At 41.4% G+C, this 132,648-nt stretch overlaps 2 protein-coding genes and 1 pseudogene across 6 annotated transcripts; 1 reads left to right on the top strand and 2 right to left on the bottom strand.

Annotated features, from left to right (window-relative positions):
- Window positions 1-25,592: 25,592 nt before the first annotated feature.
- Window positions 25,593-71,214, bottom strand: HACL1 (2-hydroxyacyl-CoA lyase 1). 2 transcript variants are annotated; one of them, XM_067737411.1, is made up of 17 exons: window positions 71,082-71,214; window positions 70,824-70,928; window positions 68,574-68,614; window positions 67,186-67,266; window positions 66,018-66,090; window positions 64,639-64,716; window positions 63,586-63,680; window positions 61,864-61,976; window positions 58,010-58,145; window positions 54,023-54,128; window positions 51,798-51,881; window positions 50,753-50,854; window positions 41,192-41,346; window positions 40,617-40,775; window positions 39,684-39,791; window positions 38,577-38,763; window positions 25,593-25,959 (listed from the first exon to the last, which is right to left on the bottom strand). In XM_067737411.1, the coding sequence occupies exons 1-17, from the start codon at window positions 71,169-71,171 to the stop codon at window positions 25,672-25,674; spliced, it is 2,001 nt and encodes a 666-aa protein (XP_067593512.1). In that variant the 5' UTR covers window positions 71,172-71,214; the 3' UTR covers window positions 25,593-25,671. The 2 variants fall into 2 exon arrangements, with proteins under 2 accessions (XP_067593512.1, XP_067593513.1); XM_067737412.1 differs by lacking the exon at window positions 25,593-25,959 and adding an exon at window positions 30,010-30,165.
- A 1-nt stretch (window position 71,215) lies between these two features.
- On the top strand, window positions 71,216-128,067 carry BTD (biotinidase). 4 transcript variants are annotated; one of them, XM_067737413.1, is made up of 4 exons: window positions 71,216-71,353; window positions 113,385-113,649; window positions 118,127-118,276; window positions 126,611-128,067. In XM_067737413.1, exons 2-4 carry the CDS (start codon window positions 113,389-113,391, stop codon window positions 127,781-127,783), a joined length of 1,584 nt encoding a protein of 527 aa, XP_067593514.1. In that variant the 5' UTR covers window positions 71,216-71,353; window positions 113,385-113,388; the 3' UTR covers window positions 127,784-128,067. The 4 variants fall into 4 exon arrangements, with proteins under 4 accessions (XP_067593514.1, XP_067593515.1, XP_067593516.1 ...); XM_067737414.1 differs by having other exon boundaries at window positions 71,338-71,477; XM_067737415.1 differs by lacking the exon at window positions 71,216-71,353 and adding an exon at window positions 71,405-71,541.
- On the bottom strand, window positions 95,100-110,142 carry LOC137225586 (zinc finger FYVE domain-containing protein 1 pseudogene; annotated as a pseudogene).
- Window positions 128,068-132,648: the final 4,581 nt, after the last annotated feature.

The following is a 132,648-nucleotide window of genomic DNA, read 5'->3' as shown; positions in this document are numbered from 1 at the left end:
TTGATCTCTCTAAGCCTCAGGTTTCTCATATAATGGAGGCGTTCCCCTTTAAAGCCTTGTTGGAAAGGTTAAATTAGGTAACGCGGGATGACTCATACATGAATTTAAAATTGTGTATAGAGACAGCCAAAATAAAACCCGTGGAGCCATGGTAAATGGGCGGCAGATATGGCCACCAACAATCTCTCCCAACCCTGTATGTACACTCCACTCTTCCCAACAAGAGGCGGGGTCTGTTTCCCCTCCCGTCCAGTCTAGGTTGGCCTTGTGACTAGCTTTGACCAACAGAATGTGGCTGAAGTGACACTGTGCCATTTCCAGGCCTAGGCCTTAACAGATCTGGCAGCTTTTGCTTTTGCCTTTTCTTGGAAACCAGCTGCCACATTAAAAAGTCTGGACTATTGAATAGGCCACAGGGAGGGGGAAGCAGCAGGCCCCTGGCTGTCTGGTCATCTCAGAAAAGGCACTAGAGAGTGAGGTCAGTTTGGATCATCTGGCCTCATTCAGGTCCCCAGATGATGGCAGTCACAGAAGTGACCAGGGGAGACCAGCTGAAGAACTACACAGATGAACGCAGCCCAAATTACAGATTCATGAGCAAATGAGATGGCTGTTGTTTTTGCCTTCAGTGTCCAGAAGCCACTAGGTCTTAAGGTGATTTGTTATGCAGCAACAGCTAACTGATACAGGATTTATAAGAAAAGCATGAAGAATATACTTGAGTTACAGTCAAAATTAACAGGGCAGTTTAAAGAGGGGGTACGCCATGTCACTGTTCCCAAAATTTTTAACAGAAGGATCGTGATTGTTGGCCAAATCCAACCAGGGAATTCTCAGGCTTGTTCTCATTAACTCTGGAAACCTCTGGCCCCAGCAGTGGGCTTTGGGTGGCTTGGAGAAGATGCAGGCTACGTAGGGGGAAGCTAACTTTTGAGTAACTTGGTGCCGGAATCTGAACTTTTACCGTCCAGCTCTGATTCCTCCTGTGAGAAGCAAAGGGATTTCTCTTTCTCTCAGCGCACAGATTTCACCACTGACCGTGCAGTTGGCACAGATTATGTCACTATGTCCTGCCCGTGACACCTGCTGGTATTGTTTTTGAACTGCTTCTAAACCACCGTATGTTGCTATTTAACCTGTGTTAACGTCTCTAAAGATGAGAGACTGGGTCTTCCCTGGTGGTCCAGCAGCTAAGACTCCGCGCTCCCAATGCAGGGGGCCCGGGTTTGATCCCTGGTCAGGGAACTACATCCCACGTGCTGCAGCTAAGAGTTCATGTGCCACAACTAAAGATCCTGCACGCGACAACGAAGATCCTGCATGCCGAAACTAAGGCCCGGTGCAGCCAAATAAATAAATAAATATTTTTAAAAAATATATGGGGGACTGCTCCAGAGCTCTGTGCACCCCTGCAGGCCCCAGGACAGTCCTCGTCACCTAATAGATCCTCAACAATGTCAGTTAATGTGATCCAATCACACCATTGTAAGATGAAAAGAAAGTAGGAAAAGTGACATAAACTTATGCTCCAGCCATACTAAGCTGTGGGCCAGGGCCTTGTCCAGGGAGGGCTGGGGCGAGCGTGGAGACTGTGGACAGTGGCCTGCATACAGGAGGCTGAATGTACACTCAGGCCACCGGGGGGAAGTCACTACTGATGTAACGTTACGACGGGAACCTGTACCCTCTGGGGAGGCCCCAGCACAGAGGTATTTATAAGCCCCCAATATTTATTAAATCATGTTTTGTAAATTTCCGTGTCCCATGGACCATGTGTTTTATGAGCCTATTTCACATCAGGTTACCTTAACTGACTGAGGCAGAAATTATTATCTCTCTTCAAACCCTTCTGGAAGGGCTCTGAATCTTTCAGAATCTAATAACACAAGCTATTAGATTTTTCCAGAAAGAAATTATCTGAGATTTGTGAAAGGCTTACACCAATAAAGCCAATCAAAGTTAGAGCCTTCCACCCCAAGCCTTGTAGGTGGGGGGGATACTAAGAAACAATCTGAGGTCCCCATCACTTAACACTTAACATGCACATGCCATTTCACCCAGAGATTCCACAGAAATACTCATTCAACTGCCCAGTGGTTTAGATGCAAGGATATTCACCACAGCCTCAGATTTGAAACAGGCTTTCACTCCATTCAGTGAAACATTATACAGTCTTTACAAAGAATAAGGTAGTCTCTGCAACAAATGATGCTGGAAAATTGGTCTTCCATATGTAAAACAAACAAGAATGAACCATAACCCTTACATTGCCCCCTACATAAAAATTAGCTCAAAGTAGATCATAGACCTAAATGTAAAAGCTAAAATCATTAAACTTTTAGAAGAAAACAGGAGAAAATCTTAGTGGCCTTGGATTAGGCAAATATTTCTCTTTTTAAAAAAATTCTATATATTTAAGGTGTAACAACATGATTTTTTTGATGTACATATACATTGTGAAATGATTACTACAGTCAAGCTAATTAACATATTCATTACCTCACATGGTTATTTATTTTCTAGTGAGAACACTTAAGAAGTACTCTCTTAGAAAATTTCAAGTGTACACTACAGTATTATTAACTATAGTCACCATGCTGTGCATTATAACTCTAGAACTTTTTCATCCTACATAACTAAAACTTTGTTCCCTTTGACCAATATCTTCCCATTCCCCCCTTCACCCCTAGTGATCATCCCTGCTTCTGTGAAAAAAGATTTCTTAAATAGGACACAAAAAGCACAAACAATAAAAGAAAAAAATTTTTCATTGACTCATCAAAATTTTTAAACTTCTGCTCTTCAAAAGACAATGTTAAATTGAAAAGACAAGCCAAAAACTAGAAAAGAACACTTGCAAAACACATATATGATAAGGGACTTGTATTCAAAATACATAAAGAACTTTTACAACTCAGTAATAATGAAATGACCCAATTAAAATAAATGGGCAAAAGGTGTGAATGGATACTTTACCAAAGAAGATAAATGCATGGCAAACAAGCACATGAAAATATGCTCAACATCATTAGTCATTAGGAAAATGTAAATGAAAACCATAGTGAAATACCAGTACATACTACTAGAAGGGCTAAAATTAAAAAGACTGACAATTCCAAGAGTCGGTGAGGATGTGGAGCAACTGGAGCGCTCCTAGTTGCTCGTGGGAATGCAAAATGGCACAACCATTTTGGAAAACAGTTTGGCAGTTTCTTATAAAGTTAAATATATACTTACTACACTGCCCAACAATTCTACTCTTTGGTATTTGTTTAAAAGAAATGAAACATATTTCCACCCAAAGACTAGTATGTATGTGCATGTTCATAACCACTTTATTTGTAATAACCAAAAGCTAGAAACAACCCAAGTGGCCATTAACTGGTGACTAGATAAACAAACTGTGTACAAGGCAACCGTAATCAGTAACATGTGATGAACTGCTGAAACGAGGGACATGGCTGAATCTCAGACGCATCATGCAAAGTGGAAGGAGCCAACACAAAACGCTAATCCTGCTTAATTCCATGTACACAGCCTTCTGGGAAAGAGAAAACTCTAGGGATGGAGAACAGATCAGTGGCTGCCAGGAGTTAGGGTTGTGAGGAGAAAGTTGACTGCAAAGGGAACTTTTGGTGGTGACAGCAGTGTTCTCTATCTTGACTGGAGTGGTTGTCTCCTATGTCAAAACACAGCAAACTGTTCTCTTAAAAACAGTAAGTTTTACTTTATGTAAATTTTCCCTCAGATTGGGACTTCCCTGGTGGTCCAGTGGTTGAGACTCTGCACTTCCACTGCAGGGGGCATGGGTTCGATCCCTGGTTGGGGAGCTAAGATCCCACAAGCCACGTGTCACAGCCAAAAAAAAAAAAATTTTCCCTCTATAAACGTGACTTTAAAACATAAGAAAAAGATAGTTCCCATTTATGCACTGACATGGAAGCTTGTCCATGTTGAGTGAAACTGGAAAGTTGCAGTGAATCTGACCAAAAAAGCAAATCTATTTATCAATTATGTATATGTGCAAAGAGAAAGGCAAAGAGAACACCTAGAACAATGTACACTACACACTTGGGGATGGAAGCATGTGGGCTAAGGGGAAAAAGAGGGAAACTTTCCTTTTCAATCTTATACAAATAACACCTTCTTAGCCTTCTATACCTTTTAAACTTTATACAAATCATATTTGTATTAGTGGAAATTTTTACAGTGAGCATTACTTACTTTGCAATTTAAAAATAAAAGGATTTTTTTCCCGAAATAAAAGTCTTGGCTATCTTAGGAGTACAGAAGAAAGAAGAAAGGGAAAAGGTGTCTTTCCTGCATGTCCAAGGTCCAAGAAGTCCCTGCCGACGTGCTGAGCGGGGCAGACAGACCATTATTGTCTGGTCCTGGCAGAGAACAGAGCTGTGAGCCTGGTCTTTCTGGCCCAGCATGAAGGATGATTCACTTACACCAAGGCCCCGGCCACCCCCGCCAGCAGCTGCGCCAGCAGCAGGCAGACAAGACAGGGCAGCTGGGAAGCCCGGGAGAGCCCTTCCTCACAGCCCTGTCCCGCAGCAAAGGCTGAAGTCGGAGCCAGAACTGATGGAGTCTCGCAGCGCAATGGAAAGCTCGGCTGAGAAAGCTGCTAGTAAGTCTAAGGCGCCTAGCCGGACTCCCCCAGGCCGTGAGCCCGCTGGTCCTCTCCAGGGCAGGAGGTGTGGTGCCCTCACTTTCAGGGAAGAGATTTGCACTGGGCGGGCCTTGAGCCACTGAATCTGCAGTGCAGTCACAGCAGTGACAATAACCTTACAACACAGCCTTCCCCCAAGCTGAGCTGGAGGTGCACCAATTCTAACTCCGTTTTTAAAAAGCAGACGAGTTTAAATAAATTGAGGAATGCGGCCTATTGTATGTCCCTCTTGGCAATGTATACTATATACTAGCATACCAAAGACCCTGGGAAGTTCTGCAGAAAAGAAACCCATTTACTTTGCTTTTTCCCCTAAAAGGACCTTGACCCCAAATCTATTTTTATTTAATTCCTATTATTTAATCCCCCCTTTTACTTCTGTTTTATATAATAAACATGTCATTGGTGTGCTAAATAAATAATTGTGATGTAGGGTTTTACTTTTTTTTTAAGTGAATATATACATGTTTCTGTAATAAATTTATTTATTATTTATTTTTGGCTGCATTGGGTCTTCGTTGCTGCCCACGGGCTTTCTCTGGTTGCGGCCAGCGGGGGCTACTCTTTGTTGCGGTGCATGGGCTTCTCATTGCGGGGACTTCTCTTGTTGCAGAGCACGGGCTCTAGACATGTGGGCTTCAGTAGTTGTGGCACGTGGGCTCAGTAGTTGTGGCTCGCGGGCTCTAGAGCACAGGCTCAGTAGTTGTGGCCCATGGGCTTAGTTGCTCTGTGGCATATGGGATCCTCAGAACCAGGGCTCGAAGCCATGACCCCTGCATTGGCAGGCGGATTCTTAACCACTGCGCCACCAGGGAAGTCCCAGGGCTTTACTTTTTATAAAATCTTGTTTAACAGTTGTTTTTTTTTTTTTTTCATTTGACGGTCACGAGCAAGGCAGCAGGACTAAAGTTAATAATTCCTGTTTTACAGATGAGAAAATTGAGGCTTCTGTGAGGCTCCAGGGGCAGCAGCAGAGATTCAGGCCACTGTCCGGCAGGCGGAGCGATCACTGGCAAGACTGGACCTGAACCCCTCACGCTGACACCCGAGCCAGATGCCACGGTTGCTCCAAGGCCTCAGGCCAGACTTGCTCCCCAAGGGAATATCATCAGTCAACCTCGTCTCTACCAGACTCAGAAATGCTGTGGGTCCAAGAATCATTCAGCTATGAAGAGGGGAAACCACATTCTTGGTAGGGAAATGGGAAGGTCGCAGCTTTAAGACAGGAAGTCAGAGAAGGCTTGAGATGCCGGAGGAGACCCCCAAATCGTCTGTGACAACCAAGGATGGATGGAGCTTGAACTGAAGCCCACAGGCAGGGAAAACATCCTGAATCCTGAGCAAAGCCAGTTTCCTGATGTTACATGTTTCAAGAATCACAGAAATAAAAGAGCTCAAAAGAATTGTTAAGCCACCAAAGGCTTACATGTAACAAAATACATACCTACACAACAGACCTCAGCTCCACTCTCGCAGGTGGGGTGGTGGGTCTGCCTGAGGTTTCCCAGAGGGTGAGCCCTCAAAAACATAGCTGACATTCATTTCATCGTCTACTAGCCAGACCAAATGCATGTTCCTAGTTTACTGTCTGTACTGGCCATGATATCTTTATTCCGAGAACGTTATCACTCCCGACCCCGTCACCTCCCCGACCTCATACCCCTCCCCAGCACCAGTACCCTCCCACCTCGGATTCCAAGAGATTGGATGGGGTGGGGAGGAAGGCCGTGCCATAATTTGACCTGGTCCAAGGTAAAGGCAAAGCATCGGTCTCAAAGCTTGGATCTAGTCTCTGTGCAGCTGAAGGTGGAGATCGAGGGCATGGGGCTGTGCTGTTTGCTGAGGCCCTGGAACAGGACGGCTTGCTCCTAACACACTGCTAGGCCAGGGCTGCCCAGGACTCCACAGGGTGGGAAAGGAGCACGGCCTCAGCTCTGTAAAATTATGCACATGCCCACCCCTGTTGTGGGAAGGGACATCTTGGCCAATGCAAGCAATACCAGCAGCTGCTGAGGGATGTTTGAGAACCACAGACTTTAGGAAAAAATAACCTGAGAGACAGAGCAGTACACCCACAGGCATGGCAGCCCCTCGCCGCTTTGGGGTTTGCGTTCAGTGAGGCCCTGTGGTTCGTGCAACCAGGAGGTTCCCCATCCTGCAGGCTGTGTGGGAACAAACTGCGCAAACCGGGGCCTCAGCACGTGCCGTATTTAATCCCCTCCTTAAAGTCTTAAAGTGCTTTAAAAATGCTCAGCCACAGGGAAAGGGCTAACTGCAAGGCCAAAATATATACCTACACAATCTGGGTTAAGAGAGCAGTGATTTTTTTTTTTTTTTTAAGCACTAGAGAGATTAAAAAAAAAATGTTCCATGCGGTTACCATGGATTATGTGATAACCTGTTTCCTTATATACAGTAGTTACCAAATGTTTTGCAAACACACGTGTCCTTAGGACGTGGATGGACAAGGCTAAACTGGAGAAGATGGAAATGGAAAAAAAATGATTCAGGAAGGTAAGAGAGAGGTCAGAGGGTTTATTCACTCAACAAATAATTACTGAGTTCCTGCTGTGTCCCATGCAAAGATCTAAGAGTTAGGGATTTAACGTGAACTGAATATATAAAATTCCTTGCCCTCAGGAAATTGCAATCTAGTGAAAGTGTCAAGACAGACAAGAAGCGTAGTCCAGGCGTAGTCCAGGCATTCAGCGTGATGCAGAATGGAGAGAGAACTAATCAGGGAGGGCCTCCCTGAGGAGGTGACATCTTGGCAGAGACCCGAGGGGACGTGGTGTGTCTCAGGTGCGGAAAGGAGGCCCCTGTGGCTGGAGTAGAATAAGCAGGGATGGGTGAGGGAGAAAGGGTGGGAGAAGCCACAGGGGCCAGGTCATGTAGAGTCTGGGCTTTGTTTTAAGGTGGAAGCCAGTGGAGGGTTTTGAACAGAGGAGCAACAAGCTCTGACTCTTGTTTTAACGGGATCACCCTGGCATATAAATGGCAAGAAAGGAACTCAGAAATGGACGTGGGAGGATGCAGGAGGCCCCTTAGGAGGGTCCTGAAGGTGGAGATGAGGGAGACAGTGAATAACGACCAGATTGGGTGTATTTCTAGGGTGGAGTGTGGCCGATTGTGTTTTCCCAAGGCAGCCGCACCAATCTGCACATGTCCTACACCTCCTCGTTACAGTGTGATGCTGCCTCACCTCTGCTGAGCCCGGACCCCTAGCCTCTCCTCAGCCCTCTGGACGGCTTTATCTTTCTCACATCACACTGGCCCCAGTCAAAGGCCTCCCCACCCCCCAGGTCTTTATAAAGTTACTAGAACCGATGAAGGGCACATTTCTCACAGATGCTGGGCTGGTGTAGGACAAAGTAGAGACTGGGCAGGATAGAAAAGCCTTTCCTCGGAATCTGCAGAAGTGCTGAGGAGACTTGGAGTGACCAGGACTGTGGAACCGGGGTCAGAGGTGATCTGGGGAGGGCCCACCGCTGTCTAGATTACAGGAATTTGGCAGGAGGCGTGCCAGAGCCGATGAGGAAGGTAAGAGGTGAGATTTGACTGTAGTTCTCAGGGAGGGATTCATGGAAGACTCTGAGGCCTTTCTGATCTTAAGGGATAAAAACACTGATGCCAATCACCGGTCATCAAACACCTATTATACTTGCACGCCTGTTATTTCTTTCTCTTTTTTTTGCCGTACCTGGGTCTCCCACTGTTGTGGCCTCTCCTGTTGCGGAGCACAGGCTCCGGACGCGCAGGCCCAGCGGCCATGGCTCACGGGCCCAGCCGCTCTGTGGCATGTGGGATCTTCCCGGACCGGGGCACGAACCCACGTCCCCTGCATCGGTAGGCTGCCTCACAGCAACTCTGGGAGGTAGCTGTCACTCCCTGCATGTTACAGATGCAGAAACAGAGGCCAATGAAGGCAGCTTAGGTGACCTGCCCAGGGCCACAGAGCTAGAACACAAGTACCCCAAAGCCTGCATTCTATACACCACCAGCCCCAGTTCAGACACCACAGGGAATGGGGAGGCACCTGAGGGGACCGGCCCGGGCACAGGGTGGGTGTGACCATGGCCCTTCGGGGGGCAGTGGCAGGGCCTCATGGCCAGAGAGTCCTCACAGGAAAGAGAACAAGCTAAGATGCTGGATGCAGATCTTGGTGGCCTGGAACACAGGCGGTCGCTTCCCAGTGTGAACGGCTGGGCGATGCGGGAAGATTCTCCATGTGTGCAGGGCATTCCAGCTCCTGCTGCGAGCTGCCAGCAGGGAATGCTGGCCTCACGTTTCTCTCCTATTCCACCTATTCCAGAATCCCTGCTCTCCCCTCCACTGGGAAAGGCCCCCTCCCTGCATGTCCAAATCCTCCCAGATCTCCCAAGTTTAAATGTTCCCTCCTCCATGAAAACTCTGCCAGGAGGGATGCATTTGCTCCTGCGACCGTCCCCGCTTGTTCCCTCATTTTCATTCTTGCACTTAGAGGGCATTGTGCATGGTGGCAACAGCACTACGGTTTCAAGTCAAACGGTAGCTGGTTGGAATCCCCGCTTGGCCACTCACCAGCTGAGGAAACTTCTCAGAGCTCAGGAGAGATAACATCCCTTATGGGGCTCTGAGGAAGGGTCGGGGCTAAACCCTGAGATTCCCTGTACTAGGAACAGCCAACCTCAGGACTCACCTCTCCCCACTCAGGACCTGACTAGGGGGCTGCATGCAAGTCTCAGCACCCAAGTGGGAACTGGGGACACTTTATTAATTGTGGTAACAACCAAGATGGATTCTGGCAAAGGCTGAGCTGGGGAATGTGGGTCAGACCTGGAAGCCACAGAGGGTTCTTCTTCCTCCCCAGGGAATTGAGACAACCAGCCCTTCTTTGGGCTTCTGCTCCCCTCCCCTCCAGAGACAAGAATGAGGGGTGGGGGGGGGGGGACAAGGCCAGACCTGGTGAGCAGCCCCCAGGAATTCTCAGGAGGCCACAGAGCTGATCTTTAAGGCAGAGTGAGCCCACCCATGAGCAACACGGTCCTGTGAGGATCCTGGGTTCTGACCCATCAGACCGATAACTCCTTTTTTTTGGAGGGCATGGGCACATGGCCTTAGAAGGAGTGGTCCAGGGTATAAGTGTGGGGAGAGGGGTCTCCTCTTCCACACTATGGATTCAATACACCACTTCTATCCCTTTTTTTGTTTTGGCTGCGCCATGCAACATGCAGGATCTTAGTTCCCCAACCAGGGATTGAACACTTGCCCTCTGCATTGGGAGCGTGGACTCTTAACCACTGGGCCGTCAGGGAAGTCCCTCAATGTACCACTTCTAAAATGCCTTATACAATGCCTTGCCATGCGGTAGGAGACATTTAAACTATTCAAAAAGAAGAATACTTATGTTCGTGTGTATGTATATGTGCTAACATAAAGGGAGTTCTACTCTGTGCTTTCAACCTTGCAATATAGTTATTTTGATACATGTCTTATTTCTCTGAGTAGATTATTAATTCCTTGAACACAAGGCCCATGACTGGTTCTTCTCTTTATCCGCCCAAGTGTCAAATCTGACACACAGTAGACGTTCAATAAACATTAAATGAACTAATGAATGGATTTCCATGGTATATGCAAAATGGTAAACTACATTGCAAGATATCCAAAATCCCTAAGAGTAATTCAGCCTGGGTCAAGATTCCCCTTGCAAAGTCTCAGAACAGACTTGCCTCTTGCCAAGGGAAATGCAAGTTTGCAGCTGTAGAGGCTTTAGCTGTAAACGAAATGACATGTGTAAGGCACTTTCACACAGTCTGGCCTATAAATGTTAGGTTCCAGAGCCCCCTGTGTAAGGTGAGGGCTGGGTGAATGCATTCTCCCCCCACCTCCCCCAGGCTCTCTCCACCATGTGCCAGACACCTCCCACATCAGGCCTGCACCTAGCTGGGAACAAAACAACTAGCTCTGTCCAGCTCTGGCTTCCATGCCTCAATGCCATGTCAACAACTCCTGAAAAATAGTCTTCAGAGGAGAAGATGCTGACATATCCTCAATTACAGTCTGTGATTCTGCACATGCTGTCTGGAAAATGCATTAGTCCAGTATATTCATCTGCTAGGGCGGCCATAACCAAAAGACCACAGATTAGGTGGTTTAAACAACAAACGTATTTTCTCACAGTTCTGGAGGCTAGAAGTCCAAGATCAAGGTGTCTGCAGGTTTGGTTTCCTCTGAGGCCTCTCTCCTTGGCTTGTAGATGGCCACCTTCCAGCTGCATCCTCACATGGCCTTTCCTCTGTGCATGGACATCCCTGTTGTCTATGTGTCCAAATATCCTCTCCTTATAAGGATAGCAGTCAGATTGAATTAGGGCCCAGCCATAAGGCCCTATCTCCAAATACAGTCACAGTTTGAAGTATTGGGGGTTATAGCTTCAGGATACAAATTTGGGAGTGGATACAATTCAGAAGAACTGGATTCAAGTCCATTTCCTGGTTGTGTGATCATAGGCAAGTTGCTAAGCCTCTCTGAGCTTGTGCTTCCTCATTTGCAAACTGGGCTCCGGGGTTTTGCGAGAATGAAAGGAATTACCATGTGGCAAGTGCCTGGCACACAGCGGGTGCTTAAGGAATGCTGGTTTCCCTCTCAGCCTATAGGTGGGAATGTTTAGACTCTTGTATATACAAGACATGTTGCTTATGGACCTGGTGGGGTGGGAGGAGAGGACTGCTCATGGCTTCTTTTAGTCCTGTACTACCCCATGAAGAAAGAAGGCTGTTACAGAGCAGATGCATTAGGACGTTTTCCGACCACTGTGATGGTGCAGGGCACAGGAAACAGATCAGGTGTCAAGCATATAAGAGAGCATCAGTAACTCTCTTTAGGTGTGGGCACCTAACACCCCTTGGCATTTGAACTGGATGAGAGGTTGAAGTTTTGGTATAGATTGAGCTGGACTTTCTAAAGCCTGAAAATGAGAGTTGGTTTATACCTGAAACTGACGGCAAAAGCTATGATTCCTGTTTGAACTATTGCCTGGGATCTGTGAAAGGGGGATGTGATAGAGCTTGTTTAAGAACCTAAAGCTTTCTGGGACTTCCTTGGTGGTCCAGTGGTTAAGACTCTGCACTCCCAAAGCAGGGGGCCTGGGTTCAATCCCTGGTCAGGGAACTAGATCCCGCATGCCACAACTAAGATCGCATATGCCGCAGCTAAGACCTGGCACAGCCAAAAACATAAATAAATATTAAAAAAAAAAAAAAAGAACTTAAATCTTTCAATAAACTTGTTAGGGGCTTCCCTGGTGGTGCAGTGGCTAAGACTCCACACTCCCAATGCAGGGGGCCCAGGTTCGATCCCTGGGGTCAGGGAACTAGATCCCATATGCATGCCCCAACCAAGAGTTCGCATGCCACAACTAAGGAGTCTGCGTGCTACAACTAAGGAGCTGGTGAGCCGCAACTAAGGAGCCCATGAGCTTCAACTAAGGAGCCCACCTGCTGCAACCTAGACCTAGTACGACCAAATAAATAAATAAATAAATATTTAAAAAAATTTTAAAAACCTGGTTAGTAGTACTTGTTATTTCTTGTATCTTTGTTGTCTTATGTCCCTTAATACCCCTCAAAGTATCAAAGATTCAGATCTTTCAACTTTTCCCGCAACACAAGAGTCAATTTAAAGCATTCTCTTAATTGAGTTTTCCCCTTTGAATAAAACATTATATCTCACTTGATTTTACCAATTTTCCACAGAAAACCTCTTACAAAGCACTTTTTAAAAAGCGTGTTAAAATAAAGACCATATATGACAAGCCGACAGTTAACGTCATACTAAATGGTGAAAAGCTGAAAGTTTTCCCTCTACTATCAGGAAAAAGAAAAGAGTGCCCACTGTCATCACTTCTATTCTATATACCACTAGAAGTCCTAGCCAGAGCAATTAGGCAAGAAAAAGTAATAGAAGGCATTTAAATTGGAAAAGAAGAAATAAAATTGTCTCTGTTTGCAGATTACATGATATTACATAGAGAACACCTTAAAGACTACACAAGCTATTGAAACCAATAAACACGTTCAGTAAAGTTGCAGGATGTAAAATCAACATAGAAAAATCAGTTGTCTTTTTAGAATTAACAATGAAATATCTGAAAAAGAAATTAAGAAAACAATTACATTTTCAATTGCATAAAATAAAATAAAATACTTAGGAATAAATTTAACCAAGGAAATGAGAGATCTGTACACTGAAAACTATAAAACACTGATGAAAGAAATTGAAGAAGACACATATAAATGGAAATATATCCTGTGTTCATTGATTGGAAGAATTAATATTGTTAAAATTTCCATGCTACCCAAGGCCATCTAAAGATTCAGTGCAATCCCTATCAAGATTCCAATGGCAGTTTTAAGAGAAGTAGAAAAAACAATCCTAAAATTTATATGGAACCACAAAAGACCCTGATAACCAAAGTCATCTTGAACAGGAAGAACAAAGCTGGAGGTATTACATTACCTGATTTCAAAATATATTACAAAGCTATATTAATCAAAATAGTATGAGACTAGCATAAAAACAGACATGTAGACAAATAAAAGAGAACAGAGAGCCCAGAAATAAAATCCACACATTTATGGTCTATTTATTTCAAAAAAGTGCAACAACACACAATGGAGAAAGGACAGTCTCTTCCATAAATGGTGTTGGGAAAACTTGATAGCCACAAGCAGAAGAATAAAATTGGATCCTTATCTCACACCATATACAAAAATCAACTCAAATGGATTAAAGTCTAAAACATATGATCTGAAACTATTAAAATACTGGAAGAAAACATAGGGGAAAGGCTTCTTGACATTGGTGCGTGCAATCCTTTATTAGATAAGACCGCAAAAAGCACAGGCAATGAAAAAAAGATAGTCAAATGAAGTTGTATTAAACTAAAAAGCTTCTGTATAGCAAAGGAAACAAGAAACAGTGAAGGAACAACCTATGGGATGGGGAAAATATCTGCCAACCATACATCTGATAAGGGATTAATATCCAAAATATATAGGGAACTCAAACAACTCAAGCAAGAATACAAATAACCTGATTTTAAAAAGGGCAAGAACCTGAGTAGATATTTTTCCAAAGACACCCAAATGGTCAACAGGTATATGAAAAAGTGTTCAACATCACTAATCATCAGGGAAATGCAAATCAAACCACAATGAGATATCACACCACACCTGTCAGAATGGCTATTATCAAAATAATAAAAGATGAAGTGCTGACGAGAAAAAACCCCTGTGCTCTGTTGGTGAGAATGTAATGTACAGCCATTGTGGAAAACAAAAACATTCAGATCACAGCAACAGATGAACCTGGAGGACAGTACGCTAAATGAAATAAAAGAAGCCAGGCACAGAAAGACAAATACTACAGGACCTCACTTATATATGGAACCTAAAAAAGTCAAAATTCATAGAAGCAAGGAGTAGAATGGTGGTTTCCAGGGGGTGTGGGTGGGGTAAATGGGGAGATGTTGGTCAAAGGGAACAAAGCTGCAGCATTATGCAGGATGAATAAGTTCCGAAGACCTAATGTACAGCATGGTGACTAATATTATCAATACTATATTGTATACTTTTTGAAATTTGCTAGGGGAGTAGATCTTAAGTGTTCTCACACCACCGCCCCCGCCTGTTCAAGTCTATATTCAGATGGCCCTAACCTGTTAATCCTGATGCATCCTCACACGGGGCTGGAGATGTGTTCCTGCTCACCACTGCCCTTCCAGCTCTGAGTACAGGCATTTTTGGTGCCGTAGTGCCAGGCAACAGGGAGAGGTCCCCTGTCATGCTCACGCGTGTATCTATTCCCACCGCTCCTCCCTCTGCCCCTGCAGGGGTGGACTGTAGTCGAAAGAGGGGGAAACACACAGAGACCCCAGTGATTTAAGGTCCTCCTATTCTGAGGGCTCGAGTGCAAGTGTGGGTGATGGGAGGGGTAAAGGGCGGAAGCCAGGGCCATCTGAGTCACACTGTGGGGCAGGGCGGGGCGGTGCAGGGGGCCCAGTCTCTGCAGTCATCTGAAGGCCTGGCTGGGGCTGGAAGCTCTTCAGAGACCTCAGTTCCTGGCCACACAGACTTTTTCACAAGGCTTTGTGAGTGTCTTCGTGACACCTCAGCAGGCTTCCCCAAGAACGAGTGATACAAGAGTGAGAAAAAGGAAAAGGCCACAGCCTTTTGTGACCTAGTCCTGGAAGTGACACACTGTCACTGGAAGCAAGTCACTGAGTCCAGGCCACAGTCAAAGGAAGGAGAGTTAAGCTCCACCTCTTGAAGGCAGAGCACCAAAAAAACTGTGGCCATTCCCCCACTATCTGCTCTTCTTGAGTCGAGCCTGTGCTTTCCAACCTGCTCTTTCCTTCTCAGAAGGCTTCTGGGTTCCTTGTGCATCCTCACCAGCTCTCCGCCCTGAATCTGCAGGGGGCACACAGCTGGTCCTTCTCTTGAGCTTAGCACTCTTTCTCCAACTATGTGACATTGTCGCCCAGAACCAATTCACACCCGTCTTTCCCCTCCTGACACCCTGTGTTTTGGAAATGAGGCACACCTGAATAGCAGAAAAATGGGCCAAGTTTCCTCTCTTGGATGCCTGGAACTAAAAACTTATGAATCTGGGATAAACAGGTCTAACTTGAGCGTGCGTCAGATCACCCAGAGGACTTGTTAAAACACAGATTTCTGAGTTTCCAAGACTCAGAAGTCTTGGAAGTTGGGTGGGGATTTGTAGTTCTTATGTTTCCAGGTGCTGCTGCTGGTCCATGGACCACACTTTGAGAACCACTGGTCTAAAAGTTAGCAAAATAAGTGTATCTTCAGTGACTGAATTATTAGGGTACACTTACTCAAATGATCGTTTTCTGCAGGGAAATTTGGATAAACTTACAACTTCCTTGGAAAATTCTACTTTGTGACAGTCTTCTTCTGGTCTCTTATCTTCTCCCTACGTTCCTGCCCTCCCTTTAAACATCACATCCACCTTAAAAGCATACATAACCGTATTTTAAGATTTCCGTTTGTAACTATATTTCAGTTCATCAGCGTACAGATTCTCAGAATTGAGGCACTCTGGAAGAGGCCTGTGGTTTGCAAATTCAAAAACATATTTTGAACTGAGGTCAATTTAAAATATATATCATTACTTCTTTTTGGCCTTTCTTACATGCTCCAAATTTCTTTTACCATCCCCCCACCCCCCGCCTTATATATCAGTTTCAATTGTCTTTATAAAAGTGAACAGCTCTTGAATTAGGAACTTCACAAACTCAAGGCAACTGATAAGTGGTAGCATCCAATATTCAAATGATGTTCTAAAGTAATTTTCCTTTTTTTTTTTTTTTTTTTTTGCGGTACGCGGGCCTCTCACTGTTGTGGCCTCTCCCGTTGCTGGAGCACAGGCTCTGGACGTGCAGCCTCAGCGGCCATGGCTCACGGGCCCAGCCGCTCCGCGGCATGTGGGATCTTCCCGGACCGGGGCACGAACCCGTGTCCCCTGCATTGGCAGGCAGACTCTCAACCACTGCGCCACCAGGGAAGCCCAATTTGCCATTTTTATTCCTGCCCTATTTCAGTCAGTCTGGGAGATTCCTGGAAAGAACTTGTGCTAAAAGCATTTCCATTTCCATTAGTAGGTGGCTCCATAAGTAGCCAATTTGTTTTATTTTTCTGTGGATCGTTCTCAACCCTATTTGCCCAAGTTGAGTCACACTGTCAAAGAAAGCTTAAATGGTTTCTATTCAAAGAGCTCAAACTTGTTTGTCCTGGTGTGCAATTATAAACACATTTAGAGAAAAAGGAAAATAAAGCCATACCAATATATACGATTTTTCTGTCAGTGACCTCTCTTGTCTCCAGTCTATTTTTATTTAAAATGGAGTCCAGCTTTTAAAGAATAATGAATGTAAAGCATTTATTACATAATGACTTAGAGGCAGGATCACTATGTATTAAAAGACCTACTGGGAGGCAATTTTCCAAGTTAAGGCCCCAAAGCCAAGGTCTTTGAGGAGCACTTCCTCCCCCACGTCTGCAGGTCTCATGAACGCCCTGTCCTGTTCTGGTGAGTTCCTTTATACAGGAATTTGTGGAGCAGCCTCGGCTGCACACACTCAAACACGCGGCCACGCGGATTATCGCTGAGGAGCTGGATTTATCCTCAGGTGCCTGTCGCTCAGGGCCCTGAACCCTCAAACCTCAGCCCAAAGTCAGCCTGGCGGCCCCATTAGCGGGTCCAGGGCTCGAGCTGCGTCTCATATCTTTTCTCAGATGAGGAATCCAGAGGCTCAGGTTTTCCACATGCAGGGTTACGAAGTGAATGGTACTGTGTGATCTATTTCTTTCTCACTTTATCACAACTGTTCTCCATACTTTGCCATTATTGTTCTTTAGGAATCCTGAGGTTCTCCCCCGCTAAAAGCCCAGTATTTTGCAAGATAATCAAAATGGAAAAATCAAAACATTCTCATTTAAATTCACAGGCCCATTGGTTCTCTTTCAAATCTTTTTTCTTTTAAAATTGTCCCTTCAAGATAAAACCATACAATATGTGACCTTGGAAAAGTCCCTTGATTTCCCCGAGTCTGTTTCCTTATCCGTAATATGGGAATTACAGATAATCTGTAATATGGGAATAATAATAATCCCTCCTTTCAAAAGATTGCTGTGAAGATGAAATAAATTATATGTGTGAAAGTTCTTAAGAGTTATGTAAACTTGATTATCATTACCTCAAATTCAGATCAAAACAATACCGATAATCAATATTAATGCCGCCTGGGAATCCCCTGGCGGTCCAGTGGTTAGGACTCAGAGCTTCCACTGCAAGGGGCCCAGGTTCGATCCCTGGTTGGGGAACTAAGATCCCACAAGCTGCAGGTTGCAGCCAAAAAAAAAAAAAAAAAATTGAATTAAAAAGAAAAAAAATCCCTATTAATAGCTGCCTAAAACAGAACAGCCCTCACTGTTGCAGATTTCCTAGAAAAGTTATACTAAATACTTAGATTTTATCTATTTTCTCTTGTGCATTTTTTTCTTGTTTTCCCAAAGCCCCCCATTCCTTCAGTCAGTGGCATTCACTACCTCAGAGGATGGGTAAGTCTGCCAGGTCTGGGGAATCCCCAGCACAAGGGGCCTGAACCCCCAGAGTGTGGACCCCGACGAGAAGCCACATCCAGCATGGCACCTGGTGGTAGCATTACAAGGTCTGAGGGAGAAGCCCAGGCAGCTGGGCCTAAGAGAGGCCTGCAGAGACCCGGGCATCCCAGCACAGTGTGGGGAATGCGGCCAGAAACTCCCCATGGTCCCGGAGGGAAGCCGAAGGGACTGAGCAGAGGGCAAACTGGAAGAGCTCTGGCTGTCTGTAGAGAGTGGATGCTATCTGCAGATTAGCAGGGCCTGAGGCTGAAACACAAGGCAGATGAAGCCTAATGATGGAACGCCATGAGAAGAGAGGACAGTGGTGGCAGCTGGCCTCCGAAGATGGCCCCCAATGAACCACACCTGTGCCGTCCCCTCCCACGCTGAATCTGGGTTGGCCTCTTACTCCCTGTAACCGACAGAGTGCAGCAGAAGAAATGCTGTAACAGCTCCAGGCCTAAGTCTTAAGAAAGCCTGGCAGCTTTTACTCTAGTTTTTGTGGAAGTCAGCCACCGTGTGAGAAGCCCAGGTCCCCTGCTGGAGAGAGCAGCCCGTGGAGAGGCCCTAGAGGGGAAGACACCACTGGTGGAGAGAGGCCATGTGGAGGAGTGCCAAGGCACCAGGGTTGTCCTCCTGACAGCTTACGACTGTCAGGTACAAACTGGCCTGACAAAGCCAGGTGTATTGAGCCACTGCAAAGACAGACCACACCCCAGAGGAATCATGGGGCAACTCACCAACAAAAGTAAAGCAGAGTTAGCATAAGGTTTGGGGGAAGGGTGGGGTTTAGTGGAATACAAATGAAGCTGAGATTTTTGTTTGTTTTTAATTGAAAAACCAGTTTACTAAACTGAGGTCATCAAAGAAACTCAGTGTAAAGTGGCATTAAGAGCCAACAATTTTCCATGCCAAGGGCTTGTCTATCATTTTTAAAACTGAGATGCCGTATTCCACAGACGCAAAATTCACATACCATAAAATTCACCATTTTAGAGTATACAATTCGGCGATTATGGTACTGAATCAAAGTTTTGATAGGCTCAAAGCAAAGCAGGCTCCGTGTAAAGGATTCCACATCTGCTCAGGACTGCGAGATGGACGCCAGGGTCATGTTTCCTCAGACACTAAAGGGTTATGTTAGACGGAAAATGCCGTGTCCAGAAACTCTGCACCTGAGGAGGTGCATCTGAGGTTTGCCCAGAAACAAACCAAGGCTTTTTCTCTGTGTCCAAGTGACTTGGCTCCTCTGGGCAAAATCGGGGCGTGTCATTCTTACTGATGAAAGTTTCTGATAGTCTATGATTTTAGAAAACAAAGTTACTCAGGAATAACAAAGATGGTTGTTAGGCCTTTCCCCTTGCAGTGAGTCCCTGGATGGAATATATTCTGTCAATTCTGCATATCATTCAATCCATGTCTCATACTCCAGCCGAATGAAAGGCTGAGCAGATTTTTACATTCTTAGCCAGAGATAATTTTTACTTTCTCAGAAAGAGAAGGCAACCCAGACCTTCCAGCTCAGCAGGTCCTCTGGGACCCAGGTGCAGCTGCTGTCAGACTGCAGCTGCTCGAGATCTCAGGTGAGATGAGAAGAATGGGCTGAGCCCCATCAACCCACCAAACTGTGAGAGAGAACGTCTTGTATTTACCCACTACATTTGGGGATGGTCTGTGATACATAAATAGATTACTGAACAGCCATGCCTGAAGCAGACCTCTCCTCTGATGGGAGACCTAGATCACCCTCAGGAAAGAAGAAGCCCGGGGAGAGGCGTGAACCTCAATTAGAGGAAGCACTTAGTCAAAGGAGACTTGAGTGTTACCCTCTGGTGAAAGAAGTTAGAGCACAGTTACCTCTGACCCTCTGGTGATAGAAGTTAGAGCACAGTTACCTCTGGGGGATGTAGGGTTGGGTGGAAAGGGCAGGAGGGAGCCCTCTGGATTGCCGGGGGGAAGTGTTAAATATCTCAATCTGGGCAGGGCTTACATGGACGCACACCTACATAACAATTCACTGAGCTGTACACGTAAGACAGCGAGCCAGAACTGGAGCTCAGGAGCTAATTTCTATTAGAGTAACAAAGAAAAGTTAACTAGTTCTGTGAAATGTATACCTGCCACAAACAGACTGTACAAGTGAACACAAGGAATTATGACAGATGTATGAAGTAAATAAATATTTATGCAGGGAAAAGGTATTAATTATGAGTCTAAACACTGACTGAAAAAGATGCCAAAGAGGAACATGATTGAGAGCAGGGAATTTAAGAAGAATATAAAATTACAAAACTGCTGGAATATTCACTCACACAATTCCTATTTTATGAATTAAATTAGAAGTAGGCTGTACCCTCTTCAAGATCACTGTCACTGGAATTAGAGATGGAAGGAAGCTTTGAAATTGTCTTTTACTGGTTCTCAAACTGGTCTGCACACTGGCATCACCAGGGGAGCTTTAAAAGACACTGATGCCTGGGTCCCACCCTAGAGATTCTGATGTAATTGGGCTGGGGTGTGGCCTGAGAACCAGGATCTTTAAAAGCTCCCCAGGTAAAGTAAAAAACGATCCCTTTTAAAATCGCATCAAAAAATATATGAATAAATAAAGGAAGTGAAAGACTTATATGCTAGGAACTATAAAACATTGATAAAGGAAACTGAAGATTATTCAAAGAAATGGCAAGATATCCCATATGCTCTTGGATTGGAAAAATTAACATTGTTAAGATGGCCATACTACGCAAAGCAATCTACAGATTTAATGCAATCCCTATCAAATTACCCATAACATGTTTCACAGAACTAGAACAAATAATCTTAAAATTTATATGGAACCATAAAAGGCCCAGAATTGCCAAAGCAATCCTGAGGAAAAAGAACAAAGCTGGAGGCATAACCCTCCCAGACTTCAGACAATACTACAAAGCTACAGTAATCCAAACAGTGTGGTATTGGCACAAAAACAGAGATCAAAACATAGATCAAAAACATAGATCAATGGTACAGAATCAAGAGCCCAGAAATAGACCCACACACCTACAGTCAATTAATCTTTGACAAAGGAGGCAGGAATATACAATGGAAAAAAGACAGTCTCTTCAGCAAGTGGTGTTAAGAAAGCTGGACAGCCTCATGTAAATCAATGAAGTTAGAACACACCCTCACACCATACACAAAAAAATAAACTCAAAATGGCTTAAAGACTTAAATATAAGACATGACACCATAAAACTCCTAGAAGAGAACATAGGCAAAATGTTCTATGACAGAAGTTGTACAAATGTTTTCTTAGGTCAGTCTCCCAAGGCAATAGAAGTAAAAGCAAAAATAAACAAATGGAACCTAATCAAACTTTATAAGATTTCACACAGCAAAGGAAACCATAAACAAAATGAAAAGACAACCTACGGACTGGGAGAAAGTAGTTGCAAATGATGTGACTGACAAGGGCTGAATTTCCAAAATACACAAACAGCTCATACAGCTTAATTATCAGAAAACCAAACAACCCAATCAAAAAATAAGCAGAAGACCTAAATAGACATTTCTCCAATGTCTTTTTAGGCACACAGTCACTATAGGGACATGGGAACTTCTCTTATCACAGTGGGACAAAGCTAGCTCTGTGACTCCATGAGGGTTGGGGACCAGAGGCAGAGGGTTGGGGGTCAGATGGCCAACAGGCACATGAAAAGATGCTCAACATCGTTAATAACTATAGAAATACAAGTCAAAACAACAAGATATCACCTCACACTGGTCGGAATGGCTATCATTAAAAAGTCTACAAATAATACATGCTGGAGAGGGTGTGGAGAAAAGAGAACCCTCCTACACTGTTGGTGGGAATTGTAAATTGGTGCAGCCACTATGGAGAACAGTATGGAGGTTCCCCAAAAAACTAAAACTAGTGTTGCCATGCGATCCAGCAATCCTACTCCTGGGCATATATCTAGAGAAAACTCTAATTCCAAAAGATACATGCACCCCTATGTTCATAGCAGCACTATTTACAATAGCCAAGACATGGAAGCAACCTAAATGTCCATCGACAGATAAATAGATAAAGAAGACGTATACACACACACACACATACACAATGGAATACTATTCAGCTATAAAAAAGAATGAATAATGCCATCTGCAGTAACATGGATGGACCTAGAGATTATCATACTAAGTGAAGTAAGTCAGAAAGAGAAAGACAAATATCAGATGATATCACTTATATGTGGAATCTAAAATATGATACAAATGAATTTATTTACAAAACAGAAACAGACTCACAGACATAGAAAACAAACTTGTGGTTACCAAAAGGGAAGGTGGGGGAGGAATAAATTAGGAGTTTGGGATTAGCAGATACAAACTACTATATATAAAGTAGATGAACCAAGGTCCTACTGTATAGCACAGGGAACTATATTCAATATCCTGTAATAAACCATAATGGAAAAGAATATGAAAAAGAATATATATATGTACATAGCTGAATCACTTTGCTGTACACCAGAAAGTAACACAACATTGTAATTACTTCAATTTAAAAAAAACTTAAAAAAAATAAAATAGAAGCTCCCCCGGTGATGGCAGTGCACTCACCACTAGGGTTGAGAACTTAGGGGTCAATTTCAACCACTTTTCACAATTTCAACCACTTTTCACTTTGCACACGGAGGTCCAGTGCAGACAAATGGCTGTGAAATATGCATTATTTGGCCGTAGCCAATTTTCTCTGATGTGCCCTAACAGGAGAGAGCTGTGGCATGGATAATGCCAAAGAGTGAATAATCTAAAAATAATTTGTTTGGTTTGGGAAAGCAGCACGTGACTTCCCGGCCGCAGACTGGCCTGGCTAATTCAGTTTGGCTCAAATGAATGCGCCTTTTCCTGATTTTACACTGACAGCCCAGGCCTGTGCTGAGCTGTGGAAGGAAGGTGGCCAAATTAAAAGCTGGCTGTGGCCAGTTTCCCAATGGGAACAGACAAGCTGTCAAAGGTACACAGTCACTACAGGGAAATGGGGACTTCTCTTATCACAGTGGGACAAAGCTAGCTGTGACTCCATGAGGGTTGGGGGCCAGAGGCAGAAGAGGGTGTGAAGGGAGAGGGGTTAATGGTGATCAAAGCACTCTTTTGTACAAGGTTTCCTGCTAAGCATTTCTGTAAACAGACATGCTCCAGGCAACTCTGAGTTAGGTGTTCTATTTCCTCCCCCCATTACAGAGATGAGGAAACTGAGGCTCGGAGTGGTATAACCACCAAAGAAGAGCAGGGTGGAAATTCAGGCTTATCATCCTCTGCCCAAGAGTCCCGGCCCAAAGCTGAAAAATGAGCTGTTGATGGACCTGGGTCAGATCCTTAGATTTTAAGTCTTGGTGAATGCACTTTGGCCCCCTTATTTTTCAGCTCTAACAGTCTTACGGCAGCAGTAGAGAGACCTCCAGAAGTGCCCTGCGGCAGCAGAACTGACAGAGAGCCCCAGTGGAGGCTCCCTGAAACCTGTCTCTGGCACCTGTGCTGAACCTGCATCACCCAGGCACCATGTGGCTCCCCTCCCATGTCTGCGTGAACGGGGGGGGGCCCTTTCCCGGGAGACATGGATCTCGGATAGAAGCCTTGCCAAAGTTCCTTGGACTGCGTGGCAACCAGGGTGCTCCCACCCAACCTTCCCCCCGTCCTCCTTTCCTGGGGTCCCGTCTTCATCGCGTCTGATGGCCCTCCCAGCCTTCCCAGCCCCTCCCATTTCCTCTCACACAGATGTTTCCCTTAATAAAATTCTCACGTTTAATCCCATCTTCGCATCTGCTTCTCAAAGGACCTGGACTGAAGTAATGCCTCTCCCCACTGGTGCCCCAGCCATGCACACATCACCGTGGGTGGAAGAGGGAGCAAAGGAGGTCACCTTCTGCTGATTCACCTGGGGACCCTGGCCTGAGATTCTGAAGGTGCAGGTGACAGAGGCAATATGTTTGCCTTCGTCACTGGTCTCAGTGCCAATGAAGGAAGGAAGTCGAAGTGGCAAGTAATTGACTAGCACTCCCATTTGCCCTAATTCAACTGCCAAGAAGTCACTTTTTGTTGCAGGTGACCACAAGCACAAACAACAATTTGGATTTTTTCCCCATCTTGTTATGTCCCTTGGGGAAGATATTCAAGCCCTGCACCCTCAGTAACTCCTTGTGGGGAGATTTTCTTGCCATCTTTTCTCCCCGTGAAGGAAGAGAGCACGTAAACGATATCCTGATTCTAAAACACCTAGAAGGAAGTGGTCCACGGTCATCAGTATCATTTAGCATTGTTCTGGAAGTACTAGCCAATGCCACCAGATGAGAAAAAGGAAGAAGAGGTTAGAGAGAATTCATTAAGGTACGGAATTGGTATACAAAATATGCAAACAATAGCCAAATATAAATATAGTGGAAGATAAGAACTTATTTACAATAGTGACAAAACAGAATAATGTCTACGAACAAGTTTAACAAAAGTTGTGTAGTGCCAATAGGATGAGAATTTTAAAACTCCACCTTTAATAAATTCAAAGATACCTTATTCTTGAATGGAAATAAAAGTTTAAGATCCAATCATCCAAATATTCATATTTAATACAATATTTAATACATATCCATTTAACGTCACTCTGTATTAACCACATCTTATTTTCTGTAATGCTGATGCTTTGACACCTGGGCCTTGCTGACCCCAGGGACTGCCCCTCCCAGGTTAGCTAGTTCCCTGCTGGCAAACAACTCTTTTTATATGCAAATCAACCCTGAGCCCATGATCCCAACCTCCCTCTTTATAGTGCTCTGTATTGGGCTCTCACGTTCCAGGCCTCTTATCTCCCTGCCCTAATCACCACAGGGTCAGGTACCAGATGCCTGGGGCAGCCCCTGCACCCTGGAGTCCATGGATGTTGTTCAAACTAGCCAATCCTAAACCAGCTTAATCTGCCTCACCTGTTTCTTTCCAAGGAAAGCACAGTAAAGACTTCAGCTGTAAGTTGCCTCTTTCTCTGTGCCCGGAGACCACCCTCACCCTTTCCCCATGCAGCCCTGCACGGTGTGGGACCCTCTCCTCTCCAGAACTGTGAGTAAGAAACTATCTTTTCTTGGCAATCGTCTCCTGATCTGTTGGCCTTACTGAATGTGAAGTCCTTCTATTAATACACTAAATTTTAAAATGTACTCCAATGAAAATACTAGATTTTTTGTGCTACTAGAGTTAATACAGAAAAATAATCAAATGAAGATAAGCATGAAAGCTCTGAAGAAGAATGACGTAGGCAGAGTGGTGGGGAGAGGGCACAGCTGGACGGTGGGCGAAGGGCAGGGGGCGAGAATGGCACTGTGAGTTATGAAATGGAGTTAGGAGTATAGTGGATGTAAATATCAGTGCACAGCACTAAAGTGTGAAAGAAGTATTTATCTCCAGTAACTCAACTTTACTTTTGACCTCCATTTGGAGGAGGAACTTAGCCCAGTTCCATCAGGGCCTCGAGGCCCAGACCCCACCCCTACACGGCTCTAAGGACGGTGGGGCTTGTCTAACCCAGGCACCAGGGCTGGGCTTTGATCCTCCGTGGCTCACCTCTCCACGCTGCACCCTCAGAATTGTTTGCTGCGGCTTTTGTGATATAACCCCCCCGGGGCCGCCACCCCTGCAAGAAAATGTCCGTGATGTATATATCACGATTCTTCAAGGGGGAGCCCACAGAGGAGCTTGCCAAACAGCAGGAGGATGCAGGCCCTGGAAGATGAGGGGTGGGTGACATCTGGGTACACAGGCACTAGGTCAAGGCGGGAAGGGAGATGGGAATTCGATGCATCATGAATATCGTGCGTAGTGACGAAGGTACACGCAGGGTGCTGTAGGAGGGCTGGGAGAGAGGATAGCTTCACGGAAGAGGTGACAACATGGCTGATACCACATGGCAAACGGCGGGGAGCACACAGAGCTCAGGCTAGGGGGAAAGCAGGTCTGATTTCCTGAGCCCTCCCTGATCACTGGGGTGAGGAGGCAGTACCTGGGAACACGCTGGGACCAGGGAATGAGCCTCAGGACGATCCAGGTAGCCGTAGATGAAGCACTCCACAGAGCTGGCTCCAGTGACCCCTGGGAAGAAGATCATGGGTGACGCCATCTCTGGATATTTCCAGGCCTGAGTCAAAATTTAAAGTGTTCCCTTCAAACTTTGAAACTGGAGATCCAGGGGTTTCTAGCTGTGCCTTTTCTCTCTGCTCCCTAACTGCAGGGTTAACCACACAACCTGGATTCACCATGGGTTCACTAACCAGCTAGCCTCTCTCCTAGAAGAAAAGGCCTTGGAGGGGAGGGACGATCCAAGATGATCCAGTGAAAACCAGAGGCTTAGGCAGCCTTGCCTGTCAGATCTGAACCCAAGGTGTACTTTAATCTGCACCTTATCTTTGGGAGGATTTCACAGGATCTTCAATTTCCTTTATCCACATTACTCCATTATTCAGATGAGCAGCAGCAAATGCAACCAGAAAACACCAGATGATTCAAACTTCATCTGTATACATTTCACTCTCCACAGCAGTCAGCAGAGTCAGTTTTACCAGAGTTTCTCAATCATAATTCCCATCTGGAATTTAACTGGTTTCCAACTTTCTTAATACACTCATATGAAATTCCATCCTAGTCACTCTAAGTTTGCATGTATCAATACTTTAATAATCATGTGCCACTTCTTCATGGCAGTGCATTGCTTCCCCACTGCCTAGAAAAGTGTCTTAAAAACAGTAAAGGAAGTTGGTGCAGCCACTATGGGAAACAGTATGGCGGTTCCTCAAAAAACTAAAAATAGAACTACCATACAATCCAGCAATTCCACTTCTGGGTATTTATCCAAAGAAAATAAAAACATTAATTCAAAAAGATATATGCACCCCTATGTTCATTGCAGAATTATTTACAATAGCCAAGGTATGGAAACAACCTCAATGTCCATTCATAGATGACTAGATAAAGAAGATATGGTGTTAATATATACAATATACTACTACTCAGCCATACAAAGAATGAAATTTTGCCATTTGCAGCAACATGGATAGATCTGGAGGGTGGTATGCTAAGTAAGTCAAACAGAGAAAAACAAATACTGTATGATTTCACTTACATGTGGAATCTAAAAAACAAAACAAATGAACAAACAAAATAAAACAGACTCATAGATACAGAGAATAAACTGGTGGTTGCCAGAAGGAAGGAGGGTGGAAGGATAGATGAAATAGGGGACAAGGTTTAAGAGGTAAAAACTTCCAGCTATAAAATAAATAAGTCATGAGGATGTAATGTACACATAGGGAACATAATCACTAATATTGTAACAACTTTGTATGGTGACAGATGGTAACCGGTCTTATTGTGGTGACCATTTCATAATGTATAAAAATAGCAAATCACCATGTTGTACACCTGAAACTAACACAATATTGTATGTTTCTTATAATTCAGTTAAAAGTAGTAAAAGAATAAATACATTTTTGGAAGCAATATTATTTTCATTTTCCTTTGGTGTTCGAAATCCTATTATTTCTTTGTAACAGATCTGAGAACTTTTCCCTAAGGAAAACATACTCAAGTGACATAATAAGCTGAGCTACTTCAGAAGTGCATATGTGAAATAACCATAGAAAATATCCACTGAGCTATTTCCAAACATCATGAATTCTCATTCAGCTATTATCCAGTGAGCAGGTGGCTGTTTAAGGAAATAAAAACACACAGCCCCTGTCTTCCAGGAAATGACTCATTCTATTTGGGAAATAAGACCCATTTACTTGCAAAGTGAAACCACACTGCTAAACAGGACACAATTCCAGCCAACATTCTCCTCTTCTCTAAAGTTGCATCTTCCTAAAACACAATGGCATTTATGGAATGCCTTCTATATACCAGGCACTGGGCTTCTGGATAACTTTTTGAACCCCTAGACAACCCCATGAAGTATGAAAGGTTTGGGAAAGAATATCAGTAGAGGAACTAACCTGATAAGTCATTTCCAAGCCTGAATTCTCAGCGTTCCTAAATTAAGAAAACAACCATAATCTTTCAAAGTTCAGTTTTTATGAGGCACTTGAGTATTCAACATACTAGGATCCCGTAAGAATGTTCCTTATTAAACTAGGGGATACAAAACATTTACCAGTAAACTTTGACTATCAACCAACAGATTCATTTTAGAGGGGCTTATTCAATATCTTATCCTTCTAAGGAAAGATCCCATTTATAAAGCAGGCAGTCAGTGGGCAGTGCTCCTGGACTAATCTGATCTTTGTTCAGACTGACCTCTGCTGGTCAGTCTATTAACCTGCCAACTTTTTTTCTCTCTTGAGATAATATGACTAGAGAAGGAGCCTTTTCCCCAAATTACATCTAGTATCCAGATTTATATAGTTCAACTCACAAATGTTCACCAAGCCCTCAACCTTTCAGCAAAATCTTATGTAGCACTTGGCTGCCAGAGGCCAGTGTCCACAGGCAGAGTAGGACACTGATGAGATTACATAAGCCGCCCACTCTCTGCCCTCCTTGGATATTCCCTATGCTCTTCCGCAGCCCAGGCTCTCTAGTCTGTATCTCAGAATACATAAGAGGACCTGCCAGGAGGCCTGATCTCAAGGGCCTGTCAGGCAAAGCCACAGCTCCCTGCAAGTATCTCCTGGGTTCCCACCTCGAAGCTGGAGTCCACAACATTGTGGAGGTCACTCAGGCCCCTAACTAGCCAACGGATATAAGTCTGATATGTACGGTACAGTCAAACTAGCTGAACTTGGATATAAAGTCCTATACTCCAACTCATCTATAAAACTGCAGATAATAAACAAGAATGACCCTGAAAATAGGTGATACTTTTCCATTTCTAGTATTTTCTTAAAACAATGTCTGTTTCTGGTAATACAATTACATAATTATTTTTACTTTAAAATCTTATAAAAGTAGGAAAAACATGAGGGAAATAAAAATTACTTAAATCCCATCACCAAGTTATATTAAAATTTTGGTTTATTTTGTGCCCACCTTTTTTCTCTATGTATGTGTGTATGAGTAAAGATGTATATCCTGACCTGGACCCATCCATTTTTGTAGCTGTGATTATTTTTCCATTAATAAATATTCATTCTTTAACACAATTTTTATTTTATGATGTTGACAGATCATAATTTACATAACCAATGTCTTATTATTAAACATTGTGGTTGTTCCTAAATAAAAATTTGCTGAATGTCCTTATATATAAATATTTGACCAAATGTTTTATTATTTCTTTAAAATACATTCTTGAAATAGGCCCACTGGGTCAAAAGTTATGGGGTATGAACATTTTATGATTGCAAATACAAGCAACGCTAGAATTCCTCTATGGAATTTGTACCAATTTCATCTTCCGCCCCAGCACAGCACTCCTCTCCTCACTTCACCCTCACCAAACACTGAAAATTATAATTTAAAAAGTGCTTTGCTAAGTGGCTGGGGTAAAAAAAAAGGTTTTTCTATTTAACTTACCTACTCATTTGTATTCATACTCATACTTTTATTGATCATTTGTGTTTTTCTGTTAATTATGCATTCATGCCCTTTACCCATTTTTCTGCTAGTGCATTAATATTTTTCTTATTTATAAGAGTTCTTTACATATTAAGGCTGTTGATTCTGTTGGTCTCAATGTGGTACACATAAACTAAGGTTGATAATCCAAATATACCCTGAAATTATTAGTTTGGGTGTGGTGTGACTTCTCCTTTGGCTTAGTAAGTTCTTTCCTGAAAAACTAAACAGAACAAAAACCCAACTCATAAGATGTAGAACAAGCCCCATTAAATACTGGGTAGACTAAGGTTGGGTAGACTAAAGTATGAAGTGGTCAATGGATAAACTATGAAGGAGAGATAGTCTAGGTACTCCAACTTACTGAACATGCCTCTACATTGCATAGTTCTGAAGCTTTTTTCTTCGAAGATGTTATTAAAAGATATGTGACTTTAAGAATGGATTTCCTTAAAAGAATACTGATGTGTCATTCAATAAACCAGTTATGGTGCTATTTAATAAACCCCTCTTTCAACTGTAAATGGTTATTTCTGTCGTAGAATACTGGTATCTTTTTATGGTTTTAATCAATTCCTGCACTATAAAATGTCATTTAGAAATGTTTTTTATTTTTCTTTGCAGAACAATTTTAACATTATGGTAATTTTGCTGTGGAAAATAAAATTCCATCTTACAGGAAAGAGATGCCAAGTCACTCATTGGCATCTTTATTTACATATTAGAGCGGGTCAGCCAGTGAAAATCCTAGAAAAAGGAAAGACAACAAACATTCAGTCAAAAGAAATAACTGTGTCAAACTATATCCTGTTTTGCTTGCTCTAAAATCTAAAAGTCCCATTATAACCACACTAGCCACAGTGGTGGTAAAGTGAAGTTTGTCTTTGGTCTAGAGCTTTTCCCAAAAAGGAGCTAAAAATCCATTAATGAATCTTGCTGTCTTGTCCTACAAAACAACCTAACATCACTTTCTGGATCTTCCCCCATTAACAATAATCAGGGCACAAAAAAACTAGAGTCTGAAAGAACCAGAAGTACATGCAAAAGAAGAGAGGAATTTACAAAACAGAAATTAGAGTCACAGATGTAGAAAAAAAACTTATGGTTACCAAAGGGGAAAAGGGGGAGAGGGATAAACTGGGAGACTGGAATTGACATATATACACACCATTATATATAAAATAGATAACTAATAAGAACCTACTGTATAGCACAGGGAACGCTACTCAATACTCTGTAATGTCCTATATGGGAATAGAATCTTAAAAAAGAGTGGATATATGTAAATGTATAACTGATTCACTTTGCTGTACAGTAGAAACTAACACAACATTGTAAATCAACTATACTCCAAAAAAAATTAATAAAAAAAAAAAAAGAGAGAGAGGGAATGAAGGAGGCCCAAAGAGGACCACGAGCTCCCATGTCTAAGAAGAGCTTGAGGAGAAAAAGCAGTGCATGGAAGCCTTGCCCAGGACTAAAACCATCCTACCCACGTGGCCTGGACACAGGCAACTGCAGAGATTAGGTCTTCCCTGTATTTATAGCAGGAAGCAGCCAGCTACACCATGAATTGATGACAAATGGTAACCATTTATAGTTTGTTCTCTATATCTGTGAGTCTGTTTCTCTTCTGTTATATTCATTTGTTTTATTTTAGATTCCACATATAAGTGATAATATACAGTGTTTTTCTTTCTCTGTCTGACTTATTTCACTAAGCATAATATCCTTTAGGTCCATCCGTGTTGTTGCAGATCATGGAATTTCCTTCTTTTTATGACTGAGTAGTATTCCATTGTATATCTATACCACATCTTCTTTATCCATTCCTCTGTCGATGGACACTTACGTTGCTTCCATATCTTGGCTATCGTAAATAACGTTGCTATGAACACTAGGGTGCATGTATCTTTTCAGACTCACAGATACAGACAACAAATTAGTGGTCACCAGTGGGGAGAGGGACAAGATACGGGTATGATATTAAGAGACGCAAATTACTATGTATAAAATAAATAAGCTACAAGGATATATTGCACAGCACAGAGCATATAGCCAATATTTTATAATAACTTTATGAATAATTTTATAAAAGTATAATCTATAAAAATATTGAATCACTATGCTGTACACCTAAAACATGATATTGCAAAATCAACTATACTTCATTTTTAAAAAAATGACAAATGGTAATGGACACACAATCAATCAATGAAAAATAAACAGTTTAGAAACTATAATATATGGGGAATTCTACTGGAATGAAGATAAATAATGTTGAAGTGGTAGATGCAAAAAATACAAGGATAATCCTCATGGAATTATACAAGAGGAAATAAGAACTTGTATTCTCCAGCAATAGCCCCCAAATTCATAGAGAATTCAGAGAATAGACCATTAGAAGCAGATCATTTAGACAGGCATTAGCAGAGAAGGGACAATCAATTAGGGCCCTTCCGTGACTAACACAGGTCTCAAGTCTATTTTGTCTGTGTGTTCTGAATGTGCTTACCAAGCCCCTTGTGGCTTTAGTTTCCTTAGTGCTCTGATGCCCTGATGCCAGAAGGAGGGCATTCTGGTTGCAAAACTGACATCCCAGCTACTGAAAAGCATATACTCAGCTACAGATAAAATGACATGCGATTTTAAAACCTACCTATTGGGTGTCTAGCTTGCAGAAATCATTTCAACAAATAGTTTTTTTTTTTTTCAAGGCAATCAGTAAACCCACAAAGGTACTGAGTAGGTTCTGAAAGTTGTTAATCCTACCTGAAAACAGCCTGCCTGCTTGCTCCACATAAATCCCTGCTAATGCCACCTACGCCATCACCTTTCTGGCCTAGCCTTTCTGTGCTCACCATCCCCATCACCATGCTTCTTCTTAAGTAGCTCTTCTCCCTGCTATGAAAAGAGCCTGAGAGGCTATGCCAGAGCCTCTCTCTTTCTCTCTTTCTAAATTTTAATTGAAGTATAATAGACATACAACCTTATATTAGTTTCAGGTATACAACATAATGATTTGATATTTGTACACATCGAGAAATGATCATTACAATAAACCTAGTTAACATCCATCACCATATATAGTCACAGAAATTTTTCTTGTAATGAGAACTTTTAATATCTATTGTCTTAGTAACTTTCAAATATGCAACACAGTATTATTAACTAAAGTCACTATGCTGTGCATTACATCTCCAATGACTTTATAACTGGAAGCTTATACATTTTGACCCCCATCACCCATTTTGCCCACTCCCCACCCCCCAACTCTGGCAACCACCAATCTGTTTTCTGTATCTATGAGCTTGTTTTTTTTGTTTGTTCTAGGTTCCATAAGAGAGATTATATGATATTTGTCTTTCTCTGTCTGACTTAAGTCATACAGCATAACGCCCTCAAGGCCCATCCACGTTGTTGTAATGCTAAGATTTCATTATTTTTTATGGCTAAATAATAATCCATTGCGTATACATACACCACATTTTCTTTATCCAGTCATCCACTGTAGACTGTTTCATATCTTGGCTACTGTAAATAATGCTGCAATAAACAAGGAAGTGCATGTATCTTTTAGAGTTAGTGTTTTAATTTTCTTCCCATAAATACACAGAAGTGGAATTGCTGGATAACATGGTAGTTTTGCATTTAATTTTTTGAGGAAACTCCATATTGCTTTCCATAGTGGCTGCATGTATTTATATTGCCACCAAGAGGGCACAAGGATTCCCTTTTTCTCTACATCCTTGCCAACACTTATTTCTTGTCTTTTGATAACAGCCATTCTAACATGTATGAGGTGATACCTCATTGTAGTTTTGATTTGCATTTCCCTGATGATTAGTGATGCTGAGCATCTTTTCATGTACCTGTTGACTATCTGTATGTCTTCTTTGGAAAAATGTCAATTCATATTTTCTGCCCAGTTTTTAATTGGATTGTTCTTTGCTATTGAGCTAAATGAGTTCTTTATATTTTTTGGATATTAACCCCTTATCAGACAATATGATTTCAAATATTTTCTCCCATTCAATAGGTTGCCTTTTTGTTTTGTTGATGATTCCCTTTACTATGCAGAAGCTTTTTAGTTTGAGGTAGTCCCGCTTTATTTTTGCTTTTGTTGCCTTAGCTTTTATGTCAAATTCAAAAAATTATCTCCAAGATCAGCGTCAAGGAGCTTACTGTCAGTTTTCCTCTAGGAATTTTATTGTTTCAGGTCTTATATTCAAATCTTTCATCCATTTTAAGTTAATTATTGTGTATAGTGTAAGATCGTGGTCCAGTTTCATTCTTTTGCATGTGGCTACCTAGTTTTCTCAACACCATTTAATGAAGAGATTGTCCTTACCCCACTGTATATTCTTTTCTCTTTTGTCATAAATTAACTGATCATATATGCATGGCTTTATTTTTGGGGTCTCTATTCTGTTCTATTGATCTATATATCTGTTTTAATGCCAATACCATATTGTTTTGATTAATAAAATTTTGTATTATATATTTTGAAATCAAGTAATTTAATGCCTCCAGCTTTGTTCTTTCTAAGATTGCTCTATTTGAGGTCTTTTGTGGTTCCACACAAATTTCAGGATTGTTTGTTCTATTTCTGTGAAAAATGCCATTAAAATTCTGATAAGAGATTGCACTGAATCTGCATATTGTTTTGGGTAGTATGGACAGCTTAACAATATGAATTCTTCCAATCCGAGAGCATGGAATAGTTTCCATTTCTTTGTGCCTTCTTCAGTTTTTTTCATTAATGTCTTATAGTTTTCAGTGTACAGATCTTTCATCTCCTTGGTTAAATTTATTCCTAGGTATTTTATTCTTTTTTTTTTTTTTTGCGGTACGTGGGCCTCTCACTGTTGTGGCCTCTCCCGTTGCGGAGCACAGGCTCCGGACGCACAGGCTCAGCGGCCATCACTCACGGGCCCAGCCGCTCCGCGGCATGTGGGATCTTCCCGGACTGGGGCACGAATCCGTGTCCCCTGCATCGGCAGGGGACTCTCAACCACTGTGCCACCAGGGAAGCTCTATTCTTTGTGATGCAGTTGTAAATGAAGTCGTTTTCTTAATTTCTCTGATAGTTTGTTGTTACTGTATAGAAACACAACAGAACTCTGTGTGTTAATTTTGTATCCTACAACTTTACTGAATTTATTATAATAGTTTTTCAGTGGAGTTTTTAGGGTTTTCTATATATAATGTCACACCATCTGCAAATAGTAACACTTCTACTTCTTTGCTTCCAATTTGGATGCCTTTCATATCTTTTCTTGCCTAATTGCTCTGGATAGGACCTCCAATACCATGTTGAATAAAAGTGGTAAGACTGAGCATCCTTGTCTTGGTCCTGATCTTAGAGGAAGCTCTAGCTTTTCACTGTTAAATATGATCTTAGCTGTGGGCTTGTGACACATGACCTTGATTATGTTGAGGTATGTTCCCTCTATAACCACTTTGTTGAGATTTTTTTATCACAAATGTTGAATTTTGTCAAATGCTTTTTTCTGTATCTGTTGAGATGATCATATGATTTTTATCCTTCATTTTGTTAACGAAGTGTACCACTTTGATTGATTTGTAGTTATCGAACCATCTTTGCATACCTGGAATAAATCTCACTTGATCACAGTATATAATCCTTTTAATGTATTGTTGAATTTGGTTCGCTAATGTTTTATTAAGGATTTTTACATCTACATTCATCAGGGATACTGGCCTGTAATTTTCTTTTCTTGTGGTATCTTTGTCTGGTCTTGGTTATCAGGGTAAGGCTGGCCTTGTAAAAATGAGTTTGGAAGTGTCCCTTCCTCCTTTAATTTTTGGAAGAATTTGAGAGGAATTGATATTAATTCTGCTTTTAATGTTTGGTAGAATTCACCAATGAAGCCATCTGGTCCTGAACTTTTGTTTGAGAGGTTCTGATTACTGATTCAATCTCCTAACTTGTAATCGGTCTGTTCACATTTTCTATTTCTTCATGACTCAGTCTTGGTAGGTTATATGTTTCCGGGAATTTATCCATTTATTCTAGGCTGTCAAATTTATTGGTATATAATTGTTCATAGTAGTCTGTATGAAATTTTGTATTTCCATGGTATCAGTTGTAATAGCTCATCTTTCATTTCTGATTTTATTTATTTGAGTCCTCTCTCTTTTTTTCTTGGTGAGTCTAGCTAAAGCTTTGTCAATTTTATCTTTTTAAAGAATCAGCTCTTAGGTCCAGTGGTCTTTTCTATTGTCTTTTTAGGCTCTATGTCATTTATTTGTGCTCTGATCTTTGTTATTTCCTTCCTTCTACTAACTTTGGGCTTTGTTTTTTCCCTAGTTCCCTCAGGTGTAAAGTTAGGTTGTTTGATTTTTGTTGTTGTTTTTTGAGGTAGGCTTTTACTGCTATGAACCTCCTTCTTAGAATTGCTTCTGCTGTGTCCCATAAATTTTGATATGTTGTATTTCCATTTTCATTTGTCTCAAAGACATTTAAAATTTTTTCTTTTGATTTCTTCTTCGACCCCTCAGTTGTTCAGTGGCATGCTGTTTTATCTCCACATATTTGTGAATTTTCTAGTTTTCTTCTTGTAACACATTTCTAGTTTCACACCACTGTAGTTGGAAAAGATGCTTTTAATCTTCTTAAATATATAAAGATTTGTTTTGTGGCCTAACATATGATCTATCTTGCAGAACATTCCATGTGCACTTGAAGAATGTGTATTCTGCTGCTTTGGGATGGAATGTTCTGAGTATATCTGTTAAGGTCATCTGTTCTAATGTGTCATTTAAGGCAAATGTTTCCTAACTGATTTTCTGTCTGGATGAGCTATCCATTGATGTAAGTGGGTATTAAAGTCTCCTACTATTATTGTATTGCTATTTCTCCTTTTAGATCTGTTAATATTTGCATATATATGCACTCCTATGTTGTGTGCATAAATATTTACAAATGTTATGTCCTATTGTTGGACTGACCCCTTTATCATTATGCAATGCCCTTCTTTGTCCCTTATTACAGTCTTTGTTTTAAAGTCTATTTTATCTGATATAAGTATAGGTACCCCAGCTTTCTTTTGGTTTCTATTTGTATGAATTATCTTTTTCCATCTCTTCACTTTCAGTCTCTTTGTGTCCTTATATCTGAAGTGAGTCTCTTATAGGCAGTATATAGATATGCCTTATTTTTATGCATTCAGCCACTCTATTTATTTTGATTCAAGAATCTAATCCATTAATACTTAACGTTATTATTGATAGGTATGTACTTATTGCCATTTTGCTGTTTTCTGGCTGTTCTGTAGTTACCCTTTCACCAACGTCCTTGATATCTGTCTTATAGAAACAGAATTCCAGTAGAATTCTATATATTTCATAGTTTCCAAATTAATTTATATTTCATTGATTGTCCAGGTATCTGTTCTGCCCATTTGTCCACTGCCTTGTTCAAAAAAGAAAAAAAAAATCTAACAGCAGATACATGTATAAAGAACCAGGACAGAAAATACTTGAAAAAAAGTAAAACACTGAAAACAACAGCTGATATGTAAGGTGCAGGCATGGAGGCCAGGTATATAAGAGAAAGCAAAAGTAGCTGGATCAGAATCAGAGTACAAAGTATGAAAAGTAACTTAATCTGGGATGGGAGAGGAACGTACTACACACTTTGTCATTTATTTTACTGCTATAGTCTACACCGTAGTTTTGCTTTAGAGGCCAAAGTAACTAACTCTGAATATAATTGCATAAGTTACCCTATTATAGTCTCATATCCCATTGTGCTTCCTCCTCCACTCTCTGTCTTCCAGCCACTTTGGCTTTCTTTCAATTCCTTGGACTTGCCATGCTCCCTCCTGCCAAAGAGCCTTTGCACATCTTTTCCCTCACTTCTTTGCTGAATTTGTCCCTACTTATCCTTCAGCTCTCGGTTTAAGCATCACTTCTGAGAAGTCTTCCTTGTGACTCCAATATAAATTGAATTCCTTTGTGGGGTTTTTCGTTTGTTTGTTTAAATTTATTTTATTGAAGTATAGTTGATTTACAATGTTGTGTTAATTTCTGCTATACAGCAAAGTGATTCAATTATATATGTGTGTGTGTGTGTATACGCAAACACATTCTTTTTCATATTCTTTTCCATTATGGTTTATAATAGAATTTTGAATATAGTTTCCTGTGTTATACAGTAGGACCTTGTTGTTTACCCATTTTATATATAATAGTTTGCACCTGCTAATCTTAAACTTCCAATCCATCCCTTCCCAACTCCCTCTCCACCTTGGCAACCATAAGTCTGTTCTCTATATCTGTCTGTTTCTGTTTCGTAGATAAGTTCATTTGTCATATTTTAGATTCCACATACAAGTGATATCATATGGTATTTGTCTTTTACTTTCTTACTTCACTTAGTATACCATCTAGGTCCATCCATGTTGCTGCAAATGGCATTATTTCATCCTTTTTTATGGCTGAGTAGTATTCCATTGTATGTATGTATGTATGTGTGTGTGTGTGTGTATATATATATATATATATACACACACACACACTACATCTTCATCTGTCATTGGACATTTAGGTTGATTCCATGTCTTGGCTGCTGTAAATAGTGCTGCAGTGAACACTGAGGTGTGTGTATCTTTTCAAATTATGGTTTTCTCCAGATATATGCCCAGCAGCAGGATTGCTAGATCATGTGGCAAATCTGTCTTTAGTTTTTTGAGGAACCTCCATACTGTTTTCCACAGTACGGAAATTTACTTTCCCATCAACAGTGTAGGAGGGTTCCCTTTCTCCACACACCTCTTGGGTTCCTTTGTTTTATGTTCATTCAGAGCTGGGTTTCTTTTCTTCAGAGGAATTGCCTCACTCTATTGTGATACATTCAGTTGAGAGGTAACTGGACTGCACTCTCCTACTGGACAGTAAACTCCATGAAGTGAGGTCTGAGCCTGGTTTGCTCACTATGCTATTCTTAGCACCTGACACAGCACAACTAACACATACCTCAACAAATATTCATTGAACAAACAAATGAAAGTGACAAGCTCAGAAACAGTTTAGACAGAACTCAGTAAATGACAGGGTGTTCTATTTGGTAGATACTTTTGGGGGTGGGAGGGGAGATGCATTTCTGCTTTCTGCTTAGCAATCATCTTTACCTGGGCTTTCCGCATGGCTTGCGGCTCAATCATGATGTTGATAAGAGAGGGTTTAGTTGTGTCTGCCAGGCTCTGCCTCAGGGATTTCTGGAGTTCTTCTGGTGTTTGTACAAAATATCCTTTGCCTCCAAATGCAATCATGACATGCTCGTAATGTGAGTGTGGCAGAAGACACATTGGAGGGGCCCTGAAAAAGAAGGTCACAAGTCAATAGAAAAAATTCTCTAAAATAATTTGTGGAAAAATTTCATCTAAAATGAAAGGCATGCTTTTACGTAAACTGAGATGCCAGTATATTAAACTTTCCATACATTTTTTATTGTATGTATAGCAATGTGCAACAGAACTTTCTGTGATGATGGAAATTTTTATATCTGTGCTGCCCAGTATAGTAGTTACTAGTGACCTGTTGCAGTGAGCACTTGAAATGTGACTAGTTAAAAAGAGGAAGTGAATTTTTAACTTAAACAGCCACATGTGGCTAGTGGCTACTATACTGGGCAGTGAAGGCTACACCATCAACTATTATGAATCCCCCCTCCAAAAAAAAGAGGAGAAAAGGAATGGTTACTACAAAACAGCAAATAACAACAAAACAACAGTCAGCGAGGCATAGCAAACATACCCACAGCCTACTCCCCTGGGGCTGACTAACAGATTCACAACCTCCTCATCCCACAGCCAGCCACAATACTGTCTCAGTTTGGCTCTGTCATCAAATGACCAAGATTTAGCTAAGTGGTAAAAGGAAGGAAGACCTCTATATAATAAACAATATGTAAGCATCTATATTCCTACATGGTGTAGTAGGAATAGTAGGACTGGTAGCATTTGCAATAAGCCTTTTCATTAACAAGGCTTAGACATGAAACTCATTCACCTGAGCCTTCAGTGGCTCCCTGATCATAAACTATTCATTGAAGTGCCAGTCAAGGATGGTTGTGCAAAAAGGAACCATGCAGACAGGGTTCCTGTCCTTTAGAGCAGCTGACCATGAAAACAAGCAATACTGACACCACAGAAGCAGGTTTCCGGTATAGCAGACTTTTTAAAGAGAGATTAAAGTAGTTGAGAAAACATAAATATACACTGTTCTGGGTTACTTACACTGTAGTAGCATCTCCAAATTTTAACATTTCCTTCCAAGTATCTGTATCAAAACCTTGGTAAATTCCATTATTATTCACCACCAAAAGTATGATTGGCAAGTTGTACCTAAAATTGAGAGCAAAATATAAAGGAAATCATTTTTCATTCTGAAGCAATTTCTTTTCATTGGATTGAAATTTTAACTTGAAAATGGATAGTTTTCTATAAGCTTTTTTGTAATATTACGGTAAGACCAAAAATTAAGCATTTGTTATCCTAATAAACACTATCAAATTATTAACAGAAACATCATGGAGCAGTAGAAAGAATGCAAGGTTAGTGGTTGGCAGACCTGGTCCCACCACTATGCAGCTACGGACCTCAGGCAAATGACTGAGCTTTTCTGACCCTTGGTTTTCACAGATCTGGGAGTCAATAAGAATGACACCTTCCATACTTAATTCCCTCTGAAGCACTTGTTCCTCACAACTGTCCTATAAGGTAGGAATTAGTACGACTCCTATTCCTACCTTAGAGGAGACTTAAGTTTGGTTAAGAGACTTAACCCTAGTCACCTGGGTCTGATGTGGTCAAGCCAGTATTTAAATCCAGGCCAACTGACCCAGAGGCCATTCTTTTAACCACCAAGCTCTGCTATCTCCCTGCAGAAAACAAGCTTTTATCAGACCAGAACTTTTTTTTCAGTGACCTAAAAACTACTCCCCAGTTTTGCAGGTTTTGGGCATATGGTAGAGAGATCATGAACATGCTGTCCTGGATGAGACAGACCCCAGGGTATTTATACTAGTATTCTCGGGACACAGCACAGTGCCATGCATGGGGCACCTGGCACATGGTGAACGCTTGGTAACTATTTGTTAGGCAAGTGGGTCTTGGGTATAATTTTTCATATTTTGGAGAAAGAAATGCTGACTCAAGATGCTGTCTTACCTGCAGATGGTTTCCACTTCCATGCCAGAAAATCCAAATGCACTGTCTCCTTCCACACAGATGACCTGCTGCCCTGGGTTTCTATCTTTAGCCACTAGAGCAGATGCAATGGCAAAACCCAAACCGACTCCCATTGTTCCAAAAGTACCAGCATCAAGCCTGTTGGGGAACAGAGCTAAAATGAAACCCTCTGGGGCATATCACAGATGGTGGAGTTGGCAAAAAATCTAGTCATTTTTACATGGCTCATGGAAAAATAAAGAACAATAAAACATTCTCCTTAATATTAAGTTTTTAGACTGTGAGGAACTAATTTGTTAAGGATAAGCAAATGAACGGGAGAAATCACTCATGATTTCTTGGAAGACTGTGAATATATCCTCCGAACACTGAGTATACAAATTACCACATGATCTCAGGACATACCAAGCATAGAAACACTACAAAACGTCACCTACGAATACTTTTATGAAGTATGTCCTTACACTGGCTGCGTATAATTTTCAAATGTTTTCTCAATCTGCTTTTTGTAGTTTCTAATTTAACACATTCCAATTCATTATAATTGCCTTTACCTGTGACGAGGAAGGTAGTTTTGAAGCACAGTGCGCCCAATATCCATAGTATTTGCTCCTTCGCTCACCACAAAACAGTCTCTGGGCAGTTGTTCTTGAATGTGGTAGAATACTGTGTAATAATTCATAGGCAGGGATTTTTTGAAAGCTAATTCCTAAAGTATCAGAGGGAAATAGAATCAAATTAAATTAATATACAGTGAAAATAAACAGCATCAATAAGCTACTTTCAAACTTACTTGCAATAGCCAAAGGCTATGAAATTCCCAAATGGCCACTAGATGACGACTCTGAGAAGCTAATTGATCTGTCAACCGTCCTAGGGGACAGGCTAAGAAAAACGGGTCCCAGTCCCAATTTGGGACACAATCAAATAAGGCAGGAAATATCCCTCTTCCTGGAGATCCACGACACACACTAGCATATTAAAGACTAAGACGTCCTATAGTAAAGATAGCTGAAGACACTGGGTTAAGCAAAACTAAACAGTCTTATTTGAGCACTTTCAGGGAAACACTGCCTTAGAAAAAGTGAAAATTTTATTCTAGAATATTTTCATCTAAAATATGACTCTATATTTAAAATTAAAAGTGAAGTTGGGGTTTTAGAAAATCTAATCTTTCCCCACATGTACTGGAAAGGGGATATGCTTTACCCACTACTCTGGAGGGTCTCTAAATGGAGGGGAAACAGAAAGGTTATTGTCCTTGTCTAGCCAAATGCCTTTTAGAGCTTCAGCAGCAAAGCCCCACTGCCTCTTCACCTGTACTACTTTGGTCTGCTAGAGATTATACCCAAGATGGATGAGGGACCCTCCTATACTCATGCACCAGAGAAGAGAGGCAAGATCCTTCCATCTTAAACTAAGGTGATTCCTATGGAAAAGAAGGAATTAATCACTATACCATTCAGGAAAGAAAACTGAGACTGGCTCCTGATAGGAGAAAGTCATTGATTAAACTTCCAAAAAAGAAAGAATCATATAGAGACAACTCTACTTATTTGGCAAATGCAAATTTATTCCAAGACGACTGATATATTAGGGAACAATATGAATATAGCTGGAATTTTGTATTTGCTTATGCATGATTCCATCAGTTAGAAACACTACATGAACAGAGAAAACTACACCCAGCTGAACCAAGATGCAGAGGAATACACAAAACAGCCAAAAAAAAAAAAAAATCAGAACAGCTGGAGAGGAACTTCAAGATGGCAGAAGAGTAAGACGTGGAGATCACCTTCCTCCCCACAAATACATCAGAAATACATCTACATGTGGATCAACCCCTACAGAACACCTACTGAACGCTGGCAGAAGACCTCAGACCTCCCAAAAGGCAAGAAACTCCCCACATACCTGGGCAGGACAAAAGAAAAAAGAAAAAACAGACAAAAGAATGGGGATGGAACCTGAACCTTGGGGAGGGAGCTGTGAAGGAGGAAAGGTTTCCACATACTAGGAAGCCCCTTCGCGGGCGGAGACTGCGAGTGGCAGAGGGGGAAGCTTCGGAGCCACGGAGGAAAGCACAGCAACAGGGGTGCGGAGGGCAATTCCCGCACAGAGGATCGGTGCCGACCAGCACTCACCAGCCTGAGAGGCTTGTCTGCTCACCCGCTGGGATGGGCGGGGCTGGGAGCTGAAGCTTGGGCTTCGGTCGGATCACAGGGAGAGGACTGGGGTTGGCTGCATGAACACAGCCTGAAGGGGGCTAGTGCGCCACAGCTAGCTGGGAGGGAGTCCAGGAAAATGTCTGGAGCTGCCAAAGAGGCAAGAGACTTTTTCTTGCCTCTTTGTTTCCTGGTGCGTAAGGAGAGGGGATTAAGAGTGCTGCTTAAATTAAATTAAATTAAGAGCGCCAGAGACGGGCGCGAGCCGCGGCTAAAAGCGCGGACCCCAGAGCTGGGCATGAGACGCTAAGGCTGCCGCTGCCACCACCAAGAAAACTGTGCGAGCACAGGTCACTATCCACACCCTCCTTCCGGGGAGCCTGTGCAGCCAGCCACTGCAAGGGTCCCGGAATCCAGGGACAACTTCCCTGGGAGAATGCACGGCGCGCCTCAGGCTGGTGCAACGTCATGCCGGTCTCTGCTGCCGCAACTCGCCCCGCACTCCGTGCCCCTCCCTCCCCCCGGCCTGAGTGAGCCAGAGCCCCCGAATCAGCGGCTCCTTTAACCCCGTCCTGCCTGAGTGAAGAACAGATGCCCTCAGGCGACCTGCACGCAGAGGTGGGTCCAAATCCAAAGCTGAACCCCAGGAGCTGTGCGAACAAAGAAGAGAAAGGGAAATCTCTACAGGCAGCCTCAGGAGCCGCAGATCAAATCTCTACAAGCAACTTGATGTACCCTGCATCTGTGGAATACCTGAAGAGATAATGAATCATCCCAAATTGAGGAGGTGGACTTTGGGAGCAATGATATACATACTTTTTTCCCTTTTTCTCTTTTCGTGAGTGTGTATGTGTATGCTTCTGTGTGTGATTTTGTCTGTATACCTTTGCTTTTACCATTTGTCCTAGAGTTCTGTCTGTCTGTTTTCTTTTTTTTTTTTTTAGCATCGTTTTTAGCACTTGTTATCATTGGTGCATTTGTTTTTTGGTTTTGTTGCTCTCTTCTTTCTCTCTTTTTTTTTATTACTTAAAAAAATTTTTTTAATAATTATTTTTTATTTTAATAATTTTACTTTATTTTATTTTATCTTCTTCTTTCTTTTTTTTCCTCCCTTTTATTCTGAGCTGTGTGGATGACAGGCTCTTGGTGCTCCAGCCAGGCATCAAGGCTGTGCCTCTGAGGTAGGAGAGCCAAGTTCAGGACACTGGTCCACAAGAGACCTCCCAGCTGCATGTAATATCAAATGGCAAAAATCTCCCAGAGACGTCCATCTCAACAAGACCCAGTTCCACTTAATGACTAGCAAGCTACACTACTGGACACTCTATGCCAAACAACTGCAAGACAGGAACACGACCCCATCCATTAGCAGAGAGGCTGCTTAAAATCATAAGGCCACAGACACCCCAAAACACACCACCAGATGTGGACCTGCCCACCAGAAAGACAAGATCCAGCCTCATCCACCAGAACACAGGCACTAGTCCCCTCCACCAGGAAGCCTACACAACCCACTGAACCAACCTTAGCCACTGGGGACAGACACCAAAAACAACAGGAACTATGAACATACAGCCTGTGAAAAGGAGACCCCCAAACACAGTAAGTTAAGCAAAATGAGAAGACAGAGAAACTCACAGCTGATGAAGGAGCAAGATAAAAACCCACTCGACCTAACAAATGAAGAGGAAATAGGCAGTCTACCTGAAAAAGAATTCAGAGCAATGATAATCCAAAATCTTGGAAATAGAATGAAGAAGATACAAGAAACGTTTAACAAGGACCTAGAAGAAATAAAGAGCAAACAACAGTGATGAACACAATAAATGAAATTAAAAATTATCTAGAAGGGATCAATAGCAGAATAACTGAGGCAGAAGAACGGATAAGTGACCTGGAAGATAAAATAGTGGAAATAACTACTGCAGAGCAGAATAAAGAAAAAAGAATGAAAAGAATTGAGGACAGTCTCAGAGACCTCTGGGACAACATTAAACATACCAACATTCGAATTATAGGGGTTCCAGAAGAAGAAGAGAAAAAGAAAAGGACTGAGAAAATATTTGAAGAGATTATAATTGAAGACTTCCCTAATATGGGAAAGGAAATAGTTAATCAAGTCCAGGAAGCACAGAGAGTCCCATAAATCCAAGGAGAAACATGCCAAGACACATATTAATCAAACTATCAAAAACTAAATACAAAGAAAAAATATTAAAAGCAGCAAGGGAAAAACAACAAATAACACACAAGGGAATCCCCATAAGGTTAACAGCAGATCTTTCAGCAGAAACTCTGCAAGCCAGAAGGGAGTGGCAGGACATATTTAAAGTGATGAAGGAGAAAAACCTGCAACCAAGATTACCCAGCAAGGATCTCATTCAGATTTGATGGAAAAATTAAAACCTTTACAGACAAGCAAAAGCTAAGAGAATTCAGCACCACCAAACCAGCCTTACAACAAATGCTAAAGGAACTTCTCTCAGCAGGAAACACAAGAGAAGGAAATGACCTACAACAACAAACCCAAAACAATTAAGAAAATGGTAATAGGAACATACATATCGATAATTACCTTAAGTGTAAATGGATTAAATGATCCAACCAAAAGAAACAGACTGGCTGAATGGATACAAAAACAAGACCTGTATATACGCTGTCTACAAGAGACCCACTTCAGACGTAGGGACACATACAGACTGAAAGTGAGGGGATGGAAAAAGATATTCCATGAAAATGGAAATCAAAAGAAAGCTGGAGGAGCAATTCTCATATCAGACAAAATAGACTTTAAAATAAAGACTATTACAAGAGACAAAGAAGGACACTACATAATGATGAAGGGATCTATCCAAGAAGAAGATATAACAATTGTAAATATTTATGCAACCAACATAGGAGCACCTCAATACACAAGGCAAATGTTAACAGCCATAATAGGGGAAATCGACAGTAACACAATAATAGTAGCGGACATAAACACCCCACTTTCACTAATGGACAGATCATCCAAAATGAAAATAAATAAGGAAACACAAGCTTTAAATGATACATTAAACATGATGGACTTAATTGATATTTATAGGACATTCCATCCAAAAACAACAGAATACACTTTCTTCTCAAGTGCTCATGGAATATTCTCCAGGATAGATCATATCTTGGGTCACAAATCAAGCTTGGTAAATTTAAGAAAATTGAAATCGTATCAAGTATCTTTTTTGACCACAACGTTATCAATTCCAGGAAAAAATCTGTAAAAAATACAAACACATGGAGGGTAAACAATACACTACTAAATACCCAAGAGGTCATTGAAAAAATCAGAGAGAAAATTTAAAAAATACCTAGGGACAAATGACAATGAAAACACAACCACCCAAAACCTACGGGATGCAGCAAAAGCAGTTTTAAGAGGGAAGTTTATAGCAATACAATCTTACCTCAAGAAACAAGAAACATCTCAAATAAACAACCTAACCTTACACCTAAAGCAATTAGAGACAGAAGAACAAATAACCCCAAAGTTAGAAGAAGGAAAGAAATCATAAAGATCAGATCAGAAATCAAAGAAAAAAGAAATAAAGGAAATGACAGCAAAGATCAATAAAAATAAAAGCTGGTTCTTTGAGAAGATAAACAAAATTGATAAGCCATTAGCCAGACTCATGAAGAAAAAAAGGGAGAAGACTCAAATCGACAGAATTAGAAATGAAAAAGGAGAAGAAACAACGGACACTGCAGAAATACAAAGGATCATGAGAGATTACTACAAGCAACTCTATGCCAATAAAATGCACAAACTGCAAGAAATGGACAAATTCTTAGAAATGCACAACCTGTGGAGACTGAACCAGGAAGAAATAGAAAATATGAGCAGACCAGTCACAAGCACTGAAATTGAAACTGTGATTAAAAATCTTCCAACAAACAAAAGCCCAGGACCAGATGGCTTCACAGGCGAATTCTATCAAACATTTAGAGAAGAGCTAACACCTATTCTTCTCAAACTCTTCCAAATATAGCAGAGGGAGGAACACTCCCAAACTCATTCTACGAGGCCACCATCACCTTGATATCAAAACCAGACAAAGATTTCACAAACAAAGAAAACTACAGGCCAATATCACTGATGAACATAGATGCAAAATCCTCAACAAAATACTAGCAAACAGAATCCAACAGCACATTAAAAGGATCATACACCATGATCAAGTGGGGTTTATCCCAGGAATCTTCAATATATGCAAATCAATCAATGTGATACACCATATTAACAAATTGAAGGAGAAAAAACATATGATCATCTCAATAGATGCAGAAAAAGCTTGTGACAAAATTCAACGCCCATTTATGATAAAAACCCTTCAGAAAGCAGGCATAGAGGGAACTTTCCTCAACATAATAAAGGCCATATATGACAAACCCACAGCCAACATCATCCTCAATGGTGAAAAACTGAAAGCATTTCCACTAAGATCAGGAACAAGACAAGGTTGCCCACTCTCACCACTATTATTCAACATATTTTGGAAGTTTTAGCCACAGCAATCAGAGAAGAAAAAGAAACAAAAGGAATCCAAATTGGAAAAGAAGAAGTAAAGCTGTCACTGTTTGCAGATGAAATGATACTATACATAGAGAATCCTACAGATGCTACCAGAAAACTACTACAGCTAATCAATAAATTTGGTAAAGTAGCAGGATACAAAATTAATGCACAGAAATCTCTGGCATTCCTATACACTAATGATGAAAAATCTGAAAGTGAAATTAAGAAAACACTCCCATTTACCACTGCAACAAAAAGAATAAAATATCTAGGAATAAACCTACCTAAGGAGACAAAAGATCTGTATGCAGAAAATCATAAGACACTGATTAAATAAATTAAATATGATACAAAGAGATGGAGAGATATACCACATTCTTGGATTGGAAGAATCAACATTGTGAAAATGACTATATTACCCAAAGCAAACTACAGATTCAGTGCAATCCCTATCAAACTACCACTGGCATTTTTCACAGAACTAGAACAAAAAACTTCACAATTTGTATGGAAATACAAAAGACCCCGAATAGCCAAAGCAATCTTGAGAAAGAAAAATGGAGCTGGAGGAATCACGCTCCCTGACTTCAGACTATACTACAAAGCTACAGTAATCAAGACAGCATGTTACTGGCACAAAAACAGAAAGATAGATCAATGGAACAGAAATCCCAGAGATAAACCCATGCACATATGGTCACCTTATCTTTGATAAAGGAGGCAGGAATGTACAGTGGAGAAAAGACAGCCTCTTCAATAAGTGGTGCTGGGAAAATTGGACAGCTACATGTAAAAGAATGAAATTAGAACACTCCCTAACACCATACACAAAAATAAGCTCAAAATGGATTAAAGTCCGAAATGTAATGCCAGACACTATCAAACTCTTAGAGGAAAACATAGGCAGAACACTCTATGACATCAATCACAGCACGATCCTTTTTGACCCACCTCCTAAAGAAACGGAAATAAAAGCAAAAATAAACAAATGGGACCTAATGAAACTTAAAAGCTTTTGCACAGCAAAGGAAACCATAAACAAGAATGAAAAGACAACCTTCAGAATGGGAGAAAATATTTGCATATGAAGCAACTGACAAAGGATTAATCTCCAAAATTTACAAGCAGCTCATGCAGCTCAATATGAAAAAGACAAACAACCCAATCCAAAAATGGGCAGAAGACCTAAACAGACATTTCTCCAAAGAAGATACACAGATTGCCAACAAACACATGAAAGAATGCTCTACATCATGAATTATTAGAGAAATGCAAATCAAAACTACAGTGAGATATCATCTCACACCGGTCAGAATAGCCACCATCCAAAAATCTAGAAACAATAAATGCTGGAGAGGGTGTGGAGAAAAGGGAACCCTCTTGCACTGTTGGTGGGAATGTAAATTGGTGCAGCCACTATGGAGAACAGTATGGAGGTTCCTTAAAAAACTAAAAATAGAACTACCATACAACCCAGCAATCCACTACTGGGCATATACCCTGAGAAAACCATAATTCAAAAAGAGTCATGTACCACAATGTTCATTGCAGCTCTATTTACAATAGCCATGACATGGAAGTAACCTAAGCGTCCATCAACAGATGAAGGGATAAAGAAGATGTGGCACATATATACAATGGAATATTACTCAGCCATAAAAAGAAACGAAATTGAGTTATTTGTAGTGAGGTGGTTGGACCTAGAGTCTGTCATAGAGAGTGAAGTAAGTCAGAAAGAGAAAGACAAATACCGTATGCTAACACCTAGACATGGAATCTAAAAAAGAAAAAAAAAATGGTCATGAAGAACCTAGGGGCAAGACGGGAATAAAGACACAAACCTACTAAAGAATAGACTTGAGGATACAGGAGGGGGAAGGTTAAGCTGGGACAAAGTGAGAGAGTGGCATGGACATATATATACTACCAAACGTAAAATAGATTGCTAGTGGGAAGCAGCCGCATAGCACGGGGAGATCAGCTCGGTGCTTTGTGACCACCCAGAGGGGTGAGATAGGGAGGGTGGGAGGGAGGGAGACACAAGAGGGAAGAGATACAGAGATATATGTATATGTATAATTGATTCACTTTGTTATAAAGAAGAAACTAAGACACCACTGTAAAGCAATTATACTCCAATAAAGATGTTAAAAAAAAAATCAGGAACAACTTTCTCACAATCAAAGAGAAAACACTATCCATATACAAAGACTTTAAACAAAAATTGCCAAATCCTGCAGAAGTGGCTCATTTTAGTGCTAACAGTGGATGGTTTGGTAGTTTCATACATTACTATAAATTTCAAAGCCTTCAGCTATCAGGCAGAGCCATGAGTGCAGATAAGGAAGTTGCAAAAGAATTTCCAGCAGTGATACAAAAGTTAATTGAAAAAGAAAGCTACAAATGGTCTCACTAACATAAAATGAAATTAAATGAAATGAAATAAATGTGAGGGGATGGATGTGTTAATTAACTAGATGGGGAGAACTCTTTCACAGTGTGTTTATCAATGCACCACGATGTACCTTTAAATATCTTACAATTTTATACATCAATTACACCTCCACAGGGACTTCCCTGGTGGCTCAGTGCTTAAGAATCTGCCTGCCAATGCAGGTAACACGGCTCTGAGCCCTGGTCCGGGAAGATCCCACATGTCGCAGAGCAACTAAGACCGTGCATCACAACTACTGAGCCTGCGCTCTAGAGTCCGTGAGCCACAACTACTGAGCCCACGTGCCACAACTACTGAAGCCCAAGCACCTAGAGCCCTTGCTCCGCAACAAAGAGAAGCCACCACAATGAGAAGCCCGTGCACCACAACAAAGAGTAGCCCCCACTCACCGCAACTAGAGAAACCCCACGCACAGCAACAAAGACCCAACGTGGCCAAAAATAAATAAATAAATAAATTAAAAAAATTATACCTCAATAAAGTGGAAATTAAAAAAAAATGAAAAAGGTGGTATCCATTAGATCAAATTTTCAGTTTTGATGAAACATCTATTATAAATGCATGCCTTGGTGGACTTATATCTTACAGGACAAACATGCCCCAACATGCCCCAGGATTTAAAGTTCCAAAAGATCTCTTGTGATTTGGTGCCAAGGTCAAACTGAGGACAAGGAGCCACACCCATCCACATTGGCTCTTACGACTCTCTGTCCAATGTCAGATCCCCTCTTTCCACTGCTTCACGGTAACTCACGAGCTATAACCTTTCCAATGCCCACTTCCACAAGAAACTTCAGGTGCCATATTTATTGTAATACATATATGAATGTGTGTGTGTGTATCTTACACGTTATGATTTTAGGAATGCAAATGTCATGCTATGACAGAACTAACTGAACCATGGCCCTGAAGTATTCTTGAGTTTCAGTGGGTCCCATATTACCTTGGATAAAGCTTCATTGCTCTTCATTTTTTCTCTCAGAATTTTCCACCACTTGCTCTCAGGAGGATACTGCCATGGTGTTTTATCAAATTGTTCTAAAAGCTAAAAAGCAGAAACTTTTTCTTTCCTTTTTGAAAATAAATCATATTAGCATAAAAATCTCTTCTAAAAAAGACACACAGCTACAGTATCCTACCTTTCACATCACTCATACTCTGTTTTTCCTCTGGGCAGTAAACAACTGATAGAAGATAAATAGGTACCACGGAAAGCTTCTGCTTGGTTCAGTGACGACTTCTACCAGAAATTGGGATCCCACAAGACAAAGCAGAACTGTAACCCCCTCCATACTTCACAGGCAAGGGGGCTTGTAAGCCTTCCTCTGCCTCTGACAACAGAAGGAAAATCACCCTGCCAAAGAACCCCTGCAAGAAGACTCATAGCCCCAATACCTAGGGATTCCCATGATACAGACCAAATGCTCCAGAGTGTTTTAATATTGGGGATTACATCCTAATTTTGTATAATCATGACAATCATACCAATTTGTATCCAAAGTCATGTAACAAATGTGCCTATATTTTATCTGTCACAGTGAAATGTATAAATTATATACAAATAATAAGAATCTGGATAAGTCACTGATTACAGTTTGAAGAGTAAAAAATCTCTTTATTGCCTTAAGAAATACTAAGTTAGATTTTTTCCAGTACATAAAGCCATTTCTTGGCTGTAAGTTCAGTTCCTCTGGGAGCTGTATTATAATCTTTCAGATAGCTGAAATCAGTTTGCCGACTGAATGCCTTTAAATTTTCGATCACCTTTCAAAAATGCTTAACTTACCCACATACAAATTATCTATACATAAGGAATTGGATTTACCAAGTTCCATAGTTATATTTAAGAATAGCTTTACATCATAAATTTTATTTAAAATAGATATTAATAGACCTGTCACCAAGTGAATCAAGATTTAAACATTTTCAAGAACTGACTTCCCTAAAGACCAAGCCACATAAACTAAAACCCAGGCAAAAGCTCTCACCTGTTTAGTGACAGCATTTATGTCTCCTAGCAAGGTCACAGCAGGTCTTACATTATTCCCCAACTCTTCTGCACAGATATCAACCTAAAAAAGAGGCAAGGCTAAAGAACAAACTGTTTATTCTTAAAAATCTTTAAGAATTAAGACAGTAAATGGACTGTGCATGTTACACATAAGCATATGATTAAGATTTGATATTCAAGAAGTTCCTTGATAAAAGTATAAATCCGTGGAACTATATGAGTATCATAGCTAGTATAGAAACCTCACTATCCTCACTTCAAGAAGTAAAATTGCTGTGTCAGTTAGGCTTGAACATTTAAAATTTTATTAAACCTTGTGTAATTGTTCATTAAAAAAAAAGAAACCTCACTATCTTCCTTCATTTTAAAATCTACTCCGGGGACTTTCCTGGTGGCGCAGTGGTTAAGAATCCACCTGCCAATGCAGGGGGATGTGGGTTCGAGCCCTGGTCTGGGAAGATCCCACATGCCAAGGAGCAACTAAGCCCGTGGGGCACAACTACTGAGCCCATGTGCCACAACTACTGAGGCTGTGTGCCACACCTACTGAAGCCCGCGCGCCTAGAGCCCGTGCTCTGCAATGAGAAGCCACCGCAGTGAGAAGCCCGCACACCGCAAGGAAGAGTAGCCCCCGCTTGCCGCAGCTAGAGAAAGCCCGTGTGCAGCAACGAAGACCCAACACAGCCAAAAATAAATAAATAAAAATTAAAAAAAAAATCTACTCTGTAGAACTTTACTATTGTTCCACTATACTCACAGGAATGCATTTGACTTGATCAATTACAGTTTTGAATGTAATGAATAATAAGGTTCTACTTAATTACCCTGGAATTCTTATTCAGAGCAGGAGTTCTCAAATTTCAGCATATATCAGAACCTCCCGGTAGGCCTGTTAAGCCACAGACTGCAAGAATCCACCTCAGAGTTTCTGACCTCAAGAGGTCTGGGGTGGGGCCCAAAAATATACATTTCTAACAGGTTTCCCAGGAGGTGCTGATGCTGCTGGTCCAGGAACCACATTTTGAGACCCACTCCCAGGGAACGGCATGATTTCATCCTATTTACTCAGAAGCTCCATTTCTGGATGGCCATGGGCAAGTGAAAACAGCTTCTTGAGGAAAAGTAATTTAGGCACCCCAAAGGGGATGCACTTCATTCTGTAATCAAGAGGCAGCATCTTCCAGTACAATCCAGGTCTTGCTTGTTTGTGGTTTTAGTTTTCAATGGCCCCTATTAGAAGTTGACTTAGGAAGTAAAAGGTAAGCAGGGAGAAGACAGCAATTGCAGTGAGGCCATTAAAATACCTTTACACAATCTGTGTAGGGCAAACAGGTTTCTGGGAAGTACCTTTCACATCAGTAAGGAAACTGGTTTATAAAGAGGGGTCATAAAGATACAAGAGCTTATTCCAAACACATAGTTTTAGCACCATTGGTTAGATATTTCCATCCAAAGGGTGTTTGACGGTTTTGGAATCTAAAAGAATAACTTGATCCCTAACAATGCTGAATGTTTTGTTCTAATCTACCTCCTACTTGAACCTCTTTTGTCTACCTTTAAATATACTTGAACTATGAAGAAGAGCCAAATTATGCTTTTCAAACTATTGAAAACTTGATTTTGAAAGGTTTTCTGGTTAGCAGTAAAGTGGTACATTATGTTTCATAGGCCTGAAAAGGCAGCTTACTTTGGTACCTGTAATTATGCCAGACAATTTATAAAATTCTACTTTTGTAAAAAGAGAAACAGTTCTTTACAAAAGCCGAGAAGAAAGTGGAGCTGATAATGGCTGAGAGAACAATAAACTACACATAGCTCTGATTTTAAATCTCTCCTCTTAGGACTTCCCTGGTGGCACAGTGGTTAAGAATCCGCCTGCCAATACAGGGGACGTGGGTTTGAGCCCTGGTCCGGGAAGATCCCACATGCCAAGGAGCAACTAAGCCCATGTGCCACAACTAATGAGCCTGAGCTCTAGAGCCTGCGAGCCACAACTACTGAGGCTGTGTACAACAACTCCTGAAGCCTGTGCGCCTAGAACCTGTGCTCCACGACAAGAGAAGCCACTGCAATGAGAAGCCCGCGCACCGCAATGAAGAGTAGCCCCCGCTCACCGCAACTAGAGAAAGCCCAAGTGCAGCAATGAAGACCCAACGCAGCCAAAAATCAATCAATCAATCAATTAATCTCTCCTCTGAGTACCTGGATAAACTTCACATCTGGCTGATATCTTGGAGGCAGTCCAAAATGTAAAATCCAATTTAATCTGGCACCAAGTAACACAATTACATCAGCAAATTGCAAAGCCCTATTAAAAAGAAAAATCTGATATAACAAAAGGGATATCTACATTCTTATTTGAATTATTCTAAAGTATTTGGAAAAGTCTAAATAATTTGGATCTTGCACTGTTCTTGAGAATCAGCTTATACGGTAAATTTGATCTTTCAAACTGAAATAATTTATGAAGCCATTCTATTTAAATGGTAATCCAAAAGATGAAATAAGTAGAAAATACTACCATAAGACTTTATCTATACTCTATAGCATTTATTACTTTTTTATCATTAGAAAAATTAATATAAGTATACTGTAGATAATCTGGAAAAAGCAGAAAAGTATAAAGAAAAAGCCAAAATTTCCCAATAATACTATCAACTTATAAACTATTATTAATATCCTGGCATAATTTCATCTAGTCTTTTTTTCTATGCATGTGTATTTTTATATAGTTGAGCTTATACACTAAATGTCTCATGCGCTTTTGCTTATCATAAATGTTTTCCTTTATCATTAAGTTCTTCTTAAATACAAATTTTAAAGGCTACACATTTTGTTGAACACAAATTTATTTCACCTCTTCTCAAATGCTGGATATTTTTCTTTGTTATTAACAGTACTGGGTTGCACATCTTTATTTGAATCTTAATATATACTTCATATTGATTCCTTGAAGCAGGTATTTTTATGATGATTGATTCACTTTCCCCAACTGCTTTAAAAAAATATTACACCAAGTATATTTCTAACAGTTTTATATATCTTAGTATTTTTGTCAATATAACTTCAATTTTTTGATATTTACTTTGATATCTACTCTGATATTAATAACCCTTGCTTTCCTTTTGTTTACCTCATACATCTTTGCTTGCTTTTACACTGTATCATTTTGTTTCAGATGTGGCTCTAATGATGCATACAACTGTCATTATTATTGATCCAACTGAAATGTCATGCCTTTTTCCAGGATAATTTTTATTATAATAACTGCCGTGGGTTTTCTTTTTTCTACTTCTTGGCTATTTCCCATTTTTCTTATCTTTTGCCCAAAGAGGATCTGTTTTGGTTTTTTTTTTTTTTTTGCTTTTATCTTCTGCAGTGGTTTATGCTATTTTTCAGAGAAATTCAGTTATTATTTCAACTATATAGTCAAAAAAGCTATCCTCATATACTGTTTTGGTCCTGTGGGACCCAATTTAACTAACAGATAAAAACTGAAAATGGGGGCTTCCCTGGTGGCAGTGGTTGAGAGTCCGCCTGCCAATGCAGGGGACATGGGTTCGTGCCCTGGTCTGGGAAGATCCTACATGCTGCGGAGCGGCTGGGCCCGTGAGCCATGGCCACTGAGCCTGTGCATCTGGAGCCTGTGCTCCGCAACGGGAGAGGCCACAACAGTGAGAGGCCCGCGTACCACAAAAAAAAAACCAAAAAAACAAAAAAACCCTGAAAATGGAAGGACAGATTTGCTTATAGATATTCCAAAACCCTTGAAATTGTTGATACAATTATTTACAGCCCCTTACAACCTTTTTTATATTATTAATGTCATCAATATTATCTTCTTAAAATTCAATAGGAATGAAGATAAATTTCAGCTCAACCCAAGTTAAAGTATATTAAAAGAAAAAAACAGTGTAATAATTAATTTAGCTACTGTACAATATATACTAATATGAAAAAAGTAAACATATAATCTTATTAAAATAGCATTAAATGAGCAACATTAAAGATTGAACAGCAAACATGACATTTAAAAACCCCTCAAAATTAATTTAGTGTGTGCATGACAACATGAAAATTACCAAATGTAGAACAGTGGTAAACTGTGGAGAGGGAGGGAGGAAGTGGGATCAGGTAAGGTATGCAGGGACTAAAAACAAATCTGTAATTTTTTGTTTCTTAAAAAAAAAACCTTAAAGCAACAACATACTACTTAATATTATATTTGAGAAAGTTGAGTGGTGGTTACATAGTGCTCATTGAATTACTCTCTCGTTTGTATATTTATAATATTTCATAATAAAGAAATTAAAAGAAAAAAATACATGGTTTATCAGAAGGTGTGTTTTAAAAATTTAAAAAGAAGAGGGGCTTCCCTGGCAGTCCAGTGGATAAGACTCCAAGCTCCCACTGCCGGGGGTGTGGGTTTGATCCCTGCCTGGGGACTAAGATGCCGCATGTGGCAGGGCAAAAAAAAAAAAAAAAACAGTAAAAAGAATGAGGTAAAGTCAATTAGAAAAAAAAAAATCTAAGAAGAGACTTCCAGTGCCAGCCAAGGCTGGGTAATCCCACTCCAGCCGAGCTCTCCCACTGATACAGTGGAAACTCTGAACCAAGTATAAAAAGCAACTACCTGAGGCTTCTGAAAAGTAAACAACAGTAGGTGGACTGGGAAGAGATCAAAGAAGTGACCCATGTAGGCGGTGAGTTTTTAAGGTTTTCCCCTCTTTTATCTCTTCGCTTTGATTCAGAGCAGTCCTAGTTGCAGAACTAAAGGAAAGCAAAAACTTGGAGAGAAACCGTGTCTTTTTGGCCAGAAGATCACACGCCTGAGAGCATGGGGGGAAAGCTCCAAAATTTTCTTTTTCTCTATTTCTCTCTCACAGCTGTGCTCTGAGGGCAGCACAGCGGCATTGTGGTAAGTCCTAAGCAGCTAAAATCCCAAGAGAAACTTCATTTTTCAGGCAAGAGGAACTGGGAAAAGGGGCCCCTGTGGTCTGGCGAGTATGGGGGCATCCCCCTTATCTTTCATCTTTCTTTTTTTTCCTGCCACTTTGCGTCAAAGGCAGCACCTGTTGTGTGGTACGATAAGGTAGCAGCAAGGGCCAGGAAAAGGGACTCTGGGAAATGGGTGGGCTATGTCTTAAGAGAGAAAAGGAATCCCTAGTTCTGGATATGAACCAGCATGTTTGTATCCAGAACTGGGGCTGGGGCTCACCCCTGGGCTGGGCATGTGTGGACAGACCCAAAGGAGCATAGCAAAGGCTTTGGAAATCAACTGACCCTGGAACCATGCTCACAGTGAGTGAGTCAGAACCTGCACTCTGAATCTAACCAAGCTAACTGCTTGCTTAAAACAAACAAACAAAATCAGCATTCTACAGAGGATTTTGGTATGACCTAGAATCTCACAACACAGTATTCAAAATTCTAGGATACAATCCAAAACTACTCAAAACACAAAGAACCAGAAAAATTCTAATTTCAAAAGAGAATATAATGAATAGATGCCAATTGTACTGATGACCCAGATGTTAGAATCAGTAAACACATACTTTAAATCAGCTATTATAACTATGTTCCATAAGGTAAACAAAAATACTCTTGAAATAAATGGGAAGATAAACGTTCTCAGCAGAGAAATAGAACATATAAAGTAGACAAAAGGAGTAAAAAGAATTAAACAGTTATTCAAGGACCTATGGGAGAATATCAACATGCCTAATATTTGTGTTACTCCAGAAAGGAGAAAGAGATTGGTGTAGAAAAAAATATTTGAAGAAATAATGGCCAGAAACTTTCCAAATTTGGTGAAAGGTATCAATGTACAGATTCAAGAAGATTAGAGAACCCCAAACAGGATAAACTAAAAGTAAACCGTGTCCAGACACATCATAATCAAACTGCTGAGAAACAAAGATAAAAAAAAATTCTGGAAGGAGCCACAGAAAGACAACTACATCGGTGGACAGAGATTCTCATGACTACAGATTTCTCATCTGAAACCATGAGAGTCAGGAGATAGAGGACAACATCTTTAAAGTGTTGAAAAGTCTGAAAAGAAACAGATGTGCTTAAAATTACGTGATTCTTTCAGAACTTCTCCTAGATTCATTAAAGTCACAAAACAATTTAAATTAGCCTGGAATCTGCCAAGCCATTGTATTTAAAATCTCGAGCGCCACGTACCTGGATCTGGCAGCACCTACACAGTTTGGATGGTTGTCAGGGATAACACCCTTTCCCATGGGAGTGGGCAGAAATGGCAATTTACATTGCTCCACCAACTTCCTGATACTCTCCTCTGCACGGGCATAAGCAGCACCTACAAGAAATTGAAATGTATTGGACAAGTCAGTTAAGCTCCAGACACTGTGACCCTTAAAATAGTTCATGTGAAATTGCTTTTAGAACTTCTCAAACATTCTCCTGCTCAGGGCTTAAACTCAAAACAAATCGTGACTATGGTTTTTGTTTGTTTTTTGGCCATGCCACGCGGCATGTGGGATCTTAGTTCCCCGACCAGGGATCAAACCTGTGCCCCTGCAGTGGAAGCACAGAGTCTTAACCACTGGACCACCAGGGAAGTCCTGTGACTATGGTTTTTATCTTTGGTATTTTAAAACGTTTAAGAAGGCAATAGTTCTAATTTCCCCCCCAAGTGATATTATCAATTATTCTGAAAGATGTCTACCCCTAAACAAAAGTTGCACTTCACTTCTCTTGCTGCTCTTAATTGTCAGTTCTATGCTACCTTCCTACTGGATTATTACTCACAATTCCCTGGACACACATCTACTGGTAGGTGCAGGTAGGAGAGGAAGGACTCTGCCCTGACAGGGAAGAGCAACCTCACACTTTGCTCCCCACCACCAGCTAACCAGGACTGCACCGTCATCTAGTCTGTGTATGGAAATTCTAACAAGGGGGTCTACGTTTCTAAAGCTCTGTAGATCGCTTCATAGGCTCTATAATCCTGTGATCACAACTGGACTAACTCGAATGGGTCACATCATTTGTTTTTACAGTTGTGTGCCTGCAGAATAACCACATGCTTTATGCCCTCAATGGCACTGAAAACAACTTACTGTTTGAATATAGAAATGATTTCGAGGGAGACGCATGAGGGAAGAGATATGGGAACATATGTATATGTATAACTGATTCACTTTGTTATAAAGCAGAAACTAACACACCATTGTAAAGCAATTATACTCCAATAAATATGTTTTAAAAAAAAGAAATGATTTCATTTCTAATGTCATCAAGGCCATCGTTTTAGCTATTTAACTTTATCCTCTTTCTCAGGGTTAGTAGAATATTACTCCATATCCAGAAGTTATAATTCTCTACTGAGTCTCAGTAAATAGTATAGTATGTTCAGATTCAATTTAATGCTCCCCACTATAAAACTACCTTAGAATCTTTTGTCATCCATGTAGGATGAAAAATAATCGCTTTTTTTTAATCCAGAAAGTTTCCTTATATTCTCCTTCTTGCCTCAATATTTGTCCATTCAGTTCCCTCTTCCTGGAATGCGTGGGTTCTCTGTGTCCACTCAGTGACCGGTCACCCATTATTTCAAGGGGTGGCTACAGCATCATCTCTTCTGAACGGTCTTTCCACACCACCTACACAAGAACATTGTTGCTGCTTCCCCTGGGAATCCACCTCAGCTCTCTACACACACCCCACTTATTTGTGACCAGGTCTGTCTACTTATAAGTAGGAACCATTATTTCTCTATATATCCCACAAATGTTTTCTATAATCCCTGCCTTATCATAAGGACTCATTAAATGGTGGTTGAAGGAAGTACAAAAACTAGCATCCACTGAGCTCTTTCTATTATTTTGTTGTTTAATTTTAACAGTACTGTTGAGGTAGCTAATCTCTATTTTACAAGTGAGGTAACTGAGACTCAAAGCAGTTTTTGCCAAGGTCACAGAGCTAATATATCACATAGCTGTACAAAACTCAGCTCTGACTTCAATTTTTTTCTGTTGTCCACCATTTTTACTAAAACTGTTTTTAATTTCTATGTAGTTACCTCCTGTAGTTGATAAATGACTAGCATGGTCATAGATGATTCATAGCCCCTTTAGGTCTAGAACATATAATGGATACTATAATAAATTGCTGACATGTGTATAAACTGGTACAATACCTTGGGAGAAAGCAATTGGACAATATGTTCCAAAGGCCTTAAAATATGAATACATTTTAATTTAATTAATTTTCTTTCTGGGAATCTATCTTATATCCTAAATATGGAAAAAGCTTTAAGTACAAACGAGTCTGTTGCAGCTATTCTAAACACAAACAAAAACTGGCAAAGATTTAAATATTTGCCAGCAAAGTATTAGTATATACATGAATGGACATTAAAAATTATATTTGGGAAGAAAATTTAACACCATGAGAACATGTTATTCTAACATTAAATGAATTAACTATAATACGAAACTGTCTAATAGAGTGGCCATTTGACCCAGCAATCCCACTCCTAGGTACGTACTGAAGAGAACTGAAAACATACATCCACACAAACATTTGTACATGAATGTTCATAGCAACATTTTTCACAGTAGTTCAAAAGTGGAAACATCCCGAATGTCCATCAACTATGAATGGATTAAATTAAATGTGGCATGTCCATACAATGGAATAATAACAATAGTAACTATGAATTATATTTATTATATTATATATAATTATAGTAAATATATTATCATTATTATTCAGCAATAAAAAGAAATGATGTACTGATACATGCTACAACGTGGATGAACCTTGAAAACATTACGCTAAATCAAAAACGTCAGTCACAAAGGACCATACATTATATGATTCTATTTAAAAGAAGTGTCCAAATAGGCAAATCTATAGAGACAGAAAATAGATTCATGGTCGCCTGGGGCAGAGGGCTAAGGAGGTTTGGGGTGACAGCTAAGGGATGTGGGATTTGGGAGAGGGTAATAACGATATTCTAAAATTGATTGTGGTGATGGATGCACAACTTTGTAAATATACCAAAAGATATTAGATTGTATACTTAAAAAAAACTGTCTAGGGCTTCCCTGGTGGCACAGTGGTTGAGAGTCCATCTGCCGATGCAGGGGACACGGGTTCGTGTCCCGGTCCAGGAAGATCCCACATGCCGTGGAGCGGCTGGGCCCATGAGCCATGGCCGCTAAGGCTGCGCGTCCGGAGCCTGTGCTCCACAACGGGAGAGCCCACAACAGTGAGAGGCCCGTATACCACAAAAAATAAATAAATAAAAAACTGTCTATACAGTATGATCACAAGGTATAAAATATACATGCAAAAAGGAATACAAAAGTACTACATGTTAAAATGATCTTCTTTGGATGAAGGGATTTCTTCTTTCTAATCTACTGGATTTTCCAAATTTTTAATAATATTCATGTGTAATCTTCATAATGGAAAGAAACACATTTTATTCATAAGAAATGTAATAGGGACTTCCCTGGTGGTGCAGTGGTTAAGAATCCGCCTGCCAATGCAGGGGACACGGGTTCGATCCCTGGTCTGGGAAGATCCCACATGCCAAGGAGCAACTAAGCCCGTGTGCCACAACCACTTAAGCCTGTGTGCCTAGAGCCCACGAGCCACAACTACTGAGCCCACGTGCCAGAACTACTGAAGCCCATGCACCAAGAGCCCATGATCTGCAACTAGAGAAGCCACCACAATGAGAAGCCTGTACACCACAACGAAGAGTAGCCCCCGCTCGACACAACTAGAGAAAGCCCACATTCAGCAACGAAGACCCAACGCAGCCAAAAATAAATAAACTAAATAAATTTACAAAAAAAGAAAGAAATGTAATAGGTGATATTCCAGGCATTCTAGAATAATTCTGATTTCAAAACTAATAAATAATGCTAAATGAATAAAGAGAATTTTTATTCCAATTTCAAACATTAGAGCCAATGCTAATAAATAATGAAGACAATTTCTAAACAGAATCAGCATTCTTTTGAAAGCCTAGCAAGATTTAGAGTTCCATTCAATGCTACCTTTCCCGATGATAAGAAGGGGCTGTTTGGCATTCCTAATAACAGATGCTGCCATACATACAGCAGAGCTTTCTGCCATACTAACAGGAGGTGGCATGCAGCACTCCATGTACCTGGAAATAAAGAGCTCTGTTAATTAGGAGGCCAACTTTTTAACTTTTTTATTGTGAAAATATCAAATACAGAAAAAGGTAGAAAAAATAGTATAATAAACTCCATATGCCCACCCTGTAAATTCAACTACTAATATTTTACCACATTTGCCTCACACATACATGCATAAATATACATACACATTTCTTTCTAAACCATTTGACAGTAGATTACCACAGCAAGACTTAAAAATTAAAAGATAAGGACTTTCTCCCATATAACCATAATATCCTTATCATACCTGGTAAATTAATATTTATTCCCTAAGATCATTTAACAACCAAAGGAGCAATTCACTGACAGGAAATCTGAATTAATGGCTTCACACTGTGGTAGTAGTTGTTGTTGTAGTAATAATAAAAAAAATACTAAAAGTTAATATTTCATACCTACTATGTACCATTTATCCTTATTTAATTTTCAAAATAATGAGATTAGGTATTACCATTATCTCTGTTTCACTACTGTGGAAAAAAAAAACCTCAAAAAGTAGGTAACTTGCCTGGGGTCCCCAGATGGCATGTGGCAAAGACTGGATTGAAATCGGTTTTTCTGTCTCCAAAGTCCATGCTTTTAACTACCTCACTATATTTCCACTCACTGAGTAAGTCAATATTTTAGTATCACAATATGCATTAGTGAAAGAAATATTAAATATTAAAACTGTCATAGTTAAGTATTTCTAGACACCAACTCCTCAGTGTTTTAGTTCATTTATCCTAATTAATAAACATCATACTGTACAAAACTTGGGCATATAATACCAAAAAAGGACATCCAAATCTTTACAAAAATTTTAAAGAAGGCTTACAGAGTTAACTTACCTAAGGCACATCTCCCCCCAACCCCAATAATATTATTTTGATTGTCATGTTCAGGTATTATGAAGAATAGATGTCCTTTTTGTCTGACTCTCCCAAATGGAAACCTCTACTTGGTATCCTGAGTGAACAGAAATGCCCACTGTCTCTCTGTAGTCACTAGGTCCATGACAGCAGGAATGCGCTAAATGGTACTCAGGGTGATGCAGTAACCCAAGTACCCATCCTTACCAGGAGTGACTTAGATACCAGTTTGTTGTACTTATTGTTCACTCAGTGTTTATTTATGGAATAGGGGAACTTGGCAAATCACAGTAACATCTGGTGTTGAAATATTTTTAAATCACAGAGACAGACTGAAATTTTTTATGCTGAGTTCTTACTAGAACTATTTGAAAATTACTATTTTTCAATAGTCACTTCATCTCTTGGTTTATACCATGAAGACTCTAAGTAACCATACTACATGAGGATTAGTTTTTTATGGTTACTGAAAGAATAATTTCAAATGAGGAGTTTGTGAAGCTCCACGTATTTGATTTAGTAATTAAACCCCAAAATAATTCCTAAATAATGCCATTTTAATTAAGAGAATTAAGCCCTTTGGCCAGGATTCAGTTTAATTACTAAATCTTCAAAAGTTAAGACAAATTGAAGATTAACTTATAAACTGCTAGGTAAATTCTTTTTAAAAGGTAAGCATTATGGTAACACAATTAAGAAAGAACTCCAGTTAACTATTACTCACCTTATAGAGTTCACATTCACCTGGAGGTTCACAAAATCTGCAGGTATGTCAACATAGCAAGCACCTGGACGACCATAAATACTGCTTCTCACTGCCTAAGTTCATTACAAATGGAAGAAAATATTTTAAAAATCTCAATCCTTATTATCACATTCCACTCAAAGATAATTTAAAATTGTGAAATGAACACTATTTTGATTTTTCTCAACATCCTTAGTTGATGCAACATCCTTAGAAGTAACCAATTTTAATTACATTGAAATACCCTCTATTGATTCTATATATTTTAAAAGATATTTTTGTTTAAAAGGGGAGAGATAAGAAAAAAATACACACTTAGGGCTTTAAAATTCATTTTCTATTACACTTTAGTCCTAGAAATTATCTACTAGGTTCTGCCTTCCAAGTCTTTACTTTATAACATTACTTTCACCTGCTTCCTAATGCTAATGATTTAGCAAAGGTTTCAGAAACTGTGATGTTGTAACATGTATCAAATGGTTTCTGTAACACATGGTTTTTGAAACAGCTTAAATATAACTTCACATATAAAACTAACTTATAATACGTTGTTTAATCAACTAAGAGATGGTCTTACATTAATACTAATAGAAGTACTAATTTTCAAAAACTTAAAGTAAATTTAAGTAATAATACTTAAATAATTTAAGTAATAAGTACTAATTTTCAAAAATTTAAGTAATAATACTTAATAATATAAGTATTATTTTCAAAAATAATCTTGCAAAAGTATAAGAGAAAGGGTACCCAGGGTTTCATTATATCCTTCTTTTTATTTTTCCATAATTTAAAAAAATTTTAAAAACTAAAGTAGAGGGGAAATTTTTTCCAAAATAATTTATTTTATCGGTTTCTTTAATTAAGTTAATGACAGTGAATATTAAAATGTACATAGCTATTTATCAATATCATTGCTAATTGCCTGAATATATTCCAAATTGCTACTCATTCTATGGAGAATAAAAGTAACACAGGTAATAAGCAATTGAGAAAAACCAGCTGACTTGGAGAGCTTGTAATTAAATACTGTACCTTTTCGATAATAGAGGGAATAGCTTCTATGCTACTTGGCCGGGCAGAGAACTTGCTATATAATCTACAAGCTTCAACCTATATGCGAAAAGAAAATCACTTAAAATTCAGCTCATGTATCATATTACTCTTCTGAAAGATGACAAAATGTTAAGCCATTACTTTCTATTATGTTTAGAGGCAAGATGGAGAAAAATGCATTACCTAGATTGCTTCTTAAAAGCCTATTCAGGGGCTTCCCTGGTGGTGCAGTGGTTGAGAATCTGCCTGCTAATGCAGGGGACACGGGTTCGAATCCTAATCTGGGAGGATCCCACATGCCGCAGAGCAACTAGGCCTGTGAGCCACAACTACTGAGCCTGCGCGTCTGGAGCCTGTGCTCCGCAACAAGAGAGGCCGCGATAGTGAGAGGCCCACGCACCGCGATGAAAAGTGGCCCCCGCTCACCACAACTAGAGAAAGCCCTCGCACAGAAACGAAGACCCAACACAGCCAAAAATAAATAAATAAATTAATAAACTCCTACCCCCAACATCTTCTTAAAAAAAAAAAAAGCCTATTCAAAGTACAACCAAATCTCTGCCTTGGTGTGATTCAGGAAGAAAATCAAAACAAGACACAATTTTCATTTCTTAGATTGGCAAAAATAAAAAAGTTAGATAATACCCAGCATCTATCATAATACAAGAAAACAGGCACTCTCATAAACTCTGGTGAGAATATAAATAGGAAGGGAAGCTGACAATGTCTCCTAAAAATGTAAGTAAGTATATCCTTGGACCCAGAAATTCTAAAGCCAGGAATACACAACTTCATCTATTATATCTCATTACAATAATAATCTATTTTTACATTTCTGCCAGTTTTCCTGTTATATATTTTGTTGTTATGCTGTTTGACATAAATTCAGTAGTGTTAACTTTTCACTGTTTAATGTACTTTGAAGCATTGTATATTCAATAGAAACTGTTTCTCTTAATACTTTTTGATATAAAATCTACTTAACAGTTGGTAGTCTTAGTCCCACAGGTATGAGTAGGAGTTTTCCTCTCAACTTTTCTCTTCCTCAAAGTCTGATAGTCCCAAGCCATTTTTATTCCTGCATTTTCTTGACTCTTTGAAGAGATTATTTTCAGAGTTTAAATTTCTGTCAAAAAGGTGTATTTCTTGGAAGATTGCTCCTAAACAGAGCCTAAGCTTTCTTAATAACCACACTGAGAGTTTCTTGTAGTTGAGGAAAATTACCTTTAAAATATCTCAGGTACTTTTATTTTAATTGTTTATTTTGCAGACAGGAGTTTTAATTTCTTCTCCATAAATCTTAATGGAGTATACTTACGTTACTAAAATGATAGAGGGAAGATCTTAGAGTTGGGTACCTGAGGAAACTCCTGGAAGGCCCCCATTGTTTCCTGACTTCTTTCAGAGGAACCACCAATCACAATCAAGGGCCTGAAATATTAATTTTTTTTAAAAGAGAATTACAAATGAGATCAACATGTAAAGTACTCAGCAAGTACCCAATAAATAATAAACACTCAATGAATGTTAAAAAAGAGAGAAAGAGAGAGAATTACATTTTCCCTTAAAAACTGCCAATTTAGAAAGATTTAGGAAACAACTTGGTGTGAGAGAACACTTCCTCAATTTTGGAAAAATCTGTAATTTGCGGTAAATATTTTTCCTCCATGCCCCTCTCTCCCCTGCCTCTTTTGGATACTGATTCTAAACCTCTGGGTGTGATGATGTAAAATGAATTGTTATGCCCTTCCTATTATTCTTGAAATTAAGAGAAGAAAAAAACTTTTGTCACACTTTCCTAAATGAGTCTATTTGGAAATGGCAGAATGAAAAAATTCCTCAGCAATAAAATTCTTATGCTTTGGGGAGAAAAAAAAAAAGATACAGCAAAGTTAAAGTTACTCAAAAATTATCAGATACTAAAGTAGCTAAGAAAGAGAAAGTGTAGGAAGGACGAAAGAAAAGAAGTCAAACCCTAAAAAGTAGGAAACACATGGCAAGAAAGAAAACAATGTCCTTCCCACAGGAAATTTAAACATTTTATGAACTGATCAAAACATATCCCCCTTTAACATGATCTTATGAGTAAAGAACCAGAGATGGGATTAAGGGCAAGAGCAACTAATCTGCTTATAAAGCCAACTCAATAAATATAAGATTTCAATTGTCCTGCTAGTTATGCAAGACAAGGTGAAAAATTAAATACATTCTTGCATACTGAACTGGGATCTTTGATAAACAGTTCTTCACTTAAAGAGACTTATACACACATTCACACATATATATATATATACAGATAGATAGATATGGAATATACACATATTTATTCCAAAATATTAATAGTCTTTTTTTCTAGGTAAAAGAGCTGTTGATTTTTTTTTCTTATTTTCTTCCTAACTCTCTTAATTTTTCACTAAGCCATTTCCTTAAGCACCTGACCCCTGGTCTTCCCACCACAGATCAGTGGTTGCTCCACTAGGTAAAATCATGCATTGAGATTTTTAAGAAAATGTTTTAAGTAATTACCAACAGTTCATGTTTGCATTTGCCATACCACCCAAAGCATGGATGAGACCTGGGCCAGAAACAACAAGGCAAACTCCCGGCCTAAAAGCAAAACAGAATTAATTTTATTAAAAGCAGGTCAAATGCAACACTTGATTCATATCACTTTAGGGTGAAATGTCACCTTCTTGAACTTCAAAGGCAGGATATATAGATCTTTACTACAATTGTAAAACTATTATTAGAATATTTTTTTAATTAGAATAAAAAAGGTTATATCAGTCTTCCTGTAAGAAATAAGGTACCTACCATCCTCACACTGTTATTTCACTAACCTCTTTATACTTTGCTCCTATTATATTTGGGCTAAATCAAGTTGACTGCATACAGAAGCAAATTTTTGACTACTGAGTACATTTCTATATGGAAAAAAAGTGTTTTTAAAAATTTTCTTAACAAATATATAATGTAAATTGGTCTTTGCCAGGAAGTAATTCTGAAATGTAGTGCTCTGCTCCAATTTTTTAAATTGAACTTGAAAGCTTTACCCTAGATGACTTTCTAAGCTTAAAGCACCGAAAAAAAGGTATCTCCATATAATTCAACTTGCCATTTTCAATTTATACAGTAATTTCTTAAGAACCTCTATTTAAGACAGCCTTTAAATTGGTGCAGCCACTGTGAAAAACAATATGGAGGTTCCTCAAAAAACTAAAAATAGAACTACCATACAATCCAGCAATTCCACTCTGGGTATTTATCAGAAGAAAACAAAAACACTAATTCCGAAAGATATATGTACCCCTATGTTCATGCAGCACTATTTACAACAGCCAAGATATGGAAGCAACCTCAGTGCCCATCCATGGATGAATGGATAGAGAAGATGTGATTGATACACACACACACTGAAATATTACTCAGTCATAAAAATGAATGAAATCTTGCCATCTGTGTCGACATGGATGGACTCGGAGGATATTATGCTTAGTGAAATAAATTAGATAGAGAAAACCAAATACCATATGATTTCACTTATATGTGGACTCTTAAAAACAAAACAATGAACAGAAAATAAACTCAGAGACAGAGAAAAAACTGGTGGTTGCCAGATGGGAGGTGTGTGGAGGAATGGATAAAATAGGTGAAGGGGATTAAGAGGTACAGACTGCCAGCTATAAAATACGTAAGTCATCGGGATGAAATGTACAGCATAGGAACACAGTTAATAATATTTTAACAACTTTATATGGTGATAGATGGGAACTGGTCTTATGGTGGTGACCATTTCATAATGTATAAAAATACTGAATCACTATGCTGTACACCTAAAACTAATATAATACTGTATGTTAATTATAACTCAGTTTAAAAAAAGAAGTTGAGATAAAACATAGACTTGAGTTTACCTGCCGGTCAGATATCCAACCGCAGAGGCAGCATAACAAGCCTACAAAGAAAAAACACTGGGACTTAAGCATTTTGGGACTCTTATAGTATTAAATTGTATTAAGTAATAAGTATTATTAAGTATTATACATGTATAAAGTATGTATATAATAATTCATTCTCAAGTAAGGGGGAATTGGAACATTTTTCATTCTAACGAGTAATGTTCTACCTGTAAATTTTAAATAATGGTTTAAGCATCTAATTTTTAGTTTTTCAAGAAATTTGTCCATATCATCTAGTTATTCATAATATCATCTTATAATTGCTTAAACGTCTGCAGGATCAATAGGAATGTCCTCTTTTTTATTCCTAACATTGATAATTTGTATTTTTTCTCTTTTATTCTTCATCAGTCTTGCTAGGGATTTACCAAATTTATTAATCTTTTCAAAGAACCAATATTTGGATTTGTTGATTTTTCTCTATTGTTTCTTTGTTTTCTCTTCCATTGATTTCTGTTTTTAAAAAAATAAATTTATTTATTTTTGGCTGTGTTGGGTCTTCATTGCCATGCGTGGGCTTTCTCTAGTTGCGGTGAGCGGGGGCTACTCTTCCTTGCAGTGCGTGGGCTTCTCATTGTCGTGGCTTCTCTTGTTGCGGAGCACGGGCTGTAGGCACACAGGCTTCAGTAGTTGTGTCACGTGGGCTCAGTAGCTGTGGCTTGCGGGCTCTAGAGCTCAGGCTCAGTAGTTGTGGCACATGGGCTTACTTGCTCTGCGGCATGTGGGATCTTCCTGGGCCAGGGCTCAAACCCGTGTCCCTTGCATTGGCAGGCAGATTCTTAACCACTGTGCCACCAGGGAAGCCCAATTCCTGCTTTTGTACTTATTATTTTACTTGTTTGTACTTATTATTTTCAGTTTGGGTTTACCTTGGTTGTCTTTTTCTAGCTTCTTAATATGTACGCTTAGAGCATTGATTTTTTTTGATCTTCTTTACTAAGTATAGATTCATTTAAAACTATTTCCTCTAAGAACTGCTTTAGCTATAGCTTACATGTTTGAGATCTCATCTTCTCATCATCATTCAATTCAAAATGTTTTCCATTTTCCATTGTGATTTCTTCTTCACCCCACTGGTTATTTAGGGTCCATGGTGACATCCCCTTTTTCACCCCTGACACTGGTAATTTGTATTTTTTCTCTTTTATTCTTAATCAGTCTGCCGTGAAGGTTATTGATTTTATTAATCTTTTCAAATATTTATAAAGGATTCAAATGTACTGAATTTCCAAATGTTTGGGGATTTTCTATCTTTCTGTAATTGAATTCCAGTTTATTTCCATATGGTCAGGTCACATATACTGTTTGTTTCCAATCCTTGGAGATTTGTTGAAATTTCCTTCATGGCCTTCATATGGTTAGTTTTTATTTTTAAACTGCACTTCAGCTCACTATAGGAAGACAAGGAAGGTGCTAAATTAAATACAAGATAATCTGGAAAAATGCTAAATGCCCTTTAGGAAGAAATGAGACTGGGTTGGCAAAATGTCCTAACTTCCTTTCTTGTGCTTCCAAATAAGCCTCCGAGAAGGGTGGCAAGGTAATGAGGTGGAATGAGCACTGGACTGGGGCTTAGGACACCTCTGGAGTCCAATCACGGCTTTACCATTTGTGATACCTGTCACTTTGCAGAGCCACCTACTATACAACATGAGACTTGGCCTTCACCCATTCACCTTGCAGGTACTACCGGACCTCCTATCAAGTGCAGGCTCTACCTAAGCACTGGGGATACAGATGTGTCAAGAAAAAATAATATCCGTGACCCCCTGAAGCTCAGAGCCTACTAGGGAAGTCAGACCGGACAAATAATACACAGACACATAATAATAGTTAGTTACAGAGTGAAGGTCAGGGGACAGGATTCAGACCAGGTAAATGTCCCTTCCAATTCTGACACTCTAGACTGGGCAGAGTACAATACTGTATACTGTAAGAGCATGGACTCCAGACCCAGAATACCTAAGTTCAAATCCTGGCTCTGCCAATACCAGCTGCCTCCTTGAGCAAGTTTCTTAACCCCTCTGGGTCTCACTTTTCTCATTTGTAACTAGGATTAACAATGGTTCTTGCCTCCTAGGATTGTTGTGATTGATACGTGTAAAGTATTAGAGGCGAGATAAGCGGCGACTGTCCGCAGTGAAAATTTGCCATTATTATTACTCATCCCCAATCTTGCATTCGGCTCTCCAAGTCCATACTTACCGCCTGCTCGTTCCTCATCCCGATGTATCTGATGCCCACCTCCTGGGCAGCAAGGGCGATTTCGGTCACCGGGATGCCTACGATGCCAAACATGTAATTCACATCCTGGGGGCCAAGAACAGAGAAATGAGGCCGCTAAAAGGAAAACCTCCAGCAAAGCTCCCCCCTGCCCTCCCCCGCCGCTCTCCCGTTTCCAAGACAACGCCTCGGCCCCGTCGGCTGCCGTAGGAGCCTTTCAATCAGGAAGGTCCAGCACACCTGTGTTTTCAGGGCCTGGGCGACGACTTTAGCACCAGACACCAGCGTCTCGCGTCCGTCGCTGCTTTCTGCCAAGTTACTTTCCGACATCTTCCACCTGAAGTTCGAGGCCCTCTCGCAGTGGACAGCAGGCTGACGCGAAGTCACCCAGCCAAACCAACGCCGGAGACACCAACCGTGGGGCCGCTTCTCTGAGTGAGGAGGAGGGCGACCCACCGCTTTAAACGGCGGAGAGGAGGAGGCGGGGCTGAAACCAGCCCGCTCGGGGTGAGGTGAGATGTAAACACACTCTCTCTCCTGCCACAACCTGGCCCTTTCCCCGGGCCCTCCATTCGCGGCCGGCAGAGTGTCAGGAGGAGGCGGGACTAGCTGGAGGCGGAGGCCTGTGCCGAGCAGGTGAGAGGTCGAACCGCGGAGGCTTGTCGCCTTAGTCCACCACCCGGAGCCATTTCGAGACTGCGTAAGGCGGGTGGTACTTACGCAGAGTCCGGGCGGAAGGGGGCTAGGGGCTTGGGCAGAAGGGGACGTGGCGCGCGTTCCCGGCCCCGCCCCTGGCCTCGGGGCTCTGGGGGCTGCGGGCTGGTTTCGCAAAGGCTGCTGGGATGCGGATGGCTGGTTGGTGCCGGTTGTACGGCGAGGTGGTTTTTGGGTTGCGTGGTCATTCTTCCGCGTTCATTAAGTTCGAGGATTTGACTTACACGCTTTTTGATTTGTACGCTCATATCTTTGTGGCTTTGCAGTCCGTGAAGATTAATACCCGTCAGTTAAATCCGTAAGCGGATGTGTACTCTGCGTCGTGTCTTAGAGGAGGACACGGAATCTCCCAAGCGAGAGATAAAGTAACTTACCCAGAGCCATTGGACCAGACCGTGCTTCAGACTAACAGTCTTGGGCTCTATTCACTGTTAAGCCCTTTGGCCACAGGAGATAAGAGGAGCCCCTTGAGCCTAGTTACTTTTGACCGTTATTTTCTCTAACCCTTGCCAATAACCCTCCACTCTTGTCTTTACAAAGTCAGGAAATGGGGGGTGGGTTGTGATTCTTAAGAGTCAGTCCCTCACCACAACCAGCTCCTGCAGCTGAGAACCTTTTTTTTTAAAAAAAGTTTACTGATTAAAAAAAGAAAATCAGTAGTTGATTTACAATGTGTTAATTTCTTCTGTACAGCAAAGTGATTCACTTATACATATATATGAATTCGTTTTCTTTTCCATATTCTTTTCCATTGTGGTTTATCACAGGACGAGAACCTTTTAAAACACATTTTTGAGTGGAAAAATGGTCTTACAATGTGTGATTTATGAGGCTATGGCCTCAGGGTCATTAGACCATTTGCTCAGTAGCAAACAAAATCGCCGATGTAAGGAAGAGTGGAACTTTAAATTTTTGACGATCTGGAGTGTTTTAAAGCAAAAAGACCAGTAATATGTGGAAAGTAAAAAAACAAGAAGAGAGAGGAGTGGGTCATGGGTAGTAAAATGAATGAAAAGCATTAGAAGTGAAAGGATTTCTAAAGCCAGTGGGACCTTCCAAAAAGGTTTCCCCTCGAATTTCAAGCCCTAATGCCCACCCTGGCCCCCTTGGATATGGGGACCTAGCCTAAGGTAGTCCATCTAAGAGGGAGATTTCTTTGAAGTTTCAGAGTTCATCTAGAAAATAAATGCAGATCTTGCATTGTATTCCAGAATCTATCCATATTTTAATATAAAAGTGATCTTTTTATTGAGGTAAACATACATGTAAATGTACAGATCTTAAATGAGTTTTGACAATTGTATATACCTATGTAACCACCACCCAAAATACAAATGACATTTTAAAATATTTACCTGTCAAATAAAATTGACATTCCAGAAAGATGCACAGTGCTCTTTGTGTGGCTTTGAATAGTCCTTGGTACAGTGTCTCCTGTCCCTGTTTGAGAAGCATAGACCCTATACCTCTCTACCATGTGGGATTGTTTATATCAGTACCTGTATGACAGTTTCTATCCCCAAGCATCAGAATCACTAGGAAAGCTTTTTAAACAAACAGTTGCTTGGGCACTACCCCACATCTTCTGAATCAGCATCTTAAGACAAATTAGGCACCTGTATTTTTTTTAAAGCTGCTACCTAAATTTGATTTGCAGCCTGACTTGAGAACCACTAGCTCTGTACTCATGCTAGAGGCATGAGTTAATAATTAAATGTGTGATTGCCTGTTACCAAAAACTGTTGCTTAATTTTGATTTATGGGTTCAAGGCTGTTTTGACATCAGTAGCACAGACCATGTAGATGGCAGTTAGTTCATGTGGACTTGTGTTCAAAGAACTGTGTTCTTCTGTCCCAAAAGAATCACTGACAGAATCACTCAGTATAAAGTGAGAAAACTAAACTATGAATTGGAACAAATTCCCTGAATTCAGAATAACCAGTTGTGCAAAGGGACAAATTCTCAACTGGCTGGACTCTGCCCTTTAGCAGAGGGAGTCAGTGAGACTGTTGAAATTTGCTTCACCTTACAGCTTTGAGTCCAGGGCCCAACATTCCATGGTTCACTTGGGTCTGATGATTCAGCAAAAGTGCTGAGAGTCTCACCCCAAGATTTGCAGGCACTTGGAGCAATTGCTTTCAATCCAACGGCAACGACAGGATTCCAGGATTCTTTTGTAACTTACCCAAGGCCTTTTGTGCAGACATTGTAAGCGTTAACCACATTCTTTATTACTTTCATTGGTGGTAGGCATGGAATTTTATTTGTTTTGCCTTGTTTGTTTATTCGTGGAAAGAGGTCAAAGGAGGAGTAAGTCTAGGTTTCTTTTTAACAGAAAAGGCTAAAGTAATGATTACATGCTCTCCAGAGAGCATACTGGTTACTGTATTTGTGGGCTCTGGACCTGAGATTATGAGGGAGATATTTGGTGGCTTTCTTACATCTGGGCGAAGAGAACATCCAGGCAACCAGGTCATTTCCTTAGAGTTGCAAAATAATACCTGGAGAAAATATACTTGCTAAAGATTTAAAATAGGCAGCTTCTATAGTAACTTCTTAGGCCCCAGAATTATGCTTTAATGGGTAAACTAACTGCTATGAGGACATAAATGATTTATGTCAAATGGCTTAGAAGTCATAACATAGTATTTCTCCATATGCAAGTACTCCACACTCGGAGGTGGCCTGTGGCCCAGGGGTTGGTCAACCATCACATATGAAACATGGTATCAGTTTTTACATGTTTTCTGTTTTCATTTGTTTCTTCTGTTTTGCCATCAGCTTTCATTACAGCCCCTTCCTTTAGCTTTTTTTTTTTAATCTATTTATTTATTTTTTGGCTGTGTTGGGTCTTTGTTGCTGCCTGAGAGCTTTCTCTAGTTATGGCAAGTGGGGGCTACTTTTCATTGTGGTGCGCGGGCTTCTCATTGCGGTGGCTTCTCTTGTTGCGGAGCATGGGCTCTAGGCACACGGGCTTCAGTAGTTGTGGCATGCGGGCTCAGTAGTTGTGGCTCATGGGCTCTAGAGCACAGACTCAGTAGTTGTGGCGCACGGGCTTAGTTGCTCCGTGGCATGTGGGATCTTCCCAGACCAGGGCTCGAACCCATGTCCCCTCCATTGGCAGGTAGTTTCTTAACCATTGCACCACCAGGGAAGTCCTGATATTTTTTTAAATATATTTTTTATATATTTATATATACTTAAAGATGTCATTTATGACATCTTTCAGACACATGAATAAGAACAGAGATTAACACACACCCATGTGTCCAGCGCTAGCTTAAGAAACACTTAACAGATAGAACGAAACCCCTATGTTTCCTTCCCCCATCACATCTCCTGCCCTGTGCCATAGAGGTAACCACTATCTTGAATTCGGTGTTTGTAATTCCCACCTGTGCATTCTTTAGGTGATTGACATTTAGGTTGTTTTAAGCTTTTTAGTGTTATAAACAGTTTTCTTTGAATATTCTTGCATGTCTCCTTGTGCACTTGTGTGAGTTTTTATGTATATGTATCTAGCAGTGTTATCAGAGGGTAGGTTCTTATCTCATAGCAGAAAGAATTCAGAGATGAGACAGGGAGGTCAAGAAAGCAAAATGAGGATTTATTTAAGAGAAAGTATGCTCTCAAGGGGAGAGCAGGCAGTCTCAGGTGAGTAGCTGCACTGAGTTTCTTCAGCAAGCTGGTTTGTGGGGCATAGAAATGAAGGGGTGGAATATTCACTGGGGAGGGAAGGGGTGGGTTCATATTCCCTGATTTTCCTCCCAGCTCCACCTTCCCAAGGGGAGGAGGGATTTCTGTCCTTATTTAGCCTTGATCAGAAGTGTCATGACATTGGTGTATGATGAGTACTTCTTATCTGTGAGGCTAATTTTATTGTAATGAGGGCATAGTGAGTGAAATGTTACATTCAGACACTGGAGATTCCCACCTTTCCCCACCTTTCTTTGTCTCCAGGACACTTATCACCCCCCAAATGTGTAGTTTCCTGTCAGTCTGGAGGTTCCTGCTTTTCTTTGTCTGCCCAAGGACCCCCATTGTTTACAAGATGTGTGGTTTCCTGCCATTTGGCCCCTGCCCCTCCTTCTCTGCTCGTATCTAGCTAACTGCCTGCTTTAACAGGGGTGGGTCATCAATTTTACTAGATATTACCAAATTGGTCTCAAAAGTTATTGTACCAATTTATACCCCTAACTTCTGTACATAAGAACTCCCCTTTCTCTGCACCCTCAATTGTGGAATTTAAAATTTTTTGCCAATTTGATGGTTGCGAAATGGATTTTCATTTCCATTTCTCTGACTACTAATGAAGATATCTAGGTATAGATTATATAGTTATATATCTGGATTTCCCATTGGGATTTCTGCTGTGAATTACCTGTTTATATCTTTTGTCCTTTATTGGATTGTTTATCTTTTTCTTATTTATCTGTACATGTTCTTTATATATTCTGGATACTTATTCTTCGTCTTTTAACTTTGTTACTTTTGAGGTACAAAATTTTGTGTTTTTTCGGTGTGTGGTCACAACTGACAATTTTGTTTTTCGGCTGTGGCGTGAGGCTTGTGGGATCTTAGTTCCCCAACCAGGAATTGAACCCACGTCCCGTGCAGTGGAAGTGTGGAGTCCTAACCACTGGACCACCAGGGAATTCCCACAACTGACAATTCTTTTCCTTTATTTTATATTCTTTGTATCTTGCTTGAAAAAACTTTCCCTAAACTGAGGTTATATGGAGTTTTTTTTCTATATTTTCATTAAAAAGTTTAGTTTTTTTTAATATTTAAGCCTCTTGGTCTACCTGAAATTGATTTATATATATGATGAGAAGTAGCAATCCAGGGTTTTTTTCCATATAATATATGTATCAATTAGATTTTGATGTGTAATTAACCACTCTAAAACTCAGTGACCTAAAACAACCACCATTTATTTAATTTATAATCCTGTGAGGCTGGGCTCAGCTGGCCTTCTTCATGTGTCTGTGATCAGTTGCTAGTCAGCTAGGTCACTCTGCCACTGGAAGTTGACCCCCAGTCCCCAGCGGTGGCAGGCTTATCCCCACTGTGCCATATATCTTTCATCATTCAGCAGGCTTCCCTGGGCTTCTTTTATTGGCAGCAGGTTGCAAAAGGGGACAAATCCCATGGCAGAAGCCTTTGTGTGCCAATGTTTGCTAACATCGCATTAGCCAAAGTAAGTTATAGGTAGAGCTCAGTCTCTGAGTGGGATGGCATTAATGTTACATGATAAAGGAAAATGAACACAGAGAGAGGAATAATTGCTAGCCATTTTTGTAGTCAATTTACTAAACTACCTGTTGTCCAAGCACCTTTGATGGTATAGTTCATTCTTATCCCACTGATCCATGTTATCTATCAAGTTGCCATATATGTGTGGTCTGTCTCTGGACTCTCTGTTCTTTTCCTATCCCAATACCAGTCCTACACTATCTTAATTTCTATATTTTTAAAATAAGTCTTTTTTTTAGGACAAGTCCTACTTTGTTCTTTTGAAACCATCTTATCTATTGTAATTTGTTTCCTATCATTGCTGTAAAAAATTACCACAAAATTAATGGCTTAAAACAACATAAATTTATTATTTTAACAGTTCTGTAGTTCAGAAATCTGAAATGGGGTTCACTGGGATAACAGCAAGGTGTTGGCAGGAGCACGTTCCTTTCTGGAGGCTCTAGGAGAGAATCCATTCCTTTCTCCTTCTAGCTTCTAGCGGCCTCTCAAGTTCTTGACTCCATCTTCAAAGTGAGCAGTATCAGGCCAAGTCCTTCTAATGCTGCCATCCCTTCTTCTGCCTCCCTCTTTCACTCCCAAGGATGCTGGTGATTACATTAAGTTTACCGGGATAATCTCCCTATCTCAGAGTCAGCTAATTAGCAACCTTAATTCCCCTTTACCATGTAACCTAACATACTCACAGATTCTGGGGATTAGGATGTGAACATCTTTGCGGGGCCATTATTCTGCCTCTAGGTTTATTCATAGCCTTTTTCTCTTTCGTACATATTATAGAATCAGTTTCTCAAATTCCATGAAATACTCATTGGAATTACATTGTTCATAAATTAATTTGGATAGAACAATATCTTTATATTGAGTCTCTCTTGCCATGAGCATTATATATCTCTCCATTTATTTTACTCTTCCTTAATCTTTTAATTAAAATCTTTTCTTATGTTTATTTCTAAGTATCTTACTGTTTAGTTATTTGCATTTTCTAGTTTTAGGGGGGCCAATGTATTAGAATGCAATTAATTTTCTTATGCTGGTCTTAAATTTAACTACTGTATTTTCTTATTAATTTTAATTTGCTTATAGATGCTCTTGGGTTTCTTTGTAGATAATCATATCATTAATGAAAGTTTTGTTTCTTCTTTTCCTATTCTTATATCTTTTATACTTCTTTTTCTTTTTTTAACATTCCTAAATTTATTTTATTTTTATTTTTTAAAGGTTATACTCCATTTATAGTTATTATAAAATATTGGCTATATTCCCTATGTTATACAATATATCCTTGTAGCTTACTATATACATAATAGTTTGCACCTCTTAATGCCCCTTCCCTCTTCCCTTTCCCCACTGGTAACCACTAGTTTGTCCTCTACATCTCTGAGTTTTACTTCTTTTTTGTTATATTCACTAGTTTGTTGTATTTTTTAGATTCCATATATAAGTTATATCACACAGTATTTGTCTTTCTCTGACTTATTTCACTTGACATAATACTCTCCAAGTCCATCCATGTTGTTGCAAATGGCAAAACCGCATTCTTTTATATGGCTGAGTAGTATTCCATTATGTGTGTGTATGTATGTGTGTAGGCATATACACACAGACACCACATCTTCTCTACCTGTTCATCTGTTGGATGCTTAGGTTGCTTCCATATCTTAGCAACTGTAAATAGTGCTGCTGTGAACACTGGGGTGCTTGTATCTTTTTGAAATTAGCGTTTTGGGGTTTTTTAAGATATATACCCAGGAGTAGAATTGCTGGGTCATATGGTCGTTTTATTTTTATTTTTTTGAGGAACCTCCCTACTGTTTTCCACAGTGACTATACCAATTAACATTCCCGCCAACAGTGTACAAGGATTCCCTTTCTCCACATCCTCACCACATTTGTTATTTGTGTTCTTTTTGATGAGAGCCATTCTGACAGGTGTAAAGTGATATCTTATTGTGGTTTTGATTTGCATTTTCCTGATGATTAGTGATGTTGAGCATCCTTTCATGTGTTTGTTGGCCATCTGCATTTCTTCTTTGGATATACTTCTTTTTCTTATCTTATTGCACTGGCTAAGATCTCCAGTACAATATAGATAAGAAGCGCTGATAAGTCACATTTTAATTTCCTTTAATTTATTAATGTGGTGAATTAAGTTGATACACTTTCTCATATTAAATGATCCATCATTCTTGTGATAAACCCAACTTGGTCATGATGATTTTCTTCTTAGACATTGCTTAGTTAGTTTGCTTTTTTTTTTTTTTTGCTGTATGTGGGCCTCTCACTGTTGTGGCCTCTCTCGCTGCGGAGCACAGGCTCTGGACGTGCAGGCTCAGCGGCCATGGCTCATGGGCCCAGCCGCTCCACGGCGTGTGGGATCCTCCCGGACCGGGGCACGAACCCATGTCCCCTGCATCAGCAGGTGGACTCTCAACCACTGCGCCACCAGGGAAGCCCCCTATTTTCCTTTCTTAAACTATCCTTATCTAGCTTGGGTTTCAAGGTTATACTGTCTTTTAAAATTTTTCAGAATAGTTTGTATAAAATATGTATGTATAAATATGTTTGTATAATAAAGATACAGTATGTATCTTTCCCTTGAATGTTTGGGAGAATTCCACTGAAAAATATACCAGTATTGGTGCCTTTAGAGAGTCTTTGATAATTTAATTTTTCTTTTTTTTTTTTAAGATATATTTTTTTGATGTGGACCATTTTTTTTTAAGTCTTTATTGAGTTTGTTACAATAGTGCTTCTGTTTTGGTTTTTTGGCCCCAAGGCATGTGGGAACTTAGCTCCCCAACCAGGGATCGAACCCGCACCCCCTGCATTGGAAGGCAAAGTCCTAACCACTGGACCACCAGGGCAGTCCTGATAATTTAATTTTTCTTGGGTAATTGGTCAGCTTCATTTTTCTATCTTTTTTGGACTTAGTTTTGGTAGTTTTATTTTCCTAGAAAATTGTGTATTTCATCCACATATCCCTTTAACATAGATTTGTTCTAGGGCATCCAATAATCAGTTCTAAAATTTTTGTTGTAATCACAGTTATGTTCCCTTTTAATTTTTTCATGTTCATGTGTGTATTTGTTTACTTTTCTCCTTGATCAGTCTTGATGGAGTCTTGTTTATTTCATTAGTCTTTTCAAAGAATCGTTTTGTATGCAAGGCTTCTTGGCAAAATGGCCACTTCAGAGCTGAGCCAGGTTGGGACATCTTTTAATGTTAGATTACAAAAAAGGTATCAGAAACTATTAGGGTAATGTAGGATGAGTTTCAATAATGATAATAATTGCAATGGAAAGAAATCCATGAAATATGTTTAAATCCATGAGTTCATAATACTTTTAAAAAATTGGTCACCTTCAGAAAATAATAGAGATACCAGTTTCTTATCTTGAAAACTGATTTTTAAAAGAAGGAGAGGGACTTCCTTGGTGGCGCAGTGGTTGGGAATCCACCTGCCAATGCAGGGGACACAGGTTTGAACCCTGGTCTGGCAAGATCCCACATGCTGCGGAGCAACTAAGCCCGTGTGCCACAACTAGTGAGCCTGCGCTCTAGAGCCTAGGGGCCACAACTACTGAGCCCACGTGCCACAACTACTGAAGCCCACATGCCTAGAGCCTGTGCTCTGCAACAAGAGAAGCCACCACAATGAGAAGCCTGTGCACCACAAGAAAGAGTAGCCCCCACTCACCGCAACTAGAGAAAGCCCGCGCGCAGCAACGAAGACCCAAGACAGCCAAAAACAAATAAATAAAAAATAAAATTAAAATAAGTAAATAAATAAAAATAAAAAGAATGGGAGAGAAGCAATCCCACTCCTAGGCATATACCCGGAGAAAACCGTAATTCGAAAAGATACATGCACCCCAAAGTTCATTGCAGCACTATTTACAATAGCCAGGACATGGAAGTAACCTAAATATCCATCAACAGAGGAATGGATAAAGAAGATGTAGGACATATATGCAATGGAATGTTACTCAGCCATAAAAAAGAACAAAATAGTGCCATTTGCAGCCACATGGATCGACCTAGAGATTGTCATACTGAGTGAAGTAAGTCAGATACAGAAACACAAATATCATAAGATATTACTTATATATGGAATCTAAAAAAAGGGTACAGATGAACTTATTTACAAAACAGAAATAGAGTCACAGATGTAGAAAACAAACTTATGGTTACCAGGGGATAAGGGGGCAGGGATGAATTAGGAGGTTGGGATTGACATATACACACTACTATATATAAAATAGATAACTAATAAGAACCTACTGTATAGGACAGGTAACTCTACTCAGTACTCTGTGATGTCCTGTATGGGAAAAGAATCTAAAAAAAGAATGGATATATGTGTATGTATAACTGATTCACTTTGCTGTATACCTGAAACTAATACAACATTGTAAATCAACTATACTCCAATAAAAATTAAAAAAAAAAAAGAATGGGCGAGAGAATCTAGCATTTATCCTGCCTTTCCTTTATGAACTGTACCATTAGATAACCAAATAGTAGATAAAATAAAATACCTCTTTTTGAAAAGTATTCCAATTAATGAATAAAAATGAAATGATAGAATTAGAATACCAGCATTTTGCAATCCCCAACAAATAGAAAATAGTATTAAGGGTTAATGTTTTGTGCTAAGATCATAAAAAGAAAGTCAGACATAAGCCTCATGTTGAAAGAACATACTACCACCCATAGTCTTCCTAAAGGGATGGAACCTGAGTCCAGTACAATCTCTGGATTCAACTGTCGATTTGCAAGAAGTACCAAGGAAAGGGGAAAAGTTTGAATCTTACCATGTATGTGCAAGCAAAATGCATTCTATTGGAAAATCTACAGGTAAAATGACCAGGCTTCTCCAACAGGCTGATTTTAAGGAAATAAAAGGAATGGAAAAGGAACCTATAGATTAAAAGAGACTTAAAGGATATATCAATTCTTTTTAATTGGGAAGACTAAAGTATACTGCCTAAGGATATACATTAGGTGATAAAGTTTTATTTATTTTTTAAAGGAAGTGATAACTATAAAAATCAGGGTAATGGTTACTTGGCCAATTATGGGTAGAATTACCAGATTTAGAAAAACAAAATGAACAAAACAGGACACCCAGGACTCTCAGCTAAATTTGAATTTCAGGTAAATAATGAATAATTTTTCAGCGTATGTTCCAACATCCAAACTCAAACTTAACTGTGCCTCCTGTATTTTATCTGGCAAACTCTTGATTTTATTCAAGATGGTAATGCAGCTTACTCCCCAGCCTTCCTTATAGCTCGGAGTGGTCGTGAGTTCCCTTGTTGGCCAGAGGAATTTTTGTTTTTTGGGCCACGCTGCGTGGCTTGCAGGATCTTATTTCCCTGACCAGGGATGGAACCTGGGCCACCGCAGTGAAAGTGCCGAGTCCTTACCACTGGACTGCCAGGGAATTCCCTGGCCAGAGCAATTTAAATGAAGTCAGTGGGCAGGGCTTTGGGGAAAGCTGATTGAACAGATACCCTCCTACTCTTCCACGCAGCATGGCATTGGACTTGTAGCAGTCTTCTTGTGACCACGAGGTGACCCTGAAGATGGTAGCTGCTGCATGCTGAGGACAGAGAAGCACAGAGAGGAAGATCCGGGATTCTAGATAACATCGTGGAACTTTGTTATATTTTGTTACCAGAATTTCCTCACTTCATTAGAAAAACTTTTCTTCTTTTACTATGTTCTGGTACACTGAGTAGCATTGGGATTATCTGCTCCTTTATAATTAGGAAGAATTCCTCTGGAAACTGTCTGGGCCTGCTTTGAGGGTGGAGGATGGAAAGGGAATAGTTGTATGATAACTTTGTTATTTCTTCTGTGATTGTTGGCTTGATTCAGTTTTCTCTTTTAACTGGAGTAAAATTTTGTTTTTGTTTTTGTTTTTTTTGCGGTACGCAGGCCTCTCACTGTTGTGGCCTCTCCTGTTGCGGAGCACAGGCTCCAGACACGCAGGCTTAGTGGCCATGGCTCACGGGCTCAGCTGCTCTGCGGCATGTGGGATCTTCCCGGACCAGGGCACGAACCCGTGTCCCCTGCATCGGCAGGCAGACTCTCAACCACTGCGCCACCAGGGAATCCCACATCTGTGAATTTGAATCCTAAACCCACATAAGGAAACCTTTGTTATAACTTCTCAGGGGATACTTTTTCCCCCCTTCAAAACCCAAGATGAGATGTACCAGTTTCTATGTCAGATAGTTACTTTCGCTGGCAGGCAGGTGTTTATATGTTTGTCTGACATCATTATTGCATTATTGCACTGGGTATTGCATTATTGTTTGGATAATATCATTATTACCCAAAGTTTGTAATTTACATTAGGATTCACTTAGTGTTATATGTACATTTTGTGGGGTTTGACAGATGTATAATGAAATGTATCCCCCACTATAGTATCATACAGAATGGCTTCACTGCCCTAAAAATCCTCTGTGCTCCACCTGTTTAGCCCTCCCTTCTGAACTTTTTACTGTCTCCACAGTTTTGCCTTTTCCAGAATGTCATATAGTTGAAGTCACACATACATACCCTTTTCAGATTGGCTTCTTTCACTTAGTAAAATGCATCTAAGTTTCCTCCATGTCTTTTCATGGCTTAATACTTCCTTTCTTCTTAATGCTGAACAATATTCCATTGTTTGGATGGACCACGGTTTATCCATTCACTTACTCTCAGTTGCTTCCAAGTATTGGCACTTATGAATAAAGTGGCTGTAAACACTTACGTGCAGGTTTTTGCATGGACGTAAGTTTTCAACTCATTTGGGGAAATACAGGTGTATGGCTGCTGGATCACATGGTAAGAGAACTGTATGTTTAGGTTTTAAGGAACTACCAGTTTTTTTCCCAAAGTGGCTGTACCTTTGTATTCCCACGAGTTGTGAATGAGAGTTCATGTTGCTCCACATCCTTGCCAGCATTTGGTGTTGTCAGGGTTCTCAATTTCTCAGTTTTGGCCATTTATTAGGTGTTTAGTGGTATCTATCATCGTTTTAACTTGCAGTTTCCTAATGATACATGATGTGAAGCATCTTTTCTTATGCTTATTTGTCATCTATATATCTTCTTTGGTGAGGTGATTGTTCAGATCTTTTGCCTATTTTATTTATTTATTTATTTTTTTTTGTGGTATGCGGGCCTCTCACTGTTGCGGCCTCTCCCGTTGCGGAGCACAGGCTCCAGACGCGCAGACTCAGCGGCCATGGCTCACGGGCCCAGCCGCTCCGCGGCATGTGGGATCTTCCCGGACCGGGGCACGAACTCTTGTCCCCTGCATCGGCAGGCGGGCTCTCAACCACTGCGCCACCAGGGAAGCCCTCTTTTGCCTATTTTAAATTGATTTGTTTGTTTTCTTATTGTTGAATTTAAGAGATCTTTTTATATTTTGGGTAACCATCTTTTATCTTTTGCAGATATTTTCTCCTAGTCTGTGGCTTGTCTTATTCTCTTGATATTGTCTTACACAGAGCAGAAGTTGTTGTTGTTTCTTTTGTTTTGTTTTGTTTTTAATTTGAGATATAGTTGATTTACAATGTTGTGTTAATTTCTGGTATACAGCAAAGTGATTCAGTTATACATATGTATACCTTCTTTTTCAATATGGTTTATTACAGGATATTGAGTATAGTTTCCTGTGCTATACAGAAGGACTTTGTTGTTTATCTATTTCATATAGAGTAGTTTGTATCTGCTAATCCCAAACTCCTAATTTATCCCTCCCCTACCCCCTTTTCCCTTTGGTATTCATAAGTTTGTTTTCTATGTCTGAGTCTGTTTCATAAATAAGTTCTTTTGTGTCATATTTTAGATTCCACATACAAGCGATATCATATACTATTCGTCTTTCTCTGTCTGACTTACTTCACTTAGTATGATAATCTCTAGGTCCATCCATGTTGCTGCAAACGACATTATTTCATTCTTTTTTATGGCTGAGTAGTATTCCAGTGTGTGTGTGTGTGTGTGTGTGTGTGTGTGTGTGTGTGTGTATGTTTGTATGTATGTATATATATGACATCTTCTTTATCCATTCATCTGTTGTTGGACATTTAGGTTGCTTCCATGTTTGGCTGTTGTAAAAAGTGCTGCTATGTACATAGGAGTGCATGTATCTTTTTGAATTAGTGTTTTCTTTGGCTCTATACCCAAGAAGGGATTGCTGGATCATATGGCAACTCTGTTTTTAGTTTTTTGTGGAATCTCCATACTGTTCTCCATAGTGGCTGCACCTATTTACATTCCCACCCACAGTGTAGGAGGGTTCCCTTTTCTCCACACCCTCTCCGGCATTTATTTTTAGACTTTTTAATGATGGGCATTCTGGCCAGTGTGAGGTGATACCTCACTGTAGTTTTGATTTGCATTTCTCTAATAATTAGCAATGTTGAGCATCTTTTCACGTGCCTGTTGGCCATCTATATGTCTTCTTTGGAGAAATGTCTATTTAGATCTTCTGCCCACTTTTTGATTGAGTTATTTGGGTTTTATTGTTATTGAGTTGTATAAGCTGTTTGTATATTTTGGAAATTAATCCCCTGTCAGTCGCATCATTTGCAAATACTTTCTCCCCGTCCGTAGGTTGTCTTTTCATTTTGTTTATGGTTTCCTTTGCTGTACAAAAGCTTATGAGTTTGATTAGGTCCTGTTTATTTTTGCTTTTATTTCTATTGCCTTGGAAGACTGACCGAAAGAAACATTGGTGTGATCCACATCAGAGAATGTTTTGCGAGAGAACTCCTATGTTCTCTTCTAGGAGTTTTGTGGTGTCATGTCTTATATTTTAGTCTTAAACAATTTTGAGTTTATTTTTGTGTATGGTGTGAGGGTATGTTGTGACTTCATTGATTTACATGCGGCTGTCCAGCTTTCTTAACACCACTTGCTGAAGAGACTGACTTTTCTCCATTGTAAATTCTTGCCTCCTTTATCGCAGGTTAATTGACCATAGATGTGAAACTGCACACCTCAGATTGGGACTCGAACACAGCCAAAACCCAGATCGGGACTTGAACCCACTCTCTCTCTCTTTTTTTTTTTTACATCTTTATTGGAGTATAATTGCTTTACAATGGTGTGTTATTTTCTGCTTTATAACAAAGTGAATCAGTTATACATATACATATGTTCCCATATCTCTTCCCTCTTGCGTCTCCCTCCCTCCCACCCCTCTAGGTGGTCACAGGGCACCGAGCTGATCTCCCTGTGCTATGTGGCTGCTTCCCACTAGCTATCTATTTTACGTTTGGTAGTGTGTATATGTCCATGCCACTCTCTCGCTTTGTCACAGCTTACCCTTCCCCCTCCCCATATCCTCAAGTCCATTCTCTAGTAGGTCTGTGTATTTATTCCTGTCTTACCCCTAGGTTCTTCATGACATTTTTTTCCTTAGATTCCATATATATGTGTTAGCATACGGTATTTGTCTTTCTCTTTCTGACTTACTTCTCTCGTATAACAGACTCTAGGTCCATCCACCTCATTACAAATAGCTCAATTTCATTTCTTTTTATGGCTGAGTAATATTCCATTGTATATATGTGCCACATCTTCTTTATCCATTCATCTGATGGATGGACACTTAGGTTGGATGGATGGATTCATCTGATGGACACTTAGGTTGTTTCCATCTCCGGGCTATTGTAAATAGGGCTGCAATGAACATTTTGGTACATGACTCTTTTTGAATTATGGTTTTCTCAGGTGTATATATATATATATATATATATATATATATATATAATCCCAGTAGTGGGATTGCTGGGTCATATGGTAGTTCTATTTGTAGTTTTTTAAGGAACCTCCATACTGTTCTCCATAGTGGCTGTACCAATTCATATTCACACCAGCAGTGCAAGAGTGTTCCCTTTTCTCCACACCCTCTCCAGCATTTGTTGTTTGTAGGTTTTTTGATGATAGCCATTCTGACCAGTGTGAGATGATATCTCATTGTAGTTTTGATTTGCATTTCTCTAATGATTAATGATGTTGAGCATTCTTTCATGTGTTTGTTGGCAGTCTGTATATCTTCTTTGGAGAAATGTCTATTTAGGTCTTCTGCCCATTTTTGGATTGGGTTGTTTGTTTTTTTTGTTATTGAGCTGCATAAGCTGCTTATAAATTTGGGAGATTAATCCTTTGTCAGTTGCTTCATTTGCAAATATTTTCTCCCATTCTGAGGGTTGTCTTTTGGTCTTGTTTATGGTTTCCTTTGCTGTGCAAAAGCTTTGAAGTTTCATTAGGTCCCATTTGTTTATTTTTGTTTTTATTTCCATTTCTCTGGGAGGTGGGTCAAAAAGGATCTTGCTGTGATTGATGTCATAGAGTGTTCTGCCTATGTTTTCCTCTAAGAGTTTGATAGTTTCTGGCCTTACATTTAGGTCTTTAATCCATTTTGAGCTTATTTTTGTGTATGGTGTTAGGGAATGACCTAATGTCATACTTTTACATGTACCTGTCCAGTTTTCCCAGCACCACTTATTGAAGAGGCTGTCCTTTCTCCACTGTACATTCCTGCCTCCTTTATCAAAGATAAGGTGACCATATGTGTGTGGGTTTATCTCTGGGCTTTCTATCCTGTTCCATTGATCTATCTTTCTGTTTTTGTGCCAGTACCATACTGTCTTGATTACTGTAGCTTTGTAGTATAGTCTGAAGTCAGGGAGCCTGATTCCTCCAGCTCCGTTTTTCGTTCTCAAGATTGCTTTGGCTATTCGGGGTCTTTTGTGTTTCCATACAAATTGTGAAATTTTTTGTTCTAGTTCTGTGAAAAATGCCAGTGGTAGTTTGATAGGGATTGCATTGAATCTGTAGATTGCTTTGGGTAGTAGAGTCATTTTCACAATGTTGATTCTTCCAATCCAAGAACATGGTATATCTCTCCATCTATTTGTATCATCTTTAATTTCTTTCATCAGTGGCTTATAATTTTCTGCATACAGGTCTTTTGTCTGCTTAGGTAGGTTTATTCCTAGATATTTTATTCTTTTTGTTGCAATGGTAAATGGGAGTGTTTTCTTGATTTCACTTTATTATTTATTATTAGTGTATAGGAATGCCAGAGATTTCTGTGCATTAATTTTGTATCCTGCTACTTTACCAAATTTATTGATTAGCTCTAGTAGTTTTCTGGTAGCATCTTTAGGATTGAACCCACTCTCTTTTAATTGCGATCACACACCTGGTCCCAGGACTTAAGCTCAGTTTCTTTATGTCTCATCGCAGAAAGAATTCAGTGAGAGACTTTCAGTGAAAGTGATAGGTAAGAAAATGGATTTATTTAAAGAGATACACATTCCATAGACAGAATACGGTCCATCTCAAAAGGCGAGAATGGCCCTGGGAGAAACACACTACACAATATGTGGGCCATCTCAGAAGGCGAGAGGCCCCAAAATATGGGGTGGTTAGTTTTTATGGGATGGGTAATTTCATAGGCTAGCAAGTGGAAGGATTACTCCAACTATTTTGGAGAAGGAGTGGGGATTTCCAGGAATTGAGCAACTGCCCACTTTTTGACCTTATATGGTTAACCTTGGAACTGTCATGGCGCTGGTGGGTGTGTCATGTAGCTTATGCTAATGTATACAGTGAACATATAATTAGGCTCAAGGTCTCCTGGAAGTGGAATCTTCCTCCATCTTGGACCTAGTTGGTTCTAGCCGGTTTATTTTTTATCCAATAGCTATGTCATTCTTTTACAGGTTGTATCCTGCCCCCTGCCCTCCTGTTTCAGGTGTGTGAGTTTATTTCTGGGCACAGGACAGAAGTTTTTAATTTTAATGAAGTCCAGCTTATCAGTTATTTCTTTCATGGATCATGCCTTTGGCGTTGTATCTAAGAAGTCATCACCATACTCAAGGTTATCTAGGTTCTCTCCCATGTTATCTTCTAGGAGTTTTGTAGTTTTACACTTTACATTTAGATCTGTGATCCATTTTGAGTTAATTTTTGTGAAGGGTGTATGTGATGAAATTTATAATAACAAATATATGTTTAGTATTCATCCCCATTTCTATCACAGGGCTCCTAAAACCCTTGGAATTTCCGAAGTGATAAGGGCAATATGTGTCTTCTGATATTCATAACAAGCCCTTTTCAACCACACCTGAGTTTATGTTAATGTGTTAAATTTTGGAAAGCCCCTAAGTATGGGGTCTGATTGCCAGGGTAATCAACCATGTGATTGAAGGGTTGTAATTTAGCCCCTGACCTCCTGGGAGAGGGGAGGGGATGGAGTTTGAGTTCAGTCACCAATGGCCAGTGATTTAATCAAGCATACCCAAAAAGACGGGGTTCAGAGAGCTTCTGGGTTGGTGACCATTTGGAGATACAGGGAGAGGGCACCCCTTCCCATATACCTTGCTCCTATATGCCTCTTCATCTGGCTTTTTTATCTTTATCTTTTATCATGTCTTTTTAAATTAACTGTTAATGTAAATAAATGTTTCTGAGTTCTGTAAGTTGCTCTAGCAAATTACCAAACAGGAGGAGAGGGTTGTGGGAATCTCTATGTAGTCAGTCAGAAGCACAGATAACCTGGGTTTGCAATTATCATCTAAAGTGGGGAAGGAGTGAGCCCTTAGGCTGTGGGATCTGACACTACCTTTAAGTAGATAGTGTCAGAACTGAGTTAATTGTTTGGTGGTATTGGACAAAACACATAGGGGGTAAGATCTGTGTCTAGACTGATTTTCTTGCATGTAATGTCTACTTGTTCCAGCACTATTTGTTGAAAAGACTGTCTTTGCTTCAGTGTATTGCCTTTGCTCCTGTCAGAGATCAGTTGACTGTATTTATGTAGATCTGTTTCTGTGCTCTCTGTTTTATTTTTTTATTGATGTATTTGTTTATTCTTTTGCCAATACCACCCTGACTTGATTACTGTAGTTTTATAGTAAGTCTTGAAGTTGGATAGTGTCAGTTCTCAGACTTTGTTCTTCTCCTTCAATAGTGTATTGGCTATTCTGGGTCTTTCGTTTCTCCATATAAACTTTTGAATCAGTTTATCGATATCCACAAAATAACTTGCTGGGATTTTATTTGGGATTGGATTCAATCTGTAGATCAAGTAGGGAAGAATTGACATCTTGACGATATTGATTCTTCCTCTCCATGAACATGGAATCCTTTCATTTCATTCATCAGAGTTTGGTGATTTCTCTTATAGATCTCTTACATATTTCATTAGATTTATACCTAAGTATTTCATTTTTGGGGTGCTGATGTAAATGGTATTGTGTTTTTCATTTCAAATTCCACTTGTTAATTGCTGGTATATAGAAAAGCAATCGACTTTTTAAAAAAAAATATTTATTTATTTTATTTTTGGCTGCATCGGGTCTTAGTTGCAGCATGTGGGATCTTTTGTTGCGGTTCATGGGCTTCTCTCTAGTTGTGGCACATGGGCTGCAGAGCACGTGGGCTCTGTCGTTGTGGTACACGGGCTCCAGAGCACATGGGTTCTGTAGTTGCAGCACGTGGGCTCACTAGTTGTGGCGTGTGGACTCAGTGGTTGCGGCGTGTGGGCTTAGTTGCCCCGTGGCATGTGGGATCCCAGTTCCCCGACCAGGGATCGAACCCACATCCCCTGCCTTGGATCCCTGCATCCTCTTAACCACTGGACCACCAGGGAAGTCCCTAGGAAAGCAATAAACTTTTGTATATTAACATTTTATCCTGTAACCTTGCTATAATCACTTATTAGTTCCAGGAGGTTTATTTTTATCAGTTCTTTCAGATTTTCTACGTAGATAATCAGGTCATCTGCAAAGAAAGACAGGTTTATATCTTCTTTCTCAATCTGTATGTCTTTTATTTCCTTTAATTGTCTTATTGCATTAGCTAGAACTTCTAGTACAATGTTGAAAAAGAATGGCAAGAGGGAGCATCCTTGTTTTATACCTGATCTTAGTAGGAAAACTTAGTTTTTCTCACCATTAAGTATGATGCTAACTGTAGGTTTTTTGGTAGATGCTCTTGATCATGTTGAGGAAAGTCCCCCCTCTATTCCTAGTTTACTGAGAGTTTTTATCATGAAGTGTTTTGGATTTTATCAAATGCTTTTTCTTTATTTTAAATTTAATTTTATTTATTTTTTATACAGCAGATTCTTATTAGTTATCTATTTTATACATATTAGTGTATTCAAATGCTTTTTCTGCATCCAATTTTTCTTTTTTAGTCCATTGTTGTGATGGATTACACGAACTGATTTTCAAATGTTGAATCAGCCTAGCATGCCTGGAATAAATCTCATTTGGTCATGGTGTATAATCCTTTTTATAAATTATTGGATTGGATTTGCTAATATTTTGTTGAGGATTTTTGCAGTTTTATTTTCTTGTAATGTCTTTGTCTGGTTTTTGCATTAGGGTAATACCAGCCTCATAGAATGAGTTTGGAAGTACAGTTGATCCTTGAACAACACGGGTTTAAATTGCATGAGTCCACTTATACGTGGATTTTTTTTTCAATAAATACTACAGTACCACACAATCTGCAGTTGGTTGAATCCACAGATGTGGAACCTTGTGTACTGAGGGCCGGCTCTGGGACTGGAGCATCCGTGGATTTAGTATCTGCAGCAGATCCTGGAACCATGGATACCAAGGGATGACTGCATGCTCTCTGATTCTGTCTTCTAGAAGAGATTGTAAAGAATTAGTATAATTTCTTCCTTAAGTGTTTGGTAGAATTTACCAGTGAACCTATCTGGACCTGTTTTATATGTTTTGGAAGGCCTGCTGTTGGACAGGGCTGGGTCCCAGGGTGGCTGGCTGTGTGGCCCTGGGGGATATAGGGCTGGTGCCCATCTGCTGATGGGTAGCTAAGCCCCCAGCACTAATAGGCTAGAGGGAGGACTCCGGAATGGTGCTTGCTAGCACTAGTGTCCTCGTGGTAGAACAAGTACCTCAAAATGGCCGCCATCAGTATCTATGTGCCCTGGGGGACCCCATTTGCCTCTTGCCTCTCTAGGACTCTCTAAGATCAGCAAGTAGGTCTGACCCAGGGTCCTTTCAAATTACTGCCTCTGCCCTGGGTCTAGGAGCCTGTGAGATTTTGCTTGTGCCCTTTAAGAGCAGAGTCTGTATTTCCTTCAGCCCTCTGGCTCTCCCCTATGCAATCCCCACTGACTTTCAAAGCGAGACCTTCTGTGGACTCATCTTCTCTATGCAGGACCTCTGGGCTGGAGCCCAGTGTAGGACTCAGACCCTTCACTCCTTGGGGAGAACCTCCACAATTGTAATTACCCTCCAGTTTGTGGGTGTTGACTAAACTGCATCTTTGCCCCTCCTACCAGTCTCCTGTGGCTCCTTCTTTATATCTTTAGTTGTAGAAAATCTTTTCTGCTAGCCTTCAGGTTGTTCTCATATAGTTGTTTTGTAAATAGGTGTAATTTTGGTGTACCCAAAATGGGAGGAGGTGAGCTCAGAGCCTTCCTACTCTACCACCTTGGTCACACCAAAGCTTAGATTATTGATCTTAGATCTCTTTTCTTTCCTAATATATGTATTCAATACTGTTCCAAATATCCCTCTCTACACTCCTATCGCTGCATCTCACAAGTTTTCATAAGTTGTATTTTCATTTAGTTCAAAATATTTTAAAATTTCTCCTTTGACCCATGTGTTATCATAGAAGCAAGTTGTTCAATCTCCAAGTATTTGAGGATTTCCCAGTTATCTTTCTGTTATTGATTTCTAGTTTAATTCCATTGCGGTCTGAATGCAGACATTGCATGATTTCTGTTCTTTAGAATTTGTTAAGGTATGTTTTATGGCCCATAATGTTTTCTATCTTGATGAATACAGGATATTTCATGCAAGCTTGAGAAGAATGTGTATTCTGGTGTTATTGGATGAAGTAGTCTATAATTATATCCAATTAATTGGTGATACTATTTTTTTTGAATTTTTGAAATTTATTTAATTTATTTTTTTATACAGCAGGTTCTTATTAGTTATCCATTTTATACATATTAGTGTATACATGTCAATCCCAATCTCCCAATGCATCACACCACAACCACCCCCCCGGCCACTTTCCCCCCTTGTTGTCCATACGTTTGTTCTCTACATCTGTGTGTCTATTTCTGCCTTGCAAACCAGTTCATCTGTACCATTTTTCTAGGTTCCACATATATGCGTTAATATACGATATTTGTTTTTCTCTTTCTGACTTACTTCACTCTGTATGACAGTCTCTAGATCCATCCACGTCTCTACAAATGACTCGATTTCCTTCATTTTTGTGGCTGAGTAATATTCCATTGTATAAATGTATCACATCTTCTTTATCCATTCGTCTGTTCATGGGCATTTAGGTTGCTTCCATGACCTGGCTATTGTAAATAGTGCTGCAGTGAACATTGGAGTGCATGTGTCTTTTTGAATTATGGTTTTCTCAGGGTATATGCACAGTAGTGGGACTGCTGGGTCATATGGTAGTTCTATTTTTAGTTTTTTAAGGAACCTCCATACTGTTCTCCATAGTAGCAGTATTAATTTACATTCCCACCAACAGTGCAAGAGGGTTCCCTTTTCTCCACACCCTCTCCAGCATTTGTTGTTTGTGGATTTTCTGATGATACTCATTCTAACTGGTGTGAGGTGATACCTCATTGTCATTTTGATTTGCATTTCTCTAATAATTAGTGATGTTGAGCAGCTTTTCTTGTGCTTCTTGGTCATCTGTATGTCCTCTTTGGAGAAATGTCTATTTAGGTCTTCTGCCCATTTTTGGATTGGGTTGTTTGTTTTTATAAAAATTGAGCTGCACGAGCTGTTTATATATTTTGGAGATTAATCCTTTGTCCGCTGACTCATTTGCATATCCTTTCTCCCACTCTGAGGGTTGTCTTTTTGTCTTGTTTTTAGTTTCCTTTGCTTTGCAAAAGCTTTTAAGTTTCATAAGGTCCCATTTAATTTTGTTTTTATTTCCATTACTCTAGGAGGTGGATCAAAAAATATCTTGCTGTGATTTATGTCAAAGAGTGTTCTTCCTATGTTTTCCTCTAAGAGTTTTATAGTGTCTGGTCTTACATTTAGGTCTCTAATCCATTTTGAGTTTATTTTTGTGTATGGTGTTAGGGAGTGTTCTAATTTCATTCTTTTACATGTAGCTGTCCAGTTTTCCCAGCACCACTTATTGAAGAGACTGTCTTTTCTCCATTGTATATCCTTGCATTTTTGTCATAGATTAGTTGACTATATGTGTGTGGGTTTATCTCTGGGCTTTCTATCCTGTTCCATTGATCTATATTTCTGTTTTTGTGCCAGTACCATATTGTCTTGATTACTGTAGCTTTGTAGTATAGTCTGAAGTCAGGGAGTCTGATTCCTCCAGCTCCATTTTTTTCCCCTCAAGATTGCATTGGCTATTCAGGGTCTTTTGTGTCTCCATACAATTTTAAGATTTTTTGTTCCAGTTCTGTAAAAAATGCCATTGGTAATTTGATAGGGATTGCGTTGACTCTGTAGATTGCTTTGGGTACTATAGTCATTTTCACAATATTGATTCTTCCAATCCAAGAACATGGTATATCTCTCCATCTGTTCGTGTCATCTTTGATTTCTTTCATCAGTGTCTTATAATTTTCTGAGTGCGGGTCTTTTACCTTCTTAGGTAGATTTATTCCTAGGTATTTTGTTCTTTTTGTTGCGATGATGAATGGAATTGTTTCCTTAATTTCTCTTTCTGATCTTTTGTTGTTAGTGTGTAGGAATGCAAGAGATTTCTGTGCATTAATTTTGTATCCTGCAACTTTACCAAATTCATTGATTAGCTCTAGTAGTTTTCTGGTGGCGTCTTTAGGATTCTCTATGTATAGTATCATGTCATCTGCAAACAGTGACAGTTTTACTTCTTTTCCAATTTGTATTCCTTTTATTTCTTTTTCTTCTCTGAATGCCATGGCTAGGACTTCCAAAACTATGTTGAATAATAGTGGTGAGAGTGGACATCCTTGTCTTGTTCCTGATCTTAGAGGAAATGCTTTCAGTTTTTCACCACTGAGAATGATATTTGCTGTGGGTTTGTTGTATATGGCCTTTATTATGTTGAGGTAGGTTCCCTCTATGCCCACATTCTGGAGAGTTTTTTTTATCATAAATGGGTGTTGAATTTTGTCAGAAGCTTTTTCTGCATCTATTGAGACGATCATATGGGTTTTATTCTTCACTTTTGCGGGGGGCATTAAAGGTCACCAGGCGTTTTATTGCAGTTAAAGCAGACTCGGACAGGATGGTCCCAGCCTCAAGAGGGGACAGCCCAGTGGTCATGGGAACACTCATCACAGAAGCCCTGTCTGCAGGCCCAGCAGTGGTACTTGGAAAGCTTGACGCTGAACCCCTTCTGGCAGTTGTGGTAGTGCAGGATCTCATGGTCTGGTACCCAGTACACCGGCCTGGCTGCATCCTTCACCAAACCTAGTGGTATGTCATTGGCCGTCACCACAGCTCCCAAAGTGTTCTGCACGGACTTGCCCACCTTCCGAACAATCAGCGTCCCGCCCTCATCATCCACCTGTGCCTCAGTAACTTCTAACTGAGAATTCCTGGCTTCATAGCAGTTGTCACACACCCACACGGGCACAGGGCCCCAGCCCCGCTCCAGCACTGGCCGGGTCGTGGGTGAACAGCTGTCACAGAAGCCCTCCCCCCAGGCCCGGCAGTGATGCTTGGTGTCATTATCTTTAAAGGGTGTAGCACACTTGTTGCAGCTCAGGATCTGGGAGTTGGGCCTCCAGTAGGCAGGGGCGATCTGGTCTGTCAGCCAGGACGTCACAGCCTTGGTGGGCCCAAGGCTAAGCTCGGACACTGACTGAGCCATGAAGTTCATCCCATCCAAGAGGCGCTGGGCAGCATTGTTGTTGTCCTTCAGAAATCCATCAGTTCCAGGCCACACATGCACAATCTCTGTCTGCACCACTGTGTCCACAGGATATTGGTTCCCAAACCAGTACTGCCGGCTACGATAGACCACGCCGCAGTTGGGACATTCGATTACGTACCCAGACCAGCCATATTTTGCGAGACCCATCCAGGGGGAGTCGGTTGAAGCAGCCGTCTTGGGCACCACGCTGACTTCATTGCCTCTCTCGTAGCAGGCCTTGCAGGTAAAAACCCGGTTGTCATACTGGTGAGAGTATCTGCAGCGGCTTTTGGCTTCACGAGGTACTCCTTCTTTCCCGTGATTCATGCTGTTCTTACATCCAGCCCCACAGCTGAGGCACAGGACGGAGCAGGTGAAGTACTCATCTGGAAAAAGGGAGCTGTGTGCCATCTCGTCATCGGGGAGCTCACCGCTGAAGCGGTCGCTGAGGGCCTTCAGAGCTTTGAACATGATCCCCGGGTGCCGGGGAGAACGGGTGTTGTTATTCTCTAGTTGTTGCTCCAAAGCACGCCGAAGACCAGAAAAGTCCGTGGGAGGATTGTATGTCCTCGTTCCCTTGTAACGAATAGAACTGAAGGCTTCAGGGAAGCGGCCCAGCTTCCGGAACCGGTCCTGGATGAGCTTCTCGGGCACCTCGGAGGGGTGATTAGAGTCTAGCAGCTGAGTGTGCACAGTCTCGTGGAAAACGATAACAGCAGGGCCCAGGGTGGACAGGGGGACATCCAGGCCACAGCGGGCAGTGGTAGCCTTGAGCTCCTTGGTGAAGTGCTTCAGATAAGCTTCTGAGGCGTCCCCAAGGAACTTGAAGAGGTCTGCAGTCGGTCTGCATGAGTTCGATAGATGACGAGGTCTGAAATGGCCAGGACCTTAAGCAGCAGCCGTGTTCTCTGGCTTAGATTCTCTGTAGCCCACAAGAGCCCTTCTGTGTCTATCACTGCTACTTTGTGGACTGGATCATATGCCGCCCACACTCCAACAGTGCAGGACTCCTGGGCAGGGGAGGCTTTGAAGACTTCCCGGCCACAAAAGAAAGTGTGGTTGAGGGTATGAGCCTTCTCATCCCCAGTATTTCCAAAAATGGAAACCACTTTCAGATGCTGATAGGATTTGCATCCAATTTCCTAATAAAGTCCTCTTCATTCGTTACCTGAATTTCTTCATTCTCATCTACTAGGAGGAAACTCACAACCTTCTCAGTCATCTTCTTTGTCTTGGTGTCCTCATCCATCCCTTCTTCCTCCAGCAATGCCTGGACCTTAGCCACATGGTACACAGTAACAGGGTGCCTCCTTTTGTTACCCCCAGAATGAGTCCTCTCTGGCACTCCAGGCACAAGTTGATTTTACAGGTCTGGCACCTCACGTCTGCCGTCTGCTTCATACCTGGAGAACGCCCACTGGGGTCCTTGCAGGGGTCACAGTAAGGGACGTGGCCAGCTTTGAGTCTGATCCGCTCATGGTTTCTCAGGCGCTCCTGCCGCTGGAGCTTCTCCTAGCAGCGGAGACACTGCAGGCTGCAGCACTCATCACACTCGGAGACGGCTTCATCAGTCCCGCTGCAGGTGTAACTCTCCTGGCACAACAGCCCTTCTCTGCTGGGGAAGTCTGCGCACTCAATATTCAGACTGGGAAGGAAAGCATCTACAATATAACAGTACCTGGGCTTTCCCCAGAAGTGAAGACAAAGGCGTTGAGTCTGAAGACTGAGCACAGCCTCCACAGGGTTCTGAACACCCTTAAAAAAATGTTTTAAAAAAAACATTCGATGTCCTATCAGAATTCTTCACACATTTACAAACGTTCAGATGTTTAATTTTCTGCTGCCAAGCCTCCTGGATCAGCAGCAATGTTGACTTGGCTTGATAGTTTCATCCTCCATAAAGTGCAGGCAAATATATGGTTAAAATTAACTTGAGAGGGTCTGTTATGGCTATCTGAAAGAGATCTGATGGGTTCACTGAGGTGGGCACATGCATGGGGCCTCAGACACAAGGTTTTGGTAATGAAAGAGAGTGGTCAGGAACTTTTCAATATTATCCAGCTTAAGTCAGTATTTCAGAGGATACCTCGACGCCTCTCTCCAGCCGGGGATTCCTCACCCTTCCTTCTTTCCGGACAACACCACCACAACCCGAGGGGCAGCAGCAAGGTCGAAGAACAAAGAAGGGCACCCCAAATCCCCCCAACGCTGGCAGAGGCCAGAGCCGCATCCATTGTTTATACCACCCCCACCGCCCCCCCCCTTCCTTCCGGGGGCAGAGGGAGCTCCAGGGCTATCACTCATCCGGTGCAGGGCCATGCCCTTCCCTCCCCGACCGCAGTGTCCCGGGAACCCTACCAAGAAGCAGCTCTGCTGTGGCGAGGAAGCGTCAGGGGATCCCGGGGCCCCGGTGGAGGTGTGGGCTGTTCCTCAGGGCACCAGTGGATCCATCCTCATCTCCATTTCCATCCCCCTCCTCCGTCACTGCCTCCTGGGGTTCCTCCTCTCCTGTTGTCAGTTAGGATCAGCTGATGCGAGTGAACTTCTCCCTGCTCCCAATTTGTTAATATGGTGTATCACACTGATTGATTTGTGTATATTGATACGCAATATAAATATTTTGCATCCCTGGGATAAATCCCACTTGATTATGGTGTATGATCCTTTTAATGTGTTGTTGGATTCTGTTTGCTAGTATTTTGTTGAGGAATTTTGCATCTATATTCATCAGTGATATCGGTCTGTAATTTTCTTTTTTTGTAGTATCTTTGTCTGGTTTTGGTATCAGGGTGATGGTGGCCTCATAGAATGAGTTTGGGAGTGTTCCTTCCTCTGCAATTTTTTGGAAGAGGTTGAGAAGGATGGGTGTTAGCTCTTCTCTAAATGTTTGGTAGAATTCACCTGTGAAGCCATCTGGTCCTGGACTTTTGTTTGTTGGAAGATTTTTAATCACGGTTTCAATTTCATCACTTGTGATTTGTCTGTTCATATTTTCTGTTTCTTTCTGGTTCAGTCTTGGAAGCTTATACCTTTCTAAGACTTTGTCCATTTCTTCCAGGTTGTCCATTTTATTGGCATACAGTTGCTTGTAGTAGTCTCTTAGGATGCTTTGTATTTCTGTGGCGTCTGTTGTAACTTCTCCTTTTTCATTTCTAATTTTATTGATTTGAGTCCTCTCCCTCTTTTTCTTGATGAGTCTGGCTAATGGTTTATCAATTTTGTTGTTTATCTTCTCAAAGAACCAGCTTTTAGTTTTATTGATCTCTTTACTATTGTTTTCTTTGTTTCTATTTCATTTATTTCTGCTCTGATCTTTATGATTTCTCTTCTTCTACTAACTTTGGGTTTTGTTTGTTCTTCTTTCTCTAGTTCCTTTAGGTGTAAGGTTAGATTGTTTATTTGACATTTTTCTTGTTTCTTGAGGTAGGCTTGTATTGCTATAAACTTCCTTCTTAGAACTGCTTTTGCTGCATCCCATAGGTTTTGGATCATCGTGTTTTCATTGTCATTTGTCTCTAGGTATTTTTTTATTTCCTCTTTGATTTCTTCAGTGATCTCTTGGTTATTTAGTAACGTATTGTTTAACCTCCATGTGTCTGTGTTTTTTAGGTTTTTTTCCCTATAATTGATTTCTAATCTCATAGCATTGTGGTCAGAAAAGATGCTTGATATGATTTCAATTTTCTTAAATTTACTGAGGCTTAATTTGTGACCCAAGATGTGATCTATCCTGGAGAATGTTCCTTGCACACTTGAGAAGAAAGTGTAATCTGTTTTTGGATGGAGTGTCCTATAAATACCAATTAAATCTTTCTGGTCTATTGTGTCATTTAAAGCTTGTGTTTCCTTATTAATTTTCTGTTTGGATAATCTGTCCACTGGTGTAAGTGAAGTGTTAAAGTCCCCCACTATTATTGTGTTACTGTTGATTTCCTCTTTTATAGCTGTTAGCAGTTGCCTTAGATATTGAGGTGCTCCTATGTTGGATGCATATATATTTATAATTGTTATATCTTCTTCTTGGATTGATCCCTTGATCATTATGTAGTGTCCTTCCTTGTCTCTTTATTTAACATTCTTTATTTTAAAGTCCGTTTTATCTGATATGAGTATTGCTACTCCAGCTTTCTTTTGATTTCCATTTGCATGGAATATCTTTTTGCACCCCCTCACTTTCAGTCTGTATGTGTCCCTAGGTCTGAAGTGGGTCTCTTGTAGACAGCATACATATGGGTCTTGTTTTTGTATCCATTCAGCGAGCCTGTGTCTTTTGGTTGGCACATTTAATCCATTCACTTTTAATGTAATTATCGATATGTATGTTCCTATTACCATTTTCTTAATTGTTATGGGTTTGTTTTTGTAGGTCCTTTTCTTGTCTTGTGTTTCCCACTTAGAGAAGTTCCTTTAGCATTTGTTGTAGAGCTGGTTTTGGGGTGCTGAATTCTCTTAGCTTTTGTTTGTCTGTAAAGCTTTTGATTTCTCCGTTGAATCTGAATGAGATCCTTGCTGGGTAGAGTAATCTTGGTTGTAGGTTCCTCCCTTTCATCACTTTAAACATATCATGCCACTCCCTTCTGGCTTACAGAGTTTCTGCTGAGAAATCAGCTGTTAACCTTATGGGAGTTGCCTTTTATGTTATTTGTCGTTTTCCCCTTGTTGCTTTCAAAAATTTTTCTTTGTCTTTAATTTTTGTCAATTTGATTACTGTGTGTCTCGGCATGTTTCTCCTTGAGTTTATCCTGCCTAGGACTCTCTGTGCTTCCTGGACTTGGGTGGCTATTTCCTTTTCCATGTTATGGAAGTTTTTGACTATAATCTCTTTAAATATTTTTGGGTCTTTTCTCTCTCTCTTCTCCTTCTAGGACCCCTGTAATGTGAATGTTGTTGCATTTAATGTTGTCCCAGAGGTCTGTTAGGCTGTCTTCATTTCTTTTCATTCTTTTTTCTTTATTCTGTTCCATGGCAGTGAATTCCACCATTGTGTCTTCCAGGTCACTTATCCGTTCTTCTGCCTCAGTTATTCTGCTATTGATTCCTTCTAGTGTATTTTTGATTTCAGTTATTGTATTGTTCATCTCTGTTTGTTTGTTCTTTAATTCTTCTAGGTGTTTTTTCTTTAATTTTTCTAGGTCTTTGTTAAACATTTCTTGCATCTTCTCGATCTTTGCCTCCATTCTTTTTCCGAGATCCTGGATCATCTTCACTATCATTATTCTGAATTCTTTTTCTGGAAGGTTTCCTATCTCCATTTCATTTAGTTGTTTTTCTGGGGTTTTATCTTTTTCCTTCATCTGGTACTTAGCCCTCTGCCTTTTCATCTTGTCTATCTTTCTGTGAATGTAGTTTTTGTTCCACAGGCTCCAGGATTATAGTTCTTCTTGCTTCCGCTCTCTGCCCTTTGGTGGATGAGGCTATCTAAGAGGCTTGTGCAAGTTTCCTGATGGGAGGGACTGGTGGTGGGTAGAGCTGGCTGTTGCTCTGGTGGGCAGAGCTCAGTAAAACTTTAATCTGCTTATCTGCTGATGGGTGGGGCTGGGTTCCCTCCCTGTTGGTTGTTTGTCCTGAGGCGACCCAACACTGGAGCCTACCTGGCTCTTTGGTGGGGCTAATGGTGGACTCCGGGAGGGCTCACACCAAGGAGTACTTCCCAGAACTTCTGCTGCCAGTGTCCTTGTCCCCACATTGAGACACAGCCACCCCCCACCTCTGCAGGAGACCATCCAACACTAGCAGGTAGGTCTGGTTCAGTCTCCTGTGGGGTCACTGCTCCTTCCCGTGGATCCCAATGCACACACTACTTTGTGTATGCCCTGCAAGGGTGGAGTCTCTGGTTCCCCCAGTCCTGTCGAAGTCCTGCAATCAAATCCCACTAGCCTTCAAAGTCTGATTCTCTAGGAATTCCTCCTCCTGTTGCCAGACCCCCAGGTTGGGAAGCCTGACGTGGGGCTCAGAACCTTCACTCCAGCGGGTGGACTTCTGTGGTATAAGTGTTCTCCAGTTTGTGAGTCCACCACCCTGTGGTTATGGGGTTTGATTTCATTGTGATTGTGCCCCTCCTACCGTCTCACTGTGGCTCTCCTTTGTCTTTGGTTGTGGGGTATCTTTTTTGGTGAGTTCCAGTGTTTTCCTGTCAATGATTGTTCAGTAGTTAGTTGTGATTCCGGTGCTCTTGCAAGAGGGAGTGAGCGCACATCCTTCTACTCCATCATCTTGAACCAATCTTCACTATTTTTTTAAAATGGTAATTTATGATATATATATATATATTCTTAATTATATTATTTATTTTTGGCTGCATTGGGTCTTCATTGCTGCGTGCGGGCTTCCTCTAGTTGCGGCAAGCGAGGGCTGCTCTTCATTGCAGTGTGTGGGCTTCTGATAGCGGTGGCTTCTCTTGCTGTGGATCACAGGCTCTAGGTGCATGGGCTTCTGTTGTTGTGGCACACGGGGTCAGTAGTTACGGCTCATGGGCTGTAGAGTGCAGGCTCAGTAGTTGTGGCGCACGGGCTTAGTTGCTCTGTGGCATGTGGTATCTTCCCAGGCCAGGGCTCAAACCCACGTCCCCTCCATTGGCAGATGGACTCTTAACCACTGTGCCACCAGGGAAGTCCAAATCATAGTTATTTTTAATTGCTGGTCTGATCATTCCAACATGTCTGCCACATCTGACTCTGGTTCTGTTGCTTGATGTGTCTCTTCAAATTTTTTTTTTTCCTTCTAGTATGCCTAGTAATTCTTTTTTGAAAGCTGGATATGAGACATGAGGTACTGGGTAGAGGAGCTGTAGTAAATAGGCATTTAGTATTGCTGGCCAGGTGTGGAAAGTGAGAAGTTGTCTTTTGTCCTGTGGTCTGTCTTTTAGTGAACTTGACAAGTTCACACTGCCCAGTCTAGCCCACCTCTCTGGTGGGACAGGATGGCTAGAGGGGGCTGGAGTTGGGTGTCTCCCTCTCCCTAGGTCGTTTAGGTTCTATAAAACCGCAGTAGGTTCGCTGTGCTAAAACAGTTTCTTTTGAGGGCAGGCCTCCTGAGGAACAGTGCACTCTGGCTGCTTTTCCGCTCTCTCTAGCCGCAGAGATTTTCTCCAGCTGTACTGCGAGGACTGGATACAGCTCCTAGAGGAAGAACTCAGAACTGTGGGCACACCCTGCCAAAGCCGGGCTCCCCTGAAGTTCTTCACTCTTGGACCTGTCCACCCTGAGCCTCCAGCAACTGGTCAGTTACAGTTTAGCTTTTCCTGTACTGGTACTGGCTCCACTGAGGTTTCTGCTCACAGGTTTCTACTCAGTTAGGTTGTGATATTTTGTATTCACCTGTCTGTCTCTCTAAATTTTGGAGGCAGCAGTTTGCCCTGTGGTCTCAGTTCTCAGATGTATCTAAGAAGAGCTGTTGGTTTTCAGTTTGTTCACATTTTTACTTGTTAACATAGAATGGCTGCTTCCAAGCTCCTTATATGCCAGACTGGAAACCAGAAGTCTCAACTGTTTATTTTTTTCCTTATGTTTTTCATTTAGTAGAAAAACAGTGTGACATTAAGAAAACATTTTAAATCTCCATAAGATGACCTGTCATGTTTTCAGTTATCCGCATTCTTTTCCAGTCTTTGTTCACATGCATGCATGTTTTACTTCGCTATTACCACTGTAAACAGAGAAAAGTTTTCACTATGTTTGTTGAGCATAGCTATCTTTAAAATTTTTGCTTAATATCCCACCTGGTTTGTATATATTTTCATAGCTTTCTTCATATTGGATGTTAGATATTGTTTGTTTCCAGCTTTCATCTACTGGGACTTATTCTTCAGTTTTAGCTAGCATCCACTTATTAAACATTAAGTGCTTTACATCAGGTATTTTCACTTCCAGCTTGTAGATGAAGAAGTTGAAGCTTCGTTGTGTTAAATAACTTATCCAAGCTTATATAATGAGTAAGTATCAGAGGCAGGATTTACTTTTTTTTTTTTTGGCTGTGCCACGCAGCATGAGGAATCTTACTTCCCCAACCAGGGATCAAACCTGTACCCCCTGCAGTGGAAGTATGGAGTCCTAACCACTGGACCACCAGGGAATTCCCAGATCCAGGATTTCAAATCAGACATTTTAAAACTCAAAAGCCCGTATTCTTTACTTCCATAGTATGCTGTCATTTCAACTGACTTTTTTCTTATTTAAATGACTTCCTAAGATAAAGTCCCAGAAGAATACTGTTTGTGATTTATAATATGAATTATTAAACTTTTTTCCCAATAAGAAAGTACTGTTATAATCACTTTACTAGTTTATTTTTTTTCCAAATTTAATCTTTTAAAATAGTGCAAGTTAATGTTTATTTTGTATATAAGTTCAAAGTTTTTCAGTGTTTGTTTATGATTTGTTTTCTTCTTTAAATCTGTTCTTGTTTATTGCCTATTTATAAGTGTTGTCTTGATGTTTATATTTTGCATGTAAATTTTAATTTATCAATCTGTTTCTTCTATTATTTTAACTGCTTCAAATTTTAGAAAGTTGTTTCATCAAACCTTTGCTAGCCAATTATAATTTATTCTAGTTTTCCTAACATTCAACATGTACCTCCTGATTTTGAGTTTGTTTTTGTATATGGTGTAAGGTGTTTAATCTTATTTCCAAATTGTTGTTCAGTCATCCCAATATCACTTATTCAATCAAACTTTTCCTCTTGCTGTTCTGAGTGTGGTGGCATACAGAGAACTACCAGTAAGGCACACAAATAATTACCAGTCTGTCCAAAGCAGAAGAAAACAAAAATGCTCAGTGCCTCTAGGAAGAGAGGCGAAAGCAGAGGTACTGACCATTTCTCTGCCGTTTACCATGCCCTGCATGGAGTCGGCCACGTTTGTGAGTAGGGCTAAGGTCACTCTCATTCTTGATCATGTGCTGCCCTCTAACTGCACTGTGGGTCACCTACAGCTTGCCACCATGCTTGTGTCGAGAGCATCCTCCACAGGTACTCAGAGGGACAGCATCTGGACCCATTTGCCTGCCTTTTGCTGTTTCTCTCTTGGTGAGCTTGACTGTGCCTCTCCCCAGCAGATACTTCCTGGACCCTCCATAGGAGAAGGTGGCCTTTGGCATGTTTTCTCTAGTGCTGTATTTTACCTTAGATTTTTTTGTTGTTTCTTTCACTCTTCCTACTATCATTCATTCTCAGTGTTTCCAGACTATCCTGTTAGGGATTGTTCTTTTGACTTGGGGACCACGGTTTCCTGGCTCTAATACCCATTCCATTGTCCTCCACGCTCTGCATGCAGGGCATCCTCACCATCTTGCTGGTCCTGTGATCTGGGTGTTTTAGTCCCGAGCACTGGCAGACAAGAGCACGGAGGTGATGGGACGTGGTGTCATGATGTTTGGCCCACCATGCCCTTAGAGATGTTGTATCCACCATACATTTAATTCACAAAGAACCTTTGCATTGCCCTCACTTCTGAGCACATCTTCCCTGAAAAATTTGACCTGTGGTTCTAGGGCATCATATTTTCCATGTGCTAATTGTGTTTCTCCATGTCCAGTCTTCAGGTCCTCATTCCCTAGAAGGTGCTTCTTCTGATGACTCTAATTGAAGGTAGTCCAACAAAGAAATGGGGATGAAATTTCCCAAGGGCTTTTTTTTTTTTTTTTTTTTTTTTTTTTTGTGGTACGCGGGCCTCTCACTGTTGTGGCCTCTCCCGTTGCTCCTGTTGTGGCCTCTCCCGTTGCGGAGCACCAGCTCCAGACGCGCAGGCTCAGCGGCCATGGCTCACGGGCCCAGCCGCTCCGCGGCATGTGGGATCTTCCCGGACCGGGGCACGAACCCGTGTCCCCTGCATCGGCAGGCGGACTCTCAACCACTGCGCCACCAGGGAAGCCCTTCCCAAGGGCTTTGAAAGACAATTCTTTGCTGACACCCATGGAGTCTTATTTCAGAGACCCTGATGATAGTTCTAGGGGACTGAGAAGAGCAGGGTAGCTACAAATGCTCCCACCGTTCTTCTCTCCCAAGACTGACGGACAGCGAGGAAGCCTTCTCTGAGTGCTTTCCTTGCTCCCTTGGCCAAGGTCTACGAACCACAGTTTAAGACTTACTTCCTCAGCAATTCATTTTTGGCTCCCAAAGATTTCAGATAAGCTTTTTTTTTTTTTTGCGGTACGCGGGACTCTCACTGTTGTGGCCTCTCCCATTGCGGAGCACAGGCTCAGGACGCGCAGGCTCAGCGGCCATGGCTCACGGGCCCAGCTGCTCCGAGGCACGCGGGATCCTCCCCAACCGGGGCACGAACCCGCGTCCCCTGCATAGGCAGGCAGACTCCCAACCACTGCGCCACCAGGGAAGCACCAGATAAGCTTTTGAGAAGAAATCTGATACACTTTTGCAGAATATAATTGGAAGATTTTTCAGATTACCTATAAATGTATAATTATATTTATAAATAATTATGTTAAAATTTTTAAATGAAAATTTATTTAAATTTATAAATATATTATACACTATTTACTTATTCATTTAATTCCTACATATTTCTTTATTCATCTTATGTAATTACCTAATGGAATATCTATCTCTTACCCCTGTTCTAGTCTTTTAAAATCAGGAACCTTATTTAAACAAATGAAAACCAGTAACAACCTGGTTCTACAGTGATGTTCCTGTCAAGGCAAAGACAAGCACTGAATCCTTTAACCGACCTGGACCAGATTGTTTTGGGGACTTTTTTCCCCCCAGTTTGAGTATTTAAATACTTTGCTGATCATTTCCACTAATGTGGTGGGAGCACTTTGAAATCTGCCCACATTCTCTCAGCCCTTTTGTTGGAGAATCACCTGGGAAATAAAGGTGATGGTTCTGACTCATGTCTTTCTTTGACACGAGGGGAAGATAGTGTCAGAATGTACCTGCCTTTACCCTCCAGCCCAGTGGCTCTGCAGGTGACCCCAGGCCAGGAGTATCAGCACCACCATCACCTGGGAACTCATTAGAAAATGCATATTCTAGGGCCCTACCCCAGGTCTGCTGAGTGAAAACTTCTGGGCAAGGGGTCCAGGGAACTGCACGTTCAAGCCCTTCAGGTGCCTCAGCGTCAGCGTCCCCATTTGAGAACCACTGCTCTGGTCTGACCAACCAGTCTCTCCCTTGTGAGGGTACTTTGAATTTCTGTTGAATTCTGCTGCAGCTGCAATGAAGACACCACAGTGGTCTTTGAAGGTCTGACTGATAAATTACCCCCATCTTGAACATGTACTGGGAGGGTTGGACCAGGAGACAGGAGAGTTGCTTTCCATTCTGTTCTCACCACTAACTAGTCCTGGAGGATTCCCTCTTCATGAAAATGGAATTTTACCATCTGCTTTCATTGCTTTATGTGACAGGAAGATAAAATCAAGCAGTGGATGTTAAAGTGGTTTGAAAACATTAACATGTAACATAAAATGCAACGTGGCAGCCATGTAACACTTTGTCCCTTTGGATCCTTTACCTCAACTAGATTTCCCTGTGAAGAGTGCTGTGCATCTACGGATGGGTTGCATTGCTTTGCACACCCACTCACATCTATGGGGTATACTGCTGTAAGAAATCACAGCAAATTTAGAACCTGTGAATACAGAAGATGAAACAGGTCCTAGGAACATGGCAAACAAAAAAATAGCTTTCATGAGACCCAAATCTTGGAAAATCAAATGTTGTCTAGTTTTTTCACTGTAAAAGAGTTAGGTGGGGAAAAAAGAGATAGATGAGGTGTTAGGAACGGAAAGGAGGAAAAAACATCCATTTACTTCTTAAGAATGACCCACTCTTGCGGCACTTCAGCGCAAATCCCCACGTGGGTAAGTGGTACTCAGTTGGCCCACAGGGTGGCAGTAGCGGACCTGGAGGGGTCTCTTCTTTGAAGCAGAGTCTCCTGGGTGCTCTTTTCTGTCTGCACAACCAAGTGAAGAAAAGAGACTTCTTCCATTAAACACCTGTGCATTTCAGGGGGAAGTTTTGTCTTAAATAATGAAGGTAATTTCCCATTTGAGGAAAAGAAAGGTGACATATTTAGGTTCAAGTGCCACGATTGCTCATTCGGTGTTCTAAGAGAAATTACTCCCGTCACCAGAAAGGGGCCCCAGTCCAAGGCCTGGTCCACGGTTACACTTTTGTATGTCACTCGCTTCTTGGAGGTAACAGCTGGAATGTTTTATAATAGTGTTTATTTTTACTTGTTGACAGTTTGCTTTATTTATTTATTTATGGCTGTGTTGGGTCTTCGTTTTTGTGCGAGGGCTTTCTCTAGTTGTGGCAAGCGGGGGCCACTCTTCATCGCGGTGCGCGGGGCCTAGCACTATCGCGGCCTCTCTTGTTGCGGAGCACAGGCTCCGGATGTGCAGGCTCAGTAATTGTGGCTCACGGGCCCAGTTGCTCCATGGCATGTGGACTCTTCCCAGACCAGGGCTCGAACCCGTGTCCCCTGCATTGGCAGGCAGACTCTCAACCACTGGGCCACCAGGGAAGCCCCTGGAATGTTTGTAAAAGAAAAATGACAATTTAGCAGTTCAGCCAGGAGTTTCTGGTAATTTACTCACTGTTCCATGTACGTTCAGCCTTGAACCTCAGCATCACCCTCACTCAGTTGCCACCTGACACACACCCCTGAGGCATCAGAGTCTTGGTGGTGGATGGTTTGCACGAAGCTGTTCAAGCTACAACACTGGGGGGCTTTACATTGTTCCAGGGCCGGTCATGGACCAGGTCACTAGGCACAGAGGCAGGGAACAAGAGGCTTTCTGGGAAATAAAGGTCTCTTTGGGGTTTCTTTAAATTCAGATTATGTAAGTTAGATGGAGATGGGCATTTCTCCTGCTTATGTAAAAGGATTTAAACAAGGAAATCACAAAATTCATGAGAATGGGTTTAGAACTATTTGGAACTTAACAGTATTTTTCATGGCATCCTGTCAGATACACATAGAAGCGTATACTGTGCTCGCTCCTAACGACTTAGCTGGTCCCTCAGCTTTGTTCCACAGGATATGACATTTCCTCTGCCAACTTCCCAATCATGGGGCTGTCATTCTCCTTCACAAGAGTGACAAGATCTTTTATTAAAACGATCAGTATGTCTATATATAAAATTTTAAGTGTATATACCTGCCTCTGAAATTATCTTATTAAGAATACCTTCATAATAATCCTTTCATTTTATTGCAAAATACACTATTGTAATAGCATGGCTAGGAAGGAAACACAGCTTACTTTCAAGGTGACTCATTTAGCAAGATGGAAAACAAAAGTTCCTTGTGTGTAAAAATATCTAGTGATTGACATGTTACCAAATTTCCACAAAATAGATTTCCATGTAATTTAAGACTTTGATTTTTTTCCCTCATAGATCATAAGAACCCTCCTGACCAGGATTAGTGTCAGGGGAACATGTTTCTTTACGAACTGAGAAGCAGAGGCTTCTGTAGGGCGGTGAGAAGACCAGGATGCTTTTGCATGAAGATGTCACTCCAGCAGTGCTGTCCCCACCCCAGCAATCATTTCCTGGCTCAGCTCTCACTCTGGAGGCAGCGGGGAATTCTGAGCAGAGGAGCGTCTTGATTGACCCAGGGTTTAACCGGATCTCCACGGAGATGAGGCTGGAAGAGAGTGGGGCACTGTGGGAGCTGCCGGTTATCTCCCTCTGACTTCATTTTCTGCCGCCTTCCATGGTCCCTGGTCCTTGGTCCCTGGTCCCTGGTCCCTGGTCCCAGCCCACCGCTCTCCTTGCTGTTTCTTGAACCACCCGAAAGCTCCCACTCGGGCCTTTAGAGCGAGCAGCCTGCTGCCTGGAACCCTCTTCCCCCGGCACCCACGGGCCTCCTCTCGCACCTTCTTCGGACGCCGGCTTCTCCTGGAGCCCGTCCTGGTCTAAAACCTACCCCCACCCACGCCAGGCCCTCCCTGCCCCCTCCCCGTCTTTATGGCTCCTTCGTACTTATTGCCAAATGACACGTTAGGTGCAGTCAGTTGGCAATGACAATGGGGTTAACGTCCCAATAAACCCATCGTAAGTTGAAAATATCATGGGTCAAAAATTCATTTGATACACGCAGCCTCCCGGACATCCCAGCTCAGCCCCGCCCATGTCACACGTGCTCAGAACACTCACATTAGCCTGCACGTGGGCAGAACCCTCTAATGCAAGGCGTAGTTTATAATAAAGTGTTGACTGTTTCACGGAGTTTATGGAATACTGCACTGAAAGGGAAGAACAGAATGGAGTGCGGGTCGGGATGGTTGTCAGTGTATCAGTTGCTCACCCCCGTGACTGGGGGCTGCAGCTGCCCTGCCCAGGATCAGAGAGAGGGTCGTACTACATGCCGGACCCCCCGGGAAAGTCCACATTCTGAATTCTGAGCACGGTTTCCACTGAACGCATATGGCTTTCGCACCATCGTAAAGTCGAACCATCATGAGTAGGGGGACGATCTGTGTTGATTGTGGCAGTTTCCGCATACATGGGGAGGGTCCACTTGGAAGGGCTAGGCGCCTTCACTGCTGGGTCCCCGATGCCTGCACCTCCGCAGGTATCACGTGGATGTCGAAGTGAGCGCGCTCCCGGCCCTACCGTCTCCCGCCCCCGCCTCAGTGGAGCTCAGGAAGCAGGATGTGGGAGCACACTGTCACCTCGGTGGTGCCTTCACGCTGGGCTCTTCCTGGAGTTTAGACTCCCGTCAAATGCCTACGATGGAAGGAGGTTCGTAGCTAGCTTTTCAGACTGAGCACACATCTCCAGCCACCATTCTGTTTATGGTCCAGGCCCTGCCCTGCTCTGCAGGTGGATCTGTTGCTGGATCGCCAAGAACCTCATGACTCCCAGGGAGACCCCGGCCCCTCAGCCACTCGGTGAGCGCGCCGTCCTGAGCCATCACCGGGCCACCTGTACCCTTGCATCCTGTCGCCTGCCAGCACCCCCTGCTGCCATCCAGGCCTTTCAAAGCCCTTGCCACGAAGAGAGGGAAAACCAGAACACCACTCTTCAGCAAGGGTGCACTGTGGTGCCTATTTTTATTTTAATGACTCATTCTCTCCTACCTCATTAGGCTTGCTTCTTTCAAGGGGGAATACCTGGCTGAATCTGCATAACCCCTTATTATTGACCTACCTCTGTTCACGCAGAAATGATTGCCACTCACGGCTCTCCTACCAGGCTCTTTTTGTAAATAATCTAAATTTATTTTCTCAAAATAGAAAGAAAGGGGATATCTTGCTGGTTCCGCAATTTCCTTGTTTTGCTGGACTGCAAGGCCCTGAGATTTTATTTATTTATTTATTTATTTATGGCTGCCTTGGGTCTTCATTGCTGTGCGTGGGCTTCAGTAGTTATGGCACGCGGGCTCAGTAGCTGTGGCGCACGGGCTTAGTTGCTCCACGGCATGTGGGATCTTCCCAGACCAGGGCTCGAACTCGTGTCCCCTGCATTGGCAGGCGGACTCTCAACCACTGCGCCGCCAGGGAAGCCCAGTCCCTGAGATTTAAACGAATGTTCTTTGTCCCCACATCAGCGGCATGCAGCTCTTAGCTGAGGAAGGAGGACCCCGCAAACGCCGCTCTCAGCTCCAGGACCTCCTGACCTGCCCCCACCGGGTCCTGGTTCATGTGCTCCCCCCACCACCCAGCCTTGTTTCCCCCCTCTTAGTGAGGCCATGGCCTTATACTTTAGAAATATTGCGAATTTGACTTTGAAGATGAAAGTTTTCCCCTCAAACCACTCCCCATTTATCATCATTCTGAAACCAGAGCTGGAATGGGAAACCGATTTTGAGACTTTAAAAATTATTCCCTGCTGGGATGTAGAGACTGTCATACAGAGTGAAGGAAGTCAGAAAGAGAGAAACAAATACCGTATATTAACGCATATATGTGGAAGCTAGAAAAATGGTACAGATGAACCGGTTTGCAGGGCAGAAATAGAGACACAGATGTAGAGAACAAACGTATGGACACCAAGGGGGGAAAGCGGGGCTGGGGGGATGAATTGGGAGATTGGGATTGACATATACACATTAATAGGTATAAAATAGATACCTAATAAGAACCTGCTGTATAAAAAAAATAAAATACAATTCAAAAAAATTATTCATTGCTGGTCTTCAGAGGCAAAATTCAGATAAGAGAGCTTATCAGTTATACTTCCGTTTCTACTCAAAAGCTCATGGCCGCTCACTCAAAGGCCTCTTGATCTGATCTTCCAACACCGCTTACAGTGCCCCAGACTGACGGCAGCACGCCTGGCATTTGGATGGAACATTTCTTCCCTGAGGAGAGAAGTGACAGTTTGAGACAGGGCGGGGTTGGGATGGAGAGCGCTGCCCACCCTGAGAAGTACCTGAGTTTGCGGGGATTCTGACTGAGCACCCTGAGTCCGTGGTCTGCTGCTGAAAATACTTATGGTTGCTTTTGTTTCTGGAACTTTGAGAGAAAAAGAAATTTGTGGCGGCCTGGGGGGTCTGGTTTTGAAATGCAAACACGGGGGTTCTGAGTCAGACTTGGGCAGGGTGGCATTTTGTCTTTAAAGAGCAGCAGTGTGGTTCCTCGATTTGTCTCTGCTGTCTTGACATTTAGTTGGATTCCTGGGCAATTGGTTGGCCCGGGCGCATCTCCACGGAGCGTGGGGCCTGGCCTTGGCACTGCCTGGCAAGTCTGTGTGCTTGGGGAGGGACTGTGGCTGGGAGGCCAAGCCGATTTTCAAGGCAGAACTGTGTGTAAAAACACCCAGTGACACATAACTTTTAGAAATTAAAATGCCTATTCTTGGGAAAAAACGGCACACAGAAGTGTCATTGAAAGTTTACTTCTAATCTCTTACAGTAGGAGCTACAAAGCTGAGTTTACTTTCTGGAAAATTCTAGTTTCTTTTCTAGAAAGTTGCATTTTATTACTGCAAAGGGATTTTATTTCCAGTGAGTATGCTTTTTTTGAGCAGGAGTTTTGGAGTCCCAGAGACAGAGGTTGAGAAGGTGATGGTGTGCAATGGCAATTCTCAAGTTCAAGGAGGGGGAAAAAGTCATGCTTTGATGGGGAGACTTCTTTTTGACGGTCCATAAACTGGCATTTAAGTAGAAGTCAGCAGTTTCTCTGCACCAAGTTAAAGAATGTGGGGCTGGGTAAAGGGAGGCTTACGCTTCATATTCATCACTAACCAGAGAAAGGCAGGGAGAATTGTGATCCATCAGGTTTTTATGGCTAAGATAGCCGAGCTGTATTATCAGGACCACGACAGTCCCAGCTGGTATAGATGGCTGACCTGTAGTATGTTTGTGTGTACTGAGGGCAGGCGGTGGGGTGTGGAGTATGTCACAGAGTTTTCTAAAATAATTAGAATAGTTATTATTGCCTAAATCTGAAGTGTGCAACTAGAAGAGTCCTGCTGGGGAAGCAAATCGTGGCAAACATTGGGTCTGTTGTGGAAATGTTCTAAAACCAGACTGTTAACACAGTGAGCCATTTTAAACATAACTCACTACGTGTTTGGAGAGAAACACATACCCTCTTATTAGGAACGTGAAACTCTCTGAGCTGCAGCATCACAGCCGGTGAGTCTGATTGCCGGGATTAATCAATCACAGCTGCGCAAGCCCCAATCTTGGTGGGATTCTGGATTCAGCTGTTTTCTCCTTGCCCCATTGCGTTCTAGATTGATGGTCTGCATTATGTCTGGAGCCGGCCGTCAGCTCGCTCTTCTCCTCTGCGGCTGCTGCGTGGCTGCCCTGGGGGCCCAGGCCGAGGAGCGCTGCCCGGCTGAGCGTAACCAGGCTGCCCAGTACGTGGCTGCCGTGTACGAGCACCGGTCCATCCTGAGCCCGAACCCGCTGGCCCTCACCAGCCGCAAGCAGGCCTTGGAGCTCATGAACCAGAACCTCGACATCTATGAACAGCAAGTGACGATCGCAGCCCAAAAGGCAAGAAGCGCTCCCGGGTCAGCTTGTTTGCAGAGCAGGGCAGATTAGCCCTTGGTGTTGCGTTTCCCTCTGGGAAATCAGCCCGGCCGGTAAAGATGAGCTGAATGAGTCCGTTGGCTGGAGTCCTGCTATGAGAGGGTGGTCTGCATCAGCAGACCCTCCAGGGCTGGGAGGAGTGCAGAATTTGGGGCCTGCCCTAGACTTGCTGAGTCAGAATGTACATTTAGCAAGATTCCCCAGGTGATGCTTCCCCTCCGGCCTGGGAAGCCCAGGGCCAGGCACGTGGCAGCGCCAGAAGAATCGCTCGGGTGCTTGTAAACAAATGTGTGTGCCCGGCCCCCACGCCTGCAGAGTCAGCTGGGGAGCACGTCGGGGCACTGGGATTTTTTGAGGTTCCCCGGTGGATTCAGATGTGCATAAACATCTGAAAGCCAGCAGGCACGACGGCCTCTCATGCTCTCGGAGGCTTTCAAGGATAACTAAAGTAGTAAGCGGCCCCAGAGCTGTGTTTGCTGCCTCCCGATGACGTGGGGCTCCTTTCTGGTCCCCGCGCCAGACCCCGAAGCCTGAGAGCTCAGTCCAGACAGAACCCAGCCCAGCGGACAAAGGACGCCGGTGCCGCCTTTGTGAAGGCTTCCTGTGCGGCCCCTTTTCCGCTCCTGCCGGGAAGGGTGGGGCAGACGGGGAGGTGTGGGAGCCAGAAGTCTCTGTAGGAAAATGGCCTGCTGGGAGGGCAGTCTGGCCTTGAGCCCCGGCAGGGGTGGGGGGGACCTGCCCGGCTGCTTGAGGAAGCCCCGCTCCGCCCTGCCCGGGCAGCAGGCGGGCTCCCTGCGAGCAGAACGGCCGTGTCTGTGAGTTAAGCGGGCAGACCTGTGGTGCCTGCAGGTCCTGCCCAAACAGCCCCTGTCTCTGTTCAGGGTGGTCAGCACTGCCTGGACAACCACTGGCCGTCGCTACCTTTTAAAATGTAGCCTGTAGTACCTATATATGTAACACACAAATGCTGGAAGGGCGCTTAAAGGCCCGGTCCAGCTGTTCTGATGGGTGACACTGCTCTTTTTTTCCCAGCCCGACGTCCAGCTTCCCCTGGACGCCTCCAGTGGCCCAGGACTCACTGTCCACTTGAGGACAGTGGGAACTTCTGGAAAGGGCTTCCTTTCCATGAACAACAGTCAGCCTCCCTGTAACTGCCACCCATCGTCCTGTCCTCCTAGCCAAACAGAACAGACTGAATCCCATCCCACACACGCCATCTTTCCCAGATCTGAGGATGGCCCCAGCATCTCTCCCAGGCTGTCTCTCCAGTCCTATCCACAGTTCCCCGAGGGTTGCGGTTCCAGCCCTGTCCCCCAAGACTTTCCGGGTTACGTCTGTGCCCTGAGCTGCACGTGGTTTTGTCGAGGGCAGGGCGGAGGAAACCTGCCACCGTTCTCATTCTACATGTTGTCCCCAGAAGGAAAGCTTTTGGCAGCCACACCTTGCTGTGGGTTCATCAGGCGCTTGCTGTCAGCCAAAGCCCCTGAGCCCTTTTCACACACACACACACGCTGCCATGGCTGTCCTGTACTTGTAAGGTTAATTTATTTAACCCGAGAGCAAAGCCTCACATTTGTGCCATTAAATTTCATCCTGGTGGGCTATTTGGGGATCTTCACTGACAGACATCCTGCATATCAGTTACCTTCACGTCATTCACACTTCTGGGACATACCTCATTTGTGTCTGCACCGAAGCCGGTGTAAAAACATACCAGCCTGTGCCGGCAGGCCTCCTCCTGACACAGGTCCGTTCTCTGCACGGAGGTGTTGGCTTGCAGGCAGCTGAAATGTCACCCCCTTCTTCTCCATCCTGTCCACAAGACCACGCTAAGACACTTGGCAGATGCCGTACTGAAACCTAGAGACTGTGCCTGCTGGTTTCCCCTGCATTTTAATCACCTGCCCCCAAATGAAACATATGTTTTTCTTGAACCCATGCTGCCAGCAGGCATCATTCCTTCTCTCTTTGTGGTCCAGGAGCAGGTACAAAGCTGCTGATCCAGTCATTTTTTAGGGCTTACAGACATCTCGGCTCCCCTACGTGGTTATATGTGTTAAAGTAACCTCTAACACAGGTTGATGCCATGCATGTGTCAAAGTTTTATATCAAACTTGCTATAAGGGCAGAGGTTCCTGCAGGCCAATTAAATGAGTTCTCGCTTGAGTTCTTTCATTTACAGGGAAGAAAAGGAGTTGCGCTTAAAGATATTAGGCTGGGTGGTCAGCTGGGTTGGCACCCGGAATTCCCCAGGAGTTCTTGAGCTCACTGGTCTGTCAGAAAATTGCTCAAGTCCTTTATCAGGAATGCAAATTCCTTCCTAGAATGGATGAGTAATCACATCAGACCCAAAGTTCTGTCCCGGCTCAAGTCTGAGTCCTCATTCTGGGCAGATGTATATTCAGGAAACGCAATTTAATTTGAATATTAATCTAATATGTATCCATAGCTGTTAATGTCCATAGGAAACCATTCTGTGCTTTCAAAGTTGTGTTTTTAATAAAGGAAAACATGTGTCCAAGTATAATTTTCAGAAAGTTAGAAACATGACTCTTACACATAGAGAAGAATGGACATGTGTCAAAGCTCTTATTTAACTCATTAATTAACTCAGGAACCAGCAAGATGGTAAAGCTGGTTCAAAAGATAACTTGAGGAACAGACGTGAGTGTATCCATCAGTCAAATGAATGTTGAGATGAATCTGCTAATAGATACAAAACAGGCTAATGTCGTACAGGGCAATAAAACTGTCATGTTTAGGGTGTCTTATTAAATAGCAAAGTCAAACAGTGATATATTCACTAGATGGATAATCCTCGAGTGCGCTTGTCAGTACCCTGGTATATTGTAGAAAGATATACGTATACAAAGAATGTATACATAAATTCTTCGTCTTGCTTTATTTCCAAGTTTGTGATCATTTTTCTTTCTAATGTGCAATAAGATGACCAGCCTCGTATTCTGCTGGAGGGAGTGTACATTGCTGTAAGCTTTCTGGAAAGCTACTTGGCAACGTATATTAAGAATTTAAAATTTTTCATACACTTGACTCAGTATTTTCACTTATAAGCCTTTATTCTAAAGAAATAATCAGAGCTCCAATCAAAGATTTGTGTACAACGCTCATTCAGGAAGTGTTTTGAGCACCCTGTACACAGATGGTCACCACAGTTTTTTTCATTACAAAAAGTTGGGAACAATTCAAATGCCCAATAACAGAGGATAAACTGCGGTGTCCTCTTAAATATAATCCAGCATATAATACAAGCGATATTTCTGAAGGTATCTTTGTAGTCTTGATGCTCTGTAGCGAGAGAGTCAAGGTGGAAAACCGTATGTTTATTATTGTCTCAATTATACACGCACACACCTATACAGAGGGGGAAAAATGAAAAGAGGCAAGATGTTAACAATAAGTATCTTCATGATATAGGATTATGAATTCTTCCTTTATGTTGTGTTTTCCAAATTTTCTACACGTAAACTTTTGAAAAATTTTTTATAACCAGGAAAAAAATTATAAGGAGTTTGCAGTGCATTCCAGAAATAGTGACTCAAATTGCCTGTGACTTTAGATTATTCATGCCTGCTCCGCCATCCTCCTCCACCTTTCACTGTGGGGTGATGCTGCTCCAGGCTTAACATTTTCAGCCGAGCAAGTGCAGAGCGGCAGCCGAAGGGGCCCTGGCGCTGGGAGCTGAGGGCTGCCCTGTTTGGGTTTCCTCAGGTCGCTGCCACTGTCACAGGGAGCCTCGGGCTGTCACAGGCAAGGACCCCCAGCGTCTCCAGGTGTGGGAGAAGGCCTGTAGGGCGGCCAGGGCTCTGACGGGAGTCTCCTAACTCCCAGTGGGAGAAATGCAAGTTAGAGCAAGTCCTGGTCCCTATGCTAAAATCAATGCACTTGACTTTCACCCACCAGCCCACTGGGGCCCATTAGAATCATGTGGGGACCTGTTGCCGGGACCGCACCCACAGTTGATTGAAGCAGACTTTTTAGGGATGGGCCCAAGCATCACTGCTGAGCAAAGCTTTTGTTTTCAGAAGTCCCCTGTCTGATTTAGAAGCACAATGAAGGTTGAAAACCCCCCACCGGACTAGAGGTAGCACATCTGCTAAGCCTGATACTCAGGCCTGTTATAGTCGCCGCTCCATCTCCCATGGCACCACCACCAACTCCAAACCCATCCAAACTCACTTGTAACCTTCTTCCCTGGCCAGCCCTCGGTACAGTGCTGGTCCCTAGAAGACTTGGTCTTTCTTCCCTCAGAGTTAGGCCAAGTGAGACGGCTCCCCCAAGGCTCAGATCCCTGCCGAGCCCAGCTACCACGTCTGGACCTCTGTGGTTCCTGGTTCAGAGCAGCTGCAGGACGGCTGTCAGAGGAATGAAGGGGTGCTTCCCGTTATCTGTTAACGGACTATTTCTATGTTTTGACTTGCAGGGTGTACAGATTATAGTGTTTCCAGAAGATGGCATCCATGGATTCAACTTCACAAGAACATCCATTTACCCATTTTTGGACTTTCTGCCTCCTCCCTACTTGGTCAGGTGGAACCCATGCCTGGAGCCCCACCGATTCCATGACACGGAAGTATGTAAGGGGACCAGCCTTCCTCCTCAGGAGGTGGGAGGCTCACGGAGATGAACCAAGCCAAGGGCCAAGAGCCAGGACGTGTTGAATGAGAGTGACAGGAGCCCTTAGGGGCCTGAGAACCAAACCCAAGCTCCCTGTGCCAGTCATTCACTTAAAAATGTCTGCTATTATGAGGCATTTACTCATCTGCGGATCGTTCTCTATTTGTTGATCACACAAGAAATGCATGAATATACGCTTCTACAACAAATCAAAGTTAATAAAATGAAAGCCCACCTTCCACACCCCATCCCTCAGCCACCTCCCTTTCTAGACAAACTGCCGTCAGCGCATCCACCTATATTCTTTTCTATGCATCTCATAGATACTGACATCTTTATTTTTTAATTTTATTATTTTTACTGAAGTACAGTTGATTTACAATGTTGTGTTAATTTCTGCTGTACAGCAAAGTGATTGTTATACTTACATATATTCACTATTTTTTATATTCTTTTCCATTATGGTTTATCACAGGATATTGAATATGGTTCCCTGTGCTGTACTGTAGGACCTTGTTTATCTATTTTATATATAGTAGTTGGCAGCTGCTAATCCCAAACTCTCAATTCATCCCTCCCCAGCCCCACTTGGCAACCAGAAGTCTGTTCTTTATATCTGTGAGTCTCTTTCTGTTTCATAGATAAGTTCATTTGTGTATATTCCCCATATAAATGATATCAAAGGTATTTGTCTTTCTCTTTCTGACTTAACGTCACTTAGTATGATAATCTCTAAGTCCATCCATGTTGCTGCAAATGGCATTATTTCATTCTTTTTATGGTTGAGTAGTATTCCATTGTGTGTATGTATATATGTATATGTGTATATATCTATACACACATACCACATTTTCTTTATCCATTCATCTGTCGATGGACATTTAGATTGTTTCCATGTCTTGGCTACTGTGAATAGTCTGCTGTGAACACAGGGATGCATGTTTCTTTTTGAATTATAGTTTTGTCTGGTTATATTCCCAGGAATGGGGTTGCTAGATCATGTGGTAGTTCTGTTTTTAGTTTTTTGAGGAACCTCCACACTGTTTTCCACAGTGGATGCACCCATTTACATTCCCACTAACAGTGTAAGAGGGTTCCTTTTCCTCCACACTCTCTCCCGCATTTGTTATTTGTAGACTTTTTAATGATGGCCATTCTGACCGCTGTGAGGTGCTACCTCATTGTAGTCTTGATTTGCATTTCTCTAATAACTAGAAATGTTGAGCATCTTTTGATGTGCCTGTTGGCCATCTGTATGTCTTCTTTGGAGAAATGTCTGTTTAGGTCTTCTGCCCATTTTTCGATTGGGTTGTTTTTTTGTTGTTGAGTTGTGTGAACTGTTTGTATATGTTGGAAATTGAGCCCTTTCAGTCGCATCATTTGCAAATATTTTATCCTCATCTGTAGGTTGTCTTCTCGTTTTGTTTATGGTTTCCTTTGCTGTAGAAAAGCTTATAAAGTTTGAATAGGTCCCATTTGTTTATTTTTGCTTTTATTTCTGTTGCCTTGAGAGATTGACCTAAGAAAACAGTGGTACAATTTCTATCAGAGAATGTTTTGCCTATGTTCTCTTTTAGGAGTTTTATGGTGTCATGTCTTATATTTAAGTCCTTAAGCCATTTTGAGTTTATTTTTGTGTATGGTGTGAGGATGTGTTCTAACTTCATTGATTTACGTGTGGCTGTCCAGCTTTCCTAACACCACTTGCTGAAGAGACTGTCTTTTCTCCATTGTATATTCTTGCCTCCTTTGTTGAAGATTAACTCCCTGTAGATGTGTGGGTTTATTACTGGGCTCCCTGTTCTGTCCCATTGATCCATATGTTTGTTTTTGTGCCAAGACCACACTGTTTTGATTACTGTGGCTTTGTAGTATTGTCTGAAGTCTGGGAGGGTTATGCCTCCAGCTTTGTTCTTTTTCCTCAGGATTGCTTTGGCAATTCTGGGTCTTTTATGGTTCTATATAAATTTTAGGCTTATCTGTTCTAGTTCTGTGAAAAAATGTCATGGGTAATTTGATAGGGATTGCATTAAATCTGTAGATTGCTTTGGGTGGTATGGCCATCTTAACAATGTTAATTTTTCCAATCCAAGAGCACGGGATATCTTTCCATTTCTTTATTTTTTAAAATTATTTTTTAAAAATTATTTATTTTTGGCTGTGTTTGGTCTTCGTTGCTGCACATGGGCTTTCTCTAGTTATGGCGAGCGGGGGCTACTCTTCGTTGTGCACGGGCTTCTCATTGTAGTGGCTTCTCTTGTTGCAGAGCAAGGGCTCTAGGCGTGCAGGCTTCAGTAGTTGCAGCTCATGGGCTCAGTAGCTGTGGCTTGCAGGCTCTAGAGCGCAGGCTCAGTAGTTATGACTCACGGGCTTAGTTGCTCCGCAGCATGTGGGATCTTCCCGGACCAGGGCTCGAACCCATGTCCCCTGCATTGGCAGGTGGATTCTTAACTACTGCGCCACCTGGGAAGTCCCTCCATTTCTTTAAATCACCTTCAATTTCCTTTATTAATATTTTATAGTTCTCAGCATATAAGTCTTTCACCTCCTTGGTCAGGTTTATTCCTAAGTTTTTTTTTTTTTTTTTTTTGATGCACTTTTAAAAGGGATTGTTTTTTTTACATTCCCTTTCTAATAATTTATTTTTAGTATACAGAAATGCAACTGATTTCTGTATGTTAATCTTGTATCCTGCTACCTGGCTGAATTCATTTATCAGTTCTAGTAGTTTTTGTGTGGAGTCTTTAGTGTTACTATAGACTATATATATATAGTATGTCATCTGCACATAATGACAGTTTTACCTCTTACCTTCCAATTTGGATACTTTTTATTTCTTTTTCCTGTCTGATTGCTGTGGCTAGGACTTCCAGTACTATGTTGACTACAGGTGGTGAGAGTGGAACCTGTCTTGTTCCAGATTTTAGCGGGAAGGCTTTCAGCTTTTCACCTTTGAGTATTATATTGGCTGTGGGTTTGTCATAAAAAGCTTTTATTACGTTGAGATATATTCCCTCTATACCAACTTAGTGAGAGTTTTTTTCATGAATGGATGTTGAATTTTATCAAATGCTTTTTCTGCATCTATTGAGATGATCATGTGTTTTTTGTCTTTTGTTGATGTGATGTATCACATTGATTTGTGTATACTGAACCATCCTTGTGACCCTGGGATGAAGCCAACTTGGTGGTGGTGCATGATCTTTTTTATGTGTTGTTGGATTCAGTTTGCTAATATTTTGTTGAGAATTTTTGCATCATATTCCTCAAGGATAATGGCCTGTAATTTTCTTACTTGGTAGTGGCTTCGTCTGGTTTTGGTATCAGGGTGATGGTGGCTTCATAGAATGTCTTTGTGAGTGGCCCCTCCTCTTCAATCTTTTGGAAGAGTTTGAGAAGGATCAGTATAGGTTATTTTTTGTATGTTTGGCAGAATTCCCTAGTGAAGCCATCTGGTCCTGGACTTTTGTTTGTAGGAAGTTTTCTTTTCTTTTTTTTTTTATTACAGATTCTATTTCACTTGTAGTGATCAGTCTGTTCAAATTATGTATTTCTTCTTGATTCAGGTTTGGTGGCCTCTATGATTCTAGAAACTTGTCCATTTCTTCTAAGTTGTCCAATTTGTTGGCGTATAATTGTTCATAGTATTCTCTTATGGTTTTCTGTATTTCAGCAGTATTGATTGTTATTTCTCCTTTTTCATTTCATATTTTGTTTATTTGGGTCCCCTCTCTTTTCTTCTTGGTGAGCCTGAGCAGAGGTTTGTTGATTTTGTTTACCCTTTCAAAGAACCAGCTCTTTGTTTTATTGATTTTTTCTATTGTTTTTTAATCTCCATTTTATTCATTTTCCTCTCTGATCTTTACTATTTCCTTCCTTCTGCTGACTTTAGGTTTTGTTTGCCCTTCTTTTCCTAATTCTTTTAGGTGGTAGGTTAGGTTGTTTGTTTGAGATTTTTCTTGTTTTTTGAGGAAGGCCTGTATCACTTTGAACTTCCCTCTAAGAACTGCTTTTGCTGCATCCCATAGATTTTTTTTTTTTTTTTTTTTGCGGTACGCAGGCCTCTCACTGTTGTGGCCTCTCCCGTTGCGGAGCACAGGCTCCGGATGCACAGGCTCAGCGGCCGTGGCTCACGGGCCCAGCCGCTCCACGGCATGTGGGATCTTCCCCGACTGGGGCACGAACCTGTGTCCCCTGCATCGGCAGGCGGACTCTCAACTGCTGCGCCACCAGGGAAGCCCATCCCATAGATTTTGTATGGTTGTGTTTTCATTGTCATTTGCCTCAAGGTATTTTTTAATTTCTTCTTTGATTTCATTGTTGACCCATTGGCTTTTTAGTAGCATGTTGTTTAGTCTCCATGTAATTGTCTTTTCTCATTTTTTTTTTCTGGGATTGATTTCTAGTTTCATGCCATTGTGGTCAGAAAAGATGCTTGAAATAATTTCTATCCTCTTAAATTTGCTGAGGCTTATTTTGTGCCCTAGTATGGTGTCAATCCTAGAGAGTGTTCCATGTGCACTTGAAAAGAATGCATTTTTTAAAAATTTAATGTCCTGAAAATATCAATTAAGTCCAACTTTTCGATTGTTATCATTTAGGATCTCTGTTGCCATATTGATTTTCTGTCTAGAAGATCTGTCCATTGATGTGAGTGGGGTGTTAAAGTCTCCTATTATTGTGCTCCTGTCAGTTTCTCCCTTTATGCCTGTATTTGTTTTATGTATTTGGCTGCTCCTGTATTGGGTGCATATATGTTGATGAGTGTAGTATCTTCTTCTTGTATTGATCCTTTTGTCATTATATAGAGTCCTTCTTTATCTTTCTTTATGGCCCTTGTTTTAAAATCTGTTTTGTCTGATATGAGTATTGTGACCCTTGTTTTCCTGTCATTTCTGTCTGCATGAAATATTTTTCCACCCCCTCACTTTCAACCTGTGTGTCCTTTGCCCTAAAGTGAGTCTCTTGTAAGCAGCATATTGTAGGCTCTTGTTTTTTAACCCAATCTTCCACTCTGTGTCTTTTGATTGGAGCATTTAGTCCACTGACATTTAAGGTAATTATTGATAGATATGTATTTATTGCCACTTTAGAACTTGTTTTCTACTTGATTTTTTAATTTCTTCTTTGTTCCTTTTTCTTTTCCCTTTTGCAGTTTGATGATTTTTTTGTGTGTGTTATGCTTATGTTCTCTTCTTTTTGGTTTTTTCGAATATATTGTATGTTTTTGATTTGTGGTTACCCTGTATTTCAAGCACATTAACCCCTTCCTATATCTAATTGCTTTAGACTGGTAGTCATATAGACTGAAACACGTTCTAGAAAAATAATCTACGTTTTCATACTCTCCTCTTTCACATTTTATGATTTTAATTATTTTATGATTTTACACCTTCATATTCATGTTTGCTGTTCATTGTGGTTATCATTTTTATTTTAATCTGTGTACTGGCTTATTTAAGTGATTTATTTTCCAATTGTGATTTTCCTCTTTCCTATAGATTCCTTTTTCTTTTCTATTTAGAGAAGACCTTTCAATATTTCCCTTTGGATAGGTTTACTACTGCTGTATTCTTTTAGCTTTTGCTTGTCTGGGAAAGTCTTTCTCTCTCCTTCTATTCTAAATGATAATCTTGTTAGGTAGAGTATCCTAGGTTGCAGCTTGCTACTCCCTTCTGGCCTGCAGCTTTTCTGTAGAGAAATCAGCTGGTAGCCTTTTAAGGGGTTCCCTTGTAAGGAACTCTGTTTTTCTCTTGCTGCCTTTAGAATCCTCTATCTTTAACTTTTGCCTTTTTACTTATAGTATGTCTTGGTGTAGATCTGTTTTGGTTCACCTTGTTTGGGACCCTCTGTGCTTCCTGTGCCTGGATATCTGTTTCTTTCTTTAGGTTTGGGAAGTTTTCAGCCGTAATTTCTTCAAATACATTTTCGATCCCCTTTTCTCTTTCTTTTCCTCTAGACTCCCTATTATGTGTAGATTGGCATGTTTTACATTATCCCATAGGTCTTTTATATTGCTTTCATGTTTTCTAATCTGGCTTTCTGTCTGCTGTTCTGATTGGGTGATTTCCATTATTCCACCTTCTGGATCATTTATTTGTTCTTCTGCATTATTCAATCTGCTGTTCATTGCCTTTAGCTCAGCTTTTGTCTGGGCAAATGAGTTTTCTAATTTTTCTTAGCTCCTCTTTATTGTTTCTAGTTCCTTTTTACAGTAATCTGCATTTCTATCAATAGTCCTTCTTAATTCCTTTAGTATTTTCATTATCTCCTTTTTGAACTTGGTGTCTGTTAAAGAGATCTGTTTCATTGTTTGTTCTTTCAGGGGAATTCTCTTGATCTTTTAATTGGGAGTGGCTCCTCTGCTTCTTTATTTTACTTATGTTTCTCTTACTCTGTGAGTTTGGGAGAAACAATTATCTACTGTGGTCCTGGAAGGCTATTTTTATGTGGGAGTGTCCCTGTGTAGCCTGTGTGGGTTTAATATTTTTTGGTATGAGGACTGTTTTCACTATGAATGCCTGCGACCTCTTTTCTTCAGTGTGTGCTGGCCGTTATGCCCTTGATAGGAGGTGTGGTGGTGTTGTGGTGACCAGAGCCTGCACTGGGTATTGAGCAGGGTCTTCTCCCTAGTTGTTGGAGTAGAAGCCCCTAGGATCCATTTCTGAGCTGGAGTATGAAGTAGGCAGGATTGGAGCGCTCCCACTGGGAGAGGACCCACTGAATATTCCTCTGCCAGAGCTGTTCACCCGTAAGGGTGCTCTGTGGTGTCACCTATTGTACACTGTTGTTGGCACTGCCTTCAGCCCCATCTCAACCTTGGGAATGCTGGCAGTCAGCCCTGATGTCCCTCAGGCATTGTTTTCACAAGGCTACCAGTGCAAATCCATTGAAGTCAGGTACCAAGACTGCAGTAGTCACACACCTGGACCTGCTGTGGGAGCTATGGAAGCAGCCCAGACCCTGGCCCAGCCTCTATGTACATGCACCCACAAAGCCCACAGATGCTAAGGCCAGTCCTGTCCCAGCCACGGGAACACCCATTGTCCACTTGGGTGTCCCTCAGGCGCTGAGTTTACAAAGCAGGCCCCAGTAGGGTAAATCTGCACAGCCACAGGGAGAGGGCTCAGATTTCAGCCCTACTTCTGCATGTGGGCAACCCACTAGCACGCTCCCAGAGCTCGTAGAGGAGCACATGGAGAAAGAGGCTGCTGTGGTGGGCCCCATCCCTCGCTTTGCTGACATGCGTGTTGACAATGGGGTTTCAGTGGCGGCGCACACCTGCCATGAGCATGCCGAAAGTGAGGCTACTGTGGCAGGCTCGCCCCTCCCTTCCGCGCTCCTTAACAAAGGCCCTTTGCTTCTATGGAGGGCCCAGGCTTCCTCCATGTATACCGCTGGTTGCAGCCCGTACCACACTCCAGCCCCTTCAGGCTGTCTCTGCAGCCAACCGCAGTGCTCTCCCCAGGTCTGTCCTCTGAAGCCTGAGTTTCAGCACCCAGCCCCAGCACATACCAGTGGATGCACGTCCCAGGCTGAGGAGTGCAGGGCAGTGGCCTGGCTGATTCTCCTCTCCAGTGAAGGGGCTTCCCAGAGTGTGGGAACCTTTTCTCTTTCACAATTACCTCCCGGGGGCACAAGTCCTTTCCCAATTCCCTTTTTTTTTTTTTCTGCTCTACCCAGTTGTGTGGAGATCCTTCTTGCGATTTTGGGTGTTGGAGATATTCTGCCAGGGTTCAGTAGGTATTTTGTGAGAATTGTTCCAGATGTAGATGTATTTTTGATGTATTTGTGGGAGGAGGTAAGCTCCATGTTCTTCTGCTCCACCATATTGATTGGAGCCCCCCAAGATAAGCACTTTTAAAAATTATTTTTTAAAGACCCCCAAGTTTTCCCTTTAAAAGATTTTGATTGCACTTTGCATCCCCAGTAATAGTGCATGAGTGCCTGTTTGCCCATCCTTTGGTCAATGCAAGATAGAATAGTCTTTTTAGTTTTTGCCAATCTTATAGAGGTGAAAAATGATATCTCATTATCATTTTAATTTGTATCTCCTTACTACTAATGAGACTGAGCATCTTGTCAATGTTTGTTGGCCATTTGTATTTGTTCATCTGTGAACCACCTGTTCATATCCTTTGCACGCTTTCAGTAGTGGTTACTTTTTTCTTATTGATTTATGATAGCTATTTATATATTATCAATACAATACAGGTACTATTTTAAAATTGTAAGAAAAAGGCAGGGTTTAAAAATTTCCTTTATTTACACTTTTATTTTTTCCCTCTAGGTCCTCCAGCGCCTGAGTTGTATGGCTGTCAAGGGAGAGATGTTCCTGGTGGCCAATCTTGGGACAAAGCAGCCTTGTCATAGCAGTGACCCAGGGTGCCCAAATGATGGCAGATACCAGTATAACACGAACGTGGTGTTCAGCAGTAATGGAACCCTGGTTGACAGCTACCGCAAACAAAACCTCTACTTTGAAGCAGCGTTCAATACCCCCCTGGAAGTGGATCGCATCACCTTTGATACCCCCTTTGCCGGCAAGTTTGGCATCTTCACTTGCTTTGACATATTGTTCTTCGACCCTGCTGTCAGGCTCCTCAGAGACTCGGAGGTGAAGCATGTCGTGTATCCGACCGCCTGGATGAACCAGCTCCCCCTCTTGGCAGCCATTCAGATTCAGAGGGGTTTCGCCATCGCCTTCGGCGTCAACTTTCTGGCTGCGAACATCCACCATCCATCTCTGGGGATGACGGGAAGTGGCATACACGCCCCTCTGAAGTCCTTTTGGCACCATGACATGGAAAGCCCTGAAGATCACCTTATAATTGCCCAGGTAGCCAAAAATCCACAGGGTCTCGTTGGCACAGGGAATGCCACAGGGAAAATGGACCCATCCCACAGTAAGTTTTTAAAAATCTTGGCAGGGGATCCGTACTCTGAAAAGGATGCTCAGGATGTCCACTGTGATGGAGCCCCCAAATGGAACACGGATGCCCCTCCCACGTTTCACTCTGAGATGATGTATGACAATTTCACCCTGGTTCCCGTGTGGGGCAAGGAAGGCTACCTCCAAGTCTGTGCAAATAGCCTTTGCTGTCATTTGCTTTACCAGAGGCCCACTCTGTCCAAGGAGCTGTATGCCCTGGGGGTCTTTGACGGCCTTCACACTGTGCACGGCACTTACTACGTTCAAGTCTGTGCCCTGGTCAAGTGTGGCGGTCTTGGCTTTGAAACCTGTGGGCAGGAGGTTACAGAGGCTGCGGGGATATTTGAGTTTCACCTGTGGGGGAACTTCAGTACCTCCTATATCTTTCCAATGCTTCTGACCTCAGGGATGACCCTGGAAACCCCTGACCAGCTGGGCTGGGAGAATGATCACTATTTCCTGAGGAAGAGCGAACTGTCCTCCGGCCTGGTGACGGCAGCTCTCTACGGGCGGTTGTATGAGAAGGACTAGGGGGTGTGGGGTGGGCTCCTTCTGCACTGGCAGAGGCCAAAACTCACAGCACCGGGACCACTTCTTCGCTCCAGAGCCCATCCTGGGAGCCATGGGAAGAGGTAGGGAGACAGATTTCGCCAGTGTCTTTTCCTCTTAAGCACAAATTCGTGAGACATTTTCTGGTATTTTCTACTCACATTTCTATTATTCAAGCCACGTCTTCTTCCAGCAGATCTTCCATTACACAGTTGTTTTAAGAGCACAAAAATAAATGTCAGTTTATATTTTACATGTCCACAAAACAGCAGGTTTTGTGTGTGTTCTTGCTGTTGATCAAGTGACACCCAGGATATACAGGTATTTCAGAAGCCTCAAACATTTTCTAGGGTAAGAAACAAACTCTCAAAGCAAAAGCCGTGTTAGAAATGGCTGCCATGGGGACTTTTCCATTCTGGTTGGCCAGAATTCATCCCCCAGGACTGATCATGCCAGAGCCGCCAGCAGCATCAGCAATGTGGATCCTGAGGCAGCTTTTAAAAATAGAAGGGAAGCTTTTCTCACACATGCCTTTCTGTCAGTGATTGGAATGTGTCAGGCAGGACTCAGAATAACTGGAAAGAAAGAGTGCAGTGCGCCGGAGAGAGAGGCTGGAAAAAAGTGCTGAAGAGAGGGCAGCGATGGGAACAGATGAGTCATAGGGTTCTTGTGCACAGCGTGTCTCATCCAGGGATTCCAGGCACCTTAATAAATCACGCTAGCTCTGGGCAAGAGCCTTCCGGCTGCCCAACTGTGCAGGGTGGAACAATGCTGGGAATTCATTCCCAGTCCGCTGGCAGGGCCTTCTCTTTGCAGACGGGTTGCAGGAACGGTGTGGGGTTTGGCCCGCTTAGTCTTTATTCAGTCACTCAACAGGTGTCTTTGGAAAGCCCACCAGGGACAAAGCGAGGACCTCCCAAAATATGAACTGCACGTGCAAAATCATATTCAGTGTGTGAAGACATTCTTTAGGCCACTGGTCTGTATTATTTGTATCCAACATTTCAAAGTCACTTTGACTCTATGCCTAGTAACTGTTTCAGATCATTTTTAAGGTGAAAATCTGCAGCTTTTAAAGAAAATGGAGAGTTAGCTTTCCATGATTTGCCTCTTCAATGTGTGGCTATATTTAGTTTCATCTCCTTTATAAATCAGGTTTTTAAAAACAGTATTTGCATATATCTATACATAATTACATGAAGTAAAAAATGAAATTCTTTCCCCATTCCCCCCACAGTGTGGCTTTCCAGACCCCTTCCTGGCTTTTAGGCAGGATACTAAAGAGCATAGATCCTAGGGTCAGACTGACCAGCTTTACTTTCTTGGCCTCCCTGTTTGCTCTTCACTACGCAGACCTCGACTGTTTATTTGAACCTTGGCTGTGCCCCAGTTTTCTCATTTGTGGGATGTGTATTGAATCATCCATGTGGGAAAGAAGCAAAGACCCGCTGACTCACTGCCCGCTTGCAAAGGCCTAGAATGAGTCAGGCAGGCCTTCAGGGAATTTGCAGGAACAGCTCAGGATTCCTGAGGAAACCCAGGTGGTCCCCCCGGAACGGGACGGGGACCTCTCCCACCAGATGCTGGCGCAGACCCGGGAGGGGCGAGCTGGAGGGGGCACACAGCTCCGGATGTGGCCGCCCCTGCTCCAGGGAAACAGAAATCATCTCAGAAATGCATATTGTTGCTTCCTGCCAAGATGATTCAAATCATCCAGAGAGAGGCAGAGGCCAGGCCCAAATACAGGCTTGGTGGAGCTGCTTCACCCAGCACACATTTCTGAAGCACCTGCTGGATGCACATTTTGCTCTTCTGAGCAGAGTACTGAAAGCTTTCCCCAAGTTACTATCTATCTACTGACAATTTAGAACTAACTAACTGCTCATGAAGTAGAAATGAGGGGGACAAGAAATTATGATTTTTTACGATAAAAAGTAGTTGCCAGATGGCAGAACAAAGTGGAGGGTAGGGGGGAAATGAATAAAATAAATCATTTTCAGGGAAAAAAAAGGCACATATGACTCACGGTTGTGATACGCTTCTGTCAGCTGTGATCCTGAAACTCAGGAAGCAGATGGCGATCTTGACCATAACACAGGGGCAGACACCCAGTGTATTTTTGGTGGAATGAGGCCTGGGGGAAGCGACTGTCCATGTGGTTTCTCCTGGGGGTGCAGCTGCGCCTCTCTGTGGTCTTCTGCGCAGAGGGAGGGAGACAACGATGGGCTTAAAAAGTCCTGTTCTTAGAGAAGGTAAAGCCACGGCCTGCTGGCAGCCTGTCCGCCCCAGTGCCCACCATGGGCTCTCGAGAGGAGGGCCTGCCCACAGCCCTGCTGAGGGAAACCCACCTGGGCCAGTGCTGACCCACAGGCGGCCGGCTCAGTGCCCTCACCCCCAAAAGAAACCCTGTACCCACGAGCAGTCATGTCCATTCTCCCTCCCCCACATCCCATGGCAACTACTAATACACTATCTCTGCGGATTTGCCCATTCTGAACATTTTATATAAATGGAATCATACATTATGTGGCCTTTCGTTCCTGCCTTCTTCCACTTAGTGTAATGTTCTCAAGGTTTATCCTTGTGTAGTATGTATAAGTTCTCCCTTCTTATGGTTGAATAGTATTTCATTGTATAGATATACCACATTTGTTTATCCATTAAGTTAGTGGACTTTGCGTTGTTTCCACTTTTTGGCTATTAGGAATAATGCTGCCATGAATATTCATGTACAAGTTTATATGTGAATATACGTTTTCCAATTCCTTGGGTATATATCTAGGAGTGTAATTGCTGGGTCATACCAGTCAATGTTTAATTATTTGAGGAACTGTCAGACAGACTGTTTTCCAAAGAGGCTGCATCATTTTGCATCCCTATTAGCAATGTATAAGTTTCTCCACATCCTTGCTAATGCTTGTTATTGTCTGTTTGTTAAAATCACAGCCATCTCAGTGGTTGTGGTTTCTCATCGTGGTTGTGATTTCATTGCCCTAGTTGCTAATAATGCTGAACATCTTTCCAAGTGCTTATTGGCCACCCATATATCTTCTTTGAAGAAATTATTAAACTCTTACACCCATTTAAAAAATTGGATTGTCTTTTTATTATTTAGTTGTAAGAGTTCTTTGTCTATTTTGGATATTAGACCCTTATCAGATAAGTGATCTGCAAATATTTTCTCCATTTGTTGGTTGTCTTTTCACTTTTTGATACCGTTTTTTGGTACACAAAAGTTTTTAATTTTGTGATGAAATTTTTAATTTTAAGATGAAGTTGAATTTATCTTCTTTCTTTGGTTGCTTGTGCTTTAGGTGTCATACCTAATTAAAGGTCATAGGCTTACAGCTATGTTTTCCTCTAAGAGTTTTATTGTTTGAGCTCTTACGCTTAGATCTACGATCCACTGAAGTTAATTTTTCTGTGTTGTGAGATAGGGGTGCAAATTCATTCTTTTGCAAGTGAGCATCTAGCTGTCCCAGCGCCATCTGTTGAAAGACATTATTCTTTCCCCATTGTATTGTCTTGGTGACCTTACTGAAATCTATTGACCATAGATATACAGGTTTATCTCTAGACTAAATTTTATTCCATTGATCTGTATGTATGTCCTAAAGCAAGTACCACACTTGTCCTTATTACAGTAGCATTGTAGTAAGTTTTTAAATTGGGAAGCGTTGAGTCCTCTTTGTTCTTTATCAAAATTGTTTTGGCTATTTTGGGTCCTTTGCAGTTCCATATGAACTTTTTAGGGTCACTTGGTCAATTTCTGTCAAAAAAATCAGTGGAATTTTGATAGGTATTGCATTAAATCTGGAGATTAATTTGGGGAATGCCATTTTAATAATATTAAATCTTCCAGTTCATGAACACAGGATGTCTTCCCATTTAGTTTTGTCATTTTTAGTGTACAAATTTTTATATTCCTTTTATTTTTATTCCCAGGTATTTTTTGGATGCTATTATAAATGGAATTGTTTTCTTAATTTCATTTTTGGATTGTTAATTGCAAGTGTATAAAAATAGAGTTGGTTTTTTATATTGATCTTGTGTCCGGTAAACTTGCTGAACTTATCAGCACTAATAATGTACTGGTGGAGTTTTTAGGATTTTCTATATACCAGATCATGTCATCTACAAATAGATTAACTTCTTTTTATATGAATGCCTTTTTTTTTGCCCCCTTCCTAATTGTTCTGGCTAGAACCTCTAGTACAGTGTTGAGTAGATGTGGTGAGAGTGGACATTCTTGCCTCATTTCTGATCTTAGGGGAAAAGCTTTCGGTCGTTCATCATTAAGTATGATGTTAGCTGTGGGCTTTTCATAGATGAAGAAGTTTCCTTCTACTCCTAGTGTTTAGTGATTTTATCATGAAAGGGTTTCAAATTCTTTTTCTCCATTAATAGTGATAATCAAGTGTTTACCCCCTTTATTATACAGTGTATTACACTGGCTTATTTTTTTTAACATTGGCTTATTTTTGTTGAAAATATCTTGCATTCCTGGGATAAATCCCACTTGGTCATGATATATACTACTTTTTAAGCATTGATAGATTTGGGTTGATAGCATTTTTTTGATGACTTTTGCATCTGTATTCATAAGGGATATTCATGGTGTATATGACTTTCTAGATGGTGACAGATTTGGTTCAATATTATTTTGTTGATAATTTTTGCATCTACATTCATAAAGGATATTGGGTCTGTAGTGTTCTTTTCTTAGATGACTTTGTCTGGTTTTGGTATGAGGTTAATACTTCACAGAGTGAGTTGGGAAGTGTTTTCCCCCTCTTCAGTTTTTTAAGAGTTTGTGAAAGACTGGTGTTAATTCTTCAAATGTTTTG

The sequence above is a fragment of the Pseudorca crassidens genome, chromosome 5 (assembly GCF_039906515.1).
Source record: "Pseudorca crassidens isolate mPseCra1 chromosome 5, mPseCra1.hap1, whole genome shotgun sequence".
Classification (NCBI taxonomy): Eukaryota; Metazoa; Chordata; class Mammalia; order Artiodactyla; family Delphinidae; genus Pseudorca; species Pseudorca crassidens.
The sequence above is the reverse complement of the archived record's forward strand: the minus strand, read 5'-3'. Positions and strand labels throughout refer to the sequence as shown.

Coding starts and splice junctions, on each gene's coding strand:
- BTD (XM_067737413.1), top strand. CDS start 113,389: ATGGTCTGCATTATGTCTGGAGCCGGCCGTCAGCTCGCTCTTCTCCTC. Junction 113,650..118,126: donor TGACGATCGCAGCCCAAAAG/GCAAGAAGCGCT, acceptor TTTGACTTGCAG/GGTGTACAGATTATAGTGTT. Junction 118,277..126,610: donor ACCGATTCCATGACACGGAA/GTATGTAAGGGG, acceptor TTTTCCCTCTAG/GTCCTCCAGCGCCTGAGTTG.
- HACL1 (XM_067737411.1), bottom strand. CDS start 71,171: ATGTCGGAAAGTAACTTGGCAGAAAGCAGCGACGGACGCGAGACGCTG. Junction 54,129..58,009: donor GTAGGTGCTGCCAGATCCAG/GTACGTGGCGCT, acceptor TCTTTTTAATAG/GGCTTTGCAATTTGCTGATG. Junction 51,882..54,022: donor CAGATGTGAAGTTTATCCAG/GTACTCAGAGGA, acceptor CCTCTTTTTTAG/GTTGATATCTGTGCAGAAGA.